The sequence below is a fragment of the Nilaparvata lugens genome, chromosome 13 (genome assembly GCF_014356525.2).
Source record: "Nilaparvata lugens isolate BPH chromosome 13, ASM1435652v1, whole genome shotgun sequence".
Taxonomy (NCBI): Eukaryota; Metazoa; Arthropoda; class Insecta; order Hemiptera; family Delphacidae; genus Nilaparvata; species Nilaparvata lugens.
The window spans coordinates 2,677,881-2,799,072 of NC_052516.1; the positions used below are offsets into that span (position 1 = coordinate 2,677,881).

Below are 121,192 nucleotides of genomic sequence, written 5' to 3' on the forward strand. Positions count from 1 at the left end.
AGCTATCTTTCCTCTATGGTATTACCATAAATGATACAGTATCATCTCAACTTGATACACATCTTCTTAGCTATCTTTCCTCTATGGTATTACCATAAATGATACAGTATCATCTCAACTTGATACACATCTTCTTAGCTATCTTTCCTCTATGGTATTACCATAAATGATACAGTATCATCTCAACTTGATACACCTTCTTAGCTATCTTTCCTCTATGGTATTACCATAAATGATACAGTATCATCTCAACTTGATACACATCTTCTTAGCTATCTTTCCTCTATTGTATCACCATAAATGATACAGTAGCATCTCAACTTGATACACCTTCTTAGCTATCTTTCCTCTATGGTATTACCATAAATGATACAGTATCATCTCAACTTGATACACATCTTCTTAGCTATCTTTCCTCTATTGTATTACCATAAATGATACAGTAGCATCTCAACTTGATACACATCTTCTTAGCTATCTTTCCTCTATGGTATTACCATAAATGATACAGTATAATCTCAACTTGATACACATCTTCTTAGCTATCTTTCCTCTATGTTACTACCAGAGGTAAAGAAAGTAAAACTTTCCAAAATGTTTTTTAAACTTAGTTTGCGCCTATCATAGCCTAGCCGACTCCTGGTTAGCCTTAAACCACTCAACGGTCTCCCTGACAGCTTGGTCGAAATCGGTGAACTGGAAGCTGGAAGGTAGCAGAGATCGTAGCTTGCTGTTGCTGGCAGTTTTGCGTAGTTGCCCGTCGGCAACGCTAGTGTCGAACTCTATTTGACCGCCAAATTCAAACGCCGAAGCCACTGATCGCGCAGCTTCAGCTATTGTTACTTCGGACGATTCGTCGACTGAAACGAAATTGATAAATAAAATAATATATTGAAGAATAAATGGATAAATTAGGGCATGGAAAAAATAAGACTTGATTATTGCCAAAACCTCTAACTTAGAAAGCAATTTGAGTTACTATAGTGTAATGTAATCTTCTGCTCTATCACAGAATACATACAGAATGGAAAGTCGGCCAGTATCATGACGCCAAAATCCGCCACCTTGAAAGAAAGTCTAGCATTGTAATACAGTGAGGTCCACGTTATAATGGAAGTGTTTGATTAGCAATGGCATTGCTATTCTTGTATATCCGTCAAAAATCCAATAACGCTATCTCTTTCTCGCTTTGTTATGTTGGCAGACCGTCTTTTAACAATGTAGAATTAAAAGTAATTCAACAAAATATTTCATCTTAATTATGAAAATTGATTATAAAATTATTGAAAAATATAATTTCTTGCTTAATAATTTATCATTTTAAACGAGATTGTACCGTTAATATTACATCAATAAACCTGTATCAGCTATCGTCTATAGAAGGCATTGACAAGACAGAGGATCGGCAACGTTGTTCTGCTATCTTTCTTCACTGCCATTATAACGTGGACCTCACTATAGTTTCAATTGTTCAAATCAAACTATATCGTCATCAATCAATATTCCTACACTATAAAACGAGCAATTTCTGTTCATATGTTTAGATGTTTATATGTTTGCATTTTAGCGGATCTCGAAAACGGCTCTAACGATTCTCACGAAATGCAGAGCATACCGTAGTAGGTTTACAATTTAAAAATTGGATTGCACTAGGTCTCATCCCTGGGAAAACTCGCTAAAGGACATTAAAAGGATTATTATTATTATTCATCCTTGGAAAAACAGCTGATAATAATTATTTAGTTGTTTGTTGATGATGGAATTGAGTGAGCGAGTTCATATGTATGACACTGTGTCAAAATTATGACTCCGCTGTTGAACTTTTGTAATCATTCAATCAGGTACTTAGTGCCGGTTGCAAAAAAACCGGGTTATTTCTAATCCTGATTAATCTCAGTAGAACCATCTTTTTGAAATGGTCTTCTCTGATTTGGTTCACGTGAGAAATCATTCAGGATTAAAATTTAACCGGCTTTTGTGCAACCGGGCCTTTGTGAGGGGAAAATTTTGCATTACTCTGGGAATTAATCTCAATCCATTGTGATTGGATAGAACATTTCTGTATGAACTATGCATATTATTGGAATTTCTTCTTTCGTAATAAATTTTGTATGCTTTTGTACCCCAGAGCGAAGCTCGGTCCCCGATAATACTGTATTAAACTGAAAGATTGAACATTGAGCAGCTGATATCATATTATGGGTGAAGCCTTTGTTACACCATTATCAATAGATGAGTGAAAAAAATAATCATAAGAATGATTATAGTTATTTGTGCAACTAGTGCGCAAAGTGACAGTTTGCTGCACCGAAAGAAACGTTTACGCCCGAGCCGTAGGCGAGGGCGGAATGGTTTCTTAAGTGCAGCAGAGGAACTTTGCGCACGTATTTCACATTAAGTTTTTCCTACAGTTACCATTGAATATGAAAAGTGGGTAATTATGGGTAAAATTGCCTGAAATGCATCAAATGTTTTTCTGTGTAATTTTATTATTGATAAAAACCTTAATCCTAAAATCCTAAAGTCCTCGTTGTCCTTGGTTATAATATATAATGAATAATAATTAGCGCGTTGTGCTTGGTTGCACCTCTGCTCACTATAGCAGCCACAGCAGTCACTGTTACCAACTTCATTTTGATTTTGCTGCACTGTTGCTCCATATAACCTACTAAGTATTTTGCGTTGCCATGTTGCAAATCTGGAGTGCAGAAAAATTTTTCCCGCACTAGAGCGGAAAAGTGATTCTTTGCGTTCTGTAATCAGTGCAGCAATGGCCACTTTTCAACGTAACTGTAGGAAAAAAGAATAAATGAGGGTATGGAAAAGAAGACGGCTTGATATTGCCAAAACCTCCAATTTATAAAGCAATTTGAGTTACTAGTTTCGATTGTTCAAATCAAACTGCATCGTTATCAATCAATATAGTAGACTAAAAGCTTGAACATAGAGCAGAAGATTACATAGTATGGGTGAAGCCTTTGTTACACTATCATCAATCTCTAGTAAACTGGAAGCATAAACATTGAGCAGCAGGATATAATATAGTGTGAGTGAAGCCCTAAGATTGGCCATTAGCTGTCGACCAATGACGGTTAAGCTCGACTGTCATTGGCTGAGACAAGACAAACCCAACTATTCGCCGAATTGAAATAGGGTAGCATGACTTAAAAATCACTCTGTAGAAAGGGGAGAAGAAGATGATGTTATGAGAATACAAAGTGGTAAAAGGTAAATTTGATAAAAACATAATCTGAAAGGAATGAATTGATTGGAATGCTCACCTGATAAAATGATAGGTTCGACATCGTTGTAATTTCGTAGCACCCATACCATCAAACGAGCCAGGTCTATAGAATAGATGAATTGCCTCTGTGGCTTCCCAGAGCCTAATACTGTGAATTTGTCTCCACCTGAAATAACATTTACAAATACGATACTGTAGTATTTATAATTGAAAATTCAAGTGATAAATCATGAAAATATTTACAATTACTGTAGATTTCATCATTGGAAATTGAAAAAAAATCATTATAGTATCTACAATATTACTGTAGAGTTTATACTTGTTAATTGAAAGAAGAAATCATAGAATAGATTTGGGCTGGGCCAAGCCTGTTGTTCCTTCTTATTCATATTTATATCCTTGTTGGTTATCCATCTTGTCTTCACTATTATTATAACTATCGTATTTTAATATAACTTTAAAGTGAAAAAACAAACACTCACATTCCTTGGTGTGGGCTTGAGAGTGTGCGATACCAGCACAAAACGGTCGTCGCCACACCAAACAATGTGTTTTTTTTTTCACTTTAAAGTTATATTAAAATACAATAGTTATATTTATATGATTTGTGATTGTATCCATAGATAAATAAATATTTACAATTACTGTAGAGTTTATGCTTGGAAATTGAAAAAGAAATCATAACAGTATCTACAATACTGTAGAATTTATACTTGGCAATTTAAAGAAGAAATCATAACAATGCTGTCAATATTCTAGATATTCCTCTACTTAATTTTCCAAAGTCAGGGTCATGTAATCATCTTTGCATTAAGTGAGTTAATACAGTCGATACAGTAGTAATCTTCAATCTTTCTACAGTAGAAATAATACAATTCAGGATTAAATGTTTTAAAACAAAGACACGATTTCGAACAGTTATATTCAGTACTAGCCGTCAGGCTCGCTTCGCTCGCCACATCCGTCTAGCCATGGGGCTCCGCCCCCTGGACCACCGACTGGATCGTCCAAAAATGAGATCAGCGGGCTTCATTCCATTAGAAAGTCAAAGTACTGAGAAAACTCAGAAAAGCTGAGAAAAACGTTAATTTTAGGCTTATCTTTGATGAAATATTAAAGTCACCTCATCACAAAATTTTTAGACCCTATCTAAGCCTCTGTACCAAATTAGAACATTTTCTGTCTATTACTTGATGAAAGAACTGAGAAAACGCAAAAAACGCTAATTTTGGGCGTATCTTTGGTGTTATTTCAAATTCCTTCTAAAACAACATTATTACACCCTAGCTTAGCTTCTGTACTAAATTTGAACAATTTCTGTTCATTTGTTCTCGATAAATCTGAGAAAAAGCAAAAACCGCTGGAAAAACGCTAATTTTGAGCGTATCTTTGACGTTATTGCAAATTCCTTCTAACACCACATTATTACACCCTAGCTGAGATTCTGTACTAAATTTGAACATTTTCTGTTCATTTGTTCTCGATAAAGTTTGAGAAAACGCTGAAAAACACTGGAAAACACAGATTTTGGGCGTATCTATGGAAATTTTTCCAAATCCGTTCTTAGTGCGCCTCTAAAGGGCCAACTGAACACCAAATTTGAACGTTTTTTGTTCGGTAGATTTTTAGTTCTGCGAGTGAGTGAGTGAGTGAGTAAGTAAGTGAGTGAGTGAGTCAGTCAGTGAGTGAGTGCCATTTCGCTTTTATATAATATAGACAAGGAATAGCTAGATATGAGGTGTAATATAAAAAAACTGTGAAAATGTTGTAGTTTTTGACATACTGCACGCTGCTTCCTTGTTGCAGTTCTATACGACTTATTAGGATAGAAAGAAAGAAAGACTATTGATCACATGGAGCATATTATGTGCCCCACGAACCCCATGGAGCTTAACACACCACTTAATTTTTTTTATTTAGTTTGAATTTAATCTAAATATCATACAATCTAAATACTTTTTCGAATTTACATAATCAACATATTTCGCCTGTCAAGGATAACATATAAACGGCAGCAAAATATTAATTATAAACTTCTCTTAAGGTTATTTCTTCAACTGGGGCTATTGATGTGAGAGTCATCAGAGTCAAGAGGTATGGGTCAGCATAGAAATGTCCTTTAATGTAGCCTCGGAAAATGACGGGGAAAATACAAGAAGTAATATCATAGCTTCTTGACATTAGTGACCTTGAAAACATACATTTCAAGGGACAACTCTGATTAAAGCTAATGAACCATTATATCTATAATAATGCAGCATACAGGGTCTGTATAATAAGTAACCGGACTAACCTCAGGAAATTTTTTATGGGCAAAATATGTACAATTTTTCATTAGATATCTTCAATGTAGTCCCTATTGGAGTCGATAACACGCTGATACGCTGATTTTCAAATCCCTGAACGCTCCCTGGAAGTCGGCAACCTCTATGCTGTCTAGAGCCCTCGTCGTAGCACCTTGAACGTTTTCCAGAGCCCCGAACCGCGTCCCCTTCAGTTGTCTCTTGATCTTGGGGAACAAAAAGAAGAACTCTTTGGTTCACAAAGAGCTTGTGCCACCCGGCCACACTGTAAACAACCACTACTACAGAGAGGTGCTCCGTCGTCTAACCGCCCGGGTTCATCGAGTCCGTCCGGGGATTGCCGACTCGTGGATCCTCCATCACGACAATGCTCCGTCGCACACCTACCTGTTCGTCACCGAGCAGTTGGCCAAACAGTCGAGAGTAACGTTGCCACATCCTCCTTACAGCCCGGATATGGCACCACCGGACTTCTTTTTGTTCCCCAAGAGACAACTTAAGGGGACGCGGTTCGGGACTCTGGAAAACGTTCAACGTGCTATGACGAGGGCTCTAGACAGCATAGAGGTTGCCGAGAACCGACTTCCAGGGAGCGTTCAGGATTTTGAAAATCCGGTATCAGCGTGTTATCGACTCCAATAGGGACTACTTTGAAGATATTGTAATATTACTTTTTTTCTCGATTAAAATCGAATCTTCAATTCGAGATCTATAAAACTTGATAGTAAATATCAGAGTAATCGATATACGGACAACTTTTTGACTGAGAATTTATCGTAAATAATTGTGTTGCATGGTATCACCGGAACAGAGTTAACAGAATTAACAGATAATATAGAGGATATATAAATTTAAAATAACAGTTTCGAGATAAAGTTTTATTGAGAACAAATGTAAAATGTAAATTCTAAACTTGTAATTTATAATTTTTTGGTCACGTGTTCATGAAGTCGTCACTGGTTTGAGGTGTGTCTACAAGGCTTTGCTCTGTACTTTGTGCTTTTGGTTCTTCTCTAAAAATGGTGGCTGGCTATGAAAGTGTTTTGTGCTCTCTGAATATTTTTCTGTTTAATTGAAATTTTTAATGTTTTAAATTGAGTTTTGAACAGTTTATAATGTCTATAATTAATTGTTTCTTGTGTTTACAAACCTATAGCCATTGTTTTCAACTATATAAACTGGATAAGTATTTTAGCTTGTAATGATGCTATATTATGTTTAAGTGTTGTTCTTTAATATTGCCAAAATTCTTCTGAAGATTATAAGTTGGTTTGTTCTGAAAACTGGATTTCTCATTCATAAGCAATAGATCCATTCATAGTTTATCAAGAATCTACTATTTTGGAGCCGATAACTTTCCTTAGGTTAATAGGTGAAAAATGCTATCCAACCGATTTAGGAGAAATTAGTAGCACGGCAATATCTAATGGAAAATTGTACATATTTTGCCCATAAAAATTTCCTGAGGTCAGTCCGATTACTTATTATACAGACTATGTATATAACCAATTCTTTGTCTACTTAGAGACAAGGATGCAAACCTATGTTCATCAGATGCTGACTTTCGAGCGTGAATGCCTTTATACACTCACCAGTTTGCATGGTAGCATGCAGCCGACGTATGAGACCCCGGTATGACATGACTGTGTTGTGGATGGAAGTTGTCATGTGGTCCGAACACATTGCAAGGCACCACCGACGTGAACATCTTGCCATGCTGCTCGTGATAGGCGTGGTTCGCAACGTCCAGCATGCGTTTCGCATACGAATAGCCGAAGTTGGACTTGTGTGGAGGGCCTAGGTGGATCTGCAATCAAAATTAAAATTATAGATTTAATAGAGAGAATAAGTATTGAAAAGAATACATGTATAGTGAGGTCCACGTTATAATGGCAGTAGATGAAGATAGAAGATAGCGATGCCGATTCTCTTCATTAATTAATTATATTTCTACACTGTCAGAAACATAATTGGCATCGTTGTGGACCTAGAAAAGGATAGTACTACCCGGCTTTGTCGAATGATAGACAAGGATAGCAAAACCAAAGTTGATCAAATACTGTCATTATAACGTGGACCTCACTATAGCCTATTTTGGACTATGCGTAACCTTATCTAAATTTGTGAGAGGAATAGCACAAGGTTACCTTATTTTTTTCTCTCCCTATCATTCTTGATGATGTACTTTTTGTATGAATCAATAGAGAATAAAGAAGGATAATCAGGTTGAAGATAATAGTAACCTAGATGGATGCCAATTCAATGTTTTTAACAGTATTCCAATTGAATTCTATTATAGAGAAAATATAGCAGATAGAAGATATCACATGGTATGGGACGTTTATGTTCCAAATGTTACTGTTGACTCAAGCCAATAGTCCTATAGTAAGGTACACGTTATAATGGCAGTGTTTGATTAGCAATGGTATTGCTATCCTTGTCTATCATTCAACAAAGCGGATAGCGCTATCTCTCTCTCGCTTTGCTCTATTGCCAGATCGGTTTTTAACAATGTAGAAATATAATTCATTAACATAATATTTTATCTTAATTATGAAATCATTTTAAAATATATATTTTTTATTTTTTTCTTAATAAAATATAATTGATAATTTTAAACGAGAATGAACAGTTAATATTACATCAATCAGCTACCGTCTATAGAAGGCATTGACAAGACAGAGGATTGGCAGCGTTGTTCTCCTATCTTTCTCTACTGCCATTATAACGTGGACATCATTATAGTAACTATGTGATGCTGGTAGTCTCTCATTCTGTGCCACTCTTACCCGGCCCAAACGGTAATAACAGAAGTAATCAAGGTATTCCACTCTATGGAACATAAACGACCTATTTCATATGGATATCTTTTTGTGCTATCTTTTTTCTATGATGCTATCAAATTTAATTCTATTACTTGTAAACCTCTTCGAGTTGTATATATTTTTTCATGTAATGTGTTCTCAATAAATAAATGAAAAAACAAATGTTATCAAATGATTGGACTTGAATCACAGCTATCAACTATAGAATGCAGTGGAAAAAAATAATTGACAAACATGTCACATCATTTACATCAACTTATTAATGTTAATCTCACTACATTCATCAGTTTCTTAACTGATAAAGACAATTAAAAATCAATATCTTACCATAGTCTCATCAATGGGATAGGTCGTCTTGTCAGGGAAAATGCAAGTTGACAGACATGATACAACTTTTTCGACCCCGGTTTCAAAACTTGTATGAAGTACGTTGTCGTTGATTTGTAGATTCGTTCTCTGTAAAGGAAAATAATTGAAAATTGCTTAAAAATGATTGATTTATAGATCTTCTTGGTGTGGTCTCCAGGTTTACAAACAATCTACATTGTCAACTTGAATACTAAATTAATAAACCTCGACCTCCTCGACTGAGCTACAAAATTTTAAAACTGAATGATTAATAACTACATAGAACCACAGAATGCAGCATTGTATTCTGTGCAGTATCATAGTATATGTAATGTTTTGTATACATTGCATATGTATTTGTAATCTATTTATGGGAAACCATAATGGGATATGAGTATATTAACATATCGTGTAATATTTTTAATACAATGAAACTGTACTTTATTCTGTGATAGAACTGAAAATATTTTCTAAAGTAGATCAATTCATTCACAATCTTATAATAGCCTAACAAGACTTTATTATAATAACAAAACTATATAAAGTTCAATACATTTTCCAAAGTAGCTCAATCAATTCACGATATATTTATTTAAGCTATTCATTCAGTAATGGAGGCACAAATAATAATTTGAAATATATGGGGAGAGGACATAAGGCTGAATCCAGACAGACATTTCAAAGTGGAAATTTATATGAGAAATGACTTGTTCTTTCACAAACTCGCCTAGAAAAATTATAAGTGAACAGTTTACTCACCAGAAAATCGAGATTACTAGACATATTATGGAAAAGTCCACCAACTTTGGCTGCTAAATGGATGACATGGGTTGGCTTATGCTTGGCGAATAGTTGCTTAGTCTGTTCCAAGTCACTGTTGAAAGGAAAAAAGATTGAGCAATACATATATTAAAATAGCTTGAAGCAGATGGTATAGCAAATGATAAACAAAATAGGCCTATATCACAAATCACTTATTTATTCATAAAATTATCACATCAGAAACTAGAAATACGTTAAAAACTTCTCCTGTTCCAAATGATTTTCAAATTTAAAGTGTTAGTTATCAAAAGTAAAAATCCAGCAAGTGAAATTGTGTCTTTGATTTTTCATTAACTTGAATTTTTTTCATTAACATCTCCATTATTCATAACACATAACATTAGACATGTATTCATAACTGGTCACATAGCATAAAAAATATATTCATAACTAGATTAATTGAATTTAAAAAGATATTCTTAGTTTATTCAATAATTCAGTAGTGCTGTTATTCAGTACTTCAGTAGTCTCTATCACTTGCTGGATAGATTGCATCAAAAAATTAAAAGTTGATAACAAAAACTAAGATTAAGATGGGAGGTCAGTCATAGACCTCAGAAAAAATGTTATTGCCTCTTCAGATCTCAGAAAACACTGTGTTGCCTCAACTTCATTCAGGGAGTAGAGTGCCAGACTCACAGGCTTCTCACGAAATGCCCTCCCAAAGATTTTCTCCTCCTGCTCAAGGATATACACCAGAATTCTGTTGAGAATCCTGGATGAACAAAGGATAGAAAAGCTATTATGCGATCGAGTCAGTCTGGCATGAAGCAAATTTATATCATTCCTCCTCCTTGTGTTGTAACTGTGTACATGACCTCTTTGCTAAAAGTTATGTTGGCCTCCAAATTAATTTCTTCCTGTTGGGATTGGAATATGTAGTTCCATGTTTATTTTGAACTAAAATTGTAAAGGAATTGTACGTGAAAAACTAGCCTTATCTTGTACTGTGTTATCACCTTAATTTGGAAGAAAAATGACACAAGGAGTGTCTTATTATTTTATTAAATCAGTGTCATTTATATCACAAATATATGAATGTAGATGTATCGTAAATACTCAACAAAAATTGTGAACAAATAGACTCACCTTAAATCAGCATCCTTGGATCCAATGAAGATCCATTTTTCATTTGGCCTTTTTTCATCATCACTTGAAATGACTTGAGCAATTGCTCTACCAACTAGTCCTGTTCCCCCAGTTACCAACACTATCATTTCTTTATTACTCTCTCCACTCATAGTTGCAAGATTTGCTTCAAATTGTCATAACCTGCTGGAGAAGAAGGAAGATGATTATAATTAGCAAGTTATTCATTTGGTAACAGTATGACAGTCGTAAGGCCCATTGACGGCTTATATTCAGGCGGTGGGACCTTCCCGCAAGGGACTCCCCACCAACAAAAGCCATACGAATTTACTTTTTTATTCATTTGGTGGTTTAGTTGATTAGGAAAAGAAGATAATTACTTACAATTACTTGATACCTGAATCATTAGTCGTTGACTGGGATGACCAGACAGACTGTGTCATGGAAAATTTGGGATACCTCCCAAATATCCAAGTCGTGATCAGGGCCAGGTCTTCCTGGATAGATCGTATTAACGGGGATAGATCCCCTCAGACTCTGGTGAGGCCATGGACCTCATTGGAGGATAAAGGCTCATCCTCCAGTTCTGTCCTATAGTTATATCATCAGCGAATAGATGGCTCGTTCCATTAGTTGCTTCTTTATCATTCGTTTGAACATTATTTTTTCAGCATCCTTTACAGACTTTAGGAGCTGATTAAACAATTTAAGTGCTGTAAAAGCTTCAACCTAACCATTTGGTCCTGTAGTTCTATTATCAGCGAATAGATGGGTCGTTCCATTAGTTGCTTCTTTATCATTCGTTTGAACATCATTTTTTCAGCATCCTTTACTGACTTTGGGAGTTGATTAGACACTTCAAGTGCTGCTTTGTAAAAGCTTCAATCTAAACATTTGGTGTTTGAATTGGCATAACTTAGCTAGGATGGATGTCTCTAAATAGTAATCAAAGATAAGGCTTGTATTACATCAGGAGATGAGAACACCATGCTGGGACACCAGATTTACCTGCCACCAGGATTTGGTGAACAACTGGTTTCTTACTTGGAAGATAGACTCTAACCGGGTCTTACTTGGATCGCCAACCAGGACACTCCTAGGAGACCTCCAGCTTGCTTTACACTCGGACACCACTGGTTACAAACATGGTGTCCTAATGTATTACGAGTCAAAAACATTGTCAAGCTCTAGACTATTGTAGTAAGGTATACAATACCTTTGATTCTTACAAAATCATCAACTCTAGAGTTGATTAGAGACTTCAAGTGCTGCTATGTAAAGGCTTCAATCTAACAATTTGGTGTTTTTAAAATTAAATTGAATTGGCATAATTTAGCTAGGATGGTTGTCTCTAATAGTAATCAAAGATAAGGCTTGTATTACATCAGGAGATGAGAACACCATGCTGGGACACCAGATTTACCTGCCACCAGGATTTGGTGAACAACTGGTTTCTTACTTGGAAGATAGACTCTAACCGGGTCTTACTTGGATCGCCAACCAGGACACTCCTAGGAGACCTCCAGCTCGCTTTTTACACACGGACACCACTGATTACAAACATGGTGTCCTAATGTATTACGAGTCAAAAACATTGTCAAGCTCTAGACTGTTGTAGTACGGTATACAATACCTTTGATTCTTACAAAATCATCAACTCTACAGCTTGAAAAATAACAAATAAGTACAGTAACAAAGATTTAGAACCAAATGTAAACATTTTGGTCATTAGCTTAGAACAATTGAAAGATGATAAGGCACTGCACAAGTTAATGCTATAGTAGACTTTAAGAACGAATAAGCTTAATAAATAAAGTAGAAATATAAAAGGTAATCAAGAAAACTAACCTATAAATGCAATGTGCCGAACTCCAGTTTTTCTATGAATACTCAGTTTAAATTCTGGATATCTCTGAAGATTGTTCTGTGATCCTTTATCAGTTGAAAATAGCTTTGATAAATCACTTTGGAAGCCAATAAAAATAAGTTTGACGTGTCTAGAATAATGTTGACGTAGAATACAAACAAAAATTTACAACTTACAGCTGAGCAAGCAAATGATATCGATACATCGGTATCGATAACACTGCATATCGACACTCTCCTATCAATAAAGAATCGATATCGTTTTCGCCAATTTAAATTTTTTAAATTTATTTTTCTTTCTGAAGGTGATGCCCACATGAGTCTGAGGCTTGTGCGTGGGGAATGGGGAGGGGTGATGATGAGTTTAGAGTGGAGCTACAATTTTAGGTGGCTTCCAAGCCACTTTGCTGAGGATGATGCCCACATGTGCCTGAGGCTTGTGCGTGGGTGATGAGGCGAATGATGATGATGAGAGATGAGTGAAGCTACAATTTTAGGTGGTTCCAAGCCACTTTGCTGTAGATGATGCCCACATGAGCCTGAGGCTTGTGCGTGGGGAATGAGGGAGGTAATGATGAGATAAGAGTGAAGCTACAATTTTAGGTGGGTTCCGAACCACCGGTAAGCGGTTTTTCAAACAAAAGTTAACAATTTATGCGTATAATATAAATTTTGTACTAGGAATTTTGTATAATATATATATTTAAATGACGATTGACCATACATGTTGTTAAATGTCTTATGTCAATAAAGAAATTTCTATTTCTATACAGTACAAAAACAAGAACAAAAGCATTCAATAAACAATCTAAAAATGAACAAGCATGAAATTCAACTGCTAAATTAATAGAATTTGCAAATGAATAATCTCACAATTTATTATATAGTAGGCCTACCTATCTGTTATTAATTTTATTGATTTCAACGAATGCTGACAGTGACAATAAAGTTTGTATAACACAATAAGTATATAGGTAACACAGTTTAATCCAACCTTCTAAGAGCCAAGTATATACTAGTCTGATTTTATCAAGAGTAGACTAAAAGCAATGAATAAAAAATACCGTACCTAAGGTAAAAAATTTACTAAAACCCTTCATGTTCTTGAATGTGAAATGTTTATTTTACATCAAAATTTATTTATAAATTTGCACCGTGACTTATGGTTTTCTTTATTCTCATAATGCTTCATTACAAAACTTTAACTCAAAAATTAGGCTAAATTTATATTGTAAAAATAAATGAATTTCCGTTCAATTTGGTATTATACTGATTACTCCAATCTTTTATTCACACCAAAAATAAGTTCAAAATGTAGTTTTTCATGTAGAAATCTTGTTCAGCAAACTAAAATAGGAGTAGGCACCTCTAATCACCTGAAATCAGAAGAAATTTATTACAAATTCTTGAATAACTATACTGTGGTTTGGAAATCATTAAAAAAACAACTTTGATAGTAACAATATGGGTCAACAGTTTTTCTCATCAATTTTATTCAAGTGAATTTGTCATCAGCACAAATCAATTTATCGTTGGAGATTATCAAAGTAAGAATCACTTGTAATTATCATCACTCCTAATAAATAATGCTTCCTATTCAGCCAATGTTGACAGTTTTAAGTGAATCTCATAATAGAATTCGAAAGATAGTAAGCATGTTGAGAATCTATAAAATATGTATTTGAATTATACATTTATTGTATGTTCTAAATGAATAAATATCTTTATTGTCACAGAATGTTTACACATTATAGACAACGTCATGATTGGTAATTTATTCTAGTTTCTTGGTAATTCTAAATTCAAAAATGAGCCTGCAACAACAAGCACACAAAGTCAATTTTACAAAGTTCAATACATCCATCACACTCTAAATTATAGGTATCAATTATCTTTCCCAATCACTTATCAACTACTTATATATCATTTATCATATTAATTTACCTACATTTTCCAGTTTATAGAAAAATAGTCGGCTATTTTATATGGGGTTTCTCCTATTAAAGCTTCCTTTACTTTCAACTTAAAAGCACTTTTACATGAAGATCTTATAGTGGCAGGCAATAATTATAAAGTTTAAATAGCTTATCTTGGACTTTGACACCTATAAATTTGGAAGAAAAATAGCACAAGCACCACCTTATTATTTTATCTTTCAATGTTATCACATATTACTGTTATTTCCATTGTAAATGAATAAATGGGATGAAAAATTTGAAATGATTGCAGAGAAATTTTTACAAATCCTACATATTGAGATTGACGACTTGTTAATAATAATGCAGATAGAGAAGTGGTTATTGGAGTGGATATTGCTGGGGATGAACACACTACAATAATTAAATAAAAATACTAAGAAATTGTCAAAAACCACAGATTTATTGATACTTAGAAAGACCGGTTTCGGTTGTTACACCATTGTCAATCTCTAATAAACTCTCAGTTCAATTTTCCGTTCTCTTCAGATCAGTTTCTCTTGATTAGTTCAATCAGTTTATCAGAGATTGACAATGGTGTAACAACCGAAACCGGTCTTTCTAAGTATCAATAAATCTGCGGTTTTTGACAATTTCTTAGTATTTTTATTTTATATGAATAATTACCACAATATCAACTTCTCAACTATACAAAAAGTGAAAAAACACTTCAATAACATGGAATGAAATATGAAACAAATGAATTTCCTGTAATACGGTGCCAATCACTACCCCCATGCTTTAAGCACGCACTTGATAATTTGGAATCATGGAATGTTGTAAGAGATAAATTGCTTTTCAAATTATAATTGAGATCAGTGTATCTAAGATTATATGCTCCAAGGAATCTTGAATAGTTCTAGAACCTACCACGGTGACATTATTCCTGTTGAGTGTGAACAAATTGAGGAGACCCAATTTTGGCAAATTGTGATTTCTTATCATTAGAATTTGAAGTACTTTTGTAAACCAAACTGGTTTCCCAATCCAGTTGCATTCGTATAATGCTAGTCTTAGCTGCTCTCCCTGTCAAAATACAATGGTTTTAGAAAAAGATAATATTTCATAGCATCGCGTATTAAAAACATTTATCATAATAGCCCTATGACAGTTTGAAATCGATTTGAGAACATTGATTTTAGAGAACATTTCATTTATTTCATAATCATTTTATTGCTGCATAGTCTATTAAAAACATAGACTAGGTAGATGATAACATTAAATTTATTGAAGACGTAGCTTACAAAACATCCCATTTAGAATGATTATACACCATATTATTTACTGATTCTCAACATTCATTTATTGAACCTCTATTGAAAACATAGTTCATATATGACAGTTGAAAATAGGATGTAATATTCAAAATCCATTGATTATCATCCATCAACAGAATATTGCTTCATTTGTACTGCTGTTTTTAGATTAAAAAATGTATTTCTTATTTTTAGAACTCGTGGCTGGAGCTCAAGGCTTTTTTCAGTCAAGCCAAAAACTATTGTATTATTGTATTTTAATATGAACAAGAATAAATTTCAAGTTTTCAAGTTTAAAAAAAATCAGAAGAACTCCTGTAAAACAAACGGTTTCCTCTACCCAGTCACGTTCTTACAAAGCTTATCTTAGCTAATAATAGGCTAATGCTCATCATAGCTAATAAACTAGCTATATCCCTGTAAAAAATTTAATAGGCCAATTTGAAGGTCTTTCATTTCATATACAAAAAAGCTATAAAATTCCGCTGTTTTAGACAAAAATTGATTGTAATGGTATGTCACTAAAATGGAAAAATTATCTTTATTACTGTATTTAATTGTTTATTTCCAACATATTTGTTTTATTGATGTCACGTTATCTATTTTGCATTTATACTCATGCTTTTATTATTCATGTTGTGATCATCTACGGTATTTTTGAATATAATTCATATGAGTTCAATTGAACACATCAGCAACACTTTACCAATAGGGAAATAAATTTGAAAAATTGGAAAAGATTGTATTTTAGTTGTTTACACGACTTATAAATACTTACAGTATTGTATTTAGTATTTCCTTGTGTAAATTATAAAGAAATTAAATAGATAAATAGATAAAATAATAAAAAATACTTACCTCATCCTGTAATCTTTGACCGCTCTCACTAAAAATAAATTCAACCAGTACCAGAGTGATCAGCATTATACCATACTTGATTTTCAGTATGAATCCACCTTTCTGTAAAGTAAAAAATTTGACTTCTGTTAGTGATAATATAATTAAAAATAATGATATAACATAATAATAAAAACAATATAAAACATGTAGTAGGCTACCCTTTTTATTCAAAACTTTTGAACATTTCAACATAATAGTATTTTTTTAACCAACATTATTGTAGCTGAAAAACTCCAATTGGAAAGTAAACATTTTAATAAAAAATTCACTAAAGTGAGTGTAATTTTCACTACTAGTAGTGCACTTTTTTAATTTATAGTCACTGGAAAAAGAAGCAGAACTTGATATTCAAATTTCTCTGTTGTTGTTAAGGTAATGTTTGTGGTAAATATATGATAAATCCATATTAAATTAGAGCAACTAGATATTTTCAAAATCACATTTGGTTTTGACATTGTCAATTTGTTGCTATTTAATATGGTACCTGATATTTTATTGCTATCAACTGTAGTTGGAAGTGGAAAGCACTTATAGAATATTCATTACAATAAAATTATTCAATTCTTGCACTTGTGAAGAGCAATATTAAAATATCATTGAATTGTCTGTTTTCGTTGGGCTACTCTTGAATGGAGATAAAAATAAACAGTTTTTTTTAAAAGACTAATTAGATTTCTATAATATAATTGAACTTTCAATCTACTGATATTGATTGATTGATTCATACAATAAGTACATCATAAAAATGATAGGGAGAGAGAAAATAAGGTAACCTTGTGCTATTCCTCTCCCAAATTTAGATAAGGTTAGACATAGTCCGAAATAAGTTAAGTCTTGTAGTTGTTCACTTCACAAAACAAGCTTACAAACACAAGTGAAATGTAAGCACTATACTTCCATTACCTACATTTTCCATTTTGTGAACCAAGATTATTCTAAGTTGTAGCCTAATGTTTTGTGTTGAGTTGAATTGTAACTTTAGTATCACTTGTAACAAAAAATGAAGGATCGACTATTGAATAGGCTGACAGTTCATGAACTTCAATAAACTCACCATGAAGATGAAAATTGCAAACACTATTTGCAAACAAATGTAGGAGTTTGCGTAGAATATTCGAAAATCGCAGCCTTGGTTCAGTTCTCTCACTTTCCTGTTTGGAAAATTGAGAAATAAGTTATTGAAATGGGTTGATGTATTATTTGTATTCATCAATTCAAATTGACATGTTTGGAACAACACATCAGGAATTAAAAACAAATAATTAGAATCATTTGAACTCATAAAGAAATCTACATACACAAATAGAAATCTATCTACATCTATTTCATCAAAATTGAAACTGCTTTTTTGATATAAGAAATGATAAAACCACTCAGAAGAAAATAAAATTTATCAGATATAGCCTGATAAAGTTCAAGTATTCCTGTACAGTATCAAAGATATTCACTTATTTGGTTTGTATAGTTGAATAAACAATTTATATTTAATTTTATAAGACACAATCATCCCATTTTAGCAGTGTGAAATTAAATTGAAATATTCGACTTCATATTTGCTTATTGGAAAACCCCCTACAGTAAATCAGCATGATTTATTATAGTGAACTATGATTGAAATATATTATGGAAAAATAAATTGGTTCAAGAATGTTTGAATTGTGGGAGAAGAATAGAAAAAATTGCATTCTTGTTTGAAAATCTCTTTCAATTCTTATACGATTGATATAAAAATAGAACCTACATGTGCGATAGTGATAGAAGTTTTTAAATGTGACAATCTTGAGGATAAGGTAAGTGTCTTCAAGTAATGGATGTGAATTGATAGATTCAAAGTAAAGTATGATAGTTTTTTATTTGAATTTGTAGGTTTTGTGACAGATTCCAAAATTGATAGATCCATAGATTTTTACATATTTTCTCTGATAGGCCTACATGGTAACTTCAACTAACCTGAATATAGTCTGATGATGAATGACAAGTTCTCTGACTGCTAAACGCAGTCTCGCCTCACTCTCTATCTGTACTGTATTTAGCACACTCTCAAACTCCCCTTCAATTTCCTGAGCATTCAAATGAAACAGCCTCATCTCCACCAATAGATTATTTATAGACAACAACTGCATTACATGTCCGCTTATAGAGAGTACAGTTGCGTAGTAAATATAAAACAACTCCACCAAATTCATCAGAATATACTCAAATAAACTGGAGATGTTTAGAGTGAGAGAGAATGGTGAATAGATAAGGAAAGGGAGAGGAAGGTTCTCGATGGATTTGAGGTGAAGGAAGTAGGAGATGATACCGGATAAAGGGATGAAAGTAAAACTGATGAAAAAATATTTGACGATATTTGCAGTGGCTCTGGCTTGGTTGTTCCCTTCCAGGGTGATTTCTTTTACAAGTTTTTGTTTCTTCTTCAAAAATTGTCACTTTTCAAGAACGTACTGTTCATATTATTTGCATTCATTATTATTTCAGATGACAAACCTCTTCTTGAGTTCGTCTCCTCCAAAATATCTTGTTTTTCATCAAAAGCTCTTCTAATTTTAGTATCAAAACTGCTATCATAATCAGACGTTCTTGATCTGTCTAAACTGTTGAAAAATACAGGATTCTTCCCTTTCACATCAAAATTATCCCTCGATTTTGCATCAATATTCTCATTTCTCCCACTAATATCAACATTTTTCTCTTCAAAAAAGGTTGTACCTTTATGAATTCCCATATTTTCATCATCACCCTTGCCTTCTCCAATGCTTTCCCCATTATACAAATTCTTCACGTTCCTATTAGCAATATTTTCTTTCATAAACAGTTCTCTACCATATAAATAATATCCTCTTAGTTTGGTATCAATATCGTTTCCATTTCTACTGATTTTTATAGTTGATTTGTGATTTTCTGAAGTAGTTTTTCCAAAAATTCCCAGTTTTTCTTGAATCATATCTTCTCCACTACTTGAACCAGTATTTTTGTGTTCTTTTGAAGCATTTTCCCCAACAATTCTTAATTCTTCTTCACCCTCATTCTCTTCACTAACTAATCCAATATTTTTGTGTTCTTTCAATATACTTTCTTCAACAATTCTCCCTTTTTCTTGGACTATTTTCCCTTCTCCAGTTGGATATACTTTATTGTATTCTTTCAAGGCACTCCCTTCAACATTCTCTAATTTGTTATCACAAATATTACTTTTTTCAACCATCCTACTTCTTCACCATGAATATCTTCTCCCGTGTGTTCTCTACCACATAAATCTCCCACCATTCTTGACCCAATACTGTACAATTTGCACTTGGAGTTTGCCAAGTTGACCAATGTGCGCAGTTTATCTGACAATAGGTACACATCAATTGTCATGCATAGAAGTCCTAGTGAAAATAGCACATTATCAACTCCTGAGACTCTAGAGTCGAAGCTCCACTGTTGCCAGTTTGTGCAGACTGCTAGAGCCGGTTGAAGAGCGATGGAGAGCATTGCTGCGTAGATCAAGGTACCTCTAGCGGTCACTGGTTCTTGGGGATGGTGTCTTAGAAAGGATAGATGTTTGAAGATTGTTTTGACTATATTATGGTCCTGGTTTTTGTCGTCCTGTAAGAAATGAGACAAATATATATCTTATAATCTTCACTTTATAGTGAATAAATTTACTGAAATTATTGAAACACAAATAAATTTACAAAAATATTATTATAAGTTGTTATATAATAAAGGGTATCAGTTACTGTTGCTGGTGAGATATAGTGATATTTATACATATAGGCCTAACTATAGCTTACCCGGCGAACTTCGTACCGCCAAAATGTCAATGTATCTCATGTCACACTTGACTTTATTTGGTGAATCAAGAAATTTATTTATTTACAATCAATATTTTCATTTACATCTCAATACGGACTTCCAATGTGCTTAAAACTACCGTTTCAATACCAGTAAACAATTTTATCACAGAGTGATGTGTTTATTACAGCTAATAAGTTTAGATGCTAAATCACTACATGATCTTGAATCATGATAATCTTCCCGTTCTACGTTAGCCGCTCGGCCGACAATTTCGAAAACATAAGTCTGTAAAATGGATTAATATATAACTAGTAGTTCTGTGAACAGAAGACCTCACGCATAATTCTCATCCACAAGTACCTGATTGAAACTATAGACCTTATGGAAATACAGCTATAGACTGCTGGCTTCTCCACACATCTGTGTAATCACTTGTCAGCTGATTTATGATGAATAATTCTATAGTCTGATTTTTACTCCAATATTGGCGTATGAAGGAGGCTCTTTTTTCCTTTTATAATATTATTATCCTTGAAATGTAAAATTTCCAAAACAACTTGTATATACGTCGACGCGCAATTAAAAAAGAAACATACCTGTCAAATTTCATGACAATCTATTACCGCGTAAATGCGCAACATATAAACATTTGAACATTCAAATATTTAAACATTAAGAGAAATGCGAAACCATCGACTTGAATCTTAAACCTCACTCCGCTCGGTGAATAAACGGTAGTTTTAAGCACATAGGAAGTCCGTATTGAGATACATTAAGTGTGACTTGAGATACATTGACTTTTTGGCGGTACGAAGTTCGCCGGGTAAGCTAGTGTTGTTATAAAATAAAGGGTATCAGATACTGGTGTTGGTGAGATGTAGTGATATTTATACATAATGAAACACGAGGATTTTGACTAAATGTTCTTTGACAGGTGTTAAAACATGTATGTAATTGTTTAATAAATGCGTGATATTACTAGACAACATCCCAGTATTTCATTCAATAGAGGTAGGCCTACTTGATATTTTTTACTTTGTTTCAAATTTTTAATCTTCTACATCCAATCCAATTTAATATTACATTTTCATATGTGAATGAATGAAAGTGAATAAATAAATTCACCCACACATTATGATGTAAATTTATTGAAATAATTTAATGCTATATTATTTGTATCTTTAAAAAACACATGCATAGACAATACTTTTATAGATATAACGTTTTGTCCAATGTATTCTAGGTACAGTACGGTACCGTACTACTTTGGTTTTGTCATAGAGATAATTCTCTATGACAAATCAAATCATCGTTTATTGTCATAAACATACAATTTGTTGAGACAATCGTAATTATTCATTAAAAATAGTCACTTGTATAATGAGGTCCACGTTATAATGACAGTATTCGATCAACATTGGTTTTGCTATCCTTGTCTATCATTCGACAAAGCCGGTGGTACTATCCTTTTCTAGGTCCACAGCGATGCCAATTATGTTTTTGACAGTGTAGAAATATTAATTAATGAAGAGAATCGGTGTCGCTATTCTTCTATCTTTATCCACCGCCAGTATAACGTGGACCTCACTATAGCATAGAGAAGAGATAGCATAAGAAGAAATCACATGTTTTGGGGTGTTTATGTTCTAAATTTCACTATTAAATGAAGTTTATAGTCCTAGTAGTTCTTTTTTTAAAGCTATGTGACGCTGGTACACCCTAATCTGTGTCATTAGTCATTTTCGACAGTAATCAGTTTTAAATTTTTTAACATGAACAAGTTATACCATGGGATATCTTCTTATGCTATCTTTCCTCTATGGTATTGTATAGGAGAAGCTAGAAAAGGTTTAGTAACTTTTTATGTAGTTCCAAAACGAAAACATAAATTATTTTAGTTGATGGAACGTCAATGGCATTGATAAATCCTAGGAGAATATGAATAATAAGGTGTAGCCTATACTACCATAGAGAAACAAAAACGTAAATAGATAACCCATATTGTTATAAAGCTATTCCTCAATCCATAATTAATTACTCAATTCATTGACTTTAAGGTTTTTAGCAGCATAAGAAGCTACTACGTAGTATCATAGAGAAACAATAGCATATAAGTAGATATCCCATGGTATAGGGCGTTTATGTCGCAACTTTTACTGTTATCTCAAGCCGATTACTGTTGATTATTGTCAAATTTTACTGTTTTGTTGGTGTGAGAGTGTATGAACAGCACATTCTGAGAAACTTACAGTGTCACACAGCTTCACGGGAAAGAATTACATGAACTAGCCGCTTGAGATAACAGTAAAAGTTGCGACATAAACGCCATATACCATGGGATATCTACTTATGCTATTGTTTCTCTATAATACTACGTAGTAGCTTCTTATGCTGCTAGAAACCTAAAAGTCATTGAATTGAGTAATTAATTATGGGTTGAGGAATAGCTTTATAACAATATCAGAACAGATTTGAGAAAAATATTATTTAGTTGAATCATTATGTAGTATCTTCGATTTAATGTGAGATTGTGAGATGTTTTAATTACTTAAAATTGAGCCCTGAAGATATTGAACAGTAAAACTGGTTTCAGCTCATATTTTGTATAATTTTGGGAAAAATGTGTGTTGTGATGTGATTAGAGTTGATGTAAGACTTGGTAAATTACTCAAATTTGTATACAATGAAAATATTTTCAGTGCTACCGGTAGTTAGAATTAAAATCTCACCTCCACCTCTCCTTCCATTGTTATAAGTCCAACTAACTTGTGAAACAAGAACTTTCTATCAAGGTATTTTTTTTTTCAATATTTGTGATAATTCAAAATATTCACGCCCGGAAGAAAGAATCTCAAAAGTTGGTTGAACTTTGAAATAAAAACTTCCTTGCAAAAAAGTTGCAACGTTTTTACTCCTTATCAGAAATTTTCGAATATATTATCTCAAATCCTTCAAATATTTTGTGGTTATTGTCTCTCAGAATATCTTTCGTCAATCCTTATCAGTTCAGAATCGAATCAAAAGTGCTTGGACTTCAGAATTATACTTCTGCTCAAACTGCCAATCCCAACTCTTTTATCAAAAAAAGGCGATTCTACCTTTTATAAAGAACCCAAGTAGCAATGCAGTGATAAATACGTAGTGCGAAAGATTACAAGGTATAATTTGGCCGTGGATTGTATATCTCATTTTCACTTATTAAAGCCTTATTATTACCCTACTTGAAGAAGCTACTCCTTAGAGGAAATCACCTAATTTTAAGGGAAAAGCAGGGTAATTTCATCCCTGAATAGACAGGGAAAAGATTGAATACAATTAATTTGGAGGATGAATCACAATAATTACTAGTTTCTAGTGTAATTGCTGTGATTATTACATCGTAATTATCGATGGGATAATCTTCATTCTGGAAGATTATTTTTTATTCTTGGATTTTTCCCTGATTGCGATTATGATCATTACTAGTATAATCAGTACCGTACTGAAGATGGAGTAGCTTTCTGCTGTTTCTTCCTCTCTCCCTCTAGATTATTTGAGAGAAAGAACCAGATATAGTGAAGCTGTGTTATTGCAACAGCTATTTATATTGTGCAGGTACTGTGTAGGCTATTAGCTTTAAAATGATTGTCATAGATAGCTTTTCATTGAAATAATAAAACAAGAAAGTACCTGAGCTCCATTCTCAATTTTTATAGACCATCTTTATAAAGACTACCTATATATTATATCCGAATTATATTGAATACTTTAGTACCTATACAATGAGATTATGATGTATAATTTGGCTCAGTATATAGTTGGATGATTTATTTGAGTTCCAGTAGCAAACCTACTGATTTTTCTAGTTACTGGCGCTGTAAAGGCAGGTAACTAGAAGCATGTAGCTTGAACATTATGGACACCGAACTACTTGAACATATATTATAATATAAGGTTTCAAGTAAGCTGAAATGCTCACTCGACACAAGCTTTCCAGTAATCGAGATCTTGATAAGTTATTATTAAATAGTTGATATATCATAGATCTTGCTATCTTGTTTTTTGATTGTGTAAAGAAGTTGAGACCTTCTTCATTTCTTCCCTAACTAAGAGATAAATTTTGATCCAAATGCATGATAGTCAGCAATTACTGTGTAGGTCTATTGATATTCTGTTTGAACTGGAAGGTTTTCTTATAAAATATATAACGACAACAATAATGCATGAAATCGTTATTTTTCATTTTACAAATTGAATGACACTTCACGGGCAACAATAAAAGGTATAATTATGTTGGCTTCATAGTTGCGGTTTTAATTTTAACATTGAGTATAAACTTATCTAGGACTATGAATAAAAATCATAAATCTAAGTACCGGTACGGTACTCTTTTGAAATTGTTCAATCACGACACTTTTCGGCTATATATAATGCCATTATCAAGTCGACTTCTGGGACTTAATAAATGAGTTTTCCTCATTAATATTTTTGTAATTTTTCATTTAATTTTCCTTCCAAATTGACTTTTATTGTATCTTTTGGAATCTTCGAGTTATCAATGGAAGCGGTTTAAGAAGAAATGATTACTCCTACATTTGAACAATATCGTAGTTACTATTTAAAATGTTTTGCTGCTTTTTGATGACACAATCCAGCTCACTTTTTCTGCTATCAAAAAGAACGACTAGCAGCAGATTTATCGTTCTTTTTAATAGCAAAAAAATGATTTAATAATGAGCAGTTCGTGATGGAAAACAACATTGAAGAATTACAATCCAACTGATTATTGTAAGTTGGTTTCTTATTATCATTCCAATTATTCACAAGATTATTATTTATTGTCAGAGACATTCAAACATAATACTAGTCAGGTACCTTCAGGTAAATCATCAGGTACCTTATATAAGAACAAAAAATATCTTAAAACAATTTAATTACAGTACAGGTTTCAAAGATTAAAAGATCAGGTTTCAAAGTTACTGCTGTTTGAAATCATCAATGAGATTATATCTTAATGATTAAGAAACTCTAAGTATTAGATATTCTCTTATGAGTATAATATTCTCTTATTTTCATTATTCTCATACTGTCATAATAATATTTATTTATTCAACACATTATAAAGTTTTAAACTTTACTGTGTAGCGATATTTCAAAACTTTCCAGTATAGATATTCAAACTATACATTTGATATAATTAAATATATTTATGTAAGCATATACTCTCGAATATTGCTTCAAACACTGTATTTCTTGTAAAAATGTAAGGATCAAATTTTAAAATATAAATCCTACCATTTGAAACTACCGCTAAAAATAATTCAAGCTTGTAGCATAGAGAACTTTTGTGGGAAAAATTTCAGCGCAGGGAATAAGTTTGTAGGAGTGGTACTATTGAAGGCTTCAGCGGTTTGTCATTCTGTCACTTTTCTAGTTTGTCTCTCTTTCTTGCTTTTATTTACATCCCATTGTATCGCTTTTATCCTGAGACTATGTACCAAACTATTCTAAATAGATATCTGTAGATCTTCATTTCAAACAGTTGTGATTTCAGTAGACGAGACATAGGGTTCAAAGATCTAAAAATGAGATGACGCTTTCAAATAGTAGCGTAGTGAATGTTTAGTTATCCAAGAATATTTATAGTTTAGTTGAATTTCAACTTCTTGTAGTGATTAGAAATCAGTAAACTTGTTTTATTGCTTCAAGTTTTAATTATATAACATGCTAGCTTATTTAGAGTGATTAAAATCAATTTATAACAACTTTCTTCGTCGATCAAACAGTGGTAAGTTGAGTTAAATACTGTAACTTATTGTATTATTGTTCATCTTTTATCAATATTGAATTGTCTGCTCAATTGTTATCGAAGTATTACAATACTGTAATCGAAAATTACAATTTTTATCTGCTATAGGTTCCATAATTTATCCTAATTAAATTTAATAATTGAAACTATTCAACAATGAAAACACTTTGCAAAAGTTTGGTTATGTTAGCCTACCGGTGTGTTTTTGTTTACTGTTAAAAATTAATTTGGAATGCAGGAAAATCAGTTAGATTATCGTGGGGTAGAATATTATAATACTTAACCCTACCCCACGTTTACTTTCAAAAAAGTTATGTACTGTTGTCTCTCTAAAATGTTTGCATTCCTTGAACTTGATAATATGAATAAATTCTCATAAATAAACCGAAATCTCAATTATTCTTAAAGTTTACAGCCCCACGCATTAATTTGCAATATTTATTCCCTCATTTATTTTGTTTCAGTCTCAAAATGAATCGTCTCTCAGATCTTTTCACCAACAAAAGTGCATTTCGAGTAGTAAAATGCTGCAAAGTCAACTTTTCTGTGAGCAGAATTGTTTTCAAGCAAGCAGCAAAAGATGCCAAGTTAGTGAGCGGCAGACCTTATAACAAACTGACTATTGGTGTTCCGAAAGAAGTCTGGGAAAATGAGAAGAGGTTTGTCTATTTTGAGTTGTTTCTCAAATTTTCAAGAATTTTACAATTTTTTTACAATGATGCTTCACATTATGAGTTAACTGATGCTTTGGATGTGTCTGGTTCATCTAATACTGTACAATACTATATTATTGTACTATAGTGAGGTCCACGTTATAATGACAGTATTTGATCAACTTTGGTTTTGCTATCCTTGTCTATCATTTGACAAAGCCGGTGGTACTATCCTTTTCTAGGTCCACAACGATGCCAATTATGTTTTTAACAGTGTAGAAATATAATTAATTAATACAGAGAATCGGCATCGCTATAATTCTTTTATCTTTATCGACTGCCATTATAACGTGGACCTCACTATATATAGGGTAATCTACTACAGTTCACAAACACAATCTCCAATATGTAGCCTAATTTATGGAGAAGAAGAATAAGAAGTAGAAGGAAAAGAAGACAGGAGAAGAAGAAGAAGAAGAAGTAGAAGGAAAAGAAGACAGGAGGAGAAGAAAAAGAAGATGATAGAAGAAGAAGAAGAAAACAGGAAAAGAATAAGAAGTAAAAGAAGAAGATTCACTTTAAACTGTAAGAATTGGTTGAATGTGAAGTGTTGATGCTATTCTATGAGAAATGCTGACAGTTTAAAGTGAATCTCACTTCATAGCTGTTATTCAACAATAGAAGCGAATACTGATAACACAGCTGTTATATAATTCTGAAATAATTGAAGATAGGCTAGTTTAATTTAGAGAGATTCTTGTCAATTTGTCAGCATTAGATGGGTGAGCAGCATTGTTGTTATTCAAGAGGATTTCTGAAGTGTGTTGTGAGTGTCACTTTATCTTTTATTAATTTTGTCACATATTATGTCTTCTCATATCTTATATCTTCCCAATACATTACATCTTGAGTCTGTGTTAACAATGAAAATTAATACTTTTCTTATCATGTAAATTGGCAAATTTGACTCTACTGCTATCAAAACTATTTCAGAGTTTGTTCTCTTATAAATTAGACACACATTATTTTTTAACCACAGTGAAGTTCACTTCTAACAGGCAACCTTTCTCTTATAGCCTATTTAACATCAACGTTTTTATTCAACCTATGCCGACAGTTGGAAACTGAATCTTGCCTATCATATAATTATAATAATATCAAGTGACTTGGCTGGCTCAGGTCAATTGTCAGAGTTTTCAGGTCGCAACTGATTAATTTCAGGGCCTCTCACATGACCTAACAACTGTTTTGAGCTGCCGGGACCGCCGGTTTAACGTGTCCATCCGAAACATCATAAATTAGTAATAGTTTGTAAATTGTCGAATGAACAATTATTGTTCTGAATTGAAGAAATTGTCATCTTCATCTTCATTATCATCTTCATCTTCATTATCATCTTCATCTTCATTATCATCATCATCATCTTCATCTTCATCATCTGAACTTCACTGAGCGCTTATCATTGGGTTAATTTGAAACGTTCACAATTAGATTTAATTTGAGTACCGGACGTCTTCTAAAGAGCACTTGCTCACTGTAGTTGGACTAGAAAGAATTTCGTCTAAATTTAGATTTTATTTACAACAGTGGATTGTGTTAATGAATGAAAGTGGGATTTTGTTGTTTTGCCAGTGAAAAATCTGTGATAATGAAGAGCTTGTAGAATAGAGCTCAATTATTATTATTATTATTATTATTATTATTATCATTAATCATCCACTGACCACCTATAGAAGGGGTATTCGGATTTGTCAATCAATATTATTCAGAAGAACAAAAAAAAAAAAAAAATCATTTAACTTACATAAAACATTACAAACTAATTATTTTGTACCTCATAATAGGTAAGGAATTCTTCAATTGAATATGCACATATATTCAGTAATTCATTTTTCATCAAGGCCCTGAATTTACGGCCTGTCGTTGCTTTAAGGCTGGCAGTTAATTTGTTATAGAGTCGAATCCCAGCACTTTTAACTCCTCTCTCATATAAAGTTGTTCTGTGGGTATCATCTCTTAAATCTTCACGATGTCTAGTTCCGTAACTGTGGAAACGTGCACCAGTTTTAAATTTGTCCTTATTTTGATCAATAAAACATAAAGCCTCTAGAATATACAAACTGGGAAGAGGGAGAATTCTCATCTGTTTGAAGTGTGGTCTACAGCTTGATCGTATTGTCTCTCCAACCATCACTCTTATTGCCCACTTCTGGATTCGAAAGATGTCTATTACTTGAGTTGAGTTTCCCCAGAAAATGATTCCGTAGGCCAGAAGAGAATGAAACATTGCAAAATAGACATCTTTGAGGGTTCTATTGTCTAATAATAATTTCAAATTTCTAAGAACAAACACCACAGAGCTCAACTTGTTTTTTAAAGATTCTATATGAGGTTTCCATGAGATTTCAGAATCCAATACAACTCCTAGAACTTTAATATCATTTACAGACTCCACATTGCTGTCTTCCACTCCCAAAGTTACTTCTCTAGCCGTTCTAAAAGGTAATTGCTTAGTCTTTCCATGATTCAATATCAGCATATTATTATTGATCTGATTCGATTTTAAGAAAGTTTTAAACAAGGAAGTAGATCTATTAGACCAATGGTCGCCAAACTTATGAGCCTGTGAGCTAGAATAGCATTTAGAAATCTTGTAGTGAGCTACCAAGGAATATCAGACTGAAGAAAGTACGGTACGCAAAATGAAATTTTCACACTTTTATTGCACTTTTTTACCTTTTCACAATTTTTAGACTTTTATACTTTCACAAGTATGAAAAAGTTGAATGTACATTTCAATGAGAGCAGTGGAACTCTTTTTGTTCATCAAGTATTTTCTTTATGTTTGGAGTGTACTTTGTAGCCGCCATTCTGATGCAGTTGTCCAAATGTTCATCAGTCAGACTGTTCCTATACCGATTTTTTATGAATTTCATACTTGAAAAGATGCTTCACACAAGTAAGTAGAGCTGAACATAGCTTTCAACCTCAATGGAACTTGAATAATATTTAGATATTTTTCTTTGGGGACTTGAGGCCAAATATTTCTAGTTGTAGAAAGTGATCTAAGAGACAGATCATTTTGGAAATCCACAAATTTCATTTCAACTGAAGCCTGATCTCCACCAAAATGTTTTACTACACAAACTGGAAAGTCTTCTGCATAGATATCTACAAAAGAGAGTTGATGAATTGTACCATATTTGATATGCTTATTAAATATTGAAATCGTTGATCAAACTTCTGTTCAAGTCTGAAAGAATTGTTACGTATTCTTGGTTATTGCTGCGGTGCTGTGTAGGATTTTTCTCGTCATTGATTTTCTTCAGACTGGGAAAGTGTTTATAATCAAACTGGACGACATTCTTTTGCACGAGCATTTCTGTGAGCTACCAAAAACTACCCCACGAGCTACCGGTAGCTCGCGATCGACTGTTTGGCGACCACTGTATTAGACTATAATGTACAGAATATTTAATTATGAACATGTTAATTTTCCCTTCTTTTCCACTCATTATTTACCATCAATTTCTGTTATTCTCCTTCTTCTTCTTCTCCTCCTCCTCCTCCTCCTTCCACTTGTACTCCTGCTCCTCCTCCTCCTCACACTTCTACTCCTCCTCCTCCTCCTCCTTTTCCTTCTCCTTCTCCTCCTCTTCCTTCTTCTTCTTCTTCTTCTTCTTCTTCTTCTTCTTCTTCTTCTTCTTCTTCTTCTTCTTCTTCTCCTTTTCCTTCCCCTTCTTCTTCTTCTTCCTCTCCTCTTTCGCCTATCTTCTTATTCCCCTTCTTCTTCTCCTTATCCTCGGTATTCCCCCTCTCCTCCTTCTTCATAATCATCATCTTCTTCTTCTTCTTCTTCTTCTTCTTCTTCTTCTCCTTCTCCTTTTCCTTCCCCTTCTTCTTCTTCTTCCTCTCCTCTTTCGCCTATCTTCTTATTCTCCTTCTTCTTCTCCTTATCCTCGGTATTCCCCCTCTCCTCCTTCTTCATAATCATCATCATCATCATCTTCTTCTTCTTCTTCTTCTTCTTCTTCTTCTTCTTCTTCTTCTTCTTCTTCTGTTATCTTTCAAAATTCTCTCCACTCTTCCACTTTGTCCCTTATTTTTAATCGTATTTTCTTGATTTACAGAGTTGCCATCACCCCTGCAGTAACCCAAACCCTCATCAAAAAAGGGTTCTCAGTAAATATCGAAGAGGGAGCCGGTTTAGCAGCAAAATTTCCCGATTCTGATTATAAATCAGCGGGAGCAACCCTTGTTGATAAGAAGAATGCGTTTTCAACAGGTAAAACATTCTACCTATTTCAATTTTACCTTGAATTTATATTTATTGTGAATATTAACTGTAGTCACTGATTATTCACTTTTCATAATCTTTATTTCATTCTATATTCTCTAATTTTAGGCTTACATACCCTATAGTCATGCATCATTAAATGATACTCACTGTACTCAGGTCCACGTTATAATGGCAGTGTTTGATTAGCAATGGTATTGCTATCCTTGTCTATCATTCAACAAATCGGATAGCGCTATCTCTTTCTCGCTTTGCTCTGTTGCCAGATTGTCTTTCAACAATGTAGAATTAATAATTAATTTACAAAATAATTCATCTTAATTGTGAAAATTCGTAATGAAATTATTGAAAAATATAATTTATTGATTAATAAAATATAATTGATTATTTTAACATGCGAGTAGTCGCGCCCGCAGCAAATTGCCGCACAATTGTAACTTTTGTATGTAGCTTTGGGAATTTTCGTTTTCCAAGGTTGGCAGCTCATGTAATCCTCGCTGTGACTGTCCTCTATACAATCTTGAACATTTTGAGTCCTTGAACAGTTTGAGGATGACAGAATGAACGTTGACTAATTCCAATATATAGGTATTATCTTCCCATTTTATTTTCCATCTTCTGATTTAAACTTTCATTATCTTTTTATTTTATCTACATGCCCAAAAATGAGTCAAATAAAGAAGGTATATTCATTCCATTCATGAGTAGATTATATGAGTAGAAATGATAAATTCTAACAATAAATTTGCAGTATGTATTTTTGGAATCTCCTCCATGTTTTATGTTATTATATACTATTAAATAGTATATAATAACATAAAACACGTTGAGAGAAAGATTTGAAATTAATAAATATTGAAAGAGCATTGTCAAAACCAACTGTTTATAGTGTAGGGAGCCATAAGGGTGAGTGTGAGCAAAATGCTCACGCGCGACCACTGACGTTCTGCGCAAGTCCGTGCGACTACTCGCGTGTTAAACGAGAATGAACCGTTAATATTTCATCAATAAATCTGTATCAGCTACCGTCTATAGAAAGAAGGCATTGACAAGACAGAGTATCGGCAACGTTTTTCTCCTATCTCTCTCCACTGCCATTATAACGTGGACCTCACTATAGTCACTTATTTACTTACTATTCATCATTATTATTTACTAGCAGATAACCCGTGCACCAAGCACACTAAGCTATGAGAACAGTCCACGATTGATAAATGAAGTAAATTGTATTAATAAATAACAATTCATATAAATCAATAATACTCGTTAAAATAACCGTTACTTACTTACTCCTTGGCGCTAAAGCTCATTCAGAGCCTTGACCTCCTTCAAAAAGCCTCTCCATTCGCCTTCATCCCCTGACACCCAGCTCCCTAATGTCGTCCTCCACATCCTCCAGCCAACGCTTTCTCGGACGTCCTCTCAGCCTTCTCCCTCCTGGGTTGTTTCTAAAGACCTTTTTTACAACTCTTTAAAATAACCTTTACCCTGTTGTTTTTGTCACAGATATTATTCTCAAAGTCAGGCAACCTCTTCAAAATGAAGTGGAACTCTTCCAACCGACCTCGACTCTTATATCGTTTCTATATCCTGGACAAAATAAGCCACTTATCGATTCGTTGGCTAGTAAGAAAATCAACTGTTTTGGTAAGTATAACATTCATTCTTCCATTTATAAACTTATTGATTCATCATTTATTTATTCATTCCTTCAAACATTATTCTCTTATTCATCCATTCATAGAAGCTCAAATCATTAAAATGATTGGGAGAGGGATAACATAACTCGATGAAACCAAAACTGTTTCTATTTCGGATTTTGATAACATTCCTATGTTATGTAATTATAGTCCAGTCACTATATACATTGGTGCATGCAATTTATATTGTAGTTCTGATTTTTTAATATATTATTTGGGTACATAAGAGAAGACCAGAACCAATTTCTTCATGCAAAATTTCCTTGTGCTAGAGTCAGGGGGGCCCAAAAATCTCGTATTTTCGGCTCATTTTCCAGTTTTCAGCTATTTCTGCCAAATCTCGTAATCGGACAGAAAAATTTGCTCTTGCCTTTTTTCTAGAATATGGAATTCTGAATAAAATGATATCATTCGGAATTCTCTATCTCCAATGAGTACTGAGTTATGATTTTTCAAAAATGAGTGAAATTTGAAGAGAAAATCAATTTTTGATGAATTTTAGATTTTGATCAACAATATCTTCCGATTGTTACCATTTAGATGTATAATTCAAAATCCCTCTAGGCGTAATTTTGTGCTCTACAATCTGAGATCAGGTAGAGCGCTCTATCTCATATAGATTTCCAGGTACACCTGACAACAATGCTGCTTGTATTGTGAAAAACACCTAATTTTCAGCTCAACCATCATCACTAACTACATAGTCTTCACATTGATATTTCGCACAACGGAATAAGTTCATAAGATTATGTTCTATGAGAATCACCCGTTAGATGCACTTCATTTCAGTATTTCCTAGTGGAGAGGCGCGCTTAAGGACACCTCAAGGATCAAAATTTCAAACACTTATAACTTCTGACACAATGCTCAGATTTCATCGTACTACATTTCATTCTTCTCGGCTCGTCAAGGCGGTCCAAAATCATGTATCATAAGTCAAATTCGGTCGAAAGTGTTGTAAGCTTGTAATATGATGCTAATAACAAAGACTTTTTAAGATTATAGTACGAAAATATGCAGTATATATTTATAATTATTATTATTAACTGAAAATCCCAATTAAATGCTGTAAATCACCCCGAAGACTTCTGCTACTGCAAATATTGACAACAGGGTAAACAGCTAGATGGAAATTCGTTGAGCGCTACTATACAAACATTATTTGTCAGCCCGGGAATCGAACCCAGTATCTCCTAATTGCTTACCCTTACACCAAACTGGCAATCTCTAGATAGCAGCGCTCATTTTATACGAAGCCATAGCGACTAGCCTGTCTACAGATGGAAATAAATTGAAAGTTGCATTAGTCCATATTATATATTTTATAACTCACATCTTTTAAAAGTGTTTGTTCCATTGTAAACTAACTTTTCAACCGTATTTGAATGTATTGTATTGTTATTTGATCGGCTAAACAATATTATATAGACCTTTTTCTGTTAAGTCTGTGAAATCTAAAAATTATTCTCTTCTTTACAGCAATGGATTGCATACCGCGAATAAGCAGAGCGCAAGTATTTGATGCACTGAGTTCTATGGCAAACGTCTTCGGGTACAGGGCTGTCATTGAAGCTGCTAATCATTTCCCAAGGTTCTTTGCAGGTAAACTTAGAGCTGAGACATTTCTTACTAAAATAATCAACATTATCTTGCATTCTACCAACTAACAACTGTCTACCAATGCTGACTGTTTGTAATGTTGGTCACTTACTATTATTTGTCCTTGTGATGTGATTCGTAATTTTTTTCATTTATTTTTTGGGTTGACATTTAGTGTGATGTTTCGATTAAGATGGCTAACAATTCCTTCAGAAATATCCACCCGGTTGCACAAAAGTCTGTTAACTTTCAATCTCAATTAAATACCTCGTGAACCAATCAGAGAATCCTTCTTTTCAAAAAACCTTATCTGAATGGTTCTCATGGCATTTAATAATTTATTTATTTATTCATATACAAATACAATCCAGGTAAAAACAACTGGCATTCGCTTAAAAATAATAATGATTAAAAATCAAGAGTCTTTTGTGCAACTAGACCGTAGCAATTGCTAAGTTTTATTCAATCGACCTTTATTGTCGCTTTGCATTGTATTGCTTGGTACGTGAATGTAACCTTTCGTTCACCTTTTTATTTCAAACTTGTGAATTGAAAACACTTTTGAAGTGGAAAGACTTATCTTTTAGCAGTGAGTGACGACGTTTCAATCTGTTATTGGTCATCTTCACACTGAAAAAACTGACTCTTACTCCAAGGTTACAATGGTATGGAGTGTAGGTGTTTTCATTTCATTTTTGTACTTTGTTTCAGGTGATAGTATTTCAGTTCCATTCCTTTATTACATCCTAGAAGTTGCATTCCTTTATTAAATCCTTCTATTCCTCTTTCATTTTGTTTCAGGTCAAATAAGAACGGTATTATTTCAATACTGTATTTCCATTTTTCTATTGAAGCTTTCTATTCCTTTCCTACTTTGTCTTAGGTCTGATAACAGTGGTATATTTCCAATACTGGAGTTCCATTTCACATCAAATCTTGCTTTCACATTTTTACCTTTTTTTAGGTCAGATAACAGCAGCCGGCAAGGTTCCCCCGGCCAAGATGCTTGTGATTGGTGGCGGAGTGGCGGGGTTGGCAGCCATAGGACAGGCGCGCAACATGGGTGCAGTGGTGAGGGCTTTCGATACCCGAGCAGCTGTCAAGGAGCAGGTCGAATCACTGGGGGCTGAGTTTCTCGAAATTAAGATCAAGGTTAGTCGAACAAAAATCTGTCAATAAATTTATAAATATCTTTCGTTAGAATGGGTATATTTATTTCTTCTACTTCATCTTCTTCACCTTCTCCCCTTTTTCTCCTCCTCCTCCTCCTCCTCCTCCTCCTCCTCCTCCTCCTCCTCCTCCTCATTTTCATCCTTTTTCACCTCCTCCTTCTCCTTTTTCTGCTTCTCCTCCTTTTCTCCCTTGACCTACTCATTTTTCTTCCTCTCCAGGTCTCTTTCCTCCTCCTTCTCATCCGTCTCTTCATATTCCTTCTTTCACTCCTTCTCCCCTCTACTTCTTCTCCACCTCCCACTCCTTCTCTTTGTTTCCCTTCACCTTCTCTACTTCTCCTTCTCCTTCTTTGTTGCACTCCATCTTCTTTCATTCTGTCATTATTTATCTTCCTCTTGTTCTCCTCTCCCCTATTAATTTCATTTGTTCTGTCTTTTTCATCTTCTTCTCTTAGTTTGTTATCAAATTCAACCTTTGCTTGTACCTTCTTCTCCTTCAATATACTCTTTCTTTATCTTCTCCTTCCCCTCTCACTCTCTTCAACCTGGTATTGTGTTAATGCAAACTAAACTCGGCAGTATTTGTTCTTAGAACCGTGAAGAAATTTCTGGATGCAGGAACGCTTAGAATTGTTTATTTTGCTGTGTTCCATTCTCTTCTTTCATACGGTGATATATTTTGGGGCAATTCAACTCATGCAATACATAAATTTAGGATTTAAAAGTGGGCAGTTAGAGTGATGGTGGGTGAATCTATTAGAGCAAGTTGTAGAGGTTATTTCAAAGAGTTAAAGATTCTCCCACTACCAGGTGTATATATTTTGGAGGCTCTTTGTTTTATTGATAAGAATAAAGATCGGTTCAATACAGGAGAGCTGTTTCACTCATACAATACCAGATATAGACAAAACCTCAGAGACGACATTCATCGAACTGGTATGTATGAGAGGGGGTAAAGAGTGCAGGAATTCGGCTTTATAATTCATTGCCAACACACGTAAAGGCTCTTACAGGTGAAGAGTTCAGAATTAAGGTGAGGGAGGAGTTGTTGCAGGTTTGTCCTTATTCCAGTGAGGAATTCTTTTTGCATTATGGAACCAATGCAAAGATTAACGACTTAGATTATAATTGACAAATCCTTATACCCCTTTCATAGGTGGTCAGTGGGATGAAAAATGAAATGAAAAAAAATGGGGAGGATATTTTATATCCTTCTTAGAGAATCTACAATTTATTATTTGTTGAAACACCGCCGATTTATGAAGTTACATCACATTATTATATTATCGTTATTCTAATTGCATTCAATCTTTATTCTCATTGATTAATTGTTTATACTTTGTAAAATTCGTTGAGTAATTAGCATTACCGTCATTTAATGTAAATTAGTGTATAAGCCAGTAAATATTGTAACATACATAAATAAAGAAATCTAATCTTATCTTCCACTTCGGTCTCTTCTTCATGAATACGGTAAAATGAATCGTACTATAATTCGATAATTCGCTCTATTTCAAATTTTATTCCATTATAATTTTAATTATGCTTTGTATATTATTGTTATTAATTTCAGGAAGAAGGAGGAACAGCCGGTGGATACAGCAAGGAAATGTCGAAGGAATTCATCGAAGCTGAAATGGCGCTATTTGCGAAACAGGCCAAGGAGGTTGATATCATCATCACCACTGCACTTATTCCAGGCAAGAAGGCTCCAGTTCTCATTCTCAAGGTAAGTATCTCCAGAAAATCCATGAATATAATCAAGTTTTTGTAGTGGTTTGTAGCTGATTTATAGAGTGTAAATATCACATTGAGAATGTGTTTCCACACAGGTTTTTATATCATGATAATGTATTATCTATCTATTTATATATAAAAGCGAAATGGCACTCACTCACTGACTGACTGATTCACTCACTCACTCACTCGCAGAACTAAAAATCTACCGGACCAAAAACGTTCAAATTTGGTAGGTATGTTTAGTTGGCCCTTTGGAGGCGCACTAAGAACGGATTTGGAAAAATTTCCAAAGATACGCCCAAAATCTGCGTTTTCCCAGCGTTTTTTAGCGTTTTCTCAGCTTTATCGAGAACAAATGAACAGAAAATGTTCAAATTCAGTACAGAAGCTCAGCTAGGGTGTAATAATGTTGTGTTAGAAGGAATTTGAAATAACGCCAAAGATACGCTCAAAAATTTTTTCTGCGTTTTCTCAGTTCTTTCATCAAGTAATAGACAGAAAATGTTCAAATTTGGTACAGCTAGGGTATAAAAATTTTGTGATGAGATGACTTGAATATTTCATCAAATATACGCCCAAAATCAACGTTTTTCTCAGTTTTTCTGCGTTTTCTCAGTACTTTGACTTTCTGATGGAATAAAGCATGCTCAAATGAAAAATGCAGGCAAGCGAAACGAGCCCGCTGATCTCTTTTTTGAGATCTAGTCGGGGGTCCAGGGGGCGGAGCCCCCTTGCTAGACGGATATGGTGAGCGAAGCGAGCCTGACGGCTAGTAATGTAGCCTATATAATCATTATAAATAGGTTGTAGAAAAATGAATTAACAATCTCTTGAACACATTCCAAATTAAAAAGATCTCAAAATGTTTAGTTACTGCTCATTCAAGAATTGAAAAGTCGCACATAACCTTTATTTGGCCAATTTATTTTATGAAATTGGGATGAAAAGAGGTTTTGGACTGTAGTCTGTTTCTTTGTCCTTAAGTTGATTGTGAATGATAAATAAATAAATTCGAAATCGCTAAAATCACAGTGATTGACATTCACTCCTCTAATTGTGTTTCACAGAAGATTCTCTCTTATCAAAGTTGAATTTATTTAATACTTGAACAATGTACCATTTATCTATATATAATTCTTTACTAAATTTGTTGGATGTCATCTTTCAAATTAGAATTCCAAGTTCAATAAGACACTTTTCTGATCAATTTAACTATGTTAATAATCAATGAAACTGCTTCTGTAAATGTAGATGCATTGTAAATCTGGTACAGCTGCTATCTTTTTCAATACTGCATCTATCATTTCAGTTTAAAGAGTTTAAAAGTTGATTGAGTTTAGTTAATGTTGTGAAATTTTCCATTTATGGAAAAGAATGAATTTGAATTCAAGTTCAGTCGAAATGGCAAGAAATCTATCTACCCATCAAATAAGATTTGAGTGAGTCTGAACATAGACATTCATATTCTATGTGAACTTTACTATATTTATATAATAATTATGAACTCTTCACTCTACTTCTATATAAACATACTAGCAGGTAACCCGTGCTGCGCAAGGGCCTAATTAAAAACTTGAGTTACTGAATTCTTGAATTCAAATAGGCCTATAATCATCCTTGGTAAAAATGATAATTTATATGCACATTTTTAAGATGATGCGTCATTTATGTATTTTCTATCCCGTATGTGTATAATAAGTAATGCATAAAGCCAATTCTTTTCATTATTATCTAATAGATAGATAACTAAAGAAGATATAATACTTGAAAACCTAACAGTATCATATTAATTTTTTTCAATACATCAATTCTAGTATCGATTAGATCCTACTTAATTTGAATCAGGTAGCCATTTGTTTCCCAAATACCGGTACCTAACAAAAAACCTACAGTACTAAATTGAAGACTGTTTTGGGCTTAATGCCTGTAGTCTTCCTAGTTTTTGTAAGAAATAAATAAATATTCGTTTTCGAAACATTATAACTGAAGAATACAAATTATTACTAATTTTATTGTGATCTATTCATGTTTTTCTTATGAATTCCATTGATACAGCATATGTTATTTCCATTTCATTTGTACTGGTTGCAACATTAAAACTTTACATTGAATAATTGAATTTGATGAAAATTTTACATTAAATAATTATTTGATGAAATCTAAGTTCAATCATAATGAAAACAACTTCCATCAAAAAATAATTTATAATAATATGTTTCAAGGGAAAAAATCAAGTACAAAAAAATTGGATGGAACCGGGACTTGAACCGAGAAACATTCGCTTCAAAGTCTAGTACTCTACCGCTAGACCACGACTGACCTCTAAATTGAATGTCTTGTAACATCGTTATAAACAAACACATATTACAACAATGAACAATGTATGCCACATGAAACTTCATGTCCCATGAATGAAATTTATACATTAATTCTGAAAAATCTAGAAGGAAAATTGAAATTTGGGCTTCGAGGTGCTCGAGATTGATATTTTTAGAATCTATGTGCAAAATTTGGAGTTCTAAATCATTCCCGTTTTTCCGGTATGCAATCCACAATTTGACATGTTTTGATGCGAACAAACACAACCCTACTCTCTCTTATTAAATAGATGTATACGCACACAAACCTTGGATACTTGTTAATAATTTGTATTGTTTTGATCTTGTAGGAGCACGTAGAAAGCATGAAACCAGGCAGTGTGGTGGTTGATCTAGCTGCTGAAACCGGAGGTAACATAGAGACCACTAGACCAGGCCAGGTTTACACTCACAAAGACGTGGTTCACATAGGTCTCACAGATCTGTCATCCAGGCTACCCACCCAGAGTTCAACGCTATATGCTAACAACATATCCAAGTTCCTGCTCTCTATTGGTAAACTGTGCTATTTTCAAAAATCATAATCTGAAAATGTTCAATCAAAGAGGCCACGGGACATAACATCACAGTATACATACAGTATGGAAACTTGGCTAGTACCCTGGCGCAAAAATCCGCCATCTTGTTAGGAAGTGCCGCATTGTAATAGTATTGATGGTAGGTTCGGATCAGTTTAATGATCCGGATCAATTGATATCGTTCACTGCTACGAGCCAATCAGAAGACCAGGATTGGAACTTCCCAAGGTCACGTGACGTGTCACCTTATTTAGAGTGACTTTGTGTGCTTGTTGTTGCAGGCTCATGTTTGCCTTGTATTTACTAGAGTTACCAAACATGACGTTGTCTATAATGTGTAAACATTCTGTGACAATAAATATATTTATTTATTCTAGTATTTGCGTCATGTAAAAAGCATTGGTTAGATTGGTTTGAGTTTGATTACAAGTTTCCATTCTGTACCTATTCTGTGATAACATGTCACTGAACCGAACTTGGCCAGTGAAAGTCAAAGTCTATCTATTTTTGAGACGCTTCGGTGGGCCGTCCACTACAACTGAATAACGTGATGATGAACACTAATCAAACATACGTTAAGATGCGAGTCGTAATCACTCACACCGTGGACTGTAAAACTAATTACTCTAATAATAGAGAGGTTAAATAAATAATAACACTGTACACACGACTCGAGCTCTCGATTGACACTGACTTTATTAATAAAAGCAAGCACACAAGCACAAATGATGATACATGAAATCGCCAGTAGGCGGCGGTAGCGGCTGGAGCATGAACAACAACCGTTTTCGTCCGAACTAGCATCGGCCGAAAACTACCGAAATCGTCCGAACGATCCCCCAACAAAGAAAGGAATAGATGCTGGTCCATTGCAACAGGTTCATACGGCCGGCTCCGGCCGATCAATTTTTCGATCCGAATTGAATGGGATTTTCCGGCTCTATCCGGCCGAACTGACTAGTCGAGCTGAAACAACAAAGTGCTCCTAACCTAAAATTGTTTCACAGTCTTGTTTGTTTTTGCTTTTTGAAGTTAATCTGTTTCATTAAGTTGTAACTATGGACAATGAAAAGTTGATAAGTTTGGTTCAAGAGCATGTTCCATTGTGGGATATGCGAGACAAAAGATATTATCATCGTGTTGTTCAAAGGAATCTGTGGAAAAAGATTGCTGAACGAATAGGATTGGAAGGTAAGATTATTGTAATGAATAACTAATTTAGTGGATATTTGTTTATTCAATTTTCAAAATCTCAATATAATCATTGTTTATGAAAAATTTTGTTGACTGATAGTAGCATAGAGAAACAATAGCATAAGTAGATATCCCATGGTATAGGGCGTTTATGTCGCAACTTTTACTGTTATTTCAAGCCGATTACTGTCGATTATTGTCGATTTCTACTGTTTTGTCCGGGTAAGAGTGTATGAACGGCACAATATGAGAGACTACCAGCGTTGTAAAGCTTCACGGAAAAGAAATACGTGGACTATCAGCTTCAGATAACAGTAAAAGTTGCGACCTAAATGCCCTATACCATGGGATATCTACTTATGCTATTGTTTCTCTATGATAGTAGTTAATTCAATAATTGGCAACCAGCCAATTACTGAACTAGACTGACGTAAACGGTTCCAATGGACGACCATATTCGGCCGAATTAACGGCCGGCAGATTCGTCCGATCCAACGGCCAAACGGATCGGTTGAATACGGTTCCAGTGGACGGTTACCCTTATCCTTATTATTTAATTGGTACTGGAGCTACTTTATGCAGTCAACTACAAAGTTTAGGATGACACCTCATTCTATATCTCGAAACGATCTCTTTTCTAATTCATAAAACATTTCAAATTTAGATCCATCAAGGCTAGGTTTTTAAAACAAATCTTATTCATATTTAAAATATTTTTCTTCACACCATGATTTATTTATCATTTTCCAGGCAGTGACAACCATTTTAACATTAACCTGGAAGATGAAGTGGTAAGGGGTAGCATAGTTCTACACGAGGGTAACCTCATGTGGCCTCCTCCACCCCCTTCTGTGAATCTATCAGCCCCCACCCCTTCTACCCCTGCAGCGTCTGCCGACCACGTTTCTAAGGATGTGAAAATCCCGGCCACTGAGATCAACCCGTTCAACCGAACTTTGAAGGATGTGATGGTCTATTCTGTTGGTGAGTTTTGGCTTGAAAGATTCAAATTATCTGATATTAATAGCATATAGAAAATGTATCATAAGGAGATATCACATGGTTTTGTAGAATTCATTTAAAGTTTGGAAGTTTTGCATCAAATTATGGTGCTGTATATCAAATTGAGAGGCCACTTTATCATATACAGTATCATGTATAGGTTGTTGTGTTGATACTGTATCATGTGTGGTGATGTTGTATCATATCGTGTTGATACTGTATCATATTGTGTTGATACTGTATCATTTTATGGTGATACTATAAAGAAAAGATAGCATAAGAAGATATCCCATGGTATAGGTAGTTTATGTATCAAATTTCAAGCCGATTTTTGTTAACTCAAGCCGATTACTGTCTATTATTACTGTTTTGGCTGGGTGAGAGTGCAGGAACGGCACAGCATGAGAGACTACTGTCAATAAAAATTGACGTAGCAACAACTGCTAGACGTAATACAAGGGTATGATCACGTTAAGGTGCGTACAGGCTTACGCTCTGCTCCGCAATCAAACGTCACTCGAGCAGATCGATAGATGATCGCAAGAGTGGAACGCGAACAGAGCGTGTAACAGAGCTCGAGCTTGGCAAGTTCGTAGGGCGAACTAACCAGTCTGTCAAAACATTGACAGACATAACCTTTTTGTAATAGAACATCAACATAATAATTATCATAAATTTATCATATAAACATAATGTATTAGGTACTAGGCTACCCAGCAATACCCTGGTCAGAATATTTTATTCAGTTTTGTCACCCGTTCAGCTGGATTGAACGTTTCACATTTGTGAGGTTAGGTTGTAGCGAAGTCAACAATACGACAAGCGCACGATCATCCATCGAACATATTTCGAACCTCTAGCGAACCCTTGCGTAACATCTCGCGTAACGTTCATGATCGGAGCGTGTGCAGAGCGTGTTCGAGGCGCGTATATCTGTACGCACCTTTTATTTAGACGTGAAGTTTACGTGAGATCATGCATAACCAAACGCGCAATGAGAAACAAAATCTGGAAAGAGCCATAGAAACACGTTGTGACTTGCCTGTATCTGCTCACACTGAACGCCACCAGCAAGTGCACGCGTTCAGTATTAGTGTTCCTATGGATTTTCCAGACTTTATGGACTAGTATATCGATCAAATTTCGAGGTAAGAACAGTTTTAGGCTGTGCCTGTTGGTTCTCCCCCAATTATTTGGGAATCAATTATGAATTATTAAAAAATGTTAACTTTGAATATAGTCATTAATATTATCAGTTTTTTACTCAATTTATAATCTATTTTCTCAGGTATTGGCAGCGTGCTAGGCGTGGGTTACATCAGCCCGGGTTCGGAGTTCACCAATATGACTTCGACCCTGGCACTGAGTGGTCTGGTTGGCTATCACACAGTGTGGGGGGTCACCCCCTCTCTCCACTCCCCACTAATGTCAGTCACCAACGCTGTGTCAGGAATAACAGCTGTCGGGGGGTTGCTGCTCATGGGAGGAACTTATTATCCCACCAATACTGTTCAGGTCTGTATATTTCAAAGGATGACATTCATTTTGTCTAGTATTTATTTTATGGGGGGCACTGGGTATCCCACCAATGCTTTTCAGTTAACAACGATTAATTCAATTAATCGATCAAATATCGGGGACCGAGCTTCACTCTGGAGTACAAAAGCATAAAAAATGTATTACGAAAGTAGATCAGGGTAATCAACTTTCAGTAATATACAGCAGTATGCAGTGGATAATTAAAATAACATGAGTTATATAATATATATATAAAACACGTTCACGTTCATTAAAACTCAGTTTTTAAAAATAAATTTTATTTGCAAAAATACATGTTAAACATCAAGTGGCTGAAGTAGACTAACTAAAATGAGTGCGCTGAGAGCGACACTAAGCAGTACTGACAAAAATAGTAGTCAGCACATAAAGTTTAAGTTTACATAATTTATATATATATAATATAATATATATATATATATATATAAAATTCATTCTATAACAGGTTTTAAGGTTTGTATTTGTGGGATGGGTGGGGGATGGTTGTCATGTGATCGTTCTAGGGCCGGACAGTTTCAGTCATTTGTTCCGAAAGATGTTTTTTTAAAGTCAGGATGAAGCTCGCTCGGCTCTCGATAGACCTGATAGAAACAGGAAGTGCATTCCATGCACGACAGGCACTGACTAAGAAGGATTTTGTGAAAATAGTAGTTCGATGATTGGGTATCATTAAAGTACTTTCTCCGGTCTAGTTATGTGAAGCATCTATCCTCCTACCTTCAGAGACAAATTTGAAATCATCTTTAAAATAGTTCGGATTGCCGTATTTCAAGATATCTCTAACAAGCTTGACTATTCGAAAAAGCCTTTGATCGGGAAGCTTTAATGTTGAACTAGCAATGTGGGCTGGGGTGATATGATCATGGCGTTGGAGAGAGTAGACGAAACGTAGATAATAATTTTGGCAACGCTGTAGTTTATCATTCAGAGTGACTTACATATCGTAAGAACAGAATTACAATACATTAAATGTGGGTAGATGAGAGATTGAACCAATAATAATTAATGTTTCTAGGGAGATATCGTGCATTTTCTTCAATGCATGCATGGCTGAGAATACCTTTTTACAAGTTTTGTTCACTTGTTCTGACCAGTCAAGTGTATTATTCATAATATGCCTAATTTTTAACTGAGCTACAGTAAGGAATGTCATTACCGTCTACACTAATTTTGTGAATCGATTCAAGGTCAATATTGTTATAAGACGAGAATACATTTATAATGGGTTGTGTTTGATGGGATTAAGCTTAAGGCCATTTTTCTTTGTCCATTCCACTATCGAATTGATATCCTGATTCATTATTCAAACTGTTTCATTAATTTTTGTTAGGGACAGCTTAAATAGATTTGAAGGTCGTCTGCATAAGTATGGAAACTGGAGAATTTGATAATGGAAGAAAGGTCATTAGCATACAAAGTGAAGAGGAGAGGGCCTAAAATTGAACCTGTGGTACTCCATGCATAACGTTTTTCAAGTAGACTTTTGTCACCGACAGATACACATTGTTTCCTACCTATAGATAGGATTTAAACCAAACTAACGAGTTGTGACTGAAACCAAGAATAGCCAACTTATTCAGAAGGACTGTATGATCAACAGTATCGATAGATGATCGCAGGAGCAAGAGCAAGAGCGGAACGCGAACAGAGCATGTAACAGAGCTTGGCAAGTTCGTAGGGCGAACTAACCAATCTGTCAAAACATTGACAGACATAACCTTTTTGTAATAAAACATCATCATAAATGCAATAAACATAATAATTATCATATAAACATAATGTATTAGGTACTAGGCTACCCAGCAATACCCTGGTCAGAATATTTAATTTAGTTTTGTCACCCGATCAGCTGGATTGAACGTTTCACATTTGTGAGGTTAGGTTGTAGCGAAGTCAACAATACGACAAGCGCACGATCATCCATCGAACATATTTCGAACCTCTAGCGAACCCTTGCGTAACATCTCGCGTAACGTTCATGATCGGAGCGTGTGCAGAGCGTGTTCGAGGCGCGTATATCTGTACGCACCTTTTATTTAGACGTGAAGTTTACGTGAGATCATGCATAACCAAACGCGCAGGCGCAGATGAGAAACAAAATCTGGAAAGAGCCATAGAAACACGTTGTGACTTGCCTGTAGCTGCTCACACTGAACGCCACCAGCAAGTGCACGCGTTCAGTATTAGTGTAATTCGGGTGTTTGAGTCTTACCTTTCTGAGAGAAAACAGATTGTACATTGGAATGATCAGTGCTCAATTCCTCTTCTGGTAAAACGGGGTGTGCCACAGGGCTCATTGTTAGGCCCATTACTCTTTCTTGTAGCAATAAATGATTTGCACTACTATCTAGCGGGAAATGTGCTGTTCTATGCGGATGACACTTCCTTGTTCTCTGCAAATAAGAGTGTCACCCAAGCTAAAGCAAATGTGATGAGCGGTGATGAAGCTCGTGATTGGTTCTCACTAAACAGATTGTCTCTGAATGAGGCAAAAACCCAAAGTATACTGTTCTCTCTATCTGATGTCAGTGAGTATTTGCAGCCGGTCCGATTATTGGGGTTCACCCTTGATGCCAAGTTACTCTGGGAACCTCATATAGACATGGTGTGCTCCAGTCTCAGCAGCATTGTCTATCTACTGAGAAGGCTGATGTCTGAACTGCCAATTTCGGTGGTCAGACAGGCCTATTTGCTTTTTTTCATTCGAGGATGAGTTATGGTTTGAAATTGTGGGGTCATGCATCTAGCACTTCTAAAGTTCTGTTAATTCAGAAGAGAGCGGTCCGGGTGATTTCTGGGGGGGCTATCTAGATCACTGTAAGCCCCTTCTTTCTAAAAATGGCATTCTATCCGTCATTAATGAGGTCATCTATCAATGTTTGAAGGATATACATCGGATGCAGGATAGGCTACCAAAGAGCAATGACATTCACAGTCACTTCACAAGAAACCGTGAGAGTATATATATACACCAAGATGCAGACTTAAAAAGTCCAAGTCGAGCTACCCTGTGATAGGCTACAAATTCCATAACTTGCTACCAACTCAAGTTAGATCCTTGCCGAATAAACGTTTTCTCCAAGTACTTAGATCCTGGTTGATTGTGAATCAATTTTACTCAGTAGAGGAATTCATTGCTGCTGATCACAACACCCTAGTCAATTTAATATAATACTTTTCTGTCTATTGATACCCAAGTACAGGCGACTAAATTATCTGATCTAATTGTAAATTTGCTTTTACTGATCTGTTTTATTTTATTTATTATTGTCTATTGTATGTATTGTATCTGTGCAATTTATTGTATTTTTCTTTAATGTGAATTGTGACTTGGCTATATGTAAATTCTATGTTCAACTGGCCCAATAAAAACTTGAAACTTGAACCATAGTGTTCCTATGGATTTTCCAGACTTTATGGACTAGTATATCGATCAAATTTCGAGGTAAGAACAGTTTTAGGCTGTGCCTGTTGGTTCTCCCCCAATTATTTGAAAAAATAGTGTATCATTGAATCAAATAAATCAATTATGAATTATTAAAAAATGTTAACTTTGAATATAGTCATTAGTATTATCAGTTTTTTACTCAATTTATAATCTATTTTCTCAGGTATTGGCAGCGTGCTAGGCGTGGGCTACATCAGCCCGGGTTCGGAGTTTACCAATATGACTTCGACCCTGGCACTGAGTGGACTGGTGGGCTATCACACAGTGTGGGGGGTCACTCCTTCTCTCCACTCTCCCCTAATGTCGGTCACCAATGCTGTATCTGGGATAACAGCTGTTGGAGGGTTGCTGCTTATGGGAGGAACCTATTATCCCACCAATACTGTTCAGGTCAGTATATTTCAAAGGATGACATTCATTTTGTCTAGTATTTATTTTATGGGGGGCACTGGGTATCCCACCAATGCTTTTCAGTTAACAACGATTAATTCAATTAATCGATCAAATATCGGGGACCGAGCTTCACTCTGGAGTACAAAAGCATAAAAAATGTATTACGAAAAAAGAAATTTTAATAGCATTCATACACAAATGATCTATATAATCACAGTAAATCGAGATTAATTCCCAGAGGAATGCAAAAATTCTCCTCACAAAGGCCCGGTTGCACAAAAGCCGGTTAAATTTTAATCCTGATTAATTTCACGTGAACCAAATCAGAGAAGACCATTTCAAAAAGATGGTTCTACTGGAATTAATCAGGATTGAGAATAACCCGGCTTTTTTGCAACCGGCACTAAGTACCTGATTGAATGATTACAAAAGTTCAACAGCTGAGTCATAATTTTGACACAGTCCCACACACATGAATTCGCTCACTCACTTCCGTCATCAACAGACGACGAAATAATTATTATCAGCTGTTTATCCAAGGATGAATAATAATTATCCTTTTAATGTCCTTCCGCGAGTTTTCCCAGGGATGAGACCTAGTGCAACGAATTTTTATATCATAAACCTACTTTGTTCCAAATTTCGTGAAAATCGTTAGAGCTGTTTTCGAGATCCGTTGAACATAAATATATACCCATATATATAAAAACCTACTATGTTCTGAATTTTGTGAGAATCGTTAGAGCCGTTTTCAAGATCCGGTGAAATACAAACATATACACAGAAATTGCTCGTTTAATAGTATAGCATAACTTTGTCCAAATAAACACAAAATACACAAAAGATAACTATTGTTTAGTATACAATACATTAAAAATACCAATTTCTAATAATAATAATAACAATTCATGTTTCTTTTTACAGGCTCTAGCAGCGTCTGCCGCTTTCATATCGTTCATCAATGTCTTTGGAGGATTTCTTGTCACTAAGAGGATGCTGGATATGTTCAGAAGGTCAGTATAATGACTATAGTAATTATTTTAAATATCCAATGGAAGCAATATAAAATATTTTAGTGCCCTTTTATTAAAAAGCTTTAAAATATTTTTGTTTTGATATTGTTTTTATTTGAATCAACTAGCCCATATAAGCAAAGTGATTTTATTCAATGGAAGCTATGCAAATAGAACTAAGGACCTCTGCTACTGCAAATATTGACCAAAGAAATAAATAGAAGGAAAAACTCTTGAAATAAAAATACATCTTCCATAAGTATAATGAAATAACAACATTGTACGTTGGCTTGTTCTTCTCAGATACTTGGTACATAACCACAGAATAGGTACAGAATGGAAACTGTCAATCAAACGCCTATCCAACCAATGCTTTTTACATGGCGTAAATACTAGACACGTCACGTGACCTTCGGAAGTTCCAATCCTGGTCTTCTGATTGGCTCGTGGCAGTGAACGATATCAATTGATCCGGATTATTAAAGTGATCCGAACCTCCCATCAATACTATTACAATGCGGCGCTTCCTAACAAGATGGCGGATTTTTGCGCCAGGGTACTAGCCAAGTTTCCATACTGTATGTATACTGTGACATAACTCTAGTTAGATTCTTGAACGACATTGTAAATAATATTCTATCAAATGCTATTATAAGCTGTAGGTCTACTCACCTCTCATCATAATCCGTCTCATTAGCCACGCCCATTCTTATTACCCAATCAATTAATTTCTAAAAAGAAAACTAAAAACTTCCATCACGATTGCAAAAAATATTGAAAATTTCACTTGGGGTACAAATTAGGTTTGTCCTACGTATCAATTTGATGGAAGTGTAATTCACATTAGATATTCAGGTTTAATGATCGATCAGATTTTAATTAGTGCCCTTGCCCTAGAAACCAGGCCTTGAAATTTATTCTCATACCATACACCGTGATTCAAAAAGAATACCACAACTTTGAAAATCTGTATTTAATCAAGGAAACATAATAGAAACTTGGGTTATAAATCAAAATGAAGAGTATTAAAATAAGTTTTTCCCCACTAGAAAACAAGTTCACAAATGTTCAATGTGACCCCCTCCAGACACTCGAGTGATATCAATACGATACTCGAACTCGTTCCACACCCTCAGTAGCATATCGGGCGTAACAGTTTGTATAGCTGCTGTTATTTCTTGTTTGAGTTCCTCTTGTTTGAGCTCCTCGACGTACCCCCACAGAAAAAAATCGGAGGGGTGAGCTCAGGGCTTCTTGGAGGCCAGTGATGAAGTGCTCTGTCTCCACTGCAGAGGGTGTGGAACGAGTTCGAGTATCATATTGATATCACTCGAGTGTCTAGAGGGGGTCACATTGAACATTTGTGAACTTGTTTTCTAGTGGGGAAAAACTTATTTTAATACTCTTCATTTTGATTTACAACCCAAGTTTCTATTATGTTTCCTTGATTAAATACAGATTTTCAAAGTTGTGGTATTCTTTTTGAATCACGGTGTATTTGCATTTCATATTGATTTATTTATCATGATTGATAATCATCAATTTCTTCTGTTTCTATAGACCCAGTGATCCCCAGAATACAACTCACTGCCTTAAAGTTTATTTTCATACCACATTTGTATTTTAAATAAATCCTTTTGTTCATGATTGATGGTAATAATAATTGATTTGTTGGTTTTTATAGGCCCGGTGATCCCCCAGAATACAACTCACTGTACGGTATCCCTGCGGCAGTGTTTCTAGCCGCCTATGGGTATGGCGTGCACAATGGTTACTCGGAAGTCCACCAGATGGCGTCTCTGGCTTCCTCACTGTGCTGTGTTGGAGCACTGGCCGGGCTGAGTTCTCAGTCAACGTCTAGGCTCGGCAATAACCTAGGGATGGTGAGTGCTATAAGGTGCAAAAATTATGTTCCAAATTTGAAGCCGATTACTGTCGACTACTGTCTATTATTACTGTGTTGTAAGGCTCAACTCACACTCACGCAACTCAGGTCGAGAAGAGACTCGACTCTAGTCGAGAGCATGTGTTTCCAAATAGTGACACTCAGACCAGTCGACTCTATGAATGACGCATCATCACGTCTCAACTACTCAACTGATTAACTTGACATTTTGCATATAGATTCTCAATTAACCGAGGATGGTTATAGACCTATACTCTGTCCAATTTCGCATGAGCTCTGAAGGATTAGGCCGACCCTCCTACTACTCACACACACAAGCGCAGTCTCCTTTTGTGTGTGTGAGTAAAGGGACCTGTATACTACCTGTATACTACGTAGTATAAATGGTATATCAATGGCGCAGGTAGGCCAGGCGTGTGTGCCTGCGCGTGGGGGAGCGAGGGTCGGCTTAATCCTTCAGAGCTCATGCGAAATTGGACAGAGTATAATTTAAATTCTTCAAGATTTCATTACGTCAAGTTTTCAGTTTGTCAAGTTTTAAAATAGCTCATTGCGGAGCACGGGTTTCCTGCTAGTCTTAAATAAATGTCTCAGCCCCGATTGCTCAAAAGCCTGTTGAATTCAATCGCAATTAAATGACAAGAGAGCAAGTAATCATAGAAGACTTCTTCACGGAAAGCCTCCTCCGATCGGTTCTCGTGGCATTTAATCCTGATTAAAATTTGACAGGATTTTGTGCAACCGGACCTCTAGGCTCTAGTGATCTGTTGGTACTTGCTAAGCTCGTTAAATTATAGAAGGGAATATTTATTTATTCATTATTCTGAATATGATTTAATTTTTGTTTCACAGTCTGGTAGGTTTGGCAGCTGTACTAACCTGTGTGGCAACTTACATCCACGATTATCCCTCGTTTGCTACTGATCCGGCAGCTAATGTAGTTAAAACGGCATTGTTCCTTGGAACGGTTATTGGAGGTGTTACTTTCAGGTACCGTAATTTCATTCTATTCATCCATAAATATATGTGTATCTGTCCTAAATTTCTCATTTATTCCTTCACAAGTTGAAATTTCATTATAATATACTAATATTATTGCTACTCTGTAATTCGTTTATTGAATTATTGTAGTGAATAACTGCGATTCACTGTAATTTAAATACATCATGTAGTATGTAATACATATTTCAGTTTTGTTGAAGTTATATTCGTTTTAAGTTGTAAGAATTTCTTATAAATAACATTAATGCTACCCATTAACACTTCAGCGCCTTCTAATGCTTGAAAGGTTGAAAGATTCCACACAATTTGTAGTGATCCCATTATTGAGATTTAGTAGGTTATTATTATAGTAGTCTAGATAGTTAATTGACCAGACAGCTTTCAACTGTCCTGTTTAAAATAGCCAGCTCCTCTTATCTAATATTCTGCTGTATCTGAACAGTTCCTCATGAGGAAATCTTACAGTTTGAAGTGTATTCTACTATTAGCTTTCAACCGTCTTATCCTATTATATTAAGTGAGCAATTCTTGAATATTTATATATGGTTATTTATGTTCAACGGATCTCGAAAACGGCTCTAACGATTTTCACGAAATTTGGAACATAGTAGGTTTATGATATAAAAATTTGATTGCACTAGGTCTCATCTTTGGGAAACTCGCTGAACGACATCAAAAGGATAATTCATCCTTGGCTGAAACAGCTGAGACTTCCGTCGTCTGTGGATAGTAAAAAGTGAGCTAGTGATTCTTTGGAAAATCAAAATATCGCATCCCAGAATTTCATAAGCTGACGTATAGCCAGCTGTGAAATATAAACACGATCATTTTAGAGAATTGTGTTCTGTTTATCAATAAATAAAAATAACGAGCGAAGCCAATACCTACTATTACTTCAGGCCCCACAACTGATCTCTAATAAACTATGACGTCATCACATGTAGATCATCGATGATCTACTGGCGGTATCTAAGCAAGCGAAATAAGGGCGCTGATGCTTGTTATCACATCTGATATGGTAATCAACAAAATTGGAATTACAAATTCAATTTTCACGGTGTTCCATTTCAATGAATATGGTTTGTTTATCATTCTTCTAATATTTGTTTGTGAAAAGTAATAATGAATTTTGGGTTTTAAATAATTGGGATACTGCTGTGTACCTAATTGTTGCGGGAATTATAACAAGATTCCAAAAGTTTCCGTACGGTTTTAAAGTTTAAAACGGTTTTTTTACTTTTTCGAAAGATGATACTTTGAAACGAAAATGGATACGAGCGATAAGAAGAAAGAGCTTCAATTCTACAAAACAACGGTTTACATGAAGTGTAGAAGAACAGTGTAAATAAAGTGTGAGTGGAAAATTTAATTAAAGTGTGAAAGAACAGTGTAAATAAAATGTGGAAGAACAGTGTGAATAAAGTGTGTGAAAGAAATTTTGAATTAATAAATTAAAAAGTAAATGCAAAGTGTTGGAACTCCTTCGACTCTGATACAGGCTATTATTAAGTATTTTTGGTTGAGATGAATTTATCAATAGCCTAGCTCTATCACTGAATCGAGTAGGCCTATGTCTATCAATCTGAAAATATGGATAAATTATTGCATTTGTGGAATAAAGTGTTTTTATTTCAATAAAATTTCTATTTATTAAAATACAAGTGTCTTTAATTTGAAATTTAGATAGTATTCCATCCAATAAAAATCGATACAGTAACAAAAGTTACATTGATAAGTTAGTAGAAACTACTACGATCTAGGAAGAATCAATCTACATGTTATGACGTCATTAATTAGTTGTGGGGCCTAAAGTAATAGTAGGTATTGGCGAAGCTCGGTGCTCCGATATTTTTATATTAATACAAGTACCTCATTTTGTTTCATCTACAGCTGTGGGAACTTGGTAGCCACAGGGAAGTTTAGAACCTCCTCAGCTCTGCTACCAGGCAGAGATGCTATCAACATGGCCTTCTACAATATCTCTGATGACACTGTTCAACTTAAGAACTACTTCCATTTTATAGTTTACATAATGCTCGTTTTTTTATGTCTCTGTTGACAGTGTTACTCTAATTACTACCATTATTCAATAGTTCACATTTTGGTATTTTTTTATCTCATGTTCATTTGTTTGTAACAGTGGTAGCCTGGTAGCCTACGGCAAACTGCAGAACCTGCTGAGTTCTGCGCCCCTGTTACTACCAGGCAGACATGCCATCAACAGTGGTCTAGTGCTGGCCAATGTGGCCGCTATGTCCTACTTCTTCATGGATCCCAGTATGGCGTCGGGTCTAACCATGCTGGCTGCTGCTTCCGGGCTATCAGCTGGGCTGGGGGTCACACTCACTGCTGCTATTGGAGGTTGGTGAATTTTTCATTCATTCATCAGTTCATTCATTATTATTCATACTGTAACGGTTTTAATATTATGTCCCTGTTTTAGGGAACATGTGCAACTGATTTTTTATTGTTTATCTAAATTAATTTGCAAACCTTTTTTAAAAAGTTGGTTGTTGATCGGAATTAAATTTATTCTAAAAATACAAGAAAATTTAATTAGGAAATTTTATATTATATGGGATGATTACGGATGGAAAATAATATATCAGCAGGTGGATAAATGTAATTAGAACTGGCAGATAATGATTATGATGTGATATTTTACTCACCGCCGTCAATAATAATCCGCTTACGTGCACGCGTTTCTCTCAGCCCAACTACATATATTTTGCCAAACGTGGTCTTTACGGCACGATACCTGGCACGAGACACGACACGGGATGCTAGACACGATACGGCTCGACACGGCAACTTTCGGGACCGCACCGTTTACTGCAAACTTTGGAACCGCACTGTCTTTTTCAGTCACTATCGGTTCATCACTTGCATTGTCTTGCTTATTATTTGCCAGTAAAGGAGTGTAAGGAAGGGTGAAGGAGCCTAAAAGGTAGAGGAGTTGTTTTCAACTTTTATCTCTTAACCTAGCTCCGCAGTGCAGGATGGTTGCTTGGCTGAATCGGACTAGGCGCTGAGACAGCAAATAATAGCAGCGTTGGTGGGAATGCGAGCGGCCGCAGTAACATTTTCCACCCAGCAATGGTCGGCGTAGTTCCGCCTAGCGGACAGACGAAAGATCAAACCAGTCGGTTATTTGATCCCTCCAGCCAGGCTCAGCCAAGCAGCCGAGACAATAGAACAATGGAGTGGCGGACTTATTCGCGTTCATCAGCAGTTTTCTTTCTCACGATTATTTTGATTTTTGTGAGTCAATAATAACTCCAGTCACCAGTAAACAGTCACCCAGAAACGTGGTGTACTACCATATTAATGACTTTTCATGATGATTTTTAATTATTTAAAAACATTATTGACATTCTGAGCCTTTAGGCTAAACTTGGGGTCGCTGAGAACGAATCTGCAATCAGAATTTCTCTATCACGAAAAAGAACGAAAAAAATCCAGCTGTTGATCTTCCGGCAACCGTTAACAGTCATACTGCAATGCGGCCGAAACACTTCCAAGCCAGACACCCATCTCGAATGACAACAACGCCAAGCTGTGAGAAACCATCCTGCACTGCGGCGCTAGGTTTAGAGCTCGGCTAGAGCTGCCTTATCGGTTAGTTGGCAGATAGCAGGGTTGGAATGAATTTGTTTTAAAAATTGGACAATATTTTTATATTTATGAAAATGGATCGTTACAATACATATAGGCCCGGTTGCTCAAAAGCCGGTTATATTTTAATCGTGATCAATTTCGCGGGAACCAATCAGAGCGAAGGCTTTTTCGAAAAGAAAATCTATTATTATTGTTATATTTTTTGTTGTATGAAGCCACAAATTCTTAGCAATGCACATGTCATTTCTCTCATTGGTTCTCGTGAAATTAATCACGATTCAAATTTAACCGGATTTTGTGCAACCGGTACTTAGTATTCATGATTTATTACATTCCAAACAACTTTTTTAACAGTTCATTCATTCATCCATTTATTTATTCATTCAGTATTGATAATACTGAAAAAAATTATAAAATTTGTACAAGTGAAATTCTAACCTTATCATGGACTTTGTCACCTATAAATTTGGAAGAAAATTAGCACAAGGACTACCTTATTATTTTATCTTTCAATGCTATTACATTAGTGTCATTTGCATTGTAAATAAATAAACAATCTATATATATAAAAGCGAAATGGCACTCACTCACTGACTGACTCACTCACTCACTCACTCACTCGCAGTACTAAAAATCTACCGGACCAAAAACGTTCAAATTTGGTAGGTATGTTCAGTTGGCCCTTTAGAGGCGCACTAAGAAATCTTTTGGCAATATTTTAACTCTAAGGGTTTAAAGTTCGTCTTTTAGCATGTATATTCTTCTTCTCCCAATCTCTTAATTATAATTGAAATTTCCATATGTTACTATAGAACTATAATCTAGATAGAGTACCTCTTCGAAACAGTTGTTAACTAGCAACTAAATTAATAATTTTGTCAGGTTGGCATTAAGTTGAGTTGACTTTGTTAGGTTGGCACCAAGTTGAAGATTTAAATGCATTTATCGCGGAAAAATTGATTGGGCACTGCTACTTCAATCCTGGGAATATTACATTACTAGCCGTCAGGCTCGCTTCGCTCGCCATATCCGTTAAGCCAGACGTTTAGTCTGGCCCCCGATTAACATATGATAAAAATGCTCAAATGAAAAATGCAGGCGAGCGAAGCGAGCCTGCTGATTTCACTCTTGGTCGATCCAGTCGGGGGTCCAGGGGGCGGAGCCCCTGACGGCTAGTAAAATATAATTACGGTACAAACGTGTTCTTCTATAGTGAAATTCCCTCGACCGCCATTATTCCATTAATGCTTCCCTTTCAATCAATGTTTTCTTATTGCTTCTTCTAATTTCTTCATCTTTGTCTTCTCGCTTATTTTATTTTATTTTTTGTTATATCCTACTTCTTGTTGCTCTTCCTTTTCTTCTTTATATTTTTCTTCCACTCCTTCTGCTTCTGTGTCTTGTGTCTTTTTACTTCATATGTATTCTAGCTCTCTTCCTCTCTTTTGCTTCTTATTGCTCAGTCTCATAGTTTCTCCCCAACTCTTGTTTCGTTTCTCGACTTTTTCTTCTCCTTGATGTTTGATTATTTTCATCTCTTTTCGCATTTCTACCTCTTGTTTCCTCTTCTAACTCCTTGTTTGTTTTCGTGTTTCTTTCATCCTCTTTCCCTCTCTATTTTTCTTTGTTCTATCCTCCTTCACTCTATTAATGTTGTTTCTCATTTATCTTCTTCATGTTGTTCCATTCCTTCTTCTTCTTCTTTTCTTCTTCTTCTTCTTCTTCTTCTCTTCTTCTTCTTCTTCTTCTTCTTCTTCTTCTTCTTCTTCTTCTTCTCTTCTTCTTCTCTTCTTCTCTTCTTCTTCTCTCTTCTTCTTCTTCTTCTTCTTCTTCTTCTTCTTCTTCTTCTCTTCTTCTCTTCTTCTTCTTCTTCGTCTTCTTCCTTCTTCTTCTTCTTCTTCTTCTTCTTCTTCTTCTACTTCTTCTTCTTCTTCTTCTTTCTTCTTCTTCTTCTTCTTCTTCTTCTTCTTTCTTCTTCCTTCTTCTTCTTCTTCTTCTTCTTCTTCTTCTTCTTCTTCTTCTCTCTTCTTCTTCTTCTTTCTTCTTCTTCTTCTTCTCTTCTTCTTCTTCTTCTTCTTCTTCTTCTTCTCTTCTTCTTCTTCTTCTTCTTCTTCTTCTTCTTCTTCTTCTTTCTTCTTCTTCTTCTTCTTTCTTCTTCTTCTTCTTTTCTCTTCTTCTTCTTCTTCTTTCTTCTTCTTCTTCTTCTTCTTCTTCTTCTTCTTCTTCTTCTTCTTCTTCTTCTTCTTCTTCTTCTTCTTCCTCTTCCTCTTCTTCTTCTCTTCTTCTTCTTCCCATCTTTTTTCTTTACCCTTTTGCTATTTTTCCCTTTTACCTGACTTCCTTTTAACATCTTCCTTTCTTCTTCTCGGTTCTTCTTCTCACGCTCCCCATTTTCCTCCTAATAATCTATAATCACTAATATATATCACTATAAGCACTAATCTTGTAAAAAATAATAAATTAGTTAAATATGAGTTGATATTGTGGAATTTCTCAATAATTAAAAATTACAGTTCTATTTTTGTCACCATCATCGTCTTGCATTAGGCTTTTGAAGCCTGTTCCGGCACCCATCTCTTCCTCGGTCTACCAATACTTCTTCTGCCTATTGGCTTGTGGAGTAGGGCATTCAATGGCAAACGGTCTTCAGGCATTCTAAGGACATGATCTGACCACTTATTTCTATATGTTTTTATCAAACTCAACACTGGTTGGACATCACATTCTCTTCTTATATTTTCATTCCGAATCCGATCCTCTCTTGTGCATCCTTTGACTTGTCTAAGGAATCGCATTTCTGCTGACTGTATTCTTGATTCAAGCTTCCTTGTCAGCACCCATGCTTCACTTCCGTAAGTCAAAGTGGGTATCGCCATGGTTCTATAAAATTTGATCAAGGTGTTCTTCCGGGCTCCACCTTTAAGAGATCGAGTGATTGCTCCGCATACCAGGTTGAATTTTGATATCTATTTTATCTATTTTTGTCATATCCACAAATTCATTAGCTTTGTTTACAGGACTGCAATCAGCTGTTCTCGTTTCATCATGAAACTGTAGTCCTGTGAACAAATTTAATAAATGTGGATGTTACAAAAATAACAGTGTGTTTTTCAAAATTAAATTTATGTTATCTTTTATTTCAGGAGCTGATATGCCCGTAGTGATCACAGTTCTCAACAGCTATTCAGGCTGGGCATTATGTGCCGAAGGTTTTATGTTGAATAATAATTTGATGACAATTGTTGGAGCTCTCATTGGCTCGTCTGGTGCTATCCTCTCCTACATTATGTGCAAGGTAAGAAAAAAATATCAATTTAAATGCGTAAAAAGTGTAAGGAATTCGTTAGCTATAAACGTTCAGAATTTAATTTGGATTTTCGTTTGATAATAAATGTTAATTCATCAGCATTTGAATAAATGCAATACCTCAGTAATTTCCATCTGTTGATCATTTTCTATTGTTTCAGGCTATGAACAGATCACTACCCAATGTAATCCTTGGAGGTTATGGTACATCTTCAACAGGATCTGGGAAACCAATGGAAATAACTGGGACCCACACTGAAGTTAATGTTGATAATGTAGTTGAAATGATATCTAATGCCAAGAATATCATTATCACACCAGGTAATCACACTTTAAATTTACTCATATTGTCAATCTTTCTTTCTGTATAATTTATCTGCTGATACCATTTTCATCAATATTATTGTTATCATTCATATGATTTGTTTATTATTCAATGTAAAAAATATCTATTCTTAATGGTGTATAATTCGGGAGAGTGTAGTTAGGTCCAGTTAATAATGACACTGGAGGAAGATGGGAGATCAGCGTTGCAGATTCTCTGCCTTGCCACTGCCTTCTACAGAATATGACTAATACCTGTATAACTTATGAAATATTAACTGTTCATTCTTGTTTAATATGAAAAATAATTATAATTAATTAGTCAAGAAATATATTTTGTAATGATTGAATATTAAATTTTAATAATTGAGATTGAATGTTTTGTTAATAAATTATTAATCTGGGAAAGTTGAGGAGATGGGAAGGGATAGCGCTATCTGTTTTGTGGAATGATAGACAAGGATAGCAACACCAATGCTGATTAAATACTGCTATTATAACGTGGACCTCTCTATAGCACTTTTCGTCTCAGCCTGTTTTTTTCTCTCATAATCATTGTCATGGTGTGTGCTTGATTAAATGAATAATACCAATGAAAACTTATATTTTTTGTATTTGATTACATTCATATTTATATTTTGCAGGCTATGGAATGTGTGTAGCCAAAGCCCAGTATCCAATAGCAGAACTGGTTTCACTGCTGAAATCTAAAGGAAAAAACGTCCGTTTTGGGATTCATCCTGTGGCTGGTGAGTTGGTTATTATATTGCTCTTGTTTCCAACGCAATTTGAGGCCAACGAAGGACTTTATTGTAGGTCGAAGCAGTGAATATATCAATAAGTATCAAATACTTATTAGTAGGCAAATACAGGCTTAGTAGTCGCGATGATCAGGTATCGATTCGATAGATTCATCAATATTTTACTCTTTTTGTATGTGTTGCCACTGACGGTAACACATAGACATGTGTTATTCATCATGTATGTTCTTCAGCAGCGAGAGGCTTCAAACTTGAAATAAACAACCAATAACATATTTATTTATTTTATTTATTATTATTTCATCCACTGACCTCCTATAAAAGGGGTATTTGGACTTGTCAATGTCGTAAGTCAATAAAATACAGAACATAAATACATAAATGATAAATCAATATATTTTTTTTCTCTCCAAACCTTATCTCGACGCTCGTAGTTTAGAACATAAATAGGTACATGAAAAGTCAATACATTTTTTTTTCTATTCTCTCTGAACCCCTTTTCGAACAGCAGCTCCTTCTTTAATTGATCTCTGAATTTTGTACCAGTCATTTCTTTGATATGAGCTGGCAATAAATTATACAACCGAATACCAGAACTCCTAACACCTCGCTCATACATGGTTGTCTGGTGTGTGTCGTCTCTTAGGTTGTTCCTATATCTTGTTGGGTATTGATGGAATGTTCCGCCTGTATTAAATTCATGTAGATTTTTCTTAATGAAGCAGATTGTTTCGAAATGGGAGAATTTGAAGTTTTTTGAAAAGGGGGCGACAACTTGTTCGAATTGATTCTCCCATCATCACTCTCAATGCCCACTTCTGCATTCTGAACAGCTCAACTACGCAACTTGAATTTCCCCAAAAAATAATGCCGTAGGTCAGGTGTGAGTGAAACAGTGCAAAATAAACACTTCTAAGAGCCCTGGAGTCCAATATAGCTTTCAAATTTCTCAGTACGAAAATTGCTGAGTTCAGTTTGTTTTTGAGGTATTCTTGGTGAGGTCTCCAAGAAAGGTCAGAGTCAATCACCACTCCAAGAACTTTTATATCATTCACGGATTTTATTTTATAGTCTCTGTAACAATAAATAAACAACCAATAACAATAAATAAACAACTGGAAAACTACAAATAATTTAACCTTTAATAGAGCAGCCAAAAAAAACTGAGATAAAAAATCTAACCTCAAAACATTTTACTCGAAGCTTTTTGTATGACGTCTATGTATCATGCCATGTTCCACCGTTAGTGGGTTTCGTTTGTGCGTAAATGTCGTCGTCGACCACGACAGGTTGAGGATCTCACATTGAGTAGATTTCAATTTGTCTAAATAAACTAAGATATTAATGGAGGAGGCCAAGTTTATACTTTCAAATGGCAGTATGTTGATTAAGCCTATTTGAAATGTTTTGATTTTTAGATAATAAACACAAATAACGAAAAGTTATTGGATCAACTGTTTTAGCACACCTGAAATTTGTACAATATGAATGTCTTAAATATTGTGTTTTTGTATATGAATTCCTCGTAATTTGATTCAAAGTGAAGCAACATAACCTATCTTTTAGACATTGGCTTACTACTATCAAAATTTGGAAAGGAAACAGTTTTGGAATAGGCCTGTTGATCCTTCTCTAATCATGTATTTGATTTGTGTATTGTTGAATGTAACCAAATAAATAAATAAATAAATAAATGTCTTCAGACAACAATGCCTGTCGTCGTCGACTGCGGAAGTTTTCACATAAAAGAATACCCAAATCAAATCAAATCAAATCTATTGCCAAATTCATATAAATAATTCACAAAACATGGAAAACAAAATTCAGTTTCATAAATTAGAAATTTACTAACAAAAATACAAAAGCTTTTATTGAAACTAAATAATAATAAAATATATAATATTGGTGTTGCAAGCAAAACAGAGTTTGTGCGCTAGCAACGAGCATTCAGTAAGCACTCCAATTTGAGAAAACCAGAAAAAAGTAATTGTAGATACAAAAAAAAAATTAGCAAACACTTCAAACAAAAAATTAGCATACACTTTCAAAAAAGAAAAAGAAAAAACATGATAGTGGAGTAGTTCATAGTATAAACATAAACGTAAACAAAATATAATTCGTTGAACAAGTATTCATTTTGATATAATTATCAAGAGTTTGAAATTAGTGCAGGATAACATTATATAAATTGGGTTCAGTTTGAAAGATAACTTTCAATAGTAAAGCGGGAAATAATTAATTTGAATCAGTGCAGGATAACATTAAATAAATTGAATTTAGGTTGATAGAAAACTTTCAGATAGTAAAGGGGTGAAATAATTTGAATAAAACATGAAGAACATAAAGAATTTATGAATGCCTAGAGTTGAAATAGTTTGACTACAACATTTTCGGTCTTGATCCAGCTCTCAATTTTTGTTTTAAGTGCTCTAACCCACGTTTCTAAGCAAATATATTTATTTTTTATTTTTTTATAATGATTTCTACAGAGTTCTCTGAAAAATGAATCTGAAATTGAATTTGGTTTGTAGGTCGAATGCCAGGCCAGCTGAACGTGTTACTAGCGGAGGCAGGAGTTCCCTATGATGACGTCCCCTGGAAATGGAGGAGATAAACGATGACTTCTCGGCCACTGATCTGGTGCTGGTGATTGGGGCCAACGATACAGTCAACAGTGCCGCTCTAGATGATCCCAACTCCATCATAGCTGGCATGCCTGTCTTGAAGGTCTGGAATGCTGAACAGGTGCGTAATCTATATAAATAAAAATCTGGTGTGGCGCACTCACACAACTTTCCTTGCCGTTATGAAAATTGATCACCTGACGCTAGTGTACACGCGCATCTCAAGTCTACTATTCTAAGATCCAAGCCAGCTGGTGACAGGAAAATAACGCTGCAGACACACGAAGTCTGCTATCTCTTCTTAGTGAATGATTCAATAGAATCAATAGTTGCCAACAGTTTGCAATTGAATAATCACATTTTCTCAAATTTCGAGCTTATTTTAAATTTTAAGTGAAAATGTTACTAAACATTAATTGTAGAGATTTTCATGCTCAATCTTTTCCACTTGATTTTTTTTTTTTTTTAAATTGTATCTGAAGCCTGATAATTGGGAATCTAAAATCAAACTTTGCATAGATGGGGTGGAGCTCTTGGAATTTTTACAAAAATGGGACTTGTGGCAGTTGATAGAGCTTATCAATGACTTTTTTAGGTATAAATTTGATCAAAATCGTTGGAGCCGTTTTCGAGAAAATCGCGAAAAACCCTGTATTTGACAACATTTTTGCCATTTTATCTGCAATCTTGAATTGCATTAGATTGAAATTGTTCGTGTCGGATCCTTATATTGTAAGGACCTTTCGTTCCAAATTTCAAGTCATTCCGTTAATTGGGAGATGAGATATCGTGTACACAGACGCACATACACTCATACACACACACACACACATACAGACCAATACCCAAAAACCACTTTTTTGGAGTCAGGGGACCTTGAAACGTATAGAAATTTAGAAATTGGGGTACCTTAATTTTTTTTGGAAAGCAATACTTTCCTTACCTAGGTAATAGGGCAAGGAAAGCAAAAATCGAGCCTCAAATTTTGACATTCAATAACTATACTTTAATGTGTGCACCGAATTTGATGATGTTTTAGTTGTGTTCGCTATGTTCAGGACCAGGTTTATGGCCTATCAAATTTATGATCCGACTTCAGGACTCTTTCCTATGGTCCTTCAAAGTTTACATGTAATCTTTATGGGGGAGGATTTGTGAGCTGGCCACACACAGAAATAAAAATCAGCTGTTGAAATCATTGCGTCATCCAACAGCCGTCGGTAGATCTGTTTTTCAATTTTCTTTCTACTGATTCACAAACTTTAATAATAATGCCGCGGTACGAACGACGTCAAACTTGGGTCGTAGAACTCAAAATGCTGTAAATTTAGAATATGCACGAGAAAATCAGCAGCAAGGAGATATACCATTCAATTCCTAGCAAGCTGCATTCAACTATAACTAGTAGTTCTGTGAACAGTAGACCTCTCGCAGTATTCTCATCCACAAGTACCTGATTGAAACTATAGACCTTATGGAAATACAGCAATAGTCTGGCTTCTTCACACATCTGTGTAATCACTTATCAGCTGATTTATGATGAATAATTCTATAGTCTGATTTTTACTCCAATATTGGCATATGGAGGAGGCTCCTTTTCCTTTTATATTATCCTTGAATTGCAAAATTTCCAAAAACCTTGTATATACGTCGACGCGCAATTAAAAAAGGAACATACCTGTCAAATTTCATGAAAATCTATTACTGCGTTTCGCCGTAAATGCGCAACATATAAACATTCAAACATTTAGAGAAATGCCAAACCGTCGACCGGCGGAACGCGGTAATAGATTTTCATGAAATTTGACAGGTATGTTCCTTTTTTAATTGCGCATCGACGTATATACAAGGTTTTTAGAAATTTTGCATTTCAAGGATGATATAAAAGGAAAAAGGAGCCTCCTTCATACGCCAATATTAGAGTAAAAATCAGACTATAGAATTATTCATCATAAATCAGCTGACAAGTGATTACACAGATGTGTGGAGAAGCCAGTCTATTGCTGTATTTCCATAAGGTCTATAGTTTCAATCAGGTACTTGTGGATGAGAATACTGCGTGAGGTCTACTGTTCACAGAACTACTAGTAATAATGCCGCGGTACGAACGACGTCCAAACTTAGGTCGTAGAACTCGAAATGCTGTAAATTTAGAATATACACGAGAAAATTAGCAGCAAGGAGATATGCCATTCAATTTCCCAGCAAGCTGCATTCAACTATATCTAAAAATACAAACTGCTGTACAACTAACTAAGCACATAGGAATTTCATATTGAGATACAAATGTAAATACTGATTTTTGGATAATTTTCATAATAATATAGTGCATCAAATACAAAGCACACCTGAGGAAGCGCGGCTTGGTAACACAAAGTGTTGATCTTATGGAGATTGCCTTATCAAACTGTTCCGCGCCATGTCCGATTCAGTGTGTGTGTGAATTCTTCTATTCAAACCAGTAAGCAAGAAGCACCTGGATGCAAAATGTCGCATCGCGCCTCCTCAGGTGTGCATCCAGCTAAAGTTTGTCATGAGATGCATTAACTATTTGGCGGTACGATGTTCGCCGGGCCAGCTATAGTGAGGTCCACGTTATAATGGCAGTGGATAAGGATAGAAGAATAGCGATGCCGATTCTCTGCATTAATTAATTATATTTCTACACTGTAAAAAAATAATTGTCATCGTTGTGGACCTAGAAAAGGATAGTACCACCGGCTTTGTCGAATGATAGACAAGGATAGCAAAACCAAAGTTGATCAAATACTGTCATTATAACGTGGACCTCACTATAGTCTGTAATATAGTAAAGGAAAGAATTCGCTTGTACAAGTACGGGATAGGAAATTCACGAATGACGCATCATCACGTCTCAACTACTCAACTGATTAACTAAATTTTGCATATAGATTCTTGATTCACCGAGGATGGTTATAGGCTTGCTTTCAATCTTCAAGATTTCATCACGTCAGGTTTTCAATTGGACCCTTGCGGAGCACGGGTTACCGGCTAGTATTCAATAAATTTTAATCTGATGGTCATATGCTCTTTCCAAATTCAACGGAGTTGGATCATAATTGAAAATTAAAATATCATTTATTAGGCGAAGACTTTATTGTTTATTGTTTTGGAGGGACGGATTCAAGGATCCAAAGATTCATTGAACCCCACACGTCAACCGAAGCTTATTGTGTTCCCAAGTAGTATGTTAGTTAGGCAAACCAATACCTATGTCCTTAACAAGAACCGGTAGGTTTTACAGGAGTTTTTCCCTATACTAACATTCCATTCATCAACTGGTTGCAATCCCGGCCCGGGCAAGATATTTATCTCGAGCCACTCCCGTGTTTCGGATGGACACGTTAATCCGCCGTCGGTCCCGGCTGCCTGAAAAGCAGTCGTTAGGTCATGTCAGAGGCCTTGAAATTGATCAGTTGCGACCTGAAAACTCTGACACCAGACCTGAGCCAGCCAGGTCACTCGATATTATTATTATTATTATTAACAAGAACCAGGAGTTTTTCCCTATACTGACATTCCATTCATCAACTGGTTGCAATCCTTGTCGCAATCCAGTGAGATATGCTTGGCAGTCTTTTCAGACTGATTAGTCCTCGTGACTCATGTGAGTTCCACTCCTGGCCTTTTTGTAGGTCCTTCCGCTGAGAGAGGGGACGCCAAACTGCCTCTAGGGCACCCGGCTACCCTCGACTCAGCCTCTTGACCCACATTTGTGCCTGGAGTTTCGCCCATCTCTGGTCTCTGGTAGAGAGTTAGTGGGAAGGATATTTTTAATATTCTTTCCGAAGAATGGACATTGATATGTCCAAAGCTCCGCCAATTTATGTAGATGCATAACAATATGATTATTATCTATAGTTATTATATTACAAACTGCTTTTTCATATCATATACAGTTCAATAATTATTTTCTTAGTCTATATTATGTAAATTCATCTATAATTTTGCTGTATTGTAAGCTATTGTATATAAGTGTATAAGCCAGTATATATTGTAATCTACATAAATAAAGTACTCAATCAATCAATCAATCAGTCTCTTGTTTTTTTCTTTTTGCCCCTCCGAAACTACCCTGATGGAGCAGATCCCGTGGGTTTGAAGGCAAGGCAACTTCTGGAGTTGCCTTGAGGTCCATTTTAGTCGCCTGCTACAACAAGCATGGATAGTGTGGGTGAATTCTGGTTTTCAACACATTCTTGAGTACGATGATCGATTCAAAGCTCCCTCAACCCACAGGGGCCAGGCGGAGACTTACAAAGAGTTGGAAGAGCCTCTCTACCACTCAACCTTGGAAAAACCTCTTTTGAAATCAAGGCTCGGTTGCACAAAGGCCTGTTGAATTTAAATCATTATTAAATTCTACAAGCACCAATCAGAGAAGGTTTTTCTGACAAAAAGGCTTCTATGATTGGCTCTCGTAGCATTTAATCGGCATTAAAAGTTGACAGACTTGTGACAACCAGGTGCAACTCTCTTTATATATTATCATATTGTTAAATTTAATTACTCCGTATAATTCAGATGTAAATTAAGGCGGTATACGGAAAAAGGGCACATAGAGCAAAATTGTGTTTTGAGAAAATCGCATTTAAGTTTTTAGTTTGGATAGATCAATGTATTTTATAATTGAATTAAACATTCTGTTACTGTAGTACCAAATCAAAACTCTATTGATCTCATGTTGATCAAGAATGATACAAGATTATATTTCTAATTTATTACAATAAATATGTTTGAAAACTTGCTTGTATGTGCCCTTTTTCCAAAGACAAATTTATTCTGTACAAATTTGGGGTTGATCAATTATTTTTGTTTTTTCTCCAGGTTGTGGTAATGAAACGATCCCTAGGCGTCGGCTATGCAGCAGTGGATAATCCTATCTTCTACAAACCCAATACTAGTATGCTACTGGGAGATGCTAAGAAAACTTGCGATGCATTACTGGCTAAATCCAGGGAGATCTTGGTATAATCATCCCTATCTCAACCAATTTCCATAACTTTCTCCTAATTCGATCATTAATGTGCTCTATTACATGAAAGTAGTCATATTTTATTGCTGAATTCATGAATAAGTCAATGTTGTCATTGATGTAGTATTGCTTTGTAATCTGTATTTTATCAGATAGTTTTTATTACAGTATATTTTCAATTTTTATCTTCCATACTGTGATTACAAGTTGACAGTTTCCGCACTCACACATGTCTACTTGCTGCACAGCAGGTGGATTCATGCAAGAGTAAATTTCATAATTGTACTACATTCTATGTAATTTTATTATCCCCTACCTGTTTTAACTATACCTATAATAGTTATTCAAACGATACCTATACTATTTTATATTTTTATTAATGTTAGTTGTATGTTGCATCTCAAACTGTTTATTAGTTCTAGTTACAATAATTATCTCTAGTAATTGTATGGATGACTTTATGGAAAAGAGTTCTATATTTTAGTTATTTTACCTTTATATTTTAGAATTTTAGTTGAGTTTCAGATTTTGTGTTTTATTCTAGTTACTATCTCAGATTTTATTTTTATCTGTGTTCATCATCGCCTAGTATATATTATATAATATAAAGTTCAGATATTTACCCTTTATATTTTTAGAATTCTAGTTGAGTTTCAGATTTTGTATTTTATTCTAGTTACTATCTCAGATATTATCTTCATCACTGTTTATCATAGTCTAGTATGTAACGTTCATAATAGTTCTTATTACATATCTTTCAACTCTTATAAGAGTTATCATCCTTACTTTATATTTGTATTATTCACTCAATGTATTCTCCAACTACCTTACCTATATCAAATTTTTCTACTCTACTTCATTTGTTATTTTTACCACCCTCTTCATGGTTTCAATTACTTTCTAACTGATGATACTGATGGTTTCTATCTTCTTTTTTTTTCTCCCTTGACATCTTGCTGGAATTTTTCAATATTCATTTTAACAACATCCTTCCTGAATAGTTTCAAAATAAAGTCTGCTATTATCCTGAACATATAACTATATAAATAGGAATAAAAATATCAGTACCCTTTTTTGAATTATTTAAATTGTACTGAGATTGTTATTTTTATTTCTATTTATATCACAAGTAGCCCTATACAGAATAGAGACAATATAACTATATCCTTCCTATAGTCAGATTCACTTTCTACTGTCAGTATTCCTTATAAATAACACCAAGGCTTCCCTATTAACTAATGCTGACAGTATGAATGATATCACACTATACTTTATTTACATCTTATCTAAATTCTTCAAATAATGTCAAGAGTGATCAAATTTTATAGTCAAGAAATTTAAAAAGTCTGAAAGTGTGCCATTTTTTATTGGAGTAAGTAACAAGGTTTTACATTTTATACAATGTATTTGGTAATCCATGATGTAAGTTTGTAGGAATTTAGATTTTTTAATATACATCATTGTATTCTTTAAAATTTATCATGACTGCTAAAATTGATATTGTATGTTATAGATTGATATGAATTTTACTCATTAAATTTACATGATCTTGATATTATATGCTTAAATGTATTGTAATTCAATTTTATCAATTACTATTGCTTCAGTTAATAAAATATTAACAGTATAATTTACCAGTATATATTTTATTGATGTAAGACTGATTGTTTTGTTCTATTATATTAGAGCGTAATATTGATATTATCAAATATAATATAATAATTATAAAATCTTCTCAATCATTATTTTGTAATTTGTTCTAAAAACCATTAACGCTATGTTCCATTTTTCAAAATCTTTATATGCTATTTATTTGGGTAGTGTTGTTCTTCGGGCTCTCAAATCGTACTTGAAGGATCAAAGACAGGTCATATCCATTGGAGGTGCAAATTCAAAGGCACTGTCTATAAATCATGGTGTCCCTCAGGGCTCGGTTCTGGGACCTGTATTATTCTTGATTGCAATCAATGACCTTGATCTTGAGTGTAGGGCACTGAAGTTTGCTGACGATACCACATTGATTTCTTCTGGCCCGGGTACAGCAGGAGGCTGTTTTGCTGTTGGAAGCAAATAAGTTGCTACTGAATGTGGAAAAGACACAAAGATTGGTCTGTACATTGAGTCGCAGTCAGGTTATCAGTGCTCACAATGTGTCTCTCCTTGGATTCACCATCGATCCACGGCTCACCTGGGAGTGCCATATTGAGGTCATCTGTAAGAGGTTGTCACGAATCACCTATTTGCTTAGGAAGTTGACGCAGTTGGTGAGCAGGCCCTACTTGCTGGTAGTGTACCATGCGTTTTTTCATAGCATCCTTAGCTATGGACTGCTGCTGTGGGGTCATGCTTCTGCATGTGAAGATGTCTTCAAGCTGCGCAAAAGAGGGCCATCCTCATTATTACCTTTAGTGGATCATTGTCGACCTCTCTTCCAATCCACAGGTGTAATGACCTTTTACAGTCATTACATTTACTTGTGTGCTGTTTATGTGCGAGCAAATCTTGAAAAGTTCAACACGAGGAGTGACATCTATGGTCACGACACTAGAAGTCGAGGTCTCATAGATGTGCCATACCGTCGCTTGTCAAAGACCCGTGATGCATTTCCTGCATTGGCCTTGCGGATTCTCAATAGGCTGCCGGGGGATTTGAAGATGTTAAACACACCAGCATTCAACTTGAGACTCAAGTGTTGGCTTAGGAGAAATCCGTTTTATTCCATTCAGGATTTTTTTCGTAACGACTTGGTAGGCCTTGTCTGACGTATATTGCCATCTCGGCATTTGCATATGTGATAAATGTGAAAAGTTATATATTTTAAACTCTTGACGCAACCCTTCCGGCATTGCTGGTATTGGTGAAGAGGAAGGTAATTCAAGGTATGTATAATTTTAATTGTCTATTATTATTATATTTTGAAAAAATTGACGGAATAAATGATAAGCCGGATTAGCGATGTCTTAGGAGTTGCAAGTTTTATTAGAGCTGGAGCTTTTATAAGGAGCCGGAGGTTTTATTAGGAGGGAGTTACAACGTTACAAGTACTTTTTGTATCATTTACACATTGCGTATCATGATAATGAATAGCGTTGCAAAAGTTGCGTATCGAATCTTCCACTACGTATCAAATGAACCGCAATGCCTTGTAGATCTTTGTCGAAATAGAAATCGAGAAACTTTGATTTTTCGATTGAGTCATCACATTAGCATCGCTTTGGACGCCTGAATGATCAACAGTAGAAACTTTGTAAACATTTTCTGTGTTTTATTTGAGTTTTCGAGTAATGGGTAAATCCAGGAATGGTAAAATTGCAACGGGATTGTCAATTGCTGCTTTCTTTTTCGTGACAATCTCATTTTTTACGCCGAACTGGCTTGTAACAGATGGACAACTAAAGAATCCAAAGTTCGAGAAAATCGGTATGTAGATGGGTGTGTCATGATATTTTAGCATTTATTTCAATTATATGTATTTGTAATGACTTATAAAACATTTCCAATACTATAATACCTTCAAATCAACTTGTTTCATAACAAAACAGTTCCAAATTCATTACGAAATACGTCAAAAAGTTTGCATTATAATGATTGTTGGTTATGTTGACTTTTAGAGCTTGTCATCAACTACAAACTTATTTTAGTTTTATCCTTATAATTTTATTTCTATTTACAAATTTGAAAGCTTGTATCATGCTCACTTTTATAAGAATTTGACATAATTTAACCTCCACACCATTTCTTTGCACTGAATTTACATGAAGGAAAATAGAAAATCAGTGTTGTGAAACCGTATCGTTTTGCATTCCAAATTACCCACCTTTTCATGCATGTTTTCAAGGTTTGCTATTATGCTATTGTCAAAGATGATTACATGTTCAATATTCATTGAAAACGGAAATGTGTGGACTATTTTTGTTTCAATTGTCTTATTGTATGTAAGTCGTGCGTATAATAATAAAACACACTAGATACTTTGCATGTTCAAATGCAATATACCAATGTTTGTTTAGTTTAATGGATGAAGTCTTAATGCTTTTCATCACAGATATTTAATTGAAAACATTTGAGTTAAACTAGACTAACTCATTATTTGAAAGTAATGAACTGACGAAAGTCAGTCTTTTAACTGTAATGTTTTACTATCTCAATTTCGGTTTAGTTAAAATTACTACAAATTTCCAGCACTCATAAAACACATTAATGCTTTCCATTCAACCAATGTTGACTATGTGAAGTCAACTATGGTTTTTGACAGTTTTTTCCTTATTCAATTCGTTGTAAACACGATACTATCATTTTCCTTAATATTATTTCAGGATTAATCATAAATTATTCTCAGATTTGTTTGAGACTTAGGCTCAACTCTAACGCGACTCAGGTCGAGAAGAGACTCAACTCTAGTCGAGAGCATGTGTTTTCAAATGGTGACAGTCACGGATACTAGAATCGACTGGTCTGAGAGTCCTCATTTGAAAACACATGCTCTCGACTAGAGTGAGTCTCTTCTCGACCTAAGTCGCGTAAGTGTAAGTTGAGCCTAACAGTCTATTTAATTCATTTCAACAATTGCTTGTATTTTGTTACAAAAGATTTTCTATTTCTGTATTTCAGGACTTTGGGTAGTATGTTTCAAAGGCTTCCAAGATGCAAGACATTGGTATGATACTGAGTTCTGTCACTGCTGGTGGGTTTTTGAAGAAGAATTCTACATTATCTTTGACATTCTTTTACCTGGTGAGTTTTGTATCATTTTCATCTATCGACGTATTCTATACTTTATCAAATACATTGATATCTCATCCAAAATCAGTGAATTATTTAAATCAACCAGTAGCTTTTAAAACTGTTATGATGGTATAGTGAGTTTCATCTCAGAAGATTCACTTCAAACTGTCAACAAACCTCATAAATAACATCAATGCTTCCCATTTGAACAATGCTGACAGTTTGAAGCAAATTTGAAATTTATTTGCCAAAATATTCATACATTACAAAATATCTCTTAAGTCATCACTGTTATTACTAAATTACTGTATAATCATGTACGGTACCTCTGAAAAAACTGTGAAAAAACTTTTTAGAAATAATTTAACGAATATTTATTATCAATTTTATTCTTCCACTAGCCGTCAGGCTCGCTTCGCTCGCCATATTCGTCTAACCAGGGGGCTCCGCCCCCTGGACCCCCGACTGTATCGTCCAAGAATGAGATCAGCAGGCTCGCTTCGCTCGCCTGCATTTTTCATTTGAGCATTTTTATCATATGTTAGGACAATCCAGTCGGGGGTCCAGACTAAACGTCTGGCTAAACGGATATGGCGTGCGAAGCGAGCCTGACGGCTAGTAATATAATATTCCCAGGATTGAAGTAGCAGTGCCCAATTAATTTTTCCGCGATAAATGCATTTAAATCTTCAACTTGGTGCCAACCTAACAAAGTCAACTCAACTTAATGCCAACCTGACAAAATTATTAATTTAGTTGCCAGTTAACAACTGTTTCGAAGAGGTACTCTATCTAGATTATAATTCTATAGTAACATATGATATGGAAATTTCAATTATAATTAAGAGATTGGGAGAAGAAGAATATACATGCTAAAAGACGAACTTTAAACCCTTAAAAACAACCCTTAGAGTTACAATATTGCCAAAGATTTCTAAGTGCGCCTCTAAAGGGCCAACTGAACATACCCACCAAATTTGAACGTTTTTGTTACAAAAGATTTTCTATTTCTGTATTTCAGGACTTTGGGTAGTATGTTTCAAAGGCTTCCAAGATGCAAGACATTGGTATGATACTGAGTTCTGTCACTGCTGGTGGGTTTTTGAAGAAGAATTCTACATTATCTTTGACATTCTTTTACCTGGTGAGTTTTGTATCATTTTCATCTATCGACGTATTCTATACTTTATCAAATACATTGATATCTCATCCAAAATCAGTGAATTATTTAAATCAACCAGTAGCTTTTAAAACTGTTATGATAGTATAGTGAGTTTCATCTCAGAAGATTCACTTCAAACTGTCATCAAACCTCATAAATAACATCAATGCTTCCCATTTGAACAATGCTGACAGTTTGAAGCAAATTTGAAATTTATTTGCCAAAATATTCATAAATTACAAAATATCTCTTAAGTCATCACTGTTATTACTAAATTACTGTATAATCATGTACGGTACCTCAGAAAAAACTTTTTTAGAAATAATTTATCTAACGAATATTTATTATCAATTTTATTCTTCCACTAGCCGTCAGGCTCGCTTCGCTCGCCATATTCGTCTAACCAGGGGGCTCCGCCCCCTGGACCCCCGACTGTATCGTCCAAGAATGAGATCAGCAGGCTCGCTTCGCTCGCCTGCATTTTTCATTTGAGCATTTTTATCATATGTTAGGACAATCCAGTCGGGGGTCCAGACTAAACGTCTGGCTAAACGGATATGGCGTGCGAAGCGAGCCTGACGGCTAGTAATATAATATTCCCAGGATTGAAGTAGCAGTGCCCAATTAATTTTTCCGCGATAAATGCATTTAAATCTTCAACTTGGTGCCAACCTAACAAAGTCAACTCAACTTAATGCCAACCTGACAAAATTATTAATTTAGTTGCCAGTTAACAACTGTTTCGAAGAGGTACTCTATCTAGATTATAATTCTATAGTAACATATGATATGGAAATTTCAATTATAATTAAGAGATTGGGAGAAGAAGAATATACATGCTAAAAGACGAACTTTAAACCCTTAAAAACAACCCTTAGAGTTAAAATTTTGCCAAAAGATTTCTTAGTGCGCCTCTAAAGGGCCAACTGAACATACCCACCAAATTTGAACGTTTTTGGTCCAGTAGATTTTTAGTTCTGCGAGTGAGTCAGTCAGTCAGTCAGTCAGTCAGTGAGTGAGTGCCATTTCGCTTTTATATATATAGATAAAGATTTTGTTATCACAAACGTTTATTTTGTTGTACATGTATCCATTATCGATTTATCCTATACTATTAAACGAGCAATTTCTGTTTATATGTTTATATATCTGTATGTGACGGGATCTCGAAGGCTCTAACGATTCTCACGAAATTTGGAACAAATGAAAATTCGATTGTACTGGGTCTCAACCCTGCGATAACTCGCTGAAGGACATTAAAAGGATAAATACGTCCTTGGAAAAACAGCTGATAATTTCGTCGTCTGTTGATGATGGAAGTGAGTGAGCGAGTGCATGTGTGTGGGACTGAGACAAAATTTGACTCAGCTGTTGAACTTTTGTAATCATTCAATCAGGTACTTAGTGCCGGTTGCACAAAAGTCTGTAAAAATTAATCCTTATTAATTCCAGTAGAACCAATCAGAGAAGTCATCTTTTTGAAATGGTCTTCTCTGATTTGGTTCACGTGATATTAATCAGGATTAAAATTTAACCGGCTTTTGTGCAACCGGGCCTTTGTGAGAGAAATTTTTGAATTCCCCCTGGGGATTGATCTCAATCCACTGTGATTGGATGGAACCTTTCTGTATGAACTATAAATATATTATAATTTCTTCTTTCGTATATTTTTTTATTCTTTTGTACTTCAGAGCGAAACTCGGTCGCCCGATATTTAATGTTAATAATCATTGTTGTTGCAGGTTTCTATGTGGCTACTCAGTTCTTCTTCTCACTGACATTCCTGGGTCTGTTCTTCACATGCATCTGCATACTGTTCTATCTCTGCAGTAGTAGGCACAATGACCACTTCATTACGCTGCTAATTGTTATGGGAGTGACGTCGGGTGCATCAGGTTAGTCATTTTTTAAATTATTTTAATTCAAAATTTCAAGTTTTTTGTTATTATTTATATATTTTATTTTATTATTATAATTTTCACAAGAAGCACTGAATGGGAGAGAAAAACTAAGGATACTCCTTGTACTATTTCTCTCCCAAATTTAGATAATAATTTAAAAGTCCGAAATGAGGTTATGATTCCACTTTTCTGAAATTTAGTTCTTTTTCACTCAAAAACAACTAAAACTAAGAATTTTGAAGGTTGAGAAACTGGATAGGAAACAAAAATATTACACTCAAATCACTGATAATTGAAACATTTTCACGTAATTTTACAAAATTTAGAGCCGGAAAAATAGAACTTATTATTCAGCACAGCTGTCATTGAAACTATTAGCTGACTATCTCCTATCCTTAGGCCTATAGTGAGGTCCATGTTATAATGACAGTGGAGAAAGATAGGAGAACAACGTTGCCGATCCTCTGTCTAGTCAATGCCTTCTATAGATAGTAGCTGATACTCACAGGTTTATTGATGTAATATTAAATGTTCATTTATGTTTAAAATAATCAATTATATATTTATTAACCAAGAAATTATATTTTTCAATAATTTCATAATTAAGATGAAATATTTTGATAATAAAAAGTAAATTCTTATGACTTTTGTTGGTGGGGAGTCCCTCGCGGGAAGGTCCCATCGCCTGAGGATATATAATTTAAGCCGTCAATGGTCCTTACGACTGTCATACTTCAGTCGAGACCGACAGTTTAACGTGTCCATCCGATAACACTGGAGTGATAGCTGGTTAAAAAACTTTTGGTAATGAGAGGGTTTGAACCCGGGATCTCTATGGTGCTATGCAAGCACTCTATCTACTAGACCACGGATTTTGTTAATTAATCATTAATTTTACATTGTTGAAAGCGATCTGGCAACAGAGCAAAGCGAGAAAGAGATAGCGCTATCCGCTTTGTTGAATGATAGACAAAGATGGCAATACCATTGCTACTCAAACACTGCTATTATAACGTGGACCTCACTATAGTCCACACGCTGGCCCAGTAAGCTTGGCTGCGTTGGTCTTGCCATGCACACTGCAATGTGACCAGTGCCCAATGGCGGCCAGCGGTAGTCAGCAAGACTTATCCATGATAGAAATTGAAAATTTCAACTAAAATTTATGTATTTATAATTTTTACAAAGTAGCACTGATTGGGAGAGAAAAAGTAAGGATACTCCTTCTACTAATAATTCTCTCCCAAATTTAAATAACATTTTAAAATGAACCCAATAAAAACTATAAAAAAGTAACGCAGTAATAATTCATAACAATTGGGCATATAGGAACTCAATTACGCTGAAAAAACAGTACTGAAACGAAAACAGTAAAGGAAACAGCATGCATTGGCTGTCAATGGGCGGTTTGCCAGTGCTGGCCTTCATTGGCCTTCGTTAGTCATCGCTCCGACTTTTTCCGAGCGGAGGTCAGCCCAGCGATAGCCAATATATATGTCGTATGGATAGACAGTGGCAGAAACATATCAAAAAAAAAGAGATAAAAACAAATTGAACAATTCATACAGATATAAGTTTTTGAGCCAGAGTATGGCCTCGTCATCAGCTACATGCAATTTCTGTAGCCCTCCCTGGAATCTTGACAATGAACACTCCGTAATGATGTGGTTATGAACACTCGCACCGATGATGAACGTTACGGGAGATGTTAGCTCTTCTCGCGTTCCACTCTTGCTCCCCGGTCGATCATCAATCGATCTGCTCGAGTGACGTTCGATTGCGGAGCAGAGCGAAAGTCTGTACGCACCTTTACCCATAGATGCATATTTTTTGGCATCTCCATTGTCTTGTTCAGTCTCACCCACACCTGTTGAGGCAGCTCAAAACCATCCACCCTCCTAGTTGAATCATCAACTATGTCTTTGTTTCTGACTGAAACAGATTGCCAAGTTTCGGTCCACAGGTCCACAGTTGATGTGTTTGAGGGTTTTCTGCCTGTGGGGGATCTGCCAAAAAGGTTTTCTGGATTTGAGCATCAGAGCCAATAAAGGCTAGCAACCACCCATCCATACCCGGGCGCTGGTTGTCATCTGTACACATTGGGCCAACGTATGGATGTGACATTAGCCTATTACTACCCTTTTTCCAATTTTATTTACCTTCTCTATTCCATTAATTAGGATTTCAGTTCAATAATAATTATTCTCTCTTTCAATTTTCCAGCTCTAACGGGCTCCTTAGCCCTCTTAATCTTCGGCTACAACGGAGACGCCCGCGTGTGGATGCCCAACTGGGAGCACAACGACATCGGCTACAGCTATGCGCTGGGAGTGCTCGGAGTCATCTGCGCCTATCTGGCTGGAGGGCTGTTTCTGGTGGAGGCCAGGGCACACAAGTTCAAGCGGCAGCGGGCCATGGGCGGCGGGAGGGCAGGGGGACATCAGTATGAGGACGAGTATGGCATGGAGCAGAGAGGGGTGCATGGCAAGAGTGAGCATACTGAGATATAAAGGGTTTGAAGTAGGTTTGAAAAATATCTATAGGTTTAAATGCAGGGTATCCCAAGAAAATAGTAACAGCCGAGGGCAATTGATTCTACATGAAATTTGCAACAAACTATGTCCAGTAAAATTTTATTTTATCGACCTTAGTTTTCCAGTTTCAGTTGTGCGTTTAGAATATTAAGTTTGTTTTTTGGTCCTGCAAAATTATTTCTTTAATATGTGAATATTTTCTATTTTAGTGATAGTAATGTGAGATATTTCTTCTATGTTTGGTTTTGAAGCATCTAAATTTGAAAATTTATATTGTGAGAATAATTAACGACTGAAAATTTTGTGAAGAGGATTGAAACCCAAGTTTATAGTTATAAAACTAAAATTGTGAGGTTTAGGGAGGTCTTAATCTGATTTATACTAAGATCTTGATACTTGAAATGTATTATAGAGATGTTCACTTGATGTTTAGAGTTTTGACATATCAAAGAAAGAGGTTTGAATCTATTCTTTATAGAGGCTCATCCAACTTTTTAATATTTGAAATAAAACTATTGCCTTGAATAAGTGACTATGCCGCCTTATATTAGTCCTCTAGTTTCTGCCTTATATTCAATGTATATCCTCTATTATTATATTTAAAGAACTGTTATCTTTTATCACTAAAACTGTTGCCTTATGTCACTGAAACTCTTTCCTTGAAAGTGAAAATACCGTCCAATATTAGTCCTCTAGTTTCTGCCTTATATGATTGCTAGATTTATTAATCAATGTACAAATATTTACAATAAGAGTTACAAAATAATTTATCTTGAGATCTGTGCTTTTCAATGCGGCCTTATATTACTATTTTTATAATTAGAGTTAGATATAGTAAATACCCAATGTCCAATGAATTACTGTTCTGCTAAGAAGTAAGAGATTTCTATTCGTTCTTATGGAAGTGTTCACACATTTGTTGGCTGCTTGTATGTGAATACTCCCATACAAACAATCATATTCTCTTTTTGCCTAGCAGAGTAGAAATTCATTAGAAGTAGGCTCTAGCATTCCAATATCATAAAGACATAACTACACTGTAAGCAAAGGATTGATATATTATCTGAAGATGTTATATTATCTATCCTAGTTGTTGCTATGAAATATAACAAAAAATACATTTCCATAGAATGTAATCATCCAATGTAAGACGCGCACAAAGCTATGTGTGAAGGAGTAACTTTATATCACTAAACTATTAGGTACTATCAACTATTTATTGACTTATATATTACTGAAACTATTGCCTTGAATACATGAACATAAATAAGTGGCTAATCACGCCATAAAATGTATCTTCAATTGAACATTGACTTTTTCTATTTTATCAATAATATTTCATTGTAGTAGGTTTTATTGGAATTTGAGTCACTTTTGAGTCATGAGAAATTTTCAACATTATTTCATAAATATTATTTTCATTATAGTTGAGTTATCATCATTTTTATAGTTACAGCAACTCATTTATTCTCATATAGCATAGGTTATCAAATATATATTATTTATAGTTGAACTAGTTTTGTGTAAGCACAAAATTAATTTTTGTTCTAGTTATTTCACTGTGTGTTCTCATGCTTCATTTAGTTGAAGTTTAATATTATTTTAGCTTTTTTGTTGAGTAATAATATTATCGTTTTTTCTAATATGTATTTGTGGAATAATGTAATGTGTTTCATTTATGTAGTGATATATTGTTTTATTGTTGATGTAATGATTCTACAAAATTTAAGTTTAAATACTGTAATGATTTTCAAAACTTTTTATCATTGGATTATTGGTGTAAAACAGTATTTAGTGTTTTCATTTATTTAAAAGCAGTATTTTCCACAGGTATTGAAATTTATCTTTGTAGCCTACTTTTAATATACTTATTTTACAGTTTTTAAAATTAGAATTTTCTCAATTTTATTCCGTCCAATCTGTAATGAATTCATCTCCAGTATTGAGTTATTACTATTTTTATAGATCACCGTATGTTTAAATATATTTATAAAGTTATATACGTCAATTATTAATTATAATAGAAATGTTACAAGTTGATTCATTCTTAAAAGAGAACATTATTGTATAGTTGTGGCACTCTTAGAATATTAATTATGTTGAGATATTTTTGTAAAAATAAAATTTAATGAAATAAACCAAGCTTTTAATATATAGTGTTTTTTTTAGAATTAGAAACCTTATACGGCATAGTATTGAAGACAATACTATAAGATGTAACTCGAAAGGGGCACCTGGGGAACGCCCCTGTGTAATGGTGGTATTATTTCAAATGTTTTGATACTTCCAGATACAAAAACGTCAATTAAACAGCTAATTAGAGATGAAATGAATGTCATCCTATTAAAATTTGTTTTATATATATTTTATTTTATGTCGTTCTGTAGAGAAACTATCTGTTTCGAGTAACTGACAAAGCTGTCAAACGTTTCTACGGAGAAATGTTTCGACAGTATTTTGTGTCACTTTTCAGTCGTGGCAGTATTCCGGCAACTGAAGAACGGTACTCAGTGGTTTTTTATAATTCAATTTTCATAAAAATTCGAGAACACATTTTTCATGAATATTATAATAGATACCGCCTGTATTTTTTCTATTCCATTAATTTATTAATCGATTTTTAATATTATTTGACCGCTAAGATTATTGAGGCATTGCTACCTTTTATCAAACTTTCATTCATTTTTCAAGTTTCAACAAGCTGTGGCTGTGCTACCTCGTCTGTGACCTCGTTAACTGTCCCTGTGGTGTTAATTGGATTTGATTTTATATTTTTCTAAGGTAATTGAACAGTTTAATTACATTAATAATTAAATTAGTTCTAATCATTTTGAAATTTATTCATTGATAATATCTTTATCTAAATGGTTCCGTCTTATTTTATCAGTCCTGACAGATGGTTACATAGCCTACTGTAACTAAGTAACATCAAGCTAAAACACAACTTTCATGATAATAAAAAGTAGTCTAATCAATCATTTCTCAATTTAAAAAAAATTTAGCCAGGTATTTAACATTTACCAAAAATTTTACATAACCTACTGAATAGCCTAGATTATTTTGAATTTTGTGTTGTTTGTAGGTTAGTAGATAGGTAGGTATTAGACTTGTTGAAGTGAAATCTTTGTTTTTACAACTTGAAAAATCAAATTTCTTTTTAGTTCAATATCAATGTTGAATTAATTGGAAGCATTCCAACACTAACATAGTGATTAGAAAAGTTTAATCATTTTTCGAGAAATTTCCAGAAGTTTCAAATTTGATTGATGACTCATAAACTGTAGCTGTTAGGCTACTTGTAGCCTTACCCAACCTAACTTGTAGTTTACACTTTCAGACGTTGGCTAACTGTTGAAACTATTTTCTATATAATTTATTCTTCAACTTTTCTAATATTTTTATTAGCAGTGTATTTTAAATGAATTTTATTATTTTTATAGGCCTACTTACTGCATACTAAGCAAGCTGTAGCCTATGCTGTCTAATTCTAATAACACTGAACGTAACCAGCAAGTGCACACGTTCAGTGTAAGTGATTGGTCTCGATTTGATTTTATATTTTTCAAAGGTAATTGAACAGTTTAATTACATTAATAATTGCATTAGTTCTAATCATTTTGAAATTTATTCATTGATAATATCTTCATCTAAATGGTTCCGTCTTATTTTATCAGTCCAGAAATATATGGTTGCATAGCCTACTGTAACTATGTAACCTCAAGCTAAAACACAACTTTCATGATAATAAAAAGTAGTCTAATTAATCATTTCTCAACTTAAAAAATTTTTAGCTACGTATTTAACATTTACCAAATATTTTACATAACCTATTGAATAGCCCAGATTATTTTGAATTTTGTGTTGTTTGTAGGTTAGTAGATAGGTAGGTATTAGACTTGTTGAAGTGAAATCTTTGTTTTTATGCCATTTTAAGTGATATCACTTGAAAATGGCATAAATGTCCGAAACATGTTGTGATAACATTTTTCAAAAAAAGGGTACTGGGATTTTTATTTTCTTAATATTTATAAGCAAGCTGTAGCCTATGCTAATTCTAATAACACTGAACGTAATCAGCAAGTGCACGCGTTCAGTGTTCGTAAGTGTTCCTATTGCTTTTTCCAGATTTTGTGGTTCACCTGCGTGCTTTATCATGCATAACCAAGCGTGCACTTGTACAATCATAATTTACGCATCCAATGTAATTACATTGTAATATTTTTCGGTGTAAGTGTACGTCCAGTGCCAAAATACCTGTCATCAAATTTTTGGCTAGGATCGATTTAGTATGTTATTTTGAGCACAAAATCACAAAAATTAAACGGCGCTTACTATTTTATTTAAAATAAACTAAGTACAAAGTAGCACAATCTTATATGCATTTAACATATAAGTAGCAGCCATTTTGATTATCGAAATCATCAAATTATGATATTCCTAATCTAAGTTTTCCTACCTTAGCCTTCCTAACTTATCCCTGCAATGCATGATTTTTCAAATAATAACTGATAATTATTTGATAATAATAATAATTGATAATTATTTGATTTTTCAAATAATAATATTTTTTTTGGGAAAAAATATCATTTAACTCAGAATTCATTGCTGAAAACAATAAAAATAATAAAAAAATCCTAACATTTTTCATAATTACTTTTTAGGCATTTTAAGTTATGACTCCAAATGTAGTCATCATGCATTGAGTAGCAAGTTTCATCATGGAAAGCATTCATACTTCAAACACATATTTGATGCTCATAATAAGGTTTTTTGGCTTATAAAGGGTGACTTATTTTGATTTTTGAAATAAAAATAATTATTATATCACAATAAATATATAATTAGGTAGTCAAATTATGCTGATGTTTTTTATTAGTCTGTCATAAGAAATGGCAATAAATCGCCATTACTATTGCAGGTAAAATCTTTGAAAAGAATAGGAATAGTCTTTTCTATATAGCCTAATAGAATGCATTATGAAATTTCACATTCAGAATAAAATTATGAAGAAATGATCATGCAATTCGAATAATGATAGAAATGTAACATACCGGTATTTTGTATGTTGAGAAATATTTTCAACTTTACTTACGTTCTAACAAGTTCTCAGTACTGGTGTGGAATCAATCATTTCTGGTTAAGTCAGGTGTAGAATAGTCATTATATACAAGCATTCAGTTTCTGTCAATAAGCCAAATATAAAATCTTGTCAGTTGTGGAATAAAAATAAAAAAAGTTTTTTATATACAAGCACTCACTATGTACGTAGTCTATTGTAGAATCTTGAAATGTTGTAAATTGTGGAATAGAAATGAAAACAGTTTTTATATACAATCTCTAAGTCCTTATCAGTAGCCAGATATTAGACCACTGAACACCTGGTAGAGATAGCTTATTCTCATCCAAATCTTCATCCTCACTGTCTGATAGAATAGGAAGAGCAAATAATATTTCTTCGGTAATTTCTTGTAAACTACTATCATTGTTCACTACATAGGCTACACGATTTCTTCATCCATCCTTCAAGAGATGCATAAGATAAATATAAATTAATTTTTTAATTTAATCTTCCTAAACAACAATACAATAACGATCACACGCCCAAAAACCGCATAAACATAAGCCAAAACTAGCGATATAGGTTATGTTAGAGGTTAGGTCTATAGGTCCCATCCACGCAATGACTCCAGAAAGAATCATAAACATTTTATTGTGTGGACATAGAACAGAATTTTTCTCCATTTTATACTTATTTTATTTAAAAACCTGGAATAATAATTGATCTATTTATATTTTTTCAATAAAAATGAGCTAATAGTTAATTTTTTACAAATTTTTCAAAAGTGTGATCGTCCCATACTCAGAAGGCCATGACACTTCAGATGGAATCCGTTTGAAAGTGTGGTATATGCTGCTATCTGTGTGTTCCAAAGGAACTACTTGTAAGGAGACATATAAAGTTAGTCTTGTGATGCCTAATGATTCCATTTGGATTTATATTGAATGAAATGCACTGAAAACTGAGATGATTCCATTTGGAGTCACTATGCATTGTAGGGCTAATGTATTAGAGGTGTTTAAAATGTTGTAAACAAAGTGAGGTTAGTAAAACTGAATTATTTTTCTGTGTTTGTTACAGTTTGAAAGCAAAATGTTGCAAAACAAAAGGGCGGATCCCACCAGGGACCTGGTGACATGCCCTTTCAACAGTGCGCATGTGATTGTGGCCTCTCGTCTCGGCAATCACCTTATTAAATGCCAGAAAAACTATCTTGAAACGAATACAGCGACAATTTTACCAGATATTCCCTTAGATACTTTGCAAACATTGTTGGATCTTCTAATATTTGGAGACTGCTTGGCAACTTTACAAAACACTTCTTACCTCTGTATATGGTTTTTTTCGTAAAAAGATCTAATCTGTGCCTCTCTGTTATACGACCAAACCTTGTATTATAACCGTGAGTGTTATTTCTCAAGTTTGTGTCACCAAATTTTTTGAAAAAGACTATAACATCATATATGTATTGTCCATATATTGTTAAAATTTCCAGGTCTGAGAAAGCTAATTTTACAGAATCAGTTCTATTGAGGTTCAGCATAATTCTTATTGCTCGTTTTTGCTGTTTTAGAATTTTATCAAGGTTACTTTTACTTGTACTACCATATATGCAGAGACCATATGATAGATGTGCATGTACTACTGAGTGGTATATAGATTTTAATATTTGTATACTACATAAACTGGACATTTGACGCAATGCATATAGACCTGGGGATATTTTTTCACAACATTGGCAACATGATTTTCCCACGAAAGGTTACTATCTATTAACAGACCAAGAAATTTAGTTTGATCTTACAATCCAAAAGGGTGTTATTCATAGCTACGCTTGGACACAATTCACTCCTGTTCTGCCTTGTTGAAAAGGGGACTACAATAGACTTACTTGAGTTCAGCAAGAGATTTCGGCTATTCAGGTATTCATTAATAGAGGACAGGCCTACAGCAGATGAGAGTTCTACATCCTCAATCGATTTTCCTGAAAATATGATGTTAGCATCATCTGCATAGAGACACACAGAGCATGTGCTCGAACCACATCAGGCAGACCCTTGATGTAACATAGGAATAGTAAGGGACCCAAAATGGACCCTTGAGGGACACCATACTTTAAACTTCTTAGGTTAGAGCGATAACTGTATTTGTAACTATGATTGTTTTTCTCCTCAGTATGCTCTACTTCAACAAATTGCTGTCTGCCAATCAAATAAGATGAGAACACTTCCTCTCCTTATCATGTACTCCCAATTCCTCTAATGCGCGCAAAAGAACATTATGAGACACACTATCAAATGCACGTGTCATATCTAAAAATATGCCAATAATTCTCTCACCTTTATCTATTGTATTTATTATGGTATCTATGAAATCCACCATTGCTGTAATTGTTGACTTTTTGAGCGGAAACCATGCTGTTCTTTATCCAATAAATGGTTTGCTTCTAGGTATTTCATTAATTGAATATATACCACACGTTCAATGATTTTGAGAAAACTGATAACAACGCTATTGGTCTGTAGCAACCTGGATCTTTGATGTCACCTTTTTTAAATATTGGAAGAACTCTAGCTATCTTCAGTTTATCAGGAAATTGACCTGCTATAAGGGATGAATTTATAATGTGTGTTAATGGCTTGATTATAGCTCGTAAAACTCGTTTCACTACCGTTATTGGGATATCATCTGGCCCAGAAGAGTGTTTGTTCTCAAATGACATCACTATTTTATGTAATTGACACTCAGTAATAGGTTCAAATCTAAACCTCAATGAAGATTGACAACAACGTGGATTTTGTACAGTTACAGGTCTAGAACCATTGGGAATATCTGGTTTAACAAACCTATCAACAGCCGAAACAAAAAAATCGTTAAATATATTGCTCACAGTACTAGGATTCGTTGAGTGTATACCATCGCTTATTACACTTAGATTTGAGTTGTTCTTCCCATTCTTACCCACCTCAGCATTTATAATTTTCCAAGTTACTTTATTCTTATTTTTAGAATTAGAAATTTTCCCATCAAAGTATTTTTGTTTATTCTTTACAATCATAAGTTTAAGAGCTTTTCTATTATTTTTTATTTGAATCTTTAATTCTTCTCTTTTTGTTTGTCTATGTAAATTCTCTAACTCTAATAATTCTCTTTTTTTATCAGTGACCTCTGGACTTATCCCGTTCCTACTATCAGTTTCTTTCATAGTTCTCAGGATTTTTGGAAAATTAATATTAAAATAATGTGAAAAAGTCGAGATAAAGACATTGTACTTTTCATCCACTGGTGATTGATAAACCTCCATCCAATTTAAATGAGCTAACTCTCTATAGAACACTTCTAAGTGGCAGTCATCAAATCTACGACAAAATTCCTGATTGGCTTATCGCGGAACACACTCATACCTCGGATCTCGAGCAGCTGCGCATCATGGTCGGAGATATGAGTGATTATACCCGATATCTTTAAACTATCATCAGCTATGTTGGTAATAATAAAGTTATCTATCGCTGTTTCAGATGTGGTAGTAATTCTTGTAGGGAAATTGACTTTATAAATCATATTATGCATTTTCAGTACATTCACGAACTTATTATATGTGTTATTTTTCTCCAGAACATTGATATTTATGTCACCTGCAACGATAACTTTTTTATATTTTTACATAGAATTTCAAGAAGTATTTCTAACTTTTCTAAGAATGGATCTAAATAACAATGCTGAGGTGTTCTATATAAGCAAGCCAGGACAAAATTAAAATTATCAAGTGAAAACTCAGTTAAACAACATTCAAACTCTTTTTCAGTCGTTATTGACTGAATAGCAGGTAGATTTACACGTTTACATATTGAGAAAAAATTATTGTGCACTAGAATCATGACCCCACCCCCAGTACTGTTAAGTCTAGAAAATTGTGAACTTATCAGATAGTTTGGTAGATTTAGTATTTCTGTTTCAGCACTTGACATTTTATGCTCTGAAATAGCTAGTATCTCTGGCTCCAACTCCTGTAAATTTATTTTCAACATTTCCAATCGTGATGGTAGGTGTTGAACATTTTGATGTAATATAGAAATCTTGTCAAAAACTGATCTATTTTTATGAATAGAAGTCTGATTAGGAGAAGTAACTCTCTCTTGAGCCTTGTCATTTACTGTCCGTTTAAAGTGCGTCTATGTGAGTGTAGTGTACCATCAGCAACGTTATCAGCCAGTTTATCAGTGGAAATAGTATAATAATCTACAGTGCTAGAAGAGTCAAGATCCAGTGACAAATTATGATACGCTTTTGCTATAGAATCCGATATGTAGCGCTTTCCCATGAAACTGAAATGCAATCCATGGCGGGTATGGAAACGACGGCCAATGTCTTCAACATTCAAGACCTTAACATTTGAAAAACCACCGCAAAGCTTACGAATGGATTGATTGGTATTCTTAATAGTACAATTAATAGAAGAATTTTTAGGAAGATCATAACGATATGGAATGTTCATTAACAATACATTAGTGTGCATTAAACCCTGCAGCTGATTCCTCAATGAAGTTAGAAAGTCGCCAGATCGATCCTTATGCATGTCGTTGGTTCCACCGATGATAACAATGAGGTCCTTGTTGGATAGGGATGAACCCTCCTGGGTACAGCTGGATGCTACTTGATCGAATGTGGCCCCCGGTTTGATGACACCTTCTACGGCACCGTCGGACGCATCAGCCACCAGCTTCACCAAACGTCTGCCATGACTGTCAGCAACAATTTTTATTTTTCCAGTCTCCTTATTTTTCTTGACAATTCCCTTTGAATTCAATCTAGTTTGTTCAATATTTGATGGATTTGGAGCTTTACTAATTGATAAAACAGTTGTTGAGTTTTCGACAATGTTGTCTGATCGCTTCTCGTATGGAGATTTATTAAGCCTATTATTTATTGAAGACATCTTCGCTCCCTCCTCCAGCTCAATCCGATCCTCCCACCGACGTTGTCTCACCTCCATAAGTTCCATCTGCTTAATTCTTAATTTTCATGGAGTCTAGAGCAGTCTGAACATGTCATTTTTGATTTAGTCTGTGTTGACATATGGGCAAAAGACCTAACTTCCACTCCAGCACTGAATTCAAGTTTTTCTCTATTTTCCAATAAATCATTGACTTGTTTTTTTAATCGTTGTATCTCCTGATCAGTTTGTTCTTCCATGTTTAATGACTCTTCAAAACAATCGATTCTTCTTTGCTTTTCAATATCTAAATTCTTTTTAATTGAGAATTCTCGGTTGAAATATCACTTAAGATTCCTTGAAGGTCGTCATTTACTTTTAGGCAGGCATCTAGTCGATTCAGAGTACTGATAAGATGAGGGACAATTTCCACAATTGCATCATTAGAATAATTGGAAGATATGACACCCAGTGCTCCATGTATTTGAACAGCCAACTGCACAACTTCCTCATTCATCAGTCCATCACTCAGATGCATGCAGTCCACATCTGACAATTTCAACAGTTCATTTCGATTTCTTCTGGTTAACATTTCGTAAGATTGAATATTCAACAGTCGTAGTAGAGAATATATCAATGAATAATGAAGAACGAGATTGCGTCGTTTATTCGATGTTTGGAAAGGTCAGATAGGAGTATTATAGGAATCGCCAAGAGAGCAAACAAGGCTGGAAAACATTATAGGAAGCTCCTGAGTACATAGGTTTTTCTATCGTACAAAAAGAGAGGAAGGATAATGAATGAAACGAAATCTCAAAACGATGGCGGCAAAACATAAGCAACTGATCAGCTGTGTTTGGTCCTGATAACAGCACTCTGATAAGAAATACCTGTCGGCTGCTCGAACTACTATCAGTGATAGGCCTACTACGTAGCCTCAATGTCGATAGCCAGCAGTCACAAACACAAAGTCAGGGTGAATTATTGTCAACAAGAAAGCATAATTACAGGAAAGTGCCGGTAGACAAAATGGAGACTATTGTGCGAAAGGAAGCGTGTGTATGTTGAACAGTGTACATTAATACAACTCACTATTCTGTAAATTGGATATACATACCAGGTAACTGTGCACTTGAAAATATCACTTGAATACTCACTATGTAAATACTCGACACAACAAATGTTTAAATTCGAAAAATTTGGGAGCCTAAAATTTCATTGACTTAAGTGTGTAGCCCAGTGCTACCAACCCATGGGAGTTTAATGTCATGGGAGTAATGAGCTTACCTTGTATTTTTATGTTTAATTTTCTGATTTTTGTAAAGTCAAATCTTCATTTATTCTCAACTCATGACAACATTCATTCTTATAACACAAGGAATAAATCGAATCTGAGGAATGATTACTGCTCTTACAGATCTAGTCATATGAGTTTTAAGGCCTTTTCAATAAAGTTTTATAACCATTTACCACCAAATGTTCGAGGTCTGACACTCAGGGAAGTTAAACTAAGAATCAGAATTTTTTATAAAACATTATTTTTATAGTGTAGATGAATATTTCAACATTTTTAACATGGAGTCTATCTAGGTTTTTAGGTAATTGCTATTGTTTTATGATCTCTAATATATTTTGTAATATTGAAGTGACCGATACAAATTGTAAAGTGTTTGTCTGTGGCAATAAATTGATTTGATTTGATTCCCTGACTTACCAACTTGTGGACAAGCCTTATGTGTGGTTTCATAGAGAAAAAATATAGCATTGGAAGATAATATCCCATGGTATTATAGAGTGTTTATGTTTCAAATTCATTTAACTTGTGGCCAAGCCTTATGTGTAGTATCTTAGAGAAGAGATAGCATTAGAAGATATATCATAGTATTTTAGAGTGTTATGTTTCAAATTCATTTATTTACAATTAAAGGCAACTTTCTACAAGTATTTTAAGCCTTGGTGATGATAAGGGTATGAATCATAATAGGCCTACAATACAAACGTTTATTAAAAATGGAGAGATGATTAGGTCTAATAGCCAAAATGAAACTAGAAAATTCAATTTAATTTTCTTTCCATCCATGACCAGTCTTTACACTGGATAGATTTCGTCAAAAGAAATTAAAAAACACAAACGTTCATAAAATTTACACAAACTATCGAGATGGCATGTCAAAGAGACAAATAAAACGACTGATCTCTTCACTCAAGGAATAGAGTGGAACTTTTTGTGTAGTTGAGAAGTTGATATTGTGGTAATTATTCATATTGAATGAAAAAGACTAAGAAATTGTCAAAAAACCACTGATTTATTGATAATTAGAAAGACCGGTTTCGGTTATTACACCATTGTCAATCTCTGATAAACTAAGGTTTTAGAAATCTAGACTACTAGAATGCTAGAGAAAAAAGAAGATTCATAAAGAAAGTAAGGAAAAAGAAGATTAATAAAGAAAGTAAGAATAGTTATAAGTAGAATAGTAGGGGAAGCAAGAAAAGAATACAAGGTTAACATAAAATACCCTAATTTACAGTCTTACATGATAAAGGGTGATTCAGTACACTATATCCATTTACACTTTCATCACTAATATTTATGAATAATTTTAAATTGAAATATTGGAGGATTCAAAGCAGACATGTTGGGTTGCAACCAGCTCCATCACAACCCAACAATGTTGTTCAAGAATTTGAATCAATTATCACACTGAACTTATGATATAAACAACCCTATTTGATTGATACTGTGCCTTGTGCTTCAAACAAGGTAGTATGCATCTGTCAAGTAATGCTTGCCAAACTACTGCTCGTCAAGTAAAACATGGGCCATTACTTGTGACAGAATAACCATTATCAGAATTATTATTTTTATTTAGTTTATCAGAGATTGACAATGGTGTAATAACCGAAACCGGTCTCTCTAATTATCAATAAATCAGTGGTTTTTTGACAATTTCTTAGTCGTTTTCATTCAATAAGAATAGAGTGGAAGTTTGAGGAGTTTATCTCAATTGGGAAGTTAATATGAATTTGCACCTACCGTAGGAACTGGCAGTTCTGTGTTTGTATTTTTGTATCATGTAACGTTGTATCTTTGTATCATTTAACATTGTATCTTTGTATCATGTAACGTTGTATCTTTGTATCATTTAACATTGTATCTTTGTATCATTTAACATTGTATCTTTGTATCATGTAACGTTGTATCTTTGTATCATTTAACATTGTATCTTTGTATCATTTAACATTGTATCTTTCCGTTTTAGCATCATGAGGCGAACTGCACCTATCGTAGAAACTGGGAACATTTTACCCAGAGAGTAGGGGTTTCCACCTGCCCGGTAACAAATGCAGTTCCCATTCATGTTGAAGTCCCTGATTCTATCGAGGACTGGGATGATGTCCCTGCAGTACAGGTAAGCAACTCATTTTTTGTCATCTTACGTGTCTGCAGTTAGGGCTTAATAATTATAGTCTCAATTATTATCATATCATAGCTCCTAGAATAATTGATCATATACAGGGACACCCTAGTCTCAGTACATAATTTGAGCCTTCAAGATTCATTTATTGTCAGAACACTTTAACAAAAATGCAAGACATAGTCAACAATTCAATAAAAAATTTTAAAATATAACAATAAACGTTAATAGACATCATAGTCACCTCGTAATATATACAAAAAAATCTGGTGTGGAGCACTCACACAACTTTCCTTGCCGTTATGAAAATTTATCACCTGACGCTAGTGTACACGCGCATCTCAAGTCTACTATTCAAAGATCCAAGCCAGCTGGTGACAGGACAATAACGCTGGAGACACACGAAGTCTGCTATCTCTTCATAGTGAATGATTTAATAGAATCAACAGTTGCCAACAATTTGCAATTGAAATAATATCATTTTCCCGAATTTCGAGCTAATTTTAAATTCTAGGTGAAAATGTTATTTATTTATTGAGCATAAATTGTAGAGATTTTCATGCTTAATCTTTTCCACTTGGAATTTTTTGTTTAAATTGTATCTGAAGCCTGATAATTTGGAATCTAAAATCAAACTTTGCATAGATGGGGCGGAGCTCCTGGAATTTTTACAGATAATATATGTGACTTGTGGCAGTTGATAGAGCTCAATGCCAATGACTATTTTAGGTATAAATTTGATCAAAATCGTTGGAGCCGTTTTCGAGATAATCTCGAAAAACCCTGCTTTTGACAACATTTTCGCCATTTTAGCCGCCATCTTGAATCGCATTTAATCGAAATTGTTCGTGTCGGATCCTTATACTGTAAGGACCTTAAGTTCCTAATTTCAAAATTGGGGTACCTTAATTTTTTTTTTTGGAAAGCAATACTTTCCTCACCTTTGGTAATAGGGCAAGGAAAGTAAAAAATGTATTGAGAACTGAAGCAAGTCTAGCTACAAAATAGGTGGGAAAATAATAATTGTTCATGCTGAATAAAAAATTATGTGCAGGGAAAAATAGTGGATGCAAAATGAAGAGTACGGGAAATTAAAGTTAGTTAAGCTATTATTGTTAATTAATTTTCTAGAAATTTAGAAATTGGGGTACCTTAATTTTTTTCGGAAAGCAATACTTTCCTTACCTATAGGACAAGGAAAGTAAAATAGCAACCTTGGGAAGGTTCTCAACACATAGCACAATCACATTATTTTTAGATAATTGAAATGTATTTTGTTACTTATCAATCTATATATGTTTTAGAACGTTGTGTCGCCGCTGGACGTTATTCAGCAGAAAATCCTGGATAAACCAGTGATGCGACAGCTGGCGAAAAACGGGCTCACAAAATCAGAACGCAAATCATTCACTTTGGCCGAGCAGCGTCGCTTGGAACGCCTTCAACAAGAGAAGGCAAAGGAGGAAGAGAGAGCCAAAGCACAAGGAGAGAAGAAGGAGAAGAAAGATAAGGTAAGCTACAATTGTAAAAGATTGGCCTACCGTAGGCTATGTATATAATAAGGTTGATTGATTGATTTTATTATTTATTTTTCTATTCGTGGACAGAATCACAAATTATATAAATATGATTAGGAAGGAACAGCAGGCTTGGCCCAAATCTATTCCATTCCCAAATTTTGATAAATTAATAAAATGTACAAAAAATAGGTTATGTTTCTACTGTAAAACGTTCAAGTTCAATTTTCGTCCAAAAATATATATAAGCTAAACATTTTGAATTTAGAGAAATTAGAACACCAAACTATATTTGAATATAACACTTAATTATCACTTCATATTGGATTAATCAAGTTATCTTATAAAATTTTGAACCCAAAACTACACACAACTTTTCTCACTAAGCACAGCTGTTATTCATTGAATAACATTATATTAATATATTATGACGTGCTAGGTCTCGATAGACCCGTTGCACTAAACAACAGTACAATACAAAACAAATAAACAATATACAACAGTATTCAAATAAACAAAATACAGTATAAGTATTACAAAGAAAACCAGTTGACTATTGAAAGTTAAGAGAGAGAGAGAGTGAGAGAGAGTAGGGTCTCGTTTGTTTGCATCAAAACATGTTTACTTGTGGATTGCATACCGGAAAAACGGGAATGATTTAGATATCAAAATTTTGCACATCGATTCTAAAAAATTTCAATCTTGTGCACCTCGAAGCCCAAATTTCAATTTTCCTTTTATGCTTTTTAGAATTAATTTTCAAATTTCATTCATGGGACATGAATATATTATTATTGAAACGTACATACCATATGTTAATAATAGAACTATAATCTAGAGAGAATGGAATCATGAAGATTTTGAAGTAGGCCTAGAGACATCCTTGGTTAATTATATACAGAATTTCAAGTTAATTCCAGTCCAGTAGTTTAGACGTGATGATGCGTCAAACATAATTTTCCTATCCCGTACGTGTATAAGCCAGTTTTTACCTTTATTACAGTATAGATAAGTTCTTCAACTTGGTACTATCATTATAAAGTGACAGAGCACAAAATCTTGTTTAGAAACCTTCCTTAACTTAATGCCAACCTTACAAAATTGGACTGGTTATTAATTTAGTTACCATCTGTTTCGAAGAGAAAGTCTCAACTCACACGCGACTCAAATCGAGAAGAGACTGCGACTCTAGTCTCTTCTCGACGATTACTTCTCGACACTTACGCGACTCTAGTCTCTTCTCGACGCAGTATGTGTTTCCAAATTGTGACACTCTGACCAGTCGATTCTAGTCTCCGCGACGTCACTATTTGAAAACACATGCTGCGTCGAGAAGAGACTAGAGTCGCAGTCTCTTCTCGACCTGAGTCGCATAAGTGTGAGTTGAGACTTTCTCTTCGAACAGATGGTGGCTAAATTAATATCCAGTCCAATTTTGTAAGTTTGGCATTAAGTTAAGGAAGGTTTCTAAACAAGATTTGTGTTCTGTCTCTTTATTATGTTAGTGTACCAAGTTGAAGAAGTTATCTTTACTGTAATAATGGAAAAACTGGCTTATACACGTACGGGATAGGAAAATTATGTTTTTTAATTGCGCGTCGACGTATATACAAGGTTTTTGGAAATTTTGCATTTCAAGGATAATATAAAAGGAAAAAGGAGCCTCCTTCATACGCCAATATTAGGGTAAAAATCAGACTATAGAATTATTCATTATAAATCAGCTGACAAGTGATTACACAGATGTGTGGAGAAGCCAGTCTATTCCTGTATTTCCATAAGGTCTATAGTTTCAATCAGGTACTTGTGGATGAGAATACTGCGTGAGGTCTACTGTTCACAGAACTACAAGTATTCACAGCTTTGCAAAAACATCAGGCTTCTGAGGCCCCTAGATCCCTTGATGGAGGAAGCTCCCTACACACAGAGGTTCTTCATGAATGAGAAAGTTGCAACGTATCACCAACAATGGAAAGAGCATGTTGAACAAATGTCAGCTGATAGTCAGTGTTGTATCTCCAAAAAGCTCCTTGTGTATCTTTTCGTATGCAACACGTTGCTTTTGAGAATTTACAAAAGAGCATCTGTTGCTTAAATATGGGAAGATACATCAAAGCTCCTGGTGTATCTTTTCGGATGCAACACGTTGCTTTTGAGAAGATACAAAAGAGCATCTGTTGCTTATGGGAAGATACATTAAAGCACATTGTGTTTTTTTTCTGATGCAATACGTTGCTTTTGGGAAGATACAAAAGAGCATCTAAAGCTCCTGGGGTATCTTTTTGGATTGCAACACTTTGCTTTTGAGAAGATACAAAAGAGCATATTCTGCTTATGGGAAGATACATTGAAGCTCCTTGTGTATCTTTTCGGATGCAACACGTTGCTTTTGAGAATATACAAAAGAGCGTCTGTTGCTTATGGGAAGATATATTAAAGCTCCTGGTGTATCTTTTCGGATGCAACACGTTGCTTTTGAGAAGATAAAGAAGAGCATCTGTTGCCTATAGGAAGATTCATCAAAGCTCCTGGTGTATCTTTTCGGGTGCAACACGTTGCTTTTGAGAATCTCCAAAAAGCATTTGTTGCTTATGGAAAGATTCATCAAAGCTCCTGGTGTATCTTTTCGGGTGCAACACGTTGCTTTTGAGAATCTCCAAAAAGCATTTGTTGCTTATGGAAAGATTCATCAAAGCTCCTGGTGTATCTTTTCGGGTGCAACACGTTGCTTTTGAGAAGATACAGAAGAGCATCTGTTGCCTATGGGAAGATTCATCAAAGCTCCTGGTGTATCTTTTCGGATGCAACACGTTGCTTTTGAGAAGATACAGAAGAGCATCTGTTGCCTATGGGAAGATTCATCAAAGCTCCTGGTGTATCTTTTCGGGTGCAACACGTTGCTTTTGAGAATATCCAAAAAGCATTTGTTGCTTATGGAAAAATAAATTGAAGCTCCTTGTGTATCTTTTCGGGATGGTATGCGGCGCTGGGTAGATGGGAATGGTGGTGGTGCAGTCAGCAAGGTTTTTCAAGATTGATTTTCTCTTGAGAACTCGCTAACCTTTTCTTTTTCAGAAAACCATGGCGGATTCAAACCTTGCTGACTGCACCACCACCAGCCGTAAAGATAAGCAACGCTTAAGGCAGGAGGAGTATAGAGCTAAGATCGGAGCCAAAGTGATGCAAGAATTCACAGATCAATGGACCAGAGAATTGTTCTCGGGATTAGAAGAAGAAATCATAGACCAAGAGATATCTGAATCAACTGTCGATTGTCCCATTCCAATTTCCACAAGAGCAATAGGTCTCTCAATCCAGGACACTTCTTCTTCTTCTTCTTCTTTTTCTTGACCCCCTCTGCCGTTACAGCGTAGGGGTACCAGCCTCGGTCCATCTCCTCCATGCAGTCCTATCCTCAGCCATTCTTCTCATATCTCTCATTGTCTTGCCTCTCTCCCTCCCCAATTCCTCCAGATAGCCTTCCCAGTTCATCCTAGGTCTACCTCTCCGTCTCTTTCCTTCCCTCCTAGCCTCCACCACTTCCTTTACTGGGCGACATTCTTGCATTCTAGTGAGGTGTCCAAACCATTTGAGTTGCCTTTCTTTTATGTCTTCCATCAGTGCTCTTCTTCCCACTTCTCCTCTCACTCTCTCATTTCGCCATCTATCATGTCTTGTCTTTCCTATTGCTCTTCTGTGGTACCTCATTTCTGCTGCAGTAACCTTACTCGAGTGTTTCTTGAGGGTTACCCAGCTTTCACTGCCATAAATGAGAGTTGGAGCAAACACACAATTAAATATTCTTTTCTTTGTCGTCATATTTAACTCTCTTTTGCCAACCACGGTGCTGTTCAGCTGGAAATATACATTCATTGCTTTTTTCACTCTGCAATTTCTCTATCTAGTTTTCCATCTGCACAGATAATTGCTCCCAGATACTCGTACTGGTCTACCTCATCCAGGGCCTTTCCTTTGCATGTTATTCCACAGCTCTCTCTCTCTCCCACCGCTACCCTCATAATCTTGCTTTTGCTCGTATTCACCTCCATTGATCTTCTTGACAAAACCTTTTCCCATACGTCAATCCCCAGGACACCTTCAACAAAATATCTAAATCACCATCTGCAGCACGAAAAATCCAAGAAATCAACCCAAATTGGCCGTACCAAGTTTTGCTTGCACAGAACGAGCAGCAAATAAACAAAAATCAGCAGTCAACAGCACTACGAAGAAACGCACACATCCAAACATTGCCAACGCCACCAGACCTCATCAAACAGAACGCCGCGCTTGCCGGCTTGAACTTGACGTTAACTGGAGCAGCCTGGCTCTTCGCGTGTTCTAAGCCTTTTCGAGCAGAAGGCACTAATATTGTTCCCATCTACCCGGCGCCTCCACCATGTAATGGAATTGATTAATTGTTGGTTGAACTAATTTGATTTATGATGTAATTTAAAATTTGTAACAAAATAATTAATATTGATTGTATTCAACAAGAATTACCGGTCCTAACTCTCTAGGAGTTGGATACAGAAATTAATAAAAGATAATGCTGTTATATTATAATTGATAAATAAGATGTACTGATCAAATAAATGAGGGGTTAAATATCGCTTGGCTAACGAGAGGTTAAATTTGGATCTTACTCTTTATCTCATGAGAAAGGTTTTAATTGTAAAATAATTAAATGTAGAATGAATACTATAATATTTATTGATAATTTAAAAAGAATTATTTTCAAAAGATAAAATATGATTTCAAATAATATTGACAAGATATACCCTCAGATAAAAATAATATAATTAATTTGGCACTCACTCTACCCAAATGGGAGACCCTCTCAGTAGGGAGAAGTCGGGCTGGTTGATCTGCTGTAGATGTTTCCAGGTCCCGTCCTTACCACCGACTGCCTAGAGCCTCTCATTTTTTCCATAATTTTACTTGTCTTGAATTTTCACCGTCGTCAACAATTTATCTATTCATTGTGAAAATTCATGGCAAATAATAAAAATTATGTAGTTCAGTATCGACTAGGCAGTCGTAGTGAACGGTTGTTTTCTTCAATGCTCCGTATCTGACCGTTTCTTATCTATAGACTGAAATTGACTCGCTGAAAGTTGTTGAATAGGAAAGTTTATAGGTTATATTGTTTGAGCATTGAATTTGTGCCCAATAAAGTTACTATATGGTAACAAATATGGTAATTAGCAAATTATTTAAAGCCTGGTAAATTGATTAATGATTTATTTGAGTTATTTGAGACCTTGTAAATTATTTGCCAGAAAATTAATAATTTATTTAAGTTGTTTTAAACCTGGTAACAAGTATTTGAATAGCAACATAAATAATATATACATCTACATGGAATATATAAATAATCATATTGTATTAAAATAATAGCCAAACAATATTGATAATTGCGAAAGGTTTATAAATAATGTGTATCATTATACACGGGATAGTTTGTGTTCAATAAAGGTACGATACCTAGTAACAAAGGTTTAAATTGTAACATAAATAATATATACAGCACATCGACTCTGAATATATAAATAATTTTATTGCAATTTAAATAATAGTCAATTTAAAACATATTGATATTGCAAAATATTTATAAATATTATATTGATATGTATTATAATACGTAGGACAGATATGTCAGTTGAAACCATGGTTTTAATCTATTATTCAAGTTTTTGTTATCTTCTCATCGAAAACTTTGTACTGCGGTGTGTTTATGTGATTATAGTTATTTTGATGATCAATTATCTTTAATAATATTCTGAAAACTTTTGTCCTGGAATTGTTATTGTACTGTATTGATCTTACTGTTGATCAGTGAGTTATTCCGCTACAGCTAAACTGTGCTGAATATAAAACATGATTCATAATATTATAATTCATATTATAATAATTATGTATTGAAAGATGAATAATTCCTATAATATATAGTTTCTCTAGTATTAAAATTTATTGTTTTATTATTACAAGTCTCTGATATAGAATATTCTACACATAAAATGAGAATATTATGAAGAGCTATGCAAATGAATGCTCTTTCACAGTACTAGTACCATTCAAGTTCTGGCTCTTAGTTTTCAACTGTAGAGAAACTGAACACATAAATAATTTCATTCTTATCTCAATTCCGTTCAACTTGCTGGCAGGTTGTTATCACTTTTGGCAGGTTGTTATTCTGTTTGAATCAATGATGCCTTGAATCTTATCTCTGAATAACTTCTGAATCTTATTGATTATGATGATCCTTTGAATTATTCCTAATTTTGTTTTAGTGTTGTTCGTTTATTTTTTCTAGCAAATCGATCTCATTCTAATGAGAAATTGTAGCCTATGAGTCTACTCTATGAGTCTTTCAGTCTTATACGGTCGGGCAAGAATTATATATATTTTTTATCTTTAATTCTTATTTTTCTTCTCAGTACTTTTTCTTTTATTTTTCCCCTTCTCCCTTTCTCTTATTGCAAATAATTTTATGGATAGTGATTTTGAATGTATATATTTATCCTCAATTGAGGACTTTAACTTTCACTTTAAAAATAATGAGAGTATAACTTTTTTTCACATTAATATTAAAAGCATCAATAGAAATTTTGATGAATTTCTGTTATATCTGAATAATTTGGATACTAAACCGGATTTTATCATATTGTCTGAAGCATGGATCCAACCAGATGTGAATATTAATTTATATAGTATTGAAGGCTACACTACTTTATTCTCATGTAATGATAACAGATGTGGTGGTGTTGTCCTTTATCACAAGGAGGAATTTTTATGCTGCACAGTGACTAGTGAAATTAATGGAGCCGATTCCATTGTCATTGATTGCGTGTGTGGTGGTTCTTGTTTCACATTGGTAGGGATATATAGGTGGCATGGAGTTCCTGTCGATTGTTCCCTAACTGATTTCTGTGGTTTGTTGGAGGGCTTGCAGAGCTCTATTGTAGTATGTTTAGGTGATTTCAATATTAATGTCGATAAATCTGATCGAATTAGTGACCAATACTTTGAGATAATAGCTTCATGTGATTTTGAAAATATAATTGATATTGACACACGTGTGACTGACACCACTTCAACATGTATTGATCACATACTGGTTAGAGGTCTAGCTCCATCTCTTGCACGCTCTGCTGTTGTCGAGGTCTCTATAACTGATCACAGAGCTGTATGTATATCTATGCATGCTGATAGGTCTCAATCTGAGGTGGTTTCACATGAATTTCAGGAAATTAATTATGAAGAACTTACTCGTTTACTCAGTGAAGAGGATTGGTCTACTGTGTACAGAGCTCGAAACGCTGATCAGGCTTACAATTGTTTTTGTAATATTTTGAATTTGTCCATTCAGTCATCTACATCCACTAAGCTTAGGCAAAATAACCATAGACAGAGATTGTTAAAACCTTGGATGAGCAGTGGACTTTGTGAAGCGATTGTATCAAGAGACAAGTTATACAAAAGATCTATGAATGAGCCTGACAATCGTAGGTTGAAGCTCGAATTTGTAACTTTGAGAAACAAAATAAAAAAGTGGATCAAGAAATCAAAAGAAAGATACTACTATGGTCGATTCCAGATGGTTAGAGGAAATTCCAAAAAACAGTGGAAATTGATTAATGAATTGATTGGAAGAGGTACAAAGAAAAGCAAATTCAATTTGATTACTGAAAATGGGATTGTTAGTGAGGATTCAAAAGTGGCTGATATGTTTAATGAATATTTTGTTTCCGCACCCAAGTCAGCTGTTCCTCCTCCTTTCCCTTCAATAGCTTTACATGACTATCACAATTCTTTCAGAGAGCCACGTTGTGAGAGATCCTTTTTCCTGCATCCAATTTCTCCTTTTGAGATAGAGAAAGTGATTTCATCCTTGAAAAAATCCAAGGCCCCAGGAATTGATGGATATTCCTCTGTCCTAGTTAAATGGATGAGCTCTTTCATTAGTCCAGTGTTAGCTTTTATTTTCAACTTGAGCATTTCTGAGGGCGCTTTTCCTAGCAAACTCAAAATTGCAAAAGTGATTCCAATTCCCAAAAAAGGTAACCGAAAATTGGTGGAGAACTATAGATCAATTTCACTTCTTTCTGTGTTTTCAATTATTTTTGAGAAGCTGATTAAAATTCGTCTATTGAACTTTCTAAATTCATCCAATTTTTTCTCTAGTAGTCAATATGGCTTTAGGGAGGGCTTGGGAACTGAGTTGGCTCTGAGGAAATTTGTCTCAGAAATATGTTCAAATATCAATAATAAAGAGATTAGAAGAGTATCAGGTTTGTTTCTGGACATTCGAAAAGCCTTTGATACTGTGGACCATTCTACACTTGTCAGAAAGTTGGAGGCATCTGGAGTTCGTGGTCTGCCACTTGCTTGGTTCCGTTCATATCTTACTGGGCGTTCCCAGGCTGTAAGCATTGGCTTGAGTTCCAGCCCGCTTCTGATGATCGACTGTGGAGTTCCACAAGGCTCTGTGTTGGGACCAATTTTATTCTTGGTTTACATCAACGACCTGTATCTGGGCCCCTTCAGAGGAAGTTTTACAGTGTTTGCTGATGACACGGCACTTTCTTATGGTGCATGTTCTGATGAGGATTTGTATGATCAGATGTCAAACGACCTGCACTTGATTTCCATGTGGTTCGGGTACAATAAATTAAGCCTGAATCTTGATAAAACCATTTATTTGAATTTTGGAATAGCCTCTTCTTTCTTGCTAACCCAACCTTTAAAGTTCCATCATGTGGGATGTACCAGTCGTGACTGTGACTGTGGTATCATCAATCAGTCAAAAAGTGTAAAGTATCTTGGCATTACTGTTGATGACAATTTGATGTGGAAAGGACAGATAGACGGCATGAAGAAGTACCTGCGTTGCTTACTGCATAGAATTTTCAGTTTGAAAAATATGTGTCCAACATTTGTTTTGAGAGATCTTTACTTTGCTCTTGCTCAATCTCGCCTTTCTTATGGGCTGGTCTGTTGGGGAAGTACTTATATAACTCACTTAAGGCCAGTAATGTCTCTGCAGAAGTCTCTAGTTAGAGCAATTGCTAATCAAGAGAATTTTGATTTTCTATCGTCATGCCAGGTTATGAAAATCATGCCTCTGAGGCACCTGTACGTCTTCAAGGTCCTGTCTGAATTCTATTGGTCTAGTGGAAATCAAGGGGCAACTTTGGGACATGAAACTGGAATAATGAGAACAAGGTTCACTGATAGGTTCCCAATCCCTAGACCCAATAGCACTTTCTTTCAAAAATCTTTTTGTTTTTTGCAAGGCAGGTTTTTCAATCATGTGCCACAGGATATAGTTTATGCTAATTATCCTCTTCCTGTTTTCAAGAGAAAAATAAGAAAGGTAATTTTTGCTCTCAATATCGATGTCATTGAAAGCTGGTATCATATTCAGAGATAAGATTATTCATTTATGTGAAAAACCCTTGATAAAATGTTTTAAAATTAGCATGTAAGTCATATTGAGTTATCATGCCTTTTAGTATGTATTCAGCGAGGTTCCCTGCTAATGTTCTACTGTTGTAGAAATTCAATAGGTCTAATCATTTTGAATATCCTCAAATTTTTCAATTTTAATTGTGTAGCTCCATCCCATTTTATACTTTTTTGTAGCCTATACAGTATATTTACAAAATGTTTCATCTTAGCCTAGTATAATTAGTTATGCTCTCGTTTCATATATTATTTGCTTCTTATATTCTTTTTATTTTTGTCAATATTCTAATATTCATTATATTGTTGTTGATATGATACTCCTGTGCGCGGACGGAAAATTTATTTTCTTTGCGCTCAGTAAATTTGCCATAATTATTATGATTTAGTTTTAAATTTTTATTGTATTATTGTTTTATTTACAATCAATATTGTGTTTCCAACAGTATGTCTGTATTTGTTTTTATGGCAAATAAAGTCTATTCTATTCTATTCTATTCTATTCTATTCTATTACATCCCCGGGTCCCCCTAAACTTCGACCCGAAGTTATCGAAAAAACGGCATCTCTCTAAGTTAATTTTTACACATTTCAATAATATTTCAAAAATTAAAGTCAAAATTACCGCAAGCTAAAATTATTATTATTATTATTCACAATATTATTCTAATTGGATATTTATATGTAACATAACTTTCAATGAATACCTTAAATCTATGTGAGTGCCAATTCATAAGCTAAATGCAAGTGATATAAATTACATTATAGTGAACTAATTCATAAAAATCAAACTTAACACATCAATCAAAGTTATTTGGCATTTCAACATGATGGAAAATGTCTTCTGAGAATGAGTTGTGCTCTTCAAATTTTGAAAAATTCAAGTGCCAATTTTCATTTAAGATTTCTGAAAGGTTTAAGTACTGAGGCAGAGTCTCATGTTTAAAAATTGGGATGCTCAATTTAGATAAATTTGTCCACATGTGAGTAATTAAGTTATTAATAGCTGGAGAAGGATGGGAACGGGAGTTGCAAGGATAAAGAGTGCTTATCAGTACAACGCCGTTGTCGTCTTGAAGTTCGCAGTTGCATTCATCATTTTCCAATCAATTCCACCTTGTGGCTTGAGAATCACATCTGTGCATCTAAGTGGTTCCGTACCATAAAAATCACAGCTTAGATAAACGCCAGGACAACCAGGTGTTGTACTGTCAAGTGATCTGGTAAGCTTCTTTTGCCAGTCACTGATATTGCAGAGCCAGGATTCTACATCTGAGACTCTCGAACCAAAGTTCACAATACGTTCCGGCATAATCTCATTAGGATTGATGAGAATTGGTGATTGTGGATCAGCGATGTTCCAACGAGCGGTTGGGATCGGATACGCCACTTCGTCTGCCGAAGACTTCAAAATTATTGGAAAATACTGCAAGCAGTCAGAACCTTCAAAATGACAGAGAGAGAGAGGTGGAGAAGATTTCGCAGCGCCTGGCTGAGCAATTCGTCACGGAGACTGAGACAAGGTGAGTTTTACTATATTTTCTAACAAATTTCAACTTTATTCAAAACTTTATTATGTTGCTTATAGACAGGAAATGTAGGTTATAGTGAGGTCCACGTTATAGTGACAGCATTTGATTAACATTTTTAATTCTTATTAAACGAAAATCCTATTTAACATTTAGGACCGGTTTCCGAGCTCGGGATTTAGCTAAGTTCTAGACTTTAAACAGCTGGAGTCAGAAAATTGGCTTTCCGAGTCAGAGCGTTAACGTAGTTGAGGACTTAAATAGATTCTGGAGTTTAGAGATCATGTTAGACCCTGGAGTTCATAATTTCGCTTTCTGAGTGAAGGACTTATAAGTCCAGGACTTAAACTAGATTCTCGCCTCTTTCCAAGTCAAGGATTTATCAAAAATCGTCAAGTCCAGGACTTGAAACAGCGTGATTTAAACCCTTGACTGGGGTAGGGTTTAAATTCAAGTTCTAGACTTAACTGAGGAAAACACAATTCAGTTATTGTTTTGGAGTAGATAAAAAGCAAAATAGATTCCATGGAATACCTAAATTATTTGGATTAGTCCATCTAGATTCATAATTTATAGTTTGCAAGTTTATTTTGCTATAAAATTGTATCAGAATATTATGCGTAAAAAACTAACCTTATTTTACGAATGTGACATAACCTAAAAATGTTTAAGAAAAATAATACAAGCATTGCCATGGAATTTATATTCCAATATGAATGTTATTAATCAATGTCATATTCAACATATTAAGAGGAGCTGGGTGCAAAAACGACCTCAGGCGGCTGAGGACGTTTTTGCACCAAACGGTTAAAATCATTCTCCATCATTTCAAGCACATGCCATAAAAATCTCATCGCTGTATCTTCAAAAATGACCAAGTTATACGGAATTTTCTGTCAGCATGCTGGCAGACTCTTCATATAATCAGTGCTGAACGTCAAGTCGTTGACTCTGATGGCATCGCAGCACTGCACCTACGGTTTGCTAGGTTATGCTCCAGGTTATTATGAGTATCAATCTTAATAGTTGAATAGTTTATTATTCTAAACAATAGATCAATAAACGTATTGAATATATTTGAGAGACATGACTTTCTGCCTTGAAACTGTTGATGGATGCAAAAAAGACCACAGTGGACTTATTTTCTATGATAAATATTAAAGTAATAAGAAACTATTTATTCATCATTTCAGTAGCAAAATAAAGAGAAAATATTGAATTTTCATTGATATAAACACTTCTAGAGATTGGGTGTGATAATATTGAGAAAAAGTATGAGAAAATCTTTCCATGCAATTTTCTCAAAACTACGTTTTGTGACTAAGGTCTTTTTTGCACCAAACTCCTCCATTCTTACAATAATAAATTATTATTCCAGTTTTTTTTCTAAAAACAAATACGTTTTCAAACTCAATAGCCTAGTGAAATTTTTATTCCAAAATCACTGGTTAGGTTCAATGATCAATAATAGCATAACGTATAATGAAATGTTTATTCATTCACATTTCAAAGGTTTTGCTTTGAATAGGCCTACAAAGAAATCGAAACGTATTTTTTCGCCACACTTGGATGTAATGAGCTGGTTTACGTGCGTCATATGGAGGCCGAAAGTGATTGTTTTCCGACCAGGCCGGTAAAACTTTACAGCCCTAGGGCTGTAAAATGACCTTGAATAACAGCTGATCGTGTCCGATCTCACAAAAATCATAGAGAGATAATCTCATAATGACTGTAATAATCTATATAATTATGTATCGTGAATCGCGGTATTATGTCTATAATAATATATTTTATAAATTACTGTTTCATAATTTAATATTTATTATTGTGTTTTTGATATCAAACAATAGAATACGATGATATATCTCCATAGCCTCAACAATATAATGTTGGCTACATTGTCCATTGTCAGAAAGGTACGTAATACGTATCGCAAGTCTTTAAAAGTGAAGAATCGAATTTGAAATCAAAGTACAATAATTGTATCAATATTTAAAAGTGAGGTAGAGTAATAATTGTTTCTTTTTTATTATCGAATTCCACTTCTTAATGCAATACAATCAACAATAATAATAGGAAAATACAGCAGAGATCTAAAGTTTAAGGTAAGCCTACTGGTGAAACTCAGCCTTGACTAAAAAATTCCTAGTAATTTTTCCGTAATTCATTATTAAAACTTTTAGATAATTTTCTTCAATATCAAACCATATAGAGAAAACATTAGGCCCACTCAAGATTGAATCTTCGAATGTTTTCTCTATGATTTAACTATTTTCAGAGCAATATTTTGTTGTGAAAATGCCGGCAAACCGTCTTCAAGTTTGCCGGTATAGGCTACACTATATTATAGTAGCCTACATACGTTACCTGACTTACAGGCCAATTTGATCAAAAGATGCAATGGCCGAGAGTGTAAAGGCGTGTACTCAAAAGCTCAAAGCTCAGTGAATTACAAACATGATCTAGGTTCGAACCTCGGTCAGTGAAATTTTTTTTTGTCAATGAATTTCGACTTTTATTAGCTATTTTTTATATTAGTTACCGTAATTTAAATTTCAATCAATTTTTTAGATATATTTTGAGACAAAACTGTGAAATATGCAATTATATTAATTTTTTAATCACATTATTTCAAAATAGTAATGAAAATTCTATTCATCCATCTATCCATGAGATATTGCACCAGGCGCAAAGCGCGAGCTATAAAAATTCAAACAATTATTCGAAATTATAAAAATATTGTCACTATTGTAAATTATTAATTAGTAATATTGAAATTAATTGACAGTGAAAGTTGTCATAACCAAGATTCAAACTATCAAAATAGGCTGTTTGAATTTTATTTATTTTTTAATTTCTTATATATTGGGAAGTTTTTTTTTGGTGTGGCGAAAAATAGCGTTCGCACCATGGGCAAAAATGTATTTCCGGCTCTCAATCTTTTCTAGTCCTCGGCCTACGGCCTCGGACTTAAAAACCGATTTCGAGCCGGAAATATCTCATTTTCGGCCCTAGGTGCGAAATATACTATTACTTTCCTTGCCCTACTACCATAGGTAAGGAAAGTATTGCTTTCCAAAAAAATTAAGGTACCCCAATTTCAAGTTTTCTATACGTTTCAAGGTCCCCTGAGTCCAAAAACATGATTTTTGGGTGTTGGTCTGTGTGTGTGTGTGTGTGTGTGTGTATGTGTGTGTGTGTGTATGTGTGTATGTCTGTGAACACGATAACTCCATTCCTAATTAACCGATTGACTTGAAATTTTAAACTTAAGGTCCTTATACCATGAGGACCCGACAATAAGAAATTCAATAAAATTCAATTCAAGATGGCGGAAAAATGGCGGATAATTACTAAAAAACCATGTTTTTCACGATTTTCTCAAAAACGGCTCTAACGATTTTCTTTAAATTTATACCATGGATAGCTATTTATAAGCCCTATCAACTGACATGAGTCTCATTTCTGGGAAAATTGCAGGAGCTGCGTAATATTCTCGAGAAAAATGGCGGATAATTACTAAAAAACCATGTTTTTCACGATTTTCTCAAAAACGGCTCTAACGATTTTCTTTAAATTTATACCATGGATAGCTATTTATAAGCCCTATCAACTGACATGAGTCTCATTTCTGGGAAAATTGCAGGAGCTTTGTAACCTCCTTCTCGTGCATGAGGTAGGTAGGTAGAGCAGTCTATAAAAATAACACATAGTCGAGATATTTCATCTGTAGAACAGCTGTGTTGACGACTTTTAAAAAATCATCAGATTTCACAATTTACACATAGCCCCGGTTGCACCAAAGTCTGTTGAATTTTAATCATGTTTAAATGTTGAGAGAACCAATCACAGAAGAGTTTTCTTTGGAAAGTAGGCTCTTATGATTGGTTCTCGTAGCATTCATATTTGAGGTTGAGTGGTAGAGAGGACTTAAAAGTCCTAACTCCGCCTAACTAGTAGTTCTGTGAACAGTAGACCTCACGCAGTATTCTCATCCACAAGTACCTGATTGAAACTATAGACTTTATGGAAATACAGCAATAGACTGGCTTCTCCACACATCTTTGTAATCACTTGTCAGCTGATTTATGATGAATAATTCTATAGTCTGATTTTTACTCCAATATTGGCGTATGAAGGAGGCTCCTTTTTCCTTGAAATGCAAAATTTCCAAAAACCTTGTATATACGTCGACGCGCAATTAAAAAAGGAACATACCTGTCAAATCTCATGAAAATCTATTACCGCGTTTCGCCGTAAATGCGCAACTTAAAAACATATAAACATTTACATTCAAACATTTAAACATTAAGAGAAATGCCAAACCTTTGACTTGAATCTTAGACCTCACTTCGCTCGGTCAATAAAGATTTTTCCATTTTCATATTTGAAATTTAACAGTCTTTTGTGCAACTGGGCCTTAATCATAGAATATGTTTATATGTTTGTTTCGTCATGAGAATGAATATGGTTCATATTTGGAATGAATAGCTTGCGACTAATATTTGAAAGCTTTTTTAATTCTCCTATTTTGTATTTTTAGTTTTTCTGACTACTTTTTTTATTTTCATCCTGTTTCACTTATTTCCTCTTGATTTCATGCGTTTCATATTTTCTTTATTATATATCTTTCCTCTTTCTACATCTTTCTTACTTACCTATTCTACATCATCACTTTTGTCTCTTTTTCCTTGATCAGCTGTTTTTAGCACATTAGAATCTGTTGGTATTATTCGAAATGTTTCCATAATTATTTAAGAAATAAACACAGAGAAAAGTTATTTGATCAGCTGTTTTGGCACATTTGACATTTTGACAAAGTGAATTCACCCTTTAAACGTCGGTGATTACTTTCTTATTCAATCTTTCAACATACCATAACACAGCTTCCAGAAAAGTATTACAGCCTAAACTCGTTTCAATTTCAATAGATCTATTATAGAGAAAAGGTAGCATAAGAAGATATCCCATGGTATAGGGTGTTTATGTTCCAATTTTCAATGTCAACTCAAGCTCATACTAGTAGTTCTGTGAACAGTAGACCTCGCGCTCATTAAGTTACATTGACCTGTTGTTATGTTTTCTCAAAAATTAATAAAAAAAATTTCAATTAAAAATGTCTAGAAAAAATCCTAAATAAACATAGAGCTTCCAGTCCTATCGTACCGTGACGTGTCGTCCCGGAATGTGAGTGTGAGCGCTGTTATCAGGTCTGGCTGCAACTTTCTACAACGTTGATGGAAAGATACATTTTCAAGATGTTCGATGTTTTTGAACGGTATTATTGTCAACTGTGTACTAACGTTGATAGAAAGATATATTTTCAAGATGTTCGATGTTTTTGAACGGGTAGCCTTATAGTCCACTAGACAGCTGATTTATGACGAATAATAAATTATTCTATTATTTGATTTTTACTCTAATATTGGCGTATGAAGGAGGCTCCTTTTTCCTTTCATATTATCCTTGAAATGCAAAATTTCAAAAAAACCTTGTATATACATACGTCGACGCGCGATTTAAAAAGGAACATACCTGTCAAATTTCATGAAAATCTATTACCGCGTTTCGCCGTAAATGCGCAACATATAAATATTTAAACATTAAGAGAAATGCCAAACCGTCAACTTGAATCTTAGACCTCACTTCGCTCGGTCAATAATCCTATAGTGAGGTACACGTTATAATGGCAGTGGAGAAAGATAGAAGAAAAACGTTGCCGATCCTCTGTCTTGTCAATCAAAGCCTTCTATAGAGGGTAGCTGATACAGGTTTATTGATGTAATATTAACTGTTTATTCTCGTTTAAAATAATCAATTTATTATATTTTTCAATAATTATTCCATAATGAATTACAATTATAAGAAATATTTTGTTAATTAATTATCAATTCGACATCGTTAGAAGACGATCTGGCAACAGAGCAAAGCGAGAAAGAGATAGCGCTATCCGCTTTATTGAATGATAGACAGAGATAGCAATACCATTGCTAATCAAACACTGCCATTATAACGTAACGTGGACCTCTCTATAGCAGTTGTTTTTGGTGAAGCTATGTGACACTGGTAGTCTCTCATTCTGTGCCCTTCTTACACACTCACCCCAACAACACAGTAATAATAGACTGTAGTCGACAGAATCGGCTTGAAATTTGGAACATGAACGACCTATACCATGGGATATCTTCTTAAACTATATATTTTCCTACAGTTACGTTGAAAAGTGGCCATTGCTGCACTGATTACAGAACGCAAAGAATCACTTTTCCGCTCTAGTGCGGGAAAAATTTTTCTGCACTCCAGATTTGCAACATGGCAACGCAAAATACTTAGTAGGTTATATGGAGCAACAGTGCAGCAAAATCAAAATGAAGTTGGTAACAGTGACTGCTGTGGCTGCTATAGTGAGCAGAGGTGCAACCAAGCACAACGCGCTAATTATTATTCATTATATATTATAACCAAGGACAACGAGGACTTTAGGATTTTAGGATTAAGGTTTTTATCAATAATAAAATTACACAGAAAAACATTTGATGCATTTCAGGCAATTTTACCCATAATTACCCACTTTTCATATTCAATGGTAACTGTAGGAAAAACTTAATGTGAAATACGTGCGCTAAGTTCCTCTGCTGCACTCAAGAAACCATTCCGCCCTCGCCTACGGCTCGGGCGTAAACGTTTCTTTCGGTGCAGCAAACTGTCACTTTGCGCACTAGTTGCACAAATAACTATTCTATGTTTCTATTAAGTCAAGTTTTTTTAGGGCCGGTTTCCGAGCTCGGGATTTAGCTAAGTTCTAGACTTTGAACAGCTGGAGTCAAAAAATTGGCTTTCCGAAACTGGGCGTAGTCGTAGTTTTTATGATAATCCTTTTTTTCTCATTTGTGTCATTGGAAACGTATTTCCTTGGCAAAATGAAACATTCCTAAATAATTTGAAATTTTACACTATTTTCTCTTTATTTTATTTGTGTTCAATTTTCTAGTTTTTCGAAATTTAATTTAAACGTGGACTACGGCTCAACTCACACGTACGCGACTCAGGTCGAGAAGAGACTCGACTCTAGTCGAGAGCATTTGTTTTCAAATGGTGACAGTCGCGGAGACTAGAATCAACTGGTCTGAGTGTCACCATTTGGAAACACATGCTCTTGACTAGAGTCGAGTCTCGACCAGAGTCGCATTAGTGTGAGTTGAGCCGTAGTCCACATCTAGTTTCGAAAAACTAGGAAATTGAAACAAAATAAAATAAAGAGAAAATAGTGTAAAGTTTCTTTTGAATTTTTTAGGAATGTTTCATTTCGTCAAGGAAAAACGTTTCCAATGTTCAAACAAGTGCACAAAATTAAGAGGTCATCCATCCAAAAAACACACAAAATCTCGAATTTGTAGGTTAAATTCTGATTGGAGTCGCATTAGTTGAGTTGAGCCCCGTTTCGGAAAGTCAATTTTCCGACTCCAGCTGTTTGGAAGTCTAGGACTTAGCTGAATCCCGAGCTCGGAAAACTGCCCTTAGAGTTATAAAAACCGGGCATAAGTTATTATACTGTATTAGAGATGGTCTTACAATACTCAGTGTATTAAAGATTGTCTCATACACTTGCTTTAATTGCAGATTCGGAAAGAGCTCCTACTATCCTGACTGTTATGTGGGCGGTTACCGCCTACCTTCCTCCAGTAACAGAGAGAGACAAAGCTGCTCTTTTGAGCAAAGAGAGAGAGAAAATGAGTGTCCAGAAAACGCGATTTATGCCGGAAGGGGTTATGACGTCGATTATTATGGGGGGTACACAGGAGGTTATGGCGAGAATTATGAGGACGCTGAAGAGGAGGAGAAGGGAAAACCAATCATGCCGAGATGGTATCGGGAGACAGAGGAGGGAGTGAGTGAGGGGATGGAGAGAGGAGAAGGTATGCGTAATCCGGGACTAAATACAGTACATAGCTCAGGTCAGGAACTAGAAAAAGAACGTAACCCGGCGCAAGCTAGACTGTTAAGGTTGAAGGAGGCATACGAGGCGGAATCCCTGAAGAAAAACGCGGCGTTTTCCGGGACACTAGAGAAGGAAAACTTGGGAAATCCACAACCAGCAACAAGTGAGAGAGGCGTGAAATCTTCTTCTTCGGCTTCTTCTTCAGTTCCAGTGAGAGAGTACATGACCGAAATTGATGATGAAGGATTTTTGGAGCTGCTGGTCTCCAAGGGTCGAGGGCGCGGCCGAGGAATTATTACAGGTTAAGGTTCACGGACTGGATTAAGGGTGCGGCCATACGAGGCGTTTTCTCGATCGACACATCAGGATAGAAAGTATTACAGGTTAAGGTTCATGGACTCGATTAAGGGTGCGGCCATAAGAGGCGTTTTCTCGGTCGACACATCAGGATAGAAAGTATTACAGGTTAAGGTTCACGGACTGGATTAAGGGTGCGGCCATAAGAGGCGTTTTCTCGGTCGACACATCAGGATAGAAAGTATTACAGGTTAAGGTTCACGGACTGGATTGAGAGTGCTGCCATACGAGGTGTTTTCTCGGTCGACACATCAGGATAGAAAGTATTACAGGTTAAGGTTCACGGACTGGATTGAGAGTGCTGCCATACGAGGCGTTTTCTCGGTCGGCACAACAGGATAGGAAGTATTACAGGTTAAGGTTCACGTACTGGATTGAGGGTGCTGCCATACGAGGCGTTTTTTCGGTCGGCACAACAGGATAGGAAGCTCTGCGATTGGCTGATCACAGATAATAATAATTTTTATTAATGGAGACGACAACAGGCAGGAAACCATTTTGCCTGCTTCACACAGTACAATATTTTCAAGATATACAATTTGAACTACAAGAAGATAAAAAAATGAAAGAACTATACAATTAATATGAAATAATACAAATGATCACTGAAAAAATCGTAAACAATAATAATTGATTATCAGAATAATAATTTAACAAAATAGAATAAATATTAATAATAGATAAGAAAAAAGAGAGAAAAAAGAAGAAAGATAATTAATTATTAAGGAAATAAATCTTTTTTTTGTCGGCACAACAGATAGGTCGGTACCTTTGCGATTGACTGATCACATATAATGAATAAATAATAATCAAATAAACCATTGGTTGATTTAGCTACAATCGGAGAGCTTCTCGTCCTATTGACTGAGAAAATGCCTCGTATGGCTTGGCCCTAATGGCGCGGTCACACAGAGTGATCTGCGATCCTATTGGTTTCTATATCTTAATCTAATTGCAATAATGAGCAAAACCGTGCTTATTTTTCATATGTATAAATGATATATTTTTCTAAATCGCGTAAGGTCTATCTTAGATATAGATAAACCTGTAAGAGAGCGATCTTTATGTATAGAAACCAATAGGAGAGCGATCTTTATTTATATAGATATCTTATTTAATGATATATTTTTCTAAATCGCGTAAGGTCTATCTTCGATATAGATATAGAAACCTGTAGGAGAGCGATCTCTATGTATAGAAACCTATAGGAGAGTGATATCTATTGAAATCTATCTTTATCAATGGCAATACCATACTTGCTTTTCTCATATAATTGAATGTTATCTTCATCTATGATATAGATACAAAAACATATAGGAGAGTGATCTATATTCATACAATTTAGAGAAAATAGTTTTCTCTACAGGAATACACTGAGTGTGCTATAGGTTTCTATATCGACTGTAAATCTTAGGTTTATTAAAGCCATAGTAGAGTGATCTATAAAGTATAGAAACCTGTAAGAGAGTGCTATTGGTTGAACACAGACTGATATTCGATCCTAATATCTATAATCTAAATCGCATACCTCAGTCGGTATATCTGCATACCTTAGACTGTACATAGAAACCTATTGTAGAGCGATCTCTATGTGAAGAAACCCACGATTCATATGCATAGATAACCTGCTATAGGATAAAATTCATATGTATAGATAACCTGCTATAGGATCATAGAGTGATCTCCGATCCTTTAGGTTTCTAATCTATTTCGCATTAGTATCTTAGATACTAATATCATAGAGAAACAATAGCATAAGTTGATTCTATAATAAGTTACGCTATTGTTTCTCTATGCTAATATACTCAGTGTGACCGGGCCCCAAAATTATTTCGGACTGGTGTAATTTTGTTTTATGTATTGATAATGTAAGAAAAACTATCGATTTCAGGAATAGATTTGAGATCTTATGAATTTATATTCCATACTTTGATGTGCGGAAATTTAGTTTAGGTTTTTTCAGGAATCCTATTTGGATTTACGAAGATTTATTTTAGGTTTTAGTCTACGGCTGTTTAAAAGTGATGTATTTTGTGTAATTTTGAAGTAAGTCCTTCTAACATGTATTTGATGCTCAATGTTTTCAGGACTTTACTTTAGTGATTTCAGAATTATGTATTTTATCAAGTGTGTATGGAAATCAAGGCTTATCAAGGCTCATGAGCAGCTTTCTTTGGATGTGAATTTTGTATTTAAGGTTACAGGACTTGACTGTGTCTGTTCAGAAATGTATTGATTTACTGCAAATGTTTGTAAATACAAATATGTATTTTTGTAGTATTAGTTTTTTTAGCACTCGTATAAGAAAATAATAAGCTTTTGTACACGATTTGAAAGTTGTTATCTGCCGCTTTTAACCAAGTGACACAAACATTTGTTACAAATTTTGGTGAAATAACTGTTGCTGTAAACCCCAAAGTTTTCTTTAAATTGATATAACTTTGTAATTTCATGTATTCATTGGTTCAATCATGTTCAACTCATTGAAATTTAAATTGCATCATAGTTATGCATATCTTGACCAAGCGACATACTAGAGAAAAAGTGGCAAATTCATATATTTAACACAAGTTTAATATCCAACTTGAGGGGTTGCAAAATCTGTTCATATTCAATAATTTATAGAACAGTCATGAAAGGCGAAATTTAGTCATTAAATTTAAATATTTCAAAGTCATTGAAATGGGCACAAAGTCAGGTTATCTGCCAATGCACCATGTTTCACTAATAATTCTTGTCTTCAACCAAATTCGGTTCTGTTTTTTTTAAATTGTTGATACAAAAATTCAATCATTGTCCAAATTAATAGTTTGAAAGTTTAACAATATTCTCCTAATTCACTGTAGTAAAATACATTTTGCACCAAAATTATTGTAATGTTTGAAAATAGTTGTTACCAAAGACACAGTTTTCTGTAGTTTAACAGGACAAATTTGAAATTTTTTACAATGATTTTAATCGTAAATTATGTCGAACTATAACACTACTGTACAAAATAATTTCAGAATATACCACTATTTCAAATTGCGTTCAATTGAGTAGTACATCTAAGTCTAGTTAGTTTTGTTGACTTGAGGCATGATATATTGTTGAAATAATGACAAATTCCACTTGATGAATGTTACTGTGCTGTAAGGTAGGCTAAATACAGTAACTGGTGCTCTATTCAAAGTTTAATTGATACTGATTGATTGATTTGTTGCCTTTATTTGAAAGCAATGAGGGCGAAGTTAGGGCACATCCGGCTCTCTCACACACTTAACCCTCAAATATTGGGAGTGATATTGGTGGCTTGAGTATTGAAAGTGTATCTTTGATTAAACATATTGAAACGTGTTGGGTTTTGCATTAATTTAGAAAGTATAAAGTTAATTTGTGAAATGTTTTTAAATAATGACACTGTATTTGGATAGATAGTACATCGGTGAATTGATTATTCATTATTAATTGTATCAATTAATACATTAATAAATTTTGAGTTGAAGTAATTAATTTTAATGCTGATGAACAAATAAGAGAAAACAAATGTCTTATACAAATAGAGAGTTTTGTTTTCCATTAACAATGAGTTGCCATATCTGTATCTTTCAGGATATAGAGCAATTATTATTATTATTATTATTTCTTGTAGAGAATTTTATTTTCACAGTTAATTACATATTAAAAACAATTTCAGCTTGATTTTCATTTTCTTATAATGTTTTCGAAATATTTCAAACAGCCAACCAATAAACTTACTTCAGTTTTCTTATAATGTTTTCGAAATATTTCAAACAGTCAACCAATAAACTTACTTCAGTTTAAATCTACAAATGATATTCTACATAATGATTTGAGCTTTCAAATTTATGCAAACATTCGTTACTGTATCATTTGAAAACTTCATGCAAAATTTCAAATTCGTGATTTCAATAACTTGTTAACTTTCTTGATGATTTAGTACAAATAGATAACAATATAGTTACCATGAACTTTAAAGATAATTTAATGATTTATTTTGTAACTATGAAGAGGATTACGATGTTTCTCGTTGTACAGTAAGTTAATTCATAAACTTTAAAGGTTCCTTCCTCTACTGTCAAGTTGATAAATATCTAGAACACTTATTTTGTTAATTAGGTAACATTTTTTTTAATGATACCTTCCTACTAATTTTGTATTTCCTCATTTGTGAAGAATAGTTGTTATTCTCATGTGTTCTCAATGAACAGATATTTCACAGTTTTCTCTTGTTGTAGGACAAGAGAAAAACAGTTTTCCTCTTCTAGAACAGTTGAACAATTTTGTTAATTAGGTACAATTTTTTTAATGATACCTTCCTGCTAATTTTTTATTTCCTCATTTGTGAAGAATAGTTGTTATTCTCATGTGTTCTCAATGAACAGATATTTCACAGTTTTTCTTTTGTTGTAGAACAAGAGAAAAACAGTTTTTCTCTTCTAGAACAGTTGAACAATTTTGTTAATTAGGTACCATTTTTTTAATGATACCTTCCTACTAATTTTTTATTTCCTCATTTGTGAAGAATTCTCAATGAACATAAATTTCACAGTTTTTCTCTTGTAGTAGCCTACTTTGTTCTTATTTTGTAATAATAACTATTCATTCACATAAAGAATGTTTATTTTTATGTATACTGGTAAGCCTAATATGTAATTTTTCGTTGTGATACGTATTTTCTACTTATTTTCCAATTAATCATTTAAAAAATTAATCATTTTTGAATCTATTTTGTTGTCTTTTCATCAATAAATGAACAGAATTTTTAAAACTTGACCAATTTATTTTTCCTTTCCAGTTTAAAAATAATTTGAACCTCAGTTTTGAATAGATTGTTTCTATCACAACTAATTCAAATTCATAATGCAAACTTAATACGAATGTAAAACGTCTAATTTAGTCTTTCATCATGGAGTCATTACCTATATTGTTTGGTCCAATAGAGGTAAAGTTTTAATACATATGGTGATATTCACTTCTTCATTAACTCTATCAGCTTTCATTTTTAATGAGATTACTGTTTCCCATGAAAGCTGATAATTTGGAGTGAAACTCGCTTTAGAAAACATCACAGTTGTGATTGATATTGGTGTAACAACTGACACTTGTTTCTTGATTCTCAAATAATGATTGTGATATAACTTCAAAACTATGAGAATATCTTCTTTTAATTGTTCTTCTTCTCCTTACTACATCTCCCCCTCCTTTGTCTCTTCTTTCTTCGTCTCTTTTTATCTCCCCACACTTTTTCTTCTTCTCATGACTTCTCCTCCCTTAGTTTATTCTTCTTCTACCCACCTCTCCTTCGATTCTCTTCTCTTGTTTACTTCCCTCCCTTTGTATCTTCTTCTCACTTCTCCCCCCTTTGTTACTTTTCCCCTCCTCTCCTTTCTTCGTCTCTACTCCCCACCTCTCCTTCGATTCTCTTCTACTTCTCCTCATTTTCCCAACCTCTTCTCTTGCTTACTTCCCCTCCCTTTGTATCTTCTTCTTACTTCTCCCCCCTTTGTTACTTTTCCCTCCTCTCCTTTCTTCGTCTCTACTCCCCACCTCTCCTTCGATTCTCTTCTACTTCTACTTCCCCCTTCTGCTCATTCTCCCAACCTGTTCTCCCTTTGTATCGTCCTCTCACTTTTCCTATTGTCGCTTCTCTCCTCTCCTTTCTTTATCTCTTCTACCCATTTCTCCTTTGATTCTCTTCTCCTCCTCTACTTCGCCCTTTCTCTGCTCATTCTCCTATCCTCTTCTTCTCCTTACCTTGTCGATTCTCTATCCTTATTCATCATCATCATCATCTTCGCATCTTTTATCTCTGGATCACGTCTACTAATATTGGTGCTCAGGTTTGTATCAACCTCTTCATTTTTCATATTTATCTCTATTTTTGATATATTAAAGTAGATTTGTATTAATCTCTTTATTTTTCAACTAGAGGTTGCTTATAGACAGGTAATGTATGCGATAGTGAGCAAACTCTCAGGAATGATAATCTCTTTATTTTTCAACTTGAGGTTGCTTATAGACAGGTAATGTATGCGATAGTGAGCAAACTCTCAGGAATGATAAGAGGAAGAAAATGATGTCATCTCATTGGCGAAATTCACTCCTATTCTTGAGCTATAGGCATTTGAAGATGAGTGATTTTTCTGATCTGAGAGTGAAGGTAAGATTCTGTTTGAGTGAATAGCTCACCCTGTATTGTAGCGAAACGTCTCATATTATAGCATGACACTTGTTAGGTCAACCTCTATGCATATCCCGAATATCAAACAAATCTGGAAGATTTGCATTTTTTATGTAATTCATGAATTAATTTTAGCATGCTCAGTAGCTATTTTATAATTGAAGAGCTCGCTTCCAAACGGGCCTAAGTCCATTTTTGTGGAAATCGAGATATCAGCTGATTATTGAACCGTATACATAGACCTTCATTCCTAGCATACTAACTACTCCAAACTATCCTTAGTCACTACAAAATAAGTATCACAATATCACGTTTTTTTCCAAAGTGTATCTAAGTCCATTACTGTTCCTTTCCATTCCAACCTTAGTCCTTTGCGCATGCGCAGAGCATCTTTTTCTGTCGGTCGGTCTACAGATTGAAGCCTAACTACCATTTTTACTTCGAGATCAGCGCGTTTTCAAGGGAAGAGAACAGTGAAAGTCAAGAATACATACACTGGGGATTACCAAGAACATCAGGTGATCAAGAAAATTTATTCAAAAAAATTGGCAAAATATATTCAACTCAGCAAATACAGCATTTGAAGAAACTTATCATATTAGTGACATGAAGAAGGTCCGAGTCCAAGTTTCTTTCCAAAATGTCACCAAGTCCATGGACTTAGTGACATTTTGGAAAAAAGCAAGGAAATTAACTTATTACACAGAAATTACTTCAAAATTTGCAAAATTATTGAATGGAATTCAAAATACACACTTCATTCATTGGATTATAAACATTCTCCAACATTTAAGTGATGACTATCAAAAAATCGATTTCCTGAGAAAAACACTTTTGTGACTTGGGCCCATTTGGAATAGAGCTCTTCAATTTTGCTTCAACAATTAATTAACAATAATAGCTGAACTAACTTTCATTTCCCGTATTCTTCATCTTGCATCCACTATTTTTCCCTGCACATAATTTTTTATCTAGCATGAACAATTATTGTTATATTTTCCCACCTACTTTGTTGCTAGATTTGCTTTAGTTCTCAATATATTTTTCTCTTTGTAGCATCAATAGAATAATAGTTTTATTATATAATTGAAGAGTCTATTCACTTTTGTAGCAGGCACAATAATGATTTTCTCTAATTTATTATCATCTTCCATTCTTGTTATTGACTATTAAGAATTGTGTAATTTACATTTTCAGCTTCACGCTTGTAAGTAGAAAAAAGAGGAACTCCAAGAAGCGCCAAGTTTGAAAATTTACCTCCACATTTTTATTTAATTTACCTGCATTTTGGTGTTCATTTTTATATTCATAATTACAGTTTTCTTAATTTTTCTCCATTTTTGTTGTAACAGTACCTAATAATTATGTAACATTTTTGGTCAATTACTCTTCAAGTACAGTAACATTCATTTATTATTTCATTTCAATTATTGTAGTAACTTATACCATAGAGAAAAAAAATAGCATACGTAGATATCCCATGGTATAGGGCGTTTATGTCACAACTTTTACTGTTATCTCAAGCTGATAGTCCACGTAGTTCTTTCCTGTAAAGCTTTATGACGCTGGTAGTCTCTCATATTGTGCCGTTCATAGAATCTTACCCGGTAAAAACAGTAAAAATCGACAGTAATCGGCTTGAGATTACAAACAGTAAACAGTAAACGTTGCGACATAAACGCCCTATACCAGGGGATATCTACTTACGCTATTGTTTCTCTATGCTTATACCTATAATACCTAAAGATCATTTTTTTTAATCAATTTTAGTTTGTTTTATCTTTTATCAAGTTTAGTCAAACTCATTTTGTTAGTTGATTTTCACATATAAAACAAGAGCTACCTCAACTAATAAAAGTAAACTTAACTTCCCATTATTTCATTTAAACAGCATAATTTGCAATTAATTATAATTTTTTTCACTCGTTCACTTCCTTACCAAAGATAATGAGTTTTATGAGATACGTTCAAAGATGATAATAGGAACTTAGTGTTTACCAACTAATGTTGTGATATTTAATTGTATATTAATACTAAGTGAGATTAAAAAATCAGAATTACCGTACTGTATTCTGTAAACTAGAAATTTAGTTCCTAAATTATAATATTTAATAAGTTATTAGTCTTTTCCATTAAGTTTTGTGATTTTTCTAACGTAAAGAATAAATTACTGTATTCTGAAAACTTGAAATTTAGTTCCTAAATTATAATATTTAACAAGTTATTAGTCTTTTCCATTAAGTTTTGTGATTTTTCTAACATAAAGAATTGCCGTATTCTGAAAACTTGAAATTTATTTCCTAAATTATAATATTTAACAAGTTATTAGTCTTTTCCATTAAGTTTTGTGATTTTCCTAACGTAAAGAATTACCGTATTCTGAAAACTTGAAATTTATTTCCTAAATTATAATATTTGACAAGTTATTAGTCTTTTCCATTAAGTTTTGTGAGTTTTCTAACGTAACTGATAACTTACCTTAGTGATTTTGTGTTCAGTTCTATAAATACATATTTTTATATTACGGGTGAAGCAATACGTAACTCAAATGATGTTTTTATTTAATTTCAATTTGACACTTAATACTTCTTATTACTAATACTTATTAAATTTGAATTCAATTGACTGATTGATTTAATTTTGTGTAATATCTGAAAGTAGCTATCACAAAAAAGTATTATTATTTGTTTCATGCTTATGTATTTAGTTTTATGTTACTCAAATTTATGTTTAATTCAATTTGAATTTCAATCCAGAAGTAGGACTCAGTAGTATTATTATTATTTGTAAAATATAATTGAAAATATGTAAATTGAAATTGACCAAAGATTATGTACCCGGCTATTAAAATAATTTGTTTCTCTTATATTCATCCGTTTTCGAGAGCAAAAACCTTTGTATTGTATTGCTTCTTATGAGAGTGTTCATGCATTTCCATTCTAACATTGTATGAACACACCCTAAGAACCAATGTTATTTATTTCCTGCCCTGCTGAGCAGAAATACGTCGGAAAGCATAATTAGAATTACTACAGTATAATTGAGTGATGCATGTCAGATTAAT

The 121,192-nt window shown here is 34.4% G+C and overlaps 6 protein-coding genes and 1 long non-coding RNA gene across 8 annotated transcripts; 5 read left to right on the plus strand and 2 right to left on the minus strand.

The window, feature by feature from the left end:
• Window positions 1-434: 434 nt before the first annotated feature.
• Window positions 435-12,687, minus strand: LOC111052341 (GDP-L-fucose synthase). The gene is given in 8 exon segments (XM_039439573.1): window positions 435-860; window positions 3,282-3,410; window positions 7,140-7,176; window positions 7,178-7,354; window positions 8,700-8,828; window positions 9,480-9,594; window positions 10,632-10,817; window positions 12,480-12,687. Coding segments are annotated over 7 exon segments (978 nt in total). The 5' UTR covers window positions 10,784-10,817; window positions 12,480-12,687; the 3' UTR covers window positions 435-621.
• Window positions 12,688-13,593: 906 nt separating this feature from the next.
• On the minus strand, window positions 13,594-20,502 carry LOC111052348 (putative odorant receptor 19b). Of its 2 annotated transcripts, XM_039439574.1 has the most exons (5): window positions 18,580-20,502; window positions 17,684-17,780; window positions 16,588-16,689; window positions 15,344-15,499; window positions 13,594-13,873 (listed from the first exon to the last, which is right to left on the minus strand). In XM_039439574.1, exons 1-5 carry the CDS (start codon window positions 18,813-18,815, stop codon window positions 13,820-13,822), a joined length of 645 nt encoding a protein of 214 aa, XP_039295508.1. In that variant the 5' UTR covers window positions 18,816-20,502; the 3' UTR covers window positions 13,594-13,819. The 2 variants fall into 2 exon arrangements, with proteins under 2 accessions (XP_039295508.1, XP_039295509.1); XM_039439575.1 differs by lacking the exon at window positions 15,344-15,499 and having other exon boundaries at window positions 13,671-13,873.
• A 5,300-nt stretch (window positions 20,503-25,802) lies between these two features.
• LOC111052355 (NAD(P) transhydrogenase, mitochondrial) lies at window positions 25,803-68,543 on the plus strand. Its single transcript, XM_039439576.1, is given in 21 exon segments — window positions 25,803-26,179; window positions 26,665-26,859; window positions 30,984-31,138; window positions 32,657-32,797; window positions 34,330-34,452; window positions 35,414-35,601; window positions 37,195-37,350; window positions 40,030-40,234; window positions 42,202-42,435; window positions 43,742-43,968; window positions 48,776-48,864; window positions 50,549-50,761; window positions 51,450-51,564; window positions 51,567-51,760; window positions 53,913-54,133; window positions 58,534-58,685; window positions 58,858-59,017; window positions 59,665-59,769; window positions 62,313-62,374; window positions 62,377-62,526; window positions 67,254-68,543. Coding segments are annotated over 20 exon segments (3,225 nt in total). The 5' UTR covers window positions 25,803-26,179; window positions 26,665-26,671; the 3' UTR covers window positions 67,401-68,543.
• A 2,045-nt stretch (window positions 68,544-70,588) lies between these two features.
• LOC111056246 lies at window positions 70,589-79,875 on the plus strand. Its single transcript, XM_022343586.2, has 4 exons — window positions 70,589-70,821; window positions 72,013-72,135; window positions 75,031-75,183; window positions 77,413-79,875. Exons 1-4 carry the CDS (start codon window positions 70,686-70,688, stop codon window positions 77,697-77,699), a joined length of 699 nt encoding a protein of 232 aa, XP_022199278.1. The 5' UTR covers window positions 70,589-70,685; the 3' UTR covers window positions 77,700-79,875.
• A 542-nt stretch (window positions 79,876-80,417) lies between these two features.
• LOC111056248 lies at window positions 80,418-83,880 on the plus strand. The gene is made up of 3 exons (XR_005572702.1): window positions 80,418-80,504; window positions 81,164-81,291; window positions 83,863-83,880. It is a non-coding gene; the product is annotated as an uncharacterized LOC111056248 (long non-coding RNA).
• Window positions 83,881-90,974: 7,094 nt separating this feature from the next.
• Window positions 90,975-96,375, plus strand: LOC120348755. The gene is made up of 3 exons (XM_039439577.1): window positions 90,975-91,128; window positions 92,439-92,645; window positions 95,727-96,375. The coding sequence occupies exons 2-3, from the start codon at window positions 92,493-92,495 to the stop codon at window positions 96,000-96,002; spliced, it is 429 nt and encodes a 142-aa protein (XP_039295511.1). The 5' UTR covers window positions 90,975-91,128; window positions 92,439-92,492; the 3' UTR covers window positions 96,003-96,375.
• A 5,313-nt stretch (window positions 96,376-101,688) lies between these two features.
• On the plus strand, window positions 101,689-115,174 carry LOC120354092. Its single transcript, XM_039440328.1, has 3 exons — window positions 101,689-101,802; window positions 103,473-103,642; window positions 111,269-115,174. The coding sequence occupies exons 1-3, from the start codon at window positions 101,689-101,691 to the stop codon at window positions 111,891-111,893; spliced, it is 909 nt and encodes a 302-aa protein (XP_039296262.1). The 3' UTR covers window positions 111,894-115,174.
• The last annotated feature ends 6,018 nt before the right edge of the window (window positions 115,175-121,192 follow it).

What these genes read in the sequence shown, in the direction of transcription:
- LOC111052348 (XM_039439574.1), bottom strand. Translation starts at nt 18,815, where the DNA reads ATGAATTTGGTGGAGTTGTTTTATATTTACTACGCAACTGTACTCTCT. An exon ending in GTCAAAGATTACAGGATGAG is followed by an intron (nt 15,500 to 16,587) that starts GTAAGTATTTTT and finishes GTATTTTGACAG; the next exon opens with GGAGAGCAGCTAAGACTAGC. An exon ending in ACAGGAATAATGTCACCGTG is followed by an intron (nt 13,874 to 15,343) that starts GTAGGTTCTAGA and finishes TTCTGATTTCAG; the next exon opens with GTGATTAGAGGTGCCTACTC.
- LOC111056246 (XM_022343586.2), top strand. Translation starts at nt 70,686, where the DNA reads ATGGGTAAATCCAGGAATGGTAAAATTGCAACGGGATTGTCAATTGCT. An exon ending in TCCAAAGTTCGAGAAAATCG is followed by an intron (nt 70,822 to 72,012) that starts GTATGTAGATGG and finishes TCTGTATTTCAG; the next exon opens with GACTTTGGGTAGTATGTTTC. An exon ending in AGTGACGTCGGGTGCATCAG is followed by an intron (nt 75,184 to 77,412) that starts GTTAGTCATTTT and finishes TCAATTTTCCAG; the next exon opens with CTCTAACGGGCTCCTTAGCC.
- LOC120348755 (XM_039439577.1), top strand. Translation starts at nt 92,493, where the DNA reads ATGCGACAGCTGGCGAAAAACGGGCTCACAAAATCAGAACGCAAATCA. An exon ending in AGAAGGAGAAGAAAGATAAG is followed by an intron (nt 92,646 to 95,726) that starts GTAAGCTACAAT and finishes TTTCTTTTTCAG; the next exon opens with AAAACCATGGCGGATTCAAA.
- LOC120354092 (XM_039440328.1), top strand. Translation starts at nt 101,689, where the DNA reads ATGTCTCTGCAGAAGTCTCTAGTTAGAGCAATTGCTAATCAAGAGAAT. An exon ending in GGCACCTGTACGTCTTCAAG is followed by an intron (nt 101,803 to 103,472) that starts GTCCTGTCTGAA and finishes ATTGTGGATCAG; the next exon opens with CGATGTTCCAACGAGCGGTT. An exon ending in GTCACGGAGACTGAGACAAG is followed by an intron (nt 103,643 to 111,268) that starts GTGAGTTTTACT and finishes CTTTAATTGCAG; the next exon opens with ATTCGGAAAGAGCTCCTACT.